At 39.1% G+C, this 144,179-nt stretch overlaps 1 protein-coding gene and 1 pseudogene across 5 annotated transcripts; both read left to right on the forward strand.

Moving 5' to 3' along the window:
- The first annotated feature begins 11,573 nt into the window (after positions 1 to 11,573).
- On the forward strand, positions 11,574 to 118,055 carry Hace1 (HECT domain and ankyrin repeat containing E3 ubiquitin protein ligase 1). Of its 5 annotated transcripts, XM_057761697.1 has the most exons (24): positions 11,574 to 11,876; positions 22,131 to 22,185; positions 22,377 to 22,466; positions 23,103 to 23,207; positions 31,355 to 31,430; positions 38,026 to 38,157; positions 49,805 to 49,887; positions 60,128 to 60,224; positions 60,388 to 60,489; positions 61,431 to 61,537; positions 65,869 to 66,019; positions 74,192 to 74,526; positions 74,989 to 75,057; positions 75,279 to 75,366; positions 80,476 to 80,587; positions 80,684 to 80,781; positions 80,938 to 81,025; positions 84,904 to 85,053; positions 85,573 to 85,769; positions 95,872 to 96,003; positions 102,590 to 102,688; positions 102,967 to 103,037; positions 114,470 to 114,583; positions 117,218 to 118,055. In XM_057761697.1, the coding sequence occupies exons 1-24, from the start codon at positions 11,801 to 11,803 to the stop codon at positions 117,318 to 117,320; spliced, it is 2,730 nt and encodes a 909-aa protein (XP_057617680.1). In that variant the 5' UTR covers positions 11,574 to 11,800; the 3' UTR covers positions 117,321 to 118,055. The 5 variants fall into 5 exon arrangements, with proteins under 5 accessions (XP_057617680.1, XP_057617679.1, XP_057617682.1 ...); XM_057761696.1 differs by having other exon boundaries at positions 80,476 to 80,781; XM_057761698.1 differs by lacking the exons at positions 11,574 to 11,876; positions 22,131 to 22,185; positions 22,377 to 22,466; positions 23,103 to 23,207; positions 31,355 to 31,430 and adding an exon at positions 49,086 to 49,147 and having other exon boundaries at positions 38,036 to 38,157; positions 80,476 to 80,781.
- Positions 89,116 to 90,659, forward strand: LOC130862472 (protein YIF1A-like; annotated as a pseudogene).
- Positions 118,056 to 144,179: the final 26,124 nt, after the last annotated feature.

Genomic DNA, 144,179 nt, shown 5'->3' on the forward strand with positions numbered 1-144,179 from the left:
AAGTTATTGTACCTATGCAGCTCATTTAACAATGTAATGTAAATTTCTAGTTCTTCAAACTTATTATTCAACAATGTAAGATAATAAGGAAATGCATTTTAGTAATTAGTCACCTATTACAATCAAATTTATAGTCATATTAGGTATGTTCCAAGGTCAAACAGACATTTTCGATAGCTAGATCTACATGATATGGCATTTAGGGTATTTTAGATTGGCAGCACCAATCTTCTTCAGAGAACATGATGAGTATCAAAGAAACTCCATATGGAGTTTGCTTTCTCTGTGGCAAAAGTAAGCCACTGGGTAAGAAATTGCCCTTGCTTCAACTGCTGACAGTATGCCGTCCAAATTGGACAAGCAGAACAGTAAAAAAAGTGACTACAAAACCTTGCCCAGACAAGGCGGGACAGTCCTTCAAAAATTCTGCTTTATAGAAATGTCTGTCAAACATTCTAGGCCTGTAGAACCAATATGGATGCCCCAACATTGTGGAGGAACCTTGGGTGACTATCCAGGCAGTCAGCTGTTTCTGTCATTTCTCACATTTTTTGGAAGTCACTTACTTACACTTCCTTCTTACTCAGTTAATATTTCCTTTTTGCATCTCTGAGAGAGTCGAAGACTTTATAGTTCAAACTGTAGTCTTTCTTGTTTACTAGACTTTGAAAAGAAACTCATTAAAGAGATGTAAAGTGTATAAGGTTGAAAGATATCAAAAGATAGTTTTAGACAGTAATGCAAATTAGGATAGAAAGTAAATTATGAACAACACTTTGGAATCACTGAGATAGGATGGATAATGGAGTATTTTCTCTGAATTTGTTAAATGTAAATGGATTAGACATTGTTGATATACTTATTGCCTGTATATGCTATATATAGTCATTGTACTTATTGTATATAGTTTTTCTCATATTAGTTATGGCCTTCTTTTTCTATTTAGACAAAAGGGGGAAAGGTAGTGATATTTTGTTTGTGTTTTTAACAAATAAAGCTTGCCTGAAGATCAGAGTGCAGAGCTAAGCCACTAGAGGTCAGGGAATGGTGGCACACACCTTGAATACCAGGGTTTGGGAGACAGAGGCTGAGATCTCTGTTAGTTTAAGGCACCCTGGCCTATATGAGAAAGAATCTGTCTAAAAGTGAAACAGAGCTCATTCAAAGGTGATCCCAGCACTTGGGATCCCGTGCCTTTAATCTCAGCACTGGGGAGGTGGAGACAGGAGTGATATGGCTGGGCGGAGAGAGGAATGCAAGGCAGGAGGAGACAGGGAGCTCAATGCAATCTGAGGATGCAATCTGAGAATGGCCTTCACAGTCTGAGGATGCAGTGTGAGGAGGTAGTCTGAGGACAGGATCACCCCTTCGATCTGAGGATTGGTAAAGGTAACAGGTCTTTCTAGTGGCTGATCACACTGCATCCCTGATCCTTCAGCTTTCATTCCCTAATATCTGACTCCAGGTTTTATTTATTAAGATCAATTAGAATTCTTACTACAACCCAACTACCTAGAGATTTAAATTTTCAAGAAAAGAGAATTCTGGAGGAGTGGGGACCTAGAGATGTACAGTGGTGGCAGTTTTACAATACTGTGAAGGCCCTTAGTAGGGTTATTGTTAAGAACATAAGAGACCACTTTGTGTGATTTGGAATAATGTAATGTTTACAAGGTAAGGAGCCAGTCACAAAGCAGCTCCAATATGAGCCAAGCCTAAGGCAGGCTCTAATAAAATCCCAAGGTGGCTCTGAGATGTTAGTGAACCAACCCTAAGTTATAAACCCAGATTGTGTAAAGCTGATGTCCCCTGGTACAACAAAAACAAAAGACCAAAGTGGAAATCTGGAGGCAATGCCAGGATTGCACAGCAGTGCTCTTGAGACACAGGCACCTCGAGTCTCTGTGCTGATCCCCATAGCTAAAGGGACTTTGAGACTGGCCACTGTGTATAACCTTGGCTCCAGTGACTAATGAGTTTCTGGCACCATTGTTGAGTTCACACATGCCTGCCTGTCAGCACTATAAAGTGTCTGGAGCACTCAAGAACCTTCTGGAACTTCCAACAGTGGTATCCTTCCTGTTGTCCTCCTGACCTGCCACAGAAGCACTTCCAGAGGGACATGAGTTGAGCTCACTCTTGAAGCGCCTTCATGAGAGAGGATTCCCCAACGGAAGCCTGCAGCATTCATTTCCCGTCTACTGTTCCACATGTGTGAGTGTTGGGGAGGGATCTTTTAACTATAAAATTGTTTTGTTTTGTTCTGTCTTTTGTTTTTCTAGATAGGGTCTTACAGTGTTGCCCTGGCTGTCCTGGAACTCACTCTATAGAGTAGGCTGGCCTTGAACTCAGAGATGTGCCTACCTCTGTCTTCTGAGTGCTGGGATTAAAGGTGTGTGCCATCATTATAACAGCATGGTATTGAAAGGACTTTTTGTGTCAATAAACTGAGCATATTCAAAAGGCACATTATGTGCGGACATCCTAATTGCCAATAACCTTATATTCACAGTTATATTACATGATGAAAATGTCTAAGGGGGAAAATATGGTTTATGTGAATTTTACTACAATTTAAAAAAAAAGCAAAGTCTTTTCTAATAAAGAGAAATTGGGCAAAGGCTAAAGAAAAATAAGTAAATTATGCAACTCTAGGAGTAACAATCAAAGACACTTATGACCCTGGACACCATGAGAGCAAGGTCAATCCCAAGTCAAAGTCCTGGGAGCTGAAAAAACAAACATTTGATTAAAAGTTCTGAGATATCTCAGTTCAAATTAAGTGTCAGGGAGTGTTTTTAGTTCCAAAAGCTTTGTCACCCCATGTCTACACTGGAGACAGGCTCTTTCTATGAGAAAGAAAGGGATACAAGAGGGAAGAATGAGCCCTTGTTGCTAGAATTTGTACCCTAAGCCCTGGCCAGATGCTGATGGGACTCTTCCCCTCCCAGCATGTGTATGGGCCAGGCAGGGGAAGCAGTCTTTAGTTCTGGTATACGAGCTAAGGGCACACTTAGATGAACTTAGGTCAATGTGTCTTTGACCCAATCTTCTGTTTCCTACCCAAGACCCCCTGGTCTCTTTGTACTGGGAATGATAACCATGTTCAGGACATATCAGCTGTTTTTGTGGCCCCTGAGTTTCAATGCTTACATTGATGTATGTATAAAAGTCAGGGGTTAAGAAAGATGCTGATACTATCCACAAAAAAATGTTCTCAGTGAAGGGACACCCAAGTTGATGAGCAGAGAGGAAATTTGTGATTTCATTAGGTTGCTAAGGCTACTGAAAACTGCACCAGTGTTCCTTTATTGAAGACAATTCAAGCACACAACAACCAACCATGTTTAGCTCTTTCTTCTTTTTGCCTAAGTCTTGTTTGGCATCTGACCCATGTATGTAGCTTGTGGACCAGCCAAAAATATGGGCAGATTTTCATTGCATAGAGAGTTTCAGACAAGCCAAGGTTATATGGCAAGACCTTGTCTCCAAAAACCTAAACAAAATAAACAACAACACAAATGTTAGGGCTTTCCTGGTTGAGTTTATTCTTTCCAGAATTTCCTTACTTCCTAGTGTTGACTTTTGCTGACCCGTGCAGATCTTGTCCGCTGGACCTGTGATCCGAGAACCTGAATGAATGGGGAAGACTACAGTCTAATGCTGTGGACAATATTACTTCAGGTTCAGTGTACTTTTATACAAAAACCTAGCAAAGAAAAACAGTGATCCAAGAAAGGTTGTTTGAGTTCAGAAAAAAATGTCAGCAAGCATATTCTAAATATTAGCATGTTGTAAGAGGTCGCTTGTTTGTTTCCCAGCTGCCCAGCAGCTCAGACCCAAAATAATCATACAGAAACTATATTATTTAAAGCACTGCTTGGCCTATTAGCTCTAACTTCTTATTGGCTAACTCTTACATCTTAATTTAACCTGTCTTCATTAATCTATGTATCACCACAAGGCTGTGGCTTACCAGGTAAAGTTTGGGCGTCTGTCTCCAGCGGGGCTACATGGCTTCTCCCTGACTCCGCCCTTCTTTCTCCCAGCATTCAGTTTAGTTTCCCCTCTGCCTAGCTCTGTTCTGCCCTGCTCTACTATAGACTCAAAACAGTTTTTTTTATTATTATTATTATTATTATTATTATTATTATTATTATTATTATTATTATTAACTAATGGTATTCACAGCATATAGAGGGGAATCCCACATCATTAACAGAGCAGTTCTTTTGCAGAACTTTCTCAGGCAGATCAATCTAACACAATCGCCTGGTATGAACTATAGATTATACTTGGGGAAGCATGGAAGAAAGGCAGAAGAGCCATATCCAGATTCAAGGTACAGTGACAGAATTGGGTTTTATAGTCATGTTCTGACATCCAACAAAAATAAACATGTCTTATAAATTCAATGTAAATGTTTAAAATAGGAGGCACAGTGTCACATCCAAGAACAATCCAGGGAACAAAATTCCCCTTCCTTTTCTCCTGGAGTCTCTCTCACAGTTCTCCAAGGCATTGTACACCATGCATCATTCTTTTGGCTGTGTTTGGACCCCTAGAAGATTCTTCAAACTGGTAAGGCCTGGCTTTCCCCCTTGAACTTTAGAGCTGCTCATGCCAGTGGGGATTTGCTTCAGAGCCTTAAGAACAGGACCTTACTTGTTCTCCCTTCTGAACACTGGAACGAGCTCAGTTCTTTGCCTGCTTTATCCCTTTTCCTACCTTCCAGCAGTTACTTTTTCCAAAGAAAAAATTTTTGAGCAGCTTGGTTCAGTGGGAACCACATGGCCACTTCCCTCTCCGGTTTTGCTTTCTCTGTTCTTTATTGCTGCTTTTCCCTTGCACACACCCTTGCCCCGTTCATCTTGATCACCTGGTAATCACCAGGCTCATTCATATACATGTAAATATCTTGTCTGCTTATCTATCTATAGATCTGTATCTGGCATGCTTAAATACAGCTATGTATTTGGTCTGAGACAATGCTCAAGAAGTGGATTTTGCCTGTATAACAGGGCAAGTATAGCATAAACTGATTTTTCTTTTTTTTTTTTTTTTTTTGGTTTTTTGAGACAGGGTTTCTCTGTAGCTTTGGTTCCTGTCCTGGAACTAGCTCTTGTAGACCAGGCTGGCCTCGAACTCCCAGAGATCCGCCTGCCTCTGCCTCCCGAGTGCTGGGATTAAAGGCATGCGCCACCACCGCCCGGCCCACATAAACTGATTTTTAAATGCATGGCCTAACCTAACTTATACATAATCTCAGCAGATCTCTAGATTTACTTGATTAAATAACAGATTCATATGCTCTTCTTTTTCCACTAACTCCAATATCCACCTGTTACAGATAGACACATACTGTGCCTCTTACTTATTTGCTGGTATATGAAAGTAATAATAAGAAAATACCTGCGTTTCTAACTATATGCTTCTGTATTTATAAATTTTGCCTCCCGTTGTTACATTATCTGCATGTGAGGTGTCCTTTGAGGACAAGTTCCCACTATTGCTTCCTCATTGACAAGTGACAATTGTCCTCTTCTCTTCTATTGGGAGATCTTTTTTCCTTTATACTTTTTTATATCAATGCATTATTACACGGCTTAAAAAACCAGTAAAGCTTGCCAGGGAATTTGCAAGGACTGCAGTTTTATGCCAGTTCAGCAGTAGGATGACCATGCCTCTCTCTAGTCCTACGGTCCTCTGCTCTGGGACCTGAAAACTTCACTTTTCTTACTACCTTTATCTTGAAGAAAATGAGAAAAAAAACATTTTTCATTAATGATTGTAGGAATCCAGCTTGAATAAACTGTAGTCATCTTTGTTTTAATGGCTGTTTGGATTACAAGGTGACCCTGGCCTTCTTTTAAAGCCCCCAGGATAAACAACATGGTTAAGCCAGCTGGTGACTAGTCCTGACCACTCACACAGACTGCTTTCCTTTCTCTTCATTTTAAAAAACAATTGCTCTGTTTTTTTCATTTTCTTTTTTTGGCAGTGCTGGAAATGGAACTTAGGGCCTGGTACCTGCTTGGCAAGTCCTCTGCCACTGAGCCACATCACCAACCTCTTGATCTCTTCTTTCCCTCTCTAGTTCTGCATGCCCACCCCCATTTTATACACAGCTTCTCTCTAATCCCAGGTTGACCTGGATTAATTAATCCTGACTGAGCCTCAAAGTACTGGGATTTCACACCTCTGCAAACATTCTGTACTCTCTCAGGCTTTTATCATTTTTAAAAATTTATATTTATTTTGATTCTATGTACATTGGTGTTTTGCCTACATGTATGTCTGTGAGAGAGAGTCAGATCCCTTGGATTGGAGTTACAGACAGTTGTGAGCGGCAATGTGGTGCTGAGAATTGAGCCCAGGTCCTCTGGAAAAGCAGACCATTAACTGCTTAACCACTGAACAGTTTCTCCAGCCCCCTCAGGCTCTTTCTTAACTGATGTCTTTATGTGTTAATAGTTTTTAGGAAGCTCGGGTATATTCTGGTTGGCCCACTTCTGTTTTAGGAGTTCAACCATCTTATCTTATGGTCCTGGGATTCTCCTCTGTTGCTACCATTCTAGGTATTCTGACACCAATAGTCCCCTCCCCCCAAAAAAAGTGGGTTTGTTTGCTTGTTTGCTTGTTCATTTGTTTGTTTTTGAGATAGGGTTTCTCTGTGAAACAGTCCTTACTGTTCTGGAACTCACTCTGTACACAAGGTTGGCCTCGAACTCACAGAGATTCAACAGCCTTTGCCTCCCAAGTGCTGGGGTTAAAGGTATGTGCCACCACTGCCTGGGAATAAACAACATTTAATGCAATGCTGAATTTGTCCATTTCTGTCTTTAATCTCTTGATTTCGTCTACCTTTGGTTGCTTGTTTTTATACACTATTCTGAAATAGTGACTATATTAATTAGTTTTCTATTTATGCAATAAAACACAACTAAGGCAATTATAGAAGGATCTTACAGAAGGAATAATTATCTATCTATCTATCTATCTATCTATCTATCTATCTATCTATCTATCTATCTATCTATTTTGTTTTGAGACAGGGTCTCACTACGTAGCTTAGGCTGTCCTGGAATTTGCTATGTAGACCAGGCTGGTCTTGTACTCACAGAGATCCACCTGTCTCTGTTTTTGACTACTGAAATTAAAGGCACGAGCCCCCATATCTGGTCTGGAAGGGTTTATTTGGCCTTACAGTTCCAGAGGGTCAGAGTACATGATGGTGGAGAGTCTAAGGTGGTGGGAAAGGGAAGCTAAAGGCTTGCATCTTGAACTGAAAGCAGGAAGCAGAAAGAACAAACTGAGAATGACATATGGCTTTGAAACCTGAAAGCCCATGCTTGGTCACCTATTTCCTCCAAGACCACACCACACTTCCTCCTAAGTGTCCTCAAACAGCGCTGCCAACTAGGACCAAGTATCAAATGATCTAAGTCTGTGGGGGAAATTCTCACTCAAACCACCACAGTGATTAAGTGATTTAATGTAAACGTGCACCAATATGAGTGTGTAAAAACAGTACTCAGATGACAGCACATTTACCTCATGAATATAGAATAGTTTCCCTGGGCTCCAGACCAAGGCTCTTAGAATACATGCTTACAAGCCACAAGATACAGAGGAGCTAGCACATATTCACTGGTGAGTCCAGCAGTTCTAGTGGAGGAAAGAAAGAACCAAAGGTTTGTATCACTAAACTGGAAGTCCTCAGGCTTATCTTTATGAGAAAGGAATGGCAAATGTAAAGTGACTCTGGCTTCATGTAACTCCAGCCTATGCCCGTGATTGTAAAGCCACAGGCAAGTGGCTTTTTTCTTAATTTGTACCCCAAGCATTAGACACCAGATGTAGTAAAATAATAAAAACTCAGACATATTTATTGGGGTTCATGCTGAAGAACAGAAAAGCAAAGCAGCCAATCACTAGAGAGATCTTTTACCTCTACCAAATCTTCAGAACGAAAGGGCAAGATCCTGCCTCCGTGAATCCTCAGACTCCACACTCCAGTGAGTTCCTGTCTCTTCCTCTTTATATATTACTCTCTCTGCCCAGCCATATCGCTCCTGCATCCACCTCCCTAGTCTTGGGACTAAAGGTGTATGACTCCCAAACACGTGGATTAAAGGTTGGGCCACCACCACCTGGATTTGTTTCTGGATTGTTCTTGTGTAGCCCAGGGTAATCTTGACACGGAGATCTATCTGCTTTTGTCTCCTGAGTCTTGGGATTAAAAGTGTATGCCTCATTCCCAGCCTCTAGTGGCTTAACTTTGCTCTCGGACCTTCAGACCTTTAATATTTGTATTAAAATACAAATAAAATATCACTATATTTATACAAAAGTCAGTTGTCCATTGCTCTGTGAACTTATGTCTGGATCTTCAGTTTGATTCCATTGGTCAATACTTCTGTTTTTGTGTCAACACCACGATGTTTTTATTACTATAGCTCTGTAATACAACTCGAAATGGGAGCTGGTGATACTGCTATCAGTTCTTTTATGATTAAGGATTGCTTTAGGACTCTTGTGCTTTTGTGTTAATATGTGAAGTTAAATATTATTTTTTCAGTTTCTAAGTGATTTTGTTGGAATTTTGAAGGGGGATTATATTGACTATGTAGCTTGATTTTGGCTGGATGGCCATTTTCACTACATTAATCTTACTGAACCATGAGCTCAGGAGATCTTTCCATCTTATGATATCTTCTTTATTTCTTTCTTTATTGTCTTAAATTTCTTATTTAATTATGAATTTAAAATTCAGTGTGCCAGACACATGTATGTAGTATGTGTGTAGTGTGCATGTAGTATGTAATAACTTCATTAGGCAGTATTTACTGCTTTGAACTGCGCAGATTACAGAGCCTTCCTATCAGTTTTGGAATCTCAACTGGATAAAGATGTGCCTATTGCAATACTGTTCATATGCTCCAAACAGAGCTGTTGGGGAGACTGCTCTATATTGTAGAATTTAGAACTACCAATCTACAATTCTGTAAGATTCTTCCTATATGACTCAGTGCTATAATAAACAGCGACCAATTTGGAGCACACTGCTTAAAGTGAACTTGGCTTGTGTCTATCCCTACTCACACACTCTAGGTCTGGGCCTAATGTTCAGAGGACTTTGGCAGTGATCTACGAGAAACCCAGGGAACTATTGTTATCTTGTTGTTGATAATTGCTGAGGGACTAACTTTCATGTAACAGTGAAATCCTTTCCACTTACCCCTTTTCTTTGAGACAGCTTTCACTGTGGTGCCCAGACTAGCCTGGAGCCTCTGTGTTCATACGGGGGCCATGCTCTCACACCTGGTACCAAAACACGCTTTCCTTTTATCAATCAATCTATTTATGTATAAATCACTTTTATGCTATATATTTATCTTGCATGTATGCATGTATGTACACTGCCTGTGTGTCTGGTCCCCATAGTGTGCTGGGTCTCCTGGAATTAGAGTTATAGATGATTGTGAGCCACCATGTGGATGCTGGGAACTGAATCCCGGTCTTCTGCAAGGGTTCTTACCTATTGAGCCTTCTCTCCTTTCCTTTTGGGGTGTGTGCGTGTGTGTGTGTGTGTGATGAGGAGGACTGAGGCCAGAGTGCTAGGCTAATGATCTACTGCATGCAGGTCTGTCACCCCACCACAAGAAGCTGATATTTTAAGTGATGGAAGGAGGACAAACAGAGCCAGAGCATTTCACTTGGGCTGAGATTGAAAAATTTGAGCACCACCCTGGTTGGCCTATTGTCTTTGTCCTTCTTTTGAAACTTTGGATTTTCCAAACTTCTTGATAGACAGGTTTTCTCTCTCCTAAACCAACATGTTAAGTGAAGATGGTGAAGATTTGTCATGAATGACATTAGTTATAGGTTGAAACTGATTTAGAAGTGCCTTTGGAAAGGACACCCATGCCAGTCACCTTCTTCCTCTTTACATCCTACACTTGAGCTCAGCAAAAGTCAGAGAAGTAATTTTTCTTTATATATGAGGTGGGCAGGCAAGATCTGCGCTTACACAGATGAGCTCATTGCAGGGACGGCTGGCCTCTTTGAGAGAAAGGTGACAAATCGGTTCCTTTGTGTCAGGCTTACTTCAAACCCCTTGGCCCTGGTAACAGAGAGGAGAAAGGCTTCCACCTCGAGTTTCCGTCTTCTGCCATTTTAGCCGTTCTTATTTTCTCCACAGACTGGGCTGACTCAAGCTTCAGATGCTCAAAATTTTGCCACTTTGAATTTTTTTATTTATTAATTTTATTGTATGTGTGAGTGCTCTGCCTGCTTCTAAGTGTACAATATGCATGCAACACCTTCAGAGGCCAGAAGAGATCATGTGATTCCCTGGGACTAGACTAAGCATGGTAGGCATTGGAAAAGAAACCTGCTCTTAATTGCTGAGCCATCTCTTTAGCCCCTTTCTGATTAAGAAATCTGTGTAGGGGCGTGGGCATTTCCTGGTACTGGATTAGAATGAGCTTTTGAGGTGCCAGGAGTAGATGCTGGGAACCATACCCTGGAAGAGCAGTACATGCTCTTAATCACTGACCTATCTTTCTGCTCTCTGAACCTCTTTTTTAAATGCCTGCGTGTACGTCTCTGCAGCTTTTGCATGCAGTGCCTGAGGAGGAGGCCAGAATAGAGCATCAGATCTCCTGGAACCGGATATACTTAATAACTGTGTGGGGCCATATGGGAAGCAAATTTGGTTCTCTGGTAGAGTAGCCTCTGCCTTTAACTGCAGAGCCATCTTTCTTCCATTTTAAAGCCTTAAAGCCATCTTAAATTTTTTAAGGTTTTTTTTTTTTAGGTTTTTGTGTCTGCCAGGCCTGGTGTTGAGCACCTGGGATTCTAGCGCCTGGCAGGTGGAGGCAGGAATGTTGCCATTTCAGCTATATATCAAGATCAAGGCTAACCTGGGTTATGTGTAATGGGCTCAAAAAAAAACATACCGCCTCCATCTCAAAACATCGTGTAGTTCAGGCTAATCTCACACTTACGATCCATCTGCTTCTGCTTCCCGAGTGCTGGAATTGCCTGTATGTGTTACCATGCCCTGCTTGAACATTTCTATGATTTGGTATACTCATGAAGTCAAAGTCTTCGTAGTTCTCATTGGAACCTGTCATAGGACCTGAGACTGCATTTTACCAAATAAACATTTTTTGTTTCCTTTTTTGCCATTCACATCTTCTGCAGAGTTTGAAGTTGGCGTCATATCCTGTGCTAAGAACAGGGATCTACAACAAGGCATAGGATAGCGCCATGTCTATGTTCTCAGAAATGTGCTCAGCAAGCGAAACAAATAAGGTACTTCTCTAATCTGCTTTATTGGGGTGTGTTAGAACTGAGGGAGAAAGCTCTTGTACAACTTTGCAGGGAAGAACGACAGCGGATTGAGAAAGCCCAGAAAGTCTTTCTATGTTCTGCACTTGCCTGATCTTTCAGATCGCGGGTCAGCGACCTCAGGGGCGGGGCTCCACCGGGGTGTGTGGCCAGCCAGCCCGGAACTACAGTTCCCAGAAGGCCGCGCGAGCCCAGGAGGGAAGCGGGGCCGCGGAAGGAAAGCCGCGAGCGAGCGGAGGCGGCGGCCGCTGCCCACCCCCGACGCAGTCTAGCTGGCTGCCGTCGGTGCGGCGGACCGACTCGGCGTAGCACCCTAGCGTTCCCGAGCGCCGGCCGCCGCGAGCTCGCGCCTTCGCCCACGGGCCCGGCCAGGGTCGGGATGTAGGGCGCGGGGCGCGGAGGCCGCGGGCGCGGCGGGGGCTTCGCGGAGGCCGCGCTGAGGATGGAGAGAGCGATGGAGCAGCTCAACCGACTGACGCGCTCGCTGCGGCGCGCGCGCACCGTGGAGCTGCCGGAGGGTGAGGCGCCCCGAGGACGCGCTCTGCACTTTGCGGGGCGGGCGGCGGTGGTCGACCGCGGGCGCGCGGGGGCGTGGGCGGTGCGCGGCGGCTTGCTGGAGTTGGGTCCCACTCCACCCGCGCCGGGAAGGGGTGCGGTGGCGCGCCTGCGGCGGGCGCGGCTGGGGACGCGCCCGGGTTTTCTTAAGCTGCAGATGAGATAGGCCGGCTAGTAATTTTTTTTTTTTTTTATTTAAATACGGGGCGTCGCTCTTGTTTTGGCAGTAGACCAAGGCTGTCAGACACCAGCCAGGTATTTCCGAAGCACTGTTGGTTTAGTAGGCATTCCATCGGTTCATCTTTTAGTCATGGAGACGTACGTGTTGAGTGGGCTGGGTGAGAACTGGGGTGAATTCAACAGAGGAATAAAAAGAACTGTTCCGGACTTTAGCTTTGGAAAACTCCCAATAAAAGAGTTGGGGTTGGGTGGAGTCGTGGGGGATTTTTATTTTTTTATTTTTTTGCTGCCTTATGAAGTCAGACTGTTTTAGGGGCAGTGGGAGATGTTCGTAGCCCAGGCTGACTGCAAATTTGGGAGCCTGCTGCCTCAGCCTTGCAAGTATTGGGAATTCCAGGCATTCGCCTACCGTTCCCTGCTTAGTTTGTTTTATTCCATTTCCCCCAAAACTTTGTTTCAGTTAGCTACGGAGAGTGAAAGAAATGTGGAGTTGGCGAATTTGAGGATAATTTTCTTGAAAAGTTTTATTCTCTGTGATTCTGAGTAGAGAAAGTTCCTGGCAACTCTTTCTCAAAAGTAATTTTGTATTTGTTACTTTGCTAGAATGAAGCATTGATTTAGACTAGTCCTAATTTTAGGAAGTAAACTTCAGCCTCCACTTTTATTCTACGTCCACCTGTGAATCTTCACTGAGGGCTGTCCTCCCTTATTTTCTGATGTCATCCAGTTGATGACCGCTAAAGAAGGCTGTGTGTGCTGTTTATTGACATTGCTATTTGTATTGCTAACTTGCATCCAGTATTTTGCGTAAATATGGTACAGAAGGCTCTGATAATATTTTCTGGTTTTAAAAATTAGTATATTTTCATTGGAGCTGGAGAGATGGCTCAGTGATTAAGAGCACTGCCTGCTCTTCCAAAGGACCTGAGTTCTATTCCCAGCAACTGCGTGGTGGCTCACAACCCTCTGTAATTAGATCTGGTGCCCTCTTGAGGAAGAGACCTGGTCAGTAGTCCTCGTCCTCATCAACTTAGACCATGAAACCCAATATGGACAAGTTCAACAAAACCGTCATATACGGGCTGCCCATGCATGCTTCAGCATTGCCAGGGCATAGATTTCATTCATTTTATATTTTCATTGTAGAAAAGTTTGATAACAAAAATAAAGAAAAATCTGCCACTCCACTCTCAGTAATAATAATGTTAGCTTTTTCTTTACATATTGCATACAGTATTTTGTTTTGCATTTAGAAAGCATCACAGATGTGTGCCCATAAATATGTTTATTGAATTCGGCAGAATTTGGTAGATGTATGAAATAAAACTTGCATTTTTTTTTGCTGACTATATGAGGAACAGCTTTGTATTTAACACTTAGTCTTCTGCTTCCATAGGGTTTATTCCAGAAGATGAGCAGAATTTAATTATATAATCAACATTTTAAAGACTTTAATTATTCATTTCTTAACCTATTCTTTGAGAACTTCTAGTCAGGAGTCTGAATGCTGGGAAACTTGAATATTACAATTAAAAATAAAGTGTTTCCCCTTGTAAGACTGGCCTATTGCTTACATCTTCTCTGATTACATATCTTCATTTGATTACAATGAAATTGTTCATTTTGTTCCTTTATATTTGTCTTTCAGTCTTGAATGAGTCTTTGAACTCTCTTAGTTTGGCCCTTCAGGTAGATCATATCTAGGGCATTCTACTTTTTTAATTGAGAAAATATTTATAATAATAATTGTTATTATTTACATCCCAACTGCAGTTTCCCCTCTCCCTTCTCTTTGTTTCTCCCCACCATCCCAGCTCCCATCCACTCCTCCTAGATTTCTGTTCAGGAAAGGGCAGGCCTCCTATGGATATCAACCAAACATGGCATATCAAGTTTCAGTAGGACTAGGCACCTCCCCTCCTATTAAGGCTGGCCTGGGCAATCCAGTATGAGGAAAAGGGTCCCAGAGACAGCACCTGTTCCCACTGTTAGGGTCCCACAAGACGAACAAGCTACACAACTGAACATATACGTGGAGGGCCTAGGTCAGTCCCATGCAGGCTCCCTGGTTATTGGCTCAGTCTCTGTGAACCCCTATGTTCTCAGGTTAATTTAGTCTGTGGGTTTTCTTTTGATGTCCTTTACCCTTCTGGCTCCTAGAATCCTTCCTCCTCCTTTCCCTGAGTTTTGCCTAATGTTTGGCTGTGGGTCTCTGCACCTGATTCTATCAGTTGTTTGATAAGTGGGTGAGGCACCAGTCTATGAGTATAGGAAAATATCATTAGGCATCATTACATTGACTTCTTTTCCCTCTAGTATTATTGGTTCTATCCTAGGTCTCTGGGCCACTCAGCCTCTGGGACCTGGCCCTACTGGCAGTGACAAGCATGGGTTCCCTCTTGTGGCATGGGTCTCCAGCTGAACCAGTCATTGGCCACGCCCATAATTTCTGCATCACCTTTACCCCAGCACATCTTGTAGGCAAGATAAATTGTAGGTTGAAGGTTGTATGGCAGGGTGGGTGTCCTAGTCCCTCCGCTGGTAGTCTTGCCTGGTCACAGGAGATGGCCAGTTCAGGCTTCATGTCTCTCATTGCTAGGATATTCTTCATTAGCAGCGGTTACCTTCAAACATTCTGTAGTTTCCATTGTCCCCGATATGCCCCACCAATTCCAGTTGTCTCTCCTAGTACTCGCTCCCTCTGTTCCCTCTCTACCTGATCCCTCAAGTTCTTGTCCCCCTCCCAAACCCCCTCCACCTTCAATATCTCTTCTGTCTCCCTTTCCCAGGGAGATCCATATGTCCCCCTTGTACCCTCCATGGGTCTGTGGATTGTAGCATGATTGTCCTTTACAGCTAATACCCATTTACAAGTGAGTATATGCCATGTTTGTCCTTCTGGGTCTGGATTACCTTGTCCAGGATTATTTTTCTGTGTTCCATCCATTCACTGGCAAATTTCATGGTGCCATTGTTACTAGCAGCTGAGTAATACTCCATTGTGTAAATGTGTCACATTGTTCAGTTGAGGTACATTTGGGTTGTTTGCAGCTTCTGGTTATTACGAATAAAGCTGCTATGAGCGTAGAGCAAGTATTCTTGAGCATCCTTTGGGTACATGCCCAGGAGTGGTATAGCTGGCTTGAGGTAGATCGATTCTCAATTTTCTGAGAAACCACATGCTCATTTTCAAAGTGGTTGTACAAGTTTGCACTACCATGAGCAATGGAGGAGTGTTCCTCTTGCTCCACATCCTCTCAAGCATGAACTGTCACTTGTGTTTTTGATTTTAGCCATTCTGACAGGTGGAATCTCAGAGTTGTTTTGATTTACATTTCTGTGATGACTAAGGATGTTGAACATTTCTTCAAACGCTCCTCTGCCATTTGAGATTCCTCTGTTGAGAATTCTCTGTTTAGATCTGTATGCCATTTTAAAGTTGTTGTTTTTTTTTTGATGTTTAGTTTCTTGAGTGCTTTATATATTTCGGATATTAGCTTTTTGTTTGGGGTTGGTAAAAATCTTTTTCCATTCTGTAGACTGCTGTTTTGTTCTGTTGATGGTATCCTTTGCCTTACAGAACTTTTAATTTTCATGAAGTTCAATTTTTTGATTGTTGATCTTAGTGCCTGTGCTATTGGTATTCTGTCTAGCAAGTTGTCTCCTGTGCCAATGAGTTCAAGGCTATTCCCCACTTTCTCTTCTATCAGTTTTAGTGCATCTGGATTTATGTTGAGGTCTTCTATCCATTTGGACTTGAGTTTTATGTAGGATGATAGTTAATGGATATATTTATGCTCTTCTGCATGCTGACATCTAGTTAGATCAGCACCATTTGTTGAAGATGCTTTATTTTTTCCATATTTTATTTCTGGTTTCTTTGTCAAAAATCAGGTGTCCATAGGTGTGTGGACTTATGTCTGTGTCTTCGATTTGATTCCATTGATCAACCAGTCTTTTTATGCCAATGTTATGCAGTTTTTATTACTATAGCACTGTAGTACAGCTTGAACTCAGGGATGGTGATACCTCCAGAGTTCTTTTATTGTACAGGATTGTTTTAGCTATCCTTGGTTTTTTGTTTTTCCATATGAAGTTGAGTATTGTTCTTTCTTAATCTATAAAGAATGGTGTTGGAATTTTGATGGTAATTGTGTTGAATCTGTAGATTGCTTTTGGTAGGATGGCCATTTTGCTGTTAATCCTACTGATCCATGAGCGTGGGAGGTCTTTCCGTATTCTTATATCTTCTGCAATTTCTTTCTTCAAAGCCTTGAAGCTTTTATCATGCAGATCTTTCACTTGCTTGGTTAGCATTAACCCAAGATATTTTATATTATTTGTGGCTATTATTTTTTAAAAATAACTTTTATTCTTGTTTCATACATTACATCGTGACTGTAGTTTTACCTCCCTCCATTCTTCTCAGACCTTCCCTCACCTCCCCTCCTAGATTTTTTTTCTCCTCTGTTTCCCTTCAAAAAACAAAACAAAACAACCAAAAAAAAAAAAAAAAAAAAAAAGAGAGAGAGAGAGCAGGCCTTGACTCAGGGCTATCCACTGAACATGACCTAATGAGATACAGTAAGACTGCACAAACCCTAATATTAAAGGTGGGTGACCCAGTAGCAGGAGAAGGGTCGCAAGCATAGGCAAAAGAGTTAGAGACAGCCTCACCCCCACTGCTGTGAGTCCCACAAGAACACCAAGCTGTACAATAATAAGGTATATGAGGAGGACCTAGTTCAGACCCATACAGGGTCCATGTTTGTGGCTCAGTCTCTGTGAGCCCTTGTAAACCCTGCTTTCTGTGGACCCCGGCCATTCTAAATATACCAATTGTGGTTGCCTTTTAAGGCCAATCAGGGATGGGTGAGATGAATCAGTGGTGTGCTTTGGAACACAAATGTATGTGCGTGCACACACAAACACACAGGTAATAAAAAGCTGAACAGAAGCGCTAAAATCTTTCTTAATTTAAGAAATAATCATTATTTTCACGTTAGAATTTAGCAGTCCATAAGTGTCTAATTATAATTAGAACAAGTTGTTAAAGTCGGATTTTTCTAACCAGCTTTCACGCTAAAATTAACTTTGCTGCACAGCACTAATATATAGAAACTTGGTTTACTGACTTGGATACTGAGAGGTACCTGACATTACTACTAAGTGATGGAGAGCACATTGTTGTCATCCCATGTAGGACTCACAAAGTTTTCTGAGAGGAAAAGAGGGAAGGCAAAGAATTATGTCAGCGATGTGGCTGCACAGTGAACTTTGGAAGGCTCAGGTATATTGCGCTCTGTGGAGAGCACTAGATTACACAGCTTTACAGTGAAGGTAGTTTGTTCAATAAAATAGACTTTGAATGCATTTTAGCTATATATTTGAACCATGGTCAGGAGAACTGCTAGCTTTAAAACGACACTGCTTTCCTTTTTATGATCATTGCTGGAGCACGCAAATGAAGTCCCGTTGTGACTTCTGACCAAAGCAAGAGCTGTGAAAGGATCTCAGTCCTCAGCTTATTAGTGAGCATTGGAAGGTTTGCATTAATTATATTAAGATTTTATTTATATTAAACTCAACAGAGATCTACCTGCTTCTGCCTCCTCAAGGCTGAATGGGATTAAAAGAGTGAGCTATCACGCCTGGCTATGGTCTGTATCTTTTTAAGGTTGGATATGACTTAAAATATAAGATCTGCACCTAAATTTTAATATAAATAAAAATTTATGAATATCATATGAAATATGATATCATATGAAATTTGATGCACTTAAGTTGTGTATTTTATTTTGTTTTCTTGAGAAACTGCCACACTGCTAGAGTTAGTGTGTAAGCCTTGACAAGTCTGGTACTCAAAGGTCGGCTTCAAATTCAAGGCAATCCTCTTGACTCAGCTTCCCAAATGCTGAAATTACAGGTATGTGCCACCATGCCAGGCTTGTATTTTCATGATTAAAACATTGAGATTCACAAATACAGGTATTGCCTGTTTATGACTATTACAAAGTTACTTGATTGGAATTGTTGTGGTTTAGAAGCACAGACTGTATACTGTAGAAAGAATGCCATGATGTCAGTGGAGACTTATTTTCAGCTTCTGATGATGATTGGCTGGAAATTAGTGAGAATAGTTTACTGAGACTCAATCTGCATTTTAAAGAAATGAATAAAATAACTCAAATATAGTGCATATATTAAGAATGGAATTGGTTTTTCGAGACAGGGTTTCTCTGTGGTTTTGGAGCCTGTCCTGGAACTAGCTCTTGTAGACCAGGCTGGTCTCGAACTCACAGAGATCCGCCTGCCTCTGCCTCCCAAGTGCTGGGATTAAAGGCGTGCGCCACCACCGCCCGGCAAGAATGGAATTGTATTGTAGACCTTCTGGGTATTGTGTAGCCAGAACACTGACTCTTATGGAATACATACTTTTGGAGCTCTGGAATCAGTCACTTAAATGCCAACATTGCATGGCTGGATTTTAGGGGTAAACGAGGGATCGTAATGTCTGCTTTATAAGAGAGCATGATAAAAAACATCTCCTGTATGTGGTGTTCAAAGTGCTGCCTTTGGTGAAGGCAGGAGGCCAGCTGTGGCTACATAGAGTTCAAGGCCAGTCTGTTGGGACCCAGTCTCATCCACACCCCCCAAAGACAGAATATGTTTTGGCTACTAAAGTATTATTTTTACAGTGAGAGAATTATATCTGCATATTGAACTTGTGAATGTTGATGAATAATTTGTTTTCATGTATATACTCACAAATAGTAAAATAATGTAATAGTAGTAAATTTCTACATTCCCTATATATGATTCAGTCCTATATTCTAAATACATATGATTCAGTCCTATATTTCTAAATACATAATTTTAAAACACAGTCGAAATGCCATTATTAGCATCAATAGAGTTAAGCAGTCTTTCTATTTATTTTTAATTGTTCTCAGAGAGCCCGTGCATGCTTATTCTTTCTCCCTTTCACAGATGTGTGCTAGTGCTCACAGGGTCTTTCTTGCACTGTGTAAGCAGTCTACCGCTGCCATCACTCAGCTCAGGTTGGTTTGTTGAAGCCAGTAGTCATAGGACATCATGTTTGGTTCATCTCTCAAGATCTAATGTCTCAGGGTGGGTGCATTCCTTTTGTCCCAGCACTTGGGAGGCTGAGACTGGAAGATCTCTTGAGTTTTGGGCTAGCCTGCTGTACATAGAGAGTTCCAGGACAGCCAGGGCTATGTAGAGAAACCCTGTCTCAACAGACAAAAAGACTTAATGTCTCTAGAAACTTCTAGAAAAAGTTTAAAATCTGTGGTTACAACCATGCTTGAAAATGAGTAATGTTGCATGTTTGTTTTTAATCACAATAAGAAAAAAAAGTATCATAAACAAAAATCATTTTTGGCTGTATTAGGCTTACAGAAAGTCCAGTTTTTCTATCAACATCTTGGGCTACTATAGTACAGTTGTCAAATCTAAGAAATTACAATTTTCATAATACTAGTATGAACTCTACCCTAGAATGTTAGCTTGCCCTCCATTGTCCTCTGTTTTAGCATGTACTCCAGGATACTACACCACATTTATTAGGATTCTTTAGTCTTCCCCAGCTCGATCATTCTTTATGGCTTCTTTTCATAGTTTTAAGGAGGACTGGTCATGCATTTGTGGCAACACTTGGATTTGTTAGATGTCTTCTCGGGATCAGATTGAGGTTGCCCATTTTGGGGAATATGCCCTCCTCTGGATCGTAGCAGTTATTTCTAATGATACCACATGTTATCAATCCATTAAAGTGGTAGTTGCTGGGTTATTATAAATTTATTCTCTTTCCATTGTAATTTTTGGAAGATATTTTGGTATAAGCCTCAGTATTTTAAAGACTAAGTAAAATCTCTAATACGATACCATTAGTAATGTATAAAAATAAGCTCAAAACACTAACTGAAAACTAACATAAATGTAGTATAGCATGTCAGAAACTGACTGTGTGTGTGGTGCATGTATATATGTGTATGACATGTTCACAGAGTCCAGAGGAGGATAGTGGCTGCCTTCCTCTTGTGTTCCACCTTATTTCTGTGAGATAGAGCCTCCCATTGGATGTGGAGACAAGACTGGACAACAAGCCCCAGCAACTCTGTATGTTTGACAGTGCTGAGGGTTCCAGGCACACTTTTATTTTATGTGGGTGTTGGGGCTCAGAACTCAGAAACTCATGCTTGTACAGCTGCTGCTTTTGCCTACTGAGTCATCTTCCCTGCCCCGTAGATGCTGATTTTTAACTTTTGAGTCCCATTTTTGCTATAAAGATATGAATGTCTTAAGTATATAAAGCAATAAGCACACCCACACATACACACATACACATGTATATATACACACACACTCTCTTTGAAAAAAATATTTTTTTTGAGACAGTGTTTCTCTGTGTAGCCCTGGCTGTCCTGTAACTCCCTCTATAAACCAGGCTGGCCTCGAACTGACAGCTCCGCCAGCCTCTGCCTCTCAAGTGCTGGGATTAAGTGTGTGCCACCACTGCTCAACTTGCAATAAATATATATTTAAGGTTTCTTCCTTAGTAAAGTTTTTGTTTATTTTTGTGCATCTGTGACAGTGTGTGATTGTGTGCATAAGTGTGTTCGAGTGGCCTTGAGGGACAGAAGCAGAGGTCAGATCACTTGGAGCTAATTAGAGGTAGCTGTGAGCTGTCTGGTGTGGGTACCAGGATCCGAACTCTGCTTCTATCCAGAGCGACCACTGTTGTTTAACCCTGAGCCGCCTTTCCACTTTGTTCGGGTTTTACCTTAGTTTTTTTTCATTTTTACACATATTTGGTTTTGGTTGGCCCTCCTCCTCTCCCCTCTCCCCCATCTCCCTGCCCTTTCTCCTGCTTAAGCGAGTCTTTCCCAGCATCCCTCCTTTTATTTTCACCCCTCTGTTCTTTTGTCCCCCCTACTCCTGTCTCTTCAAATCTTCTTTCCCCCTCTTTTGGCTTTTGTTTTGTTTTTTGAGAGAAAAGGTTTCACTCTGTAGCCCAGGCTGGCCTGGAGCTCGCTGTATACTGTGATGATGGGTAGAGACACCGTATCTGCCATACATTTAACATTTAAAAATTATTTTTAGCACATATATATCTTTTAATACCCTAGTATTTAAAATTGGAGTGCTAAAATGTCCTAAATTTCTTAAAATTTTCCCAGACTATGCCTACTTACAGTAAAACGTGTTGAAAAAAACTCATTGGAAATAAAATGTCACTTGCTCAGGTTACAGGAGATACTAGATCTCCGATTTACTCTTTTTTTTTTTTTTTTTTTTATTCTTTTTTACTTAAAATTTCCAACTGCTCCCCTCCCCCTCCTCCCACATATTGCCCCCTCCCCCCGCTCCCCTCCCCCTATCCCCACTCCACTTCTCCTCCCCCTAGTCCACTCCCCCTCCCTCTCGATACTGAAGAGCAGTCCAAATTCCCTGCTCTACATGAAGACCAAGGTCCTCCCACTTCTATCTAGGTCCAGGAAGGTGAGCATCCAAACAGGCTACGCTCCCACAAAGCCAGTTCATGTATTAGGATCGAAACCTAGTGCCATTGTCCTTGGCTTCTCATCAGCCTTCATTGTCCGCCTTGTTCAGCGAGTCCAGTTTCAACCCATGCTTATTCAGTCCCAGTCCAGCTGGCCTTGATGAGCTCCCAATAGATCAGTTCCACTGTCACAGTGGGTGGGTGCACCCCTCGTGGTCCTGATTTCCTTGCTCATGTTCCCCCTCCTTCTGCTCCTCATTTGGACCTTAAGAGCTCAGCGATTTACTCTTTAGAATGTGGGCAAGCTAAGTTTTTCTTGGACAGTGTGGAAGGCACAGGCACAAGAGAGAGGGGAATTCTGTGGCATGAAATCTGTAGTTTGCTTCTCCACTGGTCTTGCTTTCTCCGATCTTTGCTGTTTACATGCAGCTGGAAAACTGTAATCATTTGTGTCATTTGTTGCAAAAGTAAGAGATAGCTTTAATTCTTTTTCTGTTTATTTTTTACTCAGATAATGAAACTGCTGTTTACACATTAATGCCAATGGTTATGGCTGATCAGCACAGGTAAGTGTGCAACTGTTTTTGGTTGGTGCTCTCAGGCTTTTCCTTTGTCGTGTTAACTCCCATTCTGTGCCTAGAGAACTGTTGGAATTAACAACTGTTGGCAAAGAGCTCTTAACTCGTTTTAATATGTTTTAAAATGTTTTTATTATTTACATACCAGCTCCTCTTTTTATCATTTCTGGGGGATATAGGTCCGTTTCTGAACTCCTGTCAAATTCAAAATTTGATGTCAATTATGCGTTTGGACGTGTGAAGAGAAGCTTGCTCCACATTGCAGCAAAGTAAGCCTGCGATATTTGTCACTAACTCTGGTCTAGAACGGGATGTTAGCCTTGAATCTGTCCTAACAGCAGCTGGCAGCAAAGGGTGCTTTGTCTTCTTTAGCTCTTGGCGTGCTGTGTATTCGCTCTGTAAATTGTTAGCTGTGATGTGGAATTCATGTCGCATGTTTGTGTGATCATAACTTATTTTAGGTGAGGCATAGGGATTATCTAGATGTGTGTAGAGTGCATTCACCAACATTTCCTTTGCCTTACCATTGTAAGGGATAAAAGGGCGTGGTGGATGCCTGTGGACTCGGCAGTTTTGTTCTTCTTACCGGGATGGGAGTATTGTTTTTATCCACGACCTGGTGCTGACTAACCTTTCAGGATTTAGGTGGCAGCCTTGAAACTAATTGTTCATGATTAACTAGCTCCCAGAAAGTCAAGATTATTGTATAGTTTCTTTCAGAACTAATGGTTTGTTTTCTTTATTTGAACTTTTACTCACAGTAGAATGTAACATCTTGAAGGTAGAGGATAATATTTGTTATGAGTGAATTGGGACCTTAAAAATGTGTTTGATTTTGTTTATAAATTTTGTCTAGAACTGCTGTTTGTTGAATGTATCTGAACTGTCTTTTAATATTGTTTTAGCTGTGGATCCGTGGAATGCCTGGTTCTTCTGTTAAAGAAAGGAGCAAATCCTAACTATCAAGATATTTCAGGCTGTACACCCCTCCATCTGGCTGCTAGAAATGGGTAAGCTTCCTGTTTCTAATGGTGCACCATCACTCCTAATGAAAATAGAAGGAACTCGCTTTTGATTTTCTTCTTCCCTGCATTTGTCTTGAAGAAAATTCAAAAATGATTATAACTATTGGTTCCTTCTTCCTGTCTGTCTGTCTGTCTGTCTGTCTGTCTGTCTGTCTGTCTGTCTGTCTTTTTTGGTTTTTCAAGACAGTGTTTCTCTGTAGCTTTGGAGTCTGTCCTGCAACTAGCTCTTGTAGACCAGACTGGCCTTGAATGCACAGGGATCCGCCTGTTTCTGCCTCCCTATATTGCTGGGTTTAAAGGCGTGCACCACCACCGCCAAGCCTTATTTCTAGATTTACCTTTTCTCTTTGAAATTTAATAATTTATTGAATTTTCCTCTGATAGTTTTTATCTCGTAAATGGAAATTTATTATTACTTGGCTATATGGACAGTCTGTTTGGTGTTTTTCTTGTCTCTTTCCCTGTTAATCTTTCCATTCTCCTTGGCTTATTTGTAAAACTATTTATTTTTATTAGTGGAAATAAATTATTAATATATTATGCAGTTTATAGTTCTTGGAGAATGAATTGTTTAAGAGTAATCTTTTTGTGAAGGGTAGTTTTCAATAATAAAGCTAGTCTTCATTTTATTTATTTACTTGCTGACACTGCTGAAGATTGTCCAGCCGCTGAGTTCTGTCCCCACCTGTTTCTCATTTAGCTGTTGTCTTAGTTGCTTTTCTTGTTGCCCTAATAAAGTGCTTGGGCAAAAGCACTTTAAGGGAGAAAGGGTTTGTTTTGCTCCCAGCAGCTTGGGGTTTTAGTTTATCATGGTATGGAAGTCAGGGTGGTGGCAGCTGGAAGGATCTATTCACCTCACATCCATAGGCATGGAGGCAGGATTTCAGTCGCAGATGGTGCAGGGCTTCCACCACAATTAATGAATCAAGATAATCCCTGAAAGCATGCCTAGCAGCTTCTCAGCTGACTTTAGACGCCTTCAAGTTGACAGTTGGAATTAACCATCATAGCTGTGAGAACTAACACACTACTAGTATTTCCAAAATGTGAAATCTTAAAGATGCACCTTGTTGGCCTCTTCCTGATAATGTTCTGATCATTACTGGCTAATATCATTGCAATTGTGTGCTATTTTAAGCCCTACTATGCATGTGTTTTCTTGTCTTTTTCTGCCATGTAGTTCAGTAGGTGTTATGTCTCTTTGCCTTTATCCCATGTGCTGGTTAGTTCCTTGTCAACTTGACAGCTAGAGTCATTTGGAAAGAAGAGAACTTCAATTGAGAAAATGCTTCAAACAGATTGGCCTGTAGGCAAGTTTGTGTGACATTTTTTTGATTAATGATGACTGCAGGAGGATCCACCCCACCATGGGTAGTGCTGGGCAGGTGATCCTGGGTTGTATAAGAAGCACTCTTCCAACCTTAGACTTCCCACAGGGCAGGGAACCTGGACTGCTCTTTGGATGGGAGTGGGGGAAGGGGGATAGAAATGTGAGGAGGGAGGAGGTGGAAATTTTTAATAAAAAAAAAAAAAAGAAGAAGAAGAAGAAGAAACATTCCTCCATAGTCTCTGTTTCAGTTCCTGCCCTGAGTTCCTTCTTGGACTTCCCTCAGTGATTGATTGTTACTGAGACATGTAATTCAAATAAACCCTTTCATCCCAAAGCTGATCAACATTTTAACACAGCAATAGAAAACAATTTAGAACACACTGGTATTTATTTGTTTATTATAATTCTGTTGGATTAAAGAATGATACTAAAATGATGGAAATAAAATTTAAAATGAAAACAAGCAGTTTTTGATCTAGGCCTTTGTAAATGGATGTTTCCTGACTACCAAGTCACAAATAACCCACTCAGGGACTGAGTATGAATTACAAATACTCGGCTGATAGCTTAGGCTTGTTTCTAGCTAACTCTTACACTTAAATTAATCCATATTTCTATTTTTGCTTTGTCATGTGGCTTATGACTTGTTACCTCATTTTCTGTATGTATGTCCTGCTTGCTCGGCAGCTGGCTGGCATCTCCTCTGACTCCACCCTTCTTTTTCCCATCATTCTCAATTTGGCTTTCCTACCTAACTTCCTGCCCAGCTACTGACCTGTCAGCTTTTTATTAACAAATGTGAGTAATACATATTCATAGTTGATGTGGGAGTGATTTCTTTCTAATCTGTTGCTTTCATTGGTTAATTAATAAAGAAAACTGCCCTGGCCCATTTGATAGGCCAACCCTTAGGTGGGTGGAGTAAACAGAACAGAATGCTGGGAGAAAGAAGCTGAGTCAGTGAGTCGCCATGATTCTCTCGCTCCAGACAGACGCAGGTTAAGATCTTTCCTGGTAAGCTAGCTCATGGTGCTACACAGAATATTAGAAATGGGTTAGATCAATATGTAAGAGCTAGCCAATAAAAGGCTGGAGCTAATGGGCCAAGCAGTGTTTAAAAGAATACAGTTTCCGTGTAATTATTTTGGGTAAAGCCATGCGGGCAGCCGGGTGCCGGGGACGCAGCCCCGCCGCTCTTATTACAACACATAGTGTATAAAAAGATTGTTCCCCAGCAATCCTTGCTTGATGAGTTTAGATTTATAAGTCTTTTTCAGACATTGTAAATTTTCTCTGTCAGTATACTTCCTAGTGTGTTTTTTTTTTTTTTTTTTTTTTTTTTTTTTTTTTTTTTTTTGATTTTCGAGACAGGGTTTCTCCGTAGCTTTTGGTTCCTGTCCTGGAACTAGCTCTTGTAGACCAGGCTGGCCTCGAACTCACAGAGATCCGCCTGCCTCTGCCTCCTGAGTGCTGGGATTAAAGGCGTGTGCCACCACCACCTGGCTTTATTGTGTATGTTTTAATTAATCTTACAGATATTTTTATTTTCTGAACAGGAATTTTATACAGTTGACATAGCTACATATGTGAAACGGCTATGGAGATGATATTGTCCATATTATTAACTTGAGGCCAAAGTTTTTTTATATAAGTTTATGTATATTGAACCAAGATGATGTGAACCATAGTTATATCAAGGTCAGATAAGGAAAAGGTATACTATTTGGTCTAAAGTCTATTCATGCCCCATGTCATGAATGAGCCAATTTGATTGTGTACCTTTTTATATGGGTGTGGTTTTTTTTTTTTTTGCTTGCACGTTATTTCTATGCACCACTTTTTTTTTTTAATTTATTGTGTATAGAGTGTTCTGCCCAGAAAAAGGCACCAGATATCATTATAGATGGCTGTGAGCCATCATGTGGTTGCTGGGAATTGAACTCACAACCTTTTGATGAGTAGCCATTGCTCTTAACCTCTGAGTCATCTCTCTAGCACCCTCTGATTGTGTATCTTTTTGATAGGTAACAAAAGTACCAATTAGACAACTATATATTGTAATATGTCACATCCAAAGTCATAAATTATTTATTACCTTTTAGATACATTAGTTATATTGGAAGGATAATGACAGAGATCTTTTTTGAATGGTCATATATCTTAGAATATTTTTCAATAGCTACAAAGGAAAGGATAGCTTGGTGCATGGGAGGGATGAAAAAGTTCTCTTAGACACAATGTGTGAGGATCAAGGAATAGGTGTCAGGCTTGAAAGACAGGATGGTCTTGGTGTTCCACAAGACTGTTACGTATAGTTCTTCTGAGATAAAGCCCTTTTAAGTAGAACATGCAAAGTACTTTTAATCATTCTTGTCAATAGTAATTGAAAAAGTTAACATTTTGAAGGTTCAGAAGTAGGGCAGATAATACATAATTCACTTAGCAATCAGCAAGATGAGAAGGTGCAGACTCTCTATGTCTACCAAGAATACCGTGACATTCAGTAAATATCTTAACTTTTATTTCTTATTGAATGGCTGCCTTGTTTAATATGGAAGTGCTTACTAAGTGGCTGATAAATGACTGAGTATTCATACGCTCTTCTGGAGGCACTTATATTTTCAGAAATAGCTTTATACTATAATTGCAGTTAAATTTGTCCATGTTGAAGTATAAATCATGTAAGAATTTTGTCTTTTTGGCTGGTTTGTTTTGCTTTCTTTTGCGTTGTCAACTGTTGCTGTGAAATGGATAGTATATGCCTGTTGGCCTGCTTCCTATTTCTTCTGTCGCCATTAGTGTTGCCATTTAAACACAAAGTCTTTTTGTAGAGTCAGGCTGGCTTGACTTTTCAGCAGTTCTCTTGCTTCAGCCTCCTAAGTGGCAGGATTGTAGGTGAGAGCCATCATGCCCAAATCTCCTTTCTAATAAGAGTCCTATTAATCTGTTTTAGCACCCTGTGTCATTTAGACCACTAGAAGCTTCCTATAATTGTTGAAGTATATGCGCAGGAAAATTGTCGTTTCTTTATGTAGGAGATCCAGCCTACTCCCAATTATATGAAATATTAAAAGGAAAGACTTTGAAATTATCATTTATCTGTAGGTTACAGATTAGTCAGGTTTGAAACACGATTTTAAGAGTATTTGGAGGGTAAATTATGAGTTCATAAAGAGCAAACTTGCATCAGTATTTTAGCTGTAAATCTTAGCAAAAGAGCTGCTCCGTTGTTTGGTTGTTTTGACAGAGACTGGAAAGTAGTGATAGTGGTTATTAAATAAGAAAGGCACAATAAATTTTTGTCATCTTGCCCTGTACATTCTGTGATTTGTGTTTGAAAGGGAGAACATTAGAGGTTGTTACTTTTCTTCAACCAGCCTGCCTTACATGCTTTCTCAGATCTGTTTCCCTGGCCCATTTCCACCTGACGGCTTGTTTGGAAGCTGTGCCAATGGTCTGCTTTGTGCCATCTGGATGGACATAGTCATAAGTGTACATTTGGGACAGAACTTTTTAAATTTAATAACCGTAGTTGGACTTTCTTTGGAACACCAGCTACCAGATAATGGCACAGAAACTTATTAATTATGAAAGCTTGACTTTAGCTTAGACTTGTTCTCAACTAGCTCGCATAACAAATTGACCCATTTATGTTAATCTGTGCTTTGTCACATGGCTCGTTACCTCTCCTCAATATAGTATACATCCAACTTCCTTTGCATCTCCCTGGTGGATCTCCGCCCCTCTGATTTCTTCCCAGAGTTCATATCTTTGTTGGGAAGTCCCTCCTATCCTCTCTTGCTAGATATTGGCTGTTTAGCTCTTTATTAAAGCAATCAGAAGGTGCTTTGGCAGGTACCCATCTTGATAGTGTGTGAAAAAAATTATCCCACAACAATTTTATTATTTTGAGAATTTCGTACATGAACACTATATGTTCATCATTCCCATCCCTTCTCTTTCCCCTCCAATTCCTCCTGTTCCCTTAATAAATTCATGATCTCTTAATTATTATTGTTGTATGTATGAATATATGTATATGTAATATATACATACATGTATATAATAGTAACTAGTCCTGGATTGGGCTCTAACGAAGTTTTGTGAGCAAACTCAGTAGGTTTACTGAGTTTATTTTGCTTTAATGTATGCATGTTTATTCAATGCTGACCACTTGTGGTCTTTGTGGGAACTCATCTCTTTGGGAGACTGGTTCTCTCTCAGCAGGCATTGACCACCTGTAGCTCTTCATCTGGGGTGACACTGTGGAATTTCCCGTGCACATTGTCTTATTTAGGCAGTCATATTGTTGATAGGTCCTAGATGTAGCTTCCTTGTTATATATGGAAGACACCATCACACAGCAGATGTTATATATGGAATGTTATATAGAGAAGACACCGTCACACAGCAGATGTTATATATGGAATGTTATATAGAGAAGACACCATCACACAGCAGATGTTATATATGGAATGTTATATAGAGAAGACACCGTCGCACTTTCAGATGTTCATTAACAATGTTTTAGACAAAATTTGTAAGTAAGAATAAATGTAAACTTGAACATTTATTCATAGCTTTATTTTCCATTTCTTTGAGTATAACGCAGATTTTTAAATAATATTTAACTTTGTTTCAAGAGCAAAAGTCAAAACAAAAAAGTGAGCCGGGCGGTGGTGGCGCACGCCTTTAATCCCAGCACTTGGGAGGCAGAGGCAGGCGGATCTCTGTGAGTTCGAGACCAGCCTGGTCTACAGAGCTAGTTCCAGGACAGGCTCCAAAGCCACAGAGAAACCCTGTCTCGAAAAATCAAAAAAAAAAAAAAAAACAAAAACAAAACAAAAAAAAAAACAAAAAAGTGGTTTTACTGTGCTAGCTATTTACTCTCAGGTTGAATGTTTCTTAATAATTGATAAAGTTTTAGTAAGATTTTCTGTATAACTGGCTATGTTACCACTAACATGATTAAACATGACAGAAGAAGTTGTTGAACTAGTTGAGTAAATCTGTTATGTACTCTGTATGCCGTATATTGATTGTGCTTGGTATAGTACTATATGATAATACTGTATCCATCATATAATACATACATGATGTACTATATTATGACTTATTCAATTAGATTATAAATAGCTTCATGTCACAGGTTATAGCATAGCTCCTCAGTTCAGTGCTGAATATATGTTAGTTATCTGTCTGTCTCCTAAGTAAATTGCCAGAGGGATACCAGTAGAAAATGAATCTTTAGAAAGTGTGTGGCTCACAGAAATCTTCAGCAGGTATTATTAATAAAGGTGAATTTAAGATAAATATTAGATAGTAACTAGGATTGGATTAAGTTATAAAATGAAGTGGGTAGGTAGTTCAGAAGCACAGAAGACTTATTTGAATAGGTACATATTCAAGGCCACACAAAGTTCATTGAGTACATGAGAAGATGCTTACATCAGTAGTTGGAAAATGGAGAACTAATGAGTTACCATCTCCATTATAAAACGGTGACTGTCAAAAAACACACCATAAAGCAAAACATCGTACCAGCTCCACCATAAAATGGTGAAACAGGACGTTGGCCAGGCCGTGGAGAAATTGGAGCCCATGTAGGTGGCGGTGTAAGATTAGGTAAAGCTGCTGTGAAGGACAGTGTGACAGAGCCTCCGAAATTCAAAAGGGGAGTTGCTGTGTGATCTAGCCTTTTCATGTCCAGAAATACTCAATCGAAAACAAAGTCCAAAAATTTTTGTCATTATATGTATGTCAACATTGTGTATAATGGTCAGATGTGGAGTAGCCAAGTGCCTGTCAACTGATGAGTGGATGAGAAAAGTTTAGTATATACAGATAACAGAATAGTTTTCAATCTTAGAAGACATTATGATAATTAAAACACCATATAGATCTGTACCCTTAAGAATGGTTAAGATGAACTGGGCATGCCTTTAGTCTTAGTACTTAGGAGGTAGAGGCAGCAGATCTCTGAGTTGGAGACCAGACTGGCTACAGAGTGAATTCCAGGCCATCCAGTCAGGGCTGTGTATTGAGACCCTGTCTCAAAGAATCAGTAATTCATCAAACAAAAATGGTTAAGATGATACATTGTATGTTAGATATATTTACTACATAACATAATTTTTAAAAATTGTGGGTAGAGCCGGGCGGTGGTGGCGCACGCCTTTAATCCCAGCACTTGGGAGGCAGAGGCAAGCGGATCTGTGGGTAGAAAGGGGTACATATATATGTGTTTTGCCAATCCTCCGATGATGTTTTTTCATCTTACTGGGGATCAAACCCAGGGTTTCAAACATGCTAAGCAAATGCTTCACCACCGTGTTATATATCCAGCCTGTTTTTTTGCTTACAATCTGTTTTAGTATTTTAAACATTTTACAATCACGAAAGTAGGGATACAACAGTATAGTATTTTTCCTTGTCCATTGTGTATCTTCTTATATTTCAGATGAAGATTGTTACTCCATTTGGTTAGCCAAAACTAGACATTTCTAATAATTTCTTTTATTTAGTCAAGGCTAGAAATTCCTCAGAAGTTTGGATGATAATTTGTCCAAGTGAAATGAAAAATGGATTGTAGTTTTCCTTTAAGCTGTCAATTGGGTCATAGAAACAGTTTTCTCTTTTATTTAAGTAGTATTCACTTACATATTGGAGCTATAGTAAAGTTGTGGCTGGACATATCATCTAATACTGGTTGTTGTAATCTAATACTGGTTGTATGTAGTATTACAGTTGATTTGTATGTTTCCCGTCTTAGTTATCCATTACTGTCTTCTTTTCTTTTCAGACAGAAGAAATGCATGAGTAAATTACTGGAGTACAGTGCGGACGTCAACATTTGTAATAATGAAGGCCTTACAGCAGTACGTGGTATCAGTTTCATCTGAGATTTAAAAAAATACTCTGGAAAATAATGGTGAATGTGCTGTTAGTGCAAATTACAGTACAAGTGTTTGTACAAGTTACTTCTGTAAAGTTCTTGTGACGTATCCAGTGAGTTTATTAAGAAAGGTAGTATTTACCATGTTCATCTTGTCTTTAGATTTATAACTTTCATTCACTTTGAAGCCTTATTCCTGTTGTTTTTGTCACGGACTTTTAGGGGAGATTTTCTTTTGAAGTGTATTACCAGCTGGCCTGGGCATGGTCTCACACACCCTTAATTCCAGCACTTGGGAGGCAGAAGCAGTTGGAGCTCTGTGATTTCGAGTTTGAGGCCAATCTGGTCCACGTAGTGAGTTCCAGGATAGCCAGGATTGCAGAGAAATGCTGTTTCAAGAAACCAAAAACAAAGCAAACAAACAAATAAACAAACAATCAAAGTATTTTGCCAACTCATTATACAAGAGCTATTTTCCATTATGGCTTTAGGTAACAAAGGGAATGAGAGTTCACTCTAGACACTCTGTACACAGATAACCACTATTAGCATCCATATCCTTTCAGGTTTGCTTTATTGTATTTAAACCATTAGTTTTCAAAATCCATTTTGCTGTTATCATTTTCCATGCAAAAATAAGTTAGCATACTTTTGATTTACATACTGGGAAATGGTACTGCTAAAGGGATTATTAAAAATCACAATTTTAATCAAGTGATTACAATTTATTTGAGTATTATTTATTTTTGAAGTAGAGAGAAAATAATGAGATCATGTAGTGAAGACATAGCAGAATGTGTTTCTGCTCCTGTGTGCTGGGATTTCAAGTGTGTCCTATCATACCTGGCTTTTATTACATCTTTTTTTAAAATGTATGTCGTAAGAGAAAGCTTCCCTGAGATTTGAAGTGTTCTGTTAGTGGCTTAGTATAGAAGTGGGCCTGATCATGAAAAAAATCTAATTCCTGTGAAAAATCCATATTTGTCTATATTAGCATCACTCATAAGGTAATCTTGCATTCAGAATTCAGAATGCTTAGAGATGGGATATGCGCCATAAAGTTATAATACCTTAGAACTGACATAGACCTTTCTTTAGGACGGTAACTTGAGGCAAGCTAAAATGTTGATAGCTATTATATTTTAATTGCATAATTTTGTGTCTGCAAAATTTTCTTCATTCTTGAACTTTAAGGAAGATAGAATAGAAAAACTTTAAAGTCTTTTATTTAAAAAAATAGTGATGCATCTACCTAAAACGATTTTTTTTGCAAGGCTTCTCATAAGGAAGGCCTCTTGGCCTTTTCTTTTTTATTTTTTTTTTAATTTTTTTATTTTTTTTTGCCTTTTCTTTTTTAAATTCCCAGTCTAAGCCTCCTATCTCCTTAGGAAATTCTTTTCTCTTTCAGTAGATTTGGAAGCTGTGTATGTGTCTCTATATTTGAACAATGCATGGTAGTGATCATTTTGGTTTTAGACATCACCACTTAACATTTGGAGATAAATCTATTTTTCCATTTTCCCATTCATTTCTTCATTTATAAGCACATTTTTCATGTCCTCCCAATACAGTCAGTGTAATTTTAGTGCATATTTAGCACAATGCATATCTGTGCTAAGAATTTGCTGTAGTTACTTTTTTCCCTTGCTTAGCATTTTGTTCTATGGTTGATAATTACCTTTAAAATACTGAGTTAATTGTAGACTGCAGGTTCTGTAGAGATCCTGTCACATTTCCACCAGTTTTCCTGGACATTTTATAAAACTATAATATGGTCCTGTGACGAGGGTGTTGATTCAGTCCATCTGACTGAGGCTTCTCCAGTTTCATTTGCATGTGTTCATATGAACTGAGTTCTGTGTGGTACTATGGCTGTGTGTTCATGTGATTATTACCACAATCATGGTTTCAAGATTTATAGTACCATAAATATTTTTGTGTTACTCTTTCTTCACCTCCTTTTCCATCTCCTTCTCTCACCATGCTCAGCCTTTGGCAACCATTCATCATGCCTCGTTTCTACAATTCTGCCATTCCAAGGATGTTAATTAACAGATTCTACTGTATTGACGCTTTCAGGCTTGGCTCATTTTGGGTTTATTCCCTGGATATTCATTTGGCTGTTGTGTATATCAAGTTTGTTCCTTTATAATGCTGGATAGAATTGCATCGTATCTATGCTGCCCTTCAACCTTCTAATCTGTTAAAAGACACTGGAGTCCTTTGGGTTTTTGGATATTATCAGTAAAGCTGACAGAAACATATGGTAATGTATAGGTTATATTTCCTTAGAATAAATGCTTAGGAATGAAGATACTGGGTTCCATGCTTGCTTTTAAAAAGCACACTATCTAACTGTTGGCTATAGAGGTTGTATCCTTGCCAGTTTTATGTGTATGGGTATTTTGCTTGCATGCTTGCCATGTTTGTCTGTGTACCACATGCATGCAACGGTTCACTAAGGTCAGAAGAGGGCATTGAATCCCCTGTAACTGGAGTTAGAGACAGTTGTGAGTTGTCATGTAGTTCAGACTGCCCTAAAACTCAGCATATTCTTGCCTCAGCCTCCCAGGTACTGAGTGACAGGTGTGTGACATTACACTGGGTCACAGGAGGAGTAAAAGATTTTAATTTCGACAGGCTTTTCAATTTATACATCATGCTTTTGATAGCAATTTTAGAAATTCTTTGCCTAGCCCTAAATATTGAAGGTTTTTTCTCCCTGAAAGTATTAGTAGTTGTACTTTTTCTACATCTGAAGTTTCATTTAATATTTTTAAGAATTATGAAGCTTGGGTTGAGGCTCAATATTTTTGTCTGTGAGTGAATGTTCTGTTCCAGTAGTACTGGTTGTTGAATGGTTATAGTCTATCCATAATTCATCTGTGTATTTATAGCTGGGTGTGGTGGCACACACTTTTAATTGTGCACTCCAGGGGCAGAGTGGGAGTCTTATCTCTGAGTTCAAGGCCAGCATGGTTTACTGGGTGAGTTCCAGGCGGGGTCAGGACTGCACAGAGAAATCTTGTCTCACACACAAACAGGCAGACAGACAAACACTGTATGCGTTTATTTCTTCATGAAATTGATTTTGTGTCTTCCTCAGAAATTCATCTGGGTATATTTGTATAGTCCTTTGTAGGCTGTGTATTAGTTGTGTTGATATATGCATATGCTTCTCTGCCCATACCACACAGCCTTGATTCTTATTAGGATTATTATTATTATGATTCTTTTTTCAATGCCTGTGCTTCTCTACCTGTACCACACAGCTTTGATTTTTTATTAATGTAGGTATGTTATTACTATTACTGTATGTAGTAAGTCTTAATATTAGAAGAGTAATTCTTCCCGTGTGTGTGTGTGTGTGTGTGTGTGTATGAAGATTGCATTAGTTGTTTTGGTTTGTGCCTACAGAAGTACTTGGTATGATTGATACTACATTAAACTTACTCATTAGGCCTTTGATTTCTTTCTTTCATTTTTAAATTTTACTTTATAGTTTTACATATCAATCCCAGTTCTCCTTCCCTTCCCTCATCCCACTACCCCCACCTTTTCATCACCCCACCCCATCTGCTCCTTAGAGAGGGTATGGCCTCAAATGGGGAGTCAATGAAAAGTCTGTCCCATCACCACTTTGAGGCATGAACCAGGCCCTCTTTCCTGTGTCTAGGCTGAGCAAGGAAATAAGCTTCAAAAAGCCAGTTCTTGTACTAGGGATAGATCCTGGTCCAGCGGAGAGGGCCTTTCCTATTTCTGCTGCTTTGTGAGCTTCCAGATTTTCCTGTCTCTGACTCCCATAGGGGTGCTGGGTTCACAAATGTCTACCACCACACCTGTCTTTTCTTCTTGGTTTTGGGACAAAACTCATGGTCTGGAGCTGTCACAGCAAGTGAAGAGCTTTTTCTGTCCTTGTCAGGTTGGTAAGTGGTAGGGATCTGAGAGTCCGAAGTTGTCTTGGACAAATTTTCAGCTGATGTGTTTGTGATGTGAAGTATGTTTTGTCTTCTACCTCAGGAGGCCCATGCTGCTTAACTACCAATTCTGGAGCCTTTTAGGGGTTCTCTTATCTCTTTATTTTTATTGTATCTGTATTAATGTTCTGTCTGCTAGTATGTCTGGTCCCTTCTGGAGAATAGAAAAAGGCATTAGATCCATTGGAACTAGATTTTCAATGCTTGCGAGCCACCGTGTGGGTGCTCAGAACTGAACTCAGTTGCTCTGCAGAAGCATTATGTGATTTAACCACTGAGCTACCTCTCCAGTCCCCTCACATACCTTCTTACTTAGCTTTTGCTCTTACTTAGGATTCGTTTTTTTTGTTCTGACATGACAATAAATATTATCTGACAAGATAAAATGTAATACATGCTTTCCAGCTTCCAAAACTTGTGTTTCTCTGTAGTGAGGAGCTGCGGGCTGTGTTCCTGCCGCCCCAGCTCCTGGTCGCCTGACTAGCTTATGCCCTGAAATAACAACACACAAACTGTATTCTTTTAAACACTGCGTGGCCCATTATATCTAGCCTCTTCTCGGCTAACTCTCGCACCTGGACTAGCCCATTTCTAATAATGTGTGTAGCACCCCAAGGTGCGCTTACCGGGAAGATTCTAGCCTACATCCATCCTGGGTCAGAGCTTCATCTCATTTGCCCTGGCGATGAGCTGCATTGTGTCTGTCTCTGAGAGGAGCTGCCCTGCATCTGAGCTCACTTCCTCTTCCTCCCAGCATCTGTTCTGTTTACTCCACCCACTTATGTTCTAACCTATGAGGGCCAAGCAGTTTCTTTTTTAATTAACCAATGACCTTCCTCCATCATTTCTCCCTTGTCTTGATGGGCAGGTTCCTTCAAAACTGCTCTTTTACTGCTATTTTAGTGCATTTGTGTTAAAGCTGATAGATGTGTAATCAGTTTGCACTTTGAAGACAGCGGAGTATATCCTAAAGTTTGTAATGGAAAAAAGTCAAGTGAAAACTGTATAAAACACCCAGTCTGAAATTGTCTGCTTCGCACCCCGATTTAGTTCTGAGTGTTGAACTTGGAATATATATATATATATATATATATATATATATATATATATATATATATATATATATATTCCAAGCAGGAGTTTAATATGAACATATGAACCATATTGTTAATTTCTGTCAACTTGACACAAATCCTAATCACCTGGCAAGAAAGTCCCTCATTTGAGGATTTGCCTCCATCAGATTGGACTGTGGGCATGCCAGAGGAGACATTTTGTTTCTTCTCTTTTTCTTAAAAGATTAAAATAAAATAATTATGTGTATATTGAGTACAGTGTCTAAAGAATATACACACATACATGCGCACGCACATACATATATACACACACACACAGACACACACACACACCTGTTCAGTCCCTGGAGTGTTACTTGTGTGCATGTTTTAGGGCTGATTATTTGGCATTGGACAGCTTATTTCTGTGCTCTTCTCTGGGGAAGACCACCTCTGCTGCTTCCAGTTTTCCTTAGTTGCCTTTGTTTCTTTGTGTATTGATGAGGTCCAGCATTTTCTTGATTAGTGATTGATGTGGAGGGCTCAGCTCACTGTGGATGGTAATGTCCCTGAGTAGGTAGGACTGGGCTGTATAGAAAGGTAGATGAGCAAGCCAGGGGAAGCAGGCCAGTAAGCAGTATTCATCTATGGTCTGGGATGAGTTCCTGCCTCCAGGTTTCTGCTTGGGTTCCTGTTCTGACTTCCTTCAGTGGTGGACTGTGATGTGGAACTGTAAGCCAAATAACCCCTTCCACTGCAAGTTGGTTTAGGCCATCATTTTATTACAGCAGCAGCAAGCACAAACGGGAACAATTCTTTTTGAGACAGGATTTCTTTCTTTCCTCTTTTGAGACAAACTTTCTCTGGAAATCGGGGCTGTCTTGGAAATCACTGTGTAGACCATGCTGGCCTGGAACTCAGATCTGTTAGCCTCTCCTTTCCCAGCGCTGCGATTAAAGATATGTTCCAGACACTGGGTTTCTTGTAATTTACTGTGTGGCTAAGGTTGGTTTTGATTTCCTCATCTTCTGCCCCTTCCTACTGGTGCTGCGGTTACAGGTTTGTTCCCTAGCTTCCTCCATTCTTCCTAATTGGAAATATAACATTGTCTTTTAGTGGTATTATAGGTATTTTATAGTTCTTTTAAAAATTATTCCTATGTATTTTATTATTAGCACAGGATATATTTGCTGTTCATAACTACAGGAAGTATGTTTTATTTGCATATCCATTTGCTTCTGGAAAAGAAAGAATACTAACCTGTTTTCTCTAGCAGCAGCTGTGTTGAGAGGCTAGTGTCATCCACAAAGCAGAGTATTTGGTGATCTAAGCTGAGGATACTTTTTTGAATCCTTCAGTTCTCGAGTTTGTAGTACTTCATGGTATAGCTAATGTCTTGATGCATTTGTTTTTCTCATTTAAAAACAGGAAAAAAATTTTTTACAATGTTCTTGAATATTGTGCTCAACAGAGAAATAGTATTTGTATGTACTGACTTTTAAGGAAACTCCACTGCACAAATGCTAATAATGAAATGGCTTCACAGATACACTGGCTGGCTGTGAATGGACGGACAGAACTCCTGCATGACCTTGTGCAACATGTCAGTGACGTGGATGTTGAGGATGCAATGGGGCAGACAGCACTACATGTAGCCTGCCAGAATGGGCACAAAACGGTAAATTCCTCCATGAAGATGGTAAACGAAGTGCATGTATTTGTATTAAAATCTTGAACTCGAGAAGTTTTCCATTTTGCATATTTGGGAATATGCAGCATTATAGGAAAATACTGTTTTCTATTTTGTATGGCCTTCTGACTAACATTCTGTCTGGGCAGAGGCAATAGAAAATAGTGCTTTTTGCCTTTGCTCAAAATAGTTATAATTTTGATTTTATTTCTGATTCTATACCTTTACATAATAAAACTGTAACTTTACATGTATTTTAAGCAATTATGTTTAGTCAGCTTTAACAAGTACCTTTTCCATTTTTTATTATTAAGTGTGAATTATGAAATCAGTGAGTAAGGTGAATATTGATACTGCTTTGTAAGATTTCCAGCTGTGTTATCCTGTTTCTGTTTTCTCCACCTGGTGGAAGTAACTTTCTGCAGATTTCTGTAACCCTGCATTTTTTCTGTGATGTTAACCTTCCTGCTGTTGTTGTCTAGACATTTAATTAAAAATAGCTTTTTCATTAGGAAACTGCTGCTTTATATAAAAAGACAGAGAGCTTGCAGTTTTAGATTTTCTGTTTTACTGTCTTTACTGTTCCATTTATGTTAAGATTTTTCTTTCACATTTAACCTCGATGATGAATGCAATGTCTTGCTAACTAGCCATAATCATACCAAGATAAGCTGAAAATAAGTCACTACTAAAAGAAAAAGCTTATTTGTACATCTTCTTATAGGTCCATACTTTCATTTATTTCATTTTATTTTATGAGATGGACTCACTATGTAGCCCTGGCAGGTAGGGAGCTCCCTATGTAGATCAAGCTGATCTTGGACTTACAATCTTTAGTTTGTCTTTTGAGTGCTTGGATGCAGGCATGACTACTGTGCCCAGGTCACAATCTGTTGATTTATTTTGTGCCAACTCTCAGTCTTATGTCTTTTGTTGGGAGACAATATTGGGATCTAGATTTCTGTTTTTGTGTGTGCGTGCATGAGTGTGCACAACCTTGAGTGTCATACCATCCTGCTTTCTTTTACTTGGAGTTAGGGTCTTTCATTGGCCTGAAGTATCATTGAGTAGGTTAGGCTGACTGACCTCTGAGCCCAGTGATTTGCCTGTCCGTGGGTCCCAGGAGCTAGGATTACAAGCTGTGTCACACACCTTTCTGTTTTTAACAGGATACTGGCATTCTTTAAGGTGGTGAGGCTGAGGTTAGCTTGTGTATAACAAGGGCCTGGGAAAAGAGATGGAAGATCTTCTTTTTTCTTTCTTGGAATGTCTTCTGAATACCTTTGTTCATCTGTAGATTTTTTTGTTTTGATCGTCAGAAAAATATCTAAGCATTTTCAAGCAGTGTTTCTTTTCACTAGTTCATCATTTCTCTCATTCTCCCATCAATATTATTGGTTTTAAAAAATATGACATGTGAAAAAAATGAAGTATCTTGATTTAAGTGACTCAGCTTTTTTCCCCCCTCCCTTTATGTTACCAGAGCTCAAACCCAGAGACTCATTGCCTGAGCTGTGTGCCCAGTCCCAGTGGGCTGCGTTTTAGAGGAACTACTGCATATTAGAAAATGAATCACTTATAGCTTTCAAGGGATAGGAAAAAGAACCTACCAGATGAGCAGAATGTCACTTACTAAGACTTATCTTATATTTGCTTAGGAACCCCTGGTGTTATAATTGGAAGAAACTCAGAGAAGCTGACTTCAATTGTTTGAAGCTAGTGTAGAAACAAGGGTTAGTAAGAAAACCTTGGTTTAAAATATACTTGGAGATTATATTAAAAATTTAGAATTGCCTTATAAAGTTATTGAAAATTAGATGGTATAATAGTATCCCATATGGTTTACATCCTAAAGCAAGCATTATAAAATAATGGAGAATTCCTCATAGTCATAGAATGATTGAATCCTCAGAGGATTCATAGTGAACCTGAGGTCATTGAGTCTGAAGTGCTCTGTAACTTCCTGTGGATTTTCTTGGGTGGTGAGTTAAAATGGCCTTTTTGTTTTTTCAAGACAGAGTTTCTCTCTGTAATAGACCTGACTATCCTGGAACTTGTTTTGTAGACCAGGTTGGCCTCAAGCTAACAGGGATCCACCTGCCTCTTCCTCTGCCTCTCCAGTGCTGGATTAAATGTGTGTGCCACCCACATCTGGCTAGTGTATATGTATTTATAGAACAAAATATAAAACTTTTTAGGGAAAGAAACTGTATTAAAAGATCTCTGAAAAATCTTACTAGCTACTTCAAATTGAAGAAAACAAAATAATAATAATAATAATAATAATTCAGTGAAATTTGCCCTTGAATTTTATTTTAGAGTAAATCTCAGGAGTTCATGAAAACACTTTGAACAAATGCCAAAGAACTCAGAAGCTTTGTGGAGTATACAAATAAATATGTATTCTTGCCTTTTTGACAAGAAATGCCTTTTCAGATTTATGCTACTTTTCTAAAAGGTAAAAGACGTGGAAAACAGATTTTTTTCATGATTAAGCATTTAGGCCTGAGGTTGGGGCATAAGCCAGTGGGTAGGCACAAAATCTTGGGTTTGGTCCTCAGTCCAAAGGGGCAACAACAGAAACTGGCTTGAGTCTCTATCAGTTTTCTGCAGTCAACCATGAGAATGCCTAACAGTGACCTTTGAAGTCTCCATAAGGAGGATGGGGCCCCACAATAACGATTCCTCCCAGAATATGATAACACAACTAAGCTGGAAAACACTACCTAAATATCAGCATTGAACTACAAACTGCTCAGAATAATTTTGAGGTTACAAGCTGATGTGATATACAGACCAACAGACAACTCTAGCCAGGACTTGAAACAAACCCTGCACTTTCCCGTTATGCAGAGACTGGACAACAAATGATACAGCTACCTTTCCCAGTACTTGATAGTTAGCCCCAATTTTTCTCTTTAAGATCCCCTACAGATACCATCATCCCCAGACAGTAGGATGTAAATTTAAGAATAGGATGCCCACATTCCCAAGAGGTGGGGAGTGTGGTTATTTTGTTATTCGGTGGATTATGGATATTTGTCATTGTTCAGGGGATTGGTTATTATTGGCCAAGTTGTTATTGGCTATGGTCAGAAAAAAAGCTAAACAAGGGATATTAGATTAAAGGTTCTTGTTTTTAAGGTAGGGAATATAGATATGATAAGATAAAAGGGTAGCTTACTGAATTACTCTGAAAAGAAAAAAGGGAGGATATAGATATGATAAGATAAAAAGGTAGATTTTTGAGTCTTACTTTTTAAAAGCAACTACTAGTTTTCAATGTTTTACATTGGATTGGACTTTTCTATATTATATACAAATTTTATATATTGATTCAAATTTGAGGTTAATTTTTTTAGCATATACTGTACATATATTTCTATTCTTGTTCAAGGTATTGTACTATACAAGCCATTTAACAATGTAATACAAATTTCTAGTCCTTGAAAGTTTTATTACTGTTTAGGATAATAAGGAAATGCAGATTAGTTGTTAATAACTTATTATAATTAAGCTTCTCATATTAGGTGGGTTTTCAAGATCAAACAAAGATATGTTTTAGACATGTTATTTTCTACAGAATACAACATTTATTAATATATTTTAATAGCATAGCAAAGGTTTTTTTTTTTCTTCTTCTTCTTTTTGGACAGTAAGGCATGTCTGCTCCTGGCAGCACCAATCTATTCCAGAGAAGAAAAGGTCATTGAGGAAACTTCATATAGTGTTTTTCTTGTAGCAAAAGTAAGCCACTGGGCAAGAAAATGCCTCTGTCTTGACTGCTGACAATATACTATCCTAATTGGACAAGCAAGACACAAAAGAAAGTGACTGCCAAACATTGTCAAGACAAAGAGGGACAGTCCTTCTGAATATCCCGCCTCACAGAAATGTCTGTCAGATATGCTAGGCCTGTAGGCCGAAGATGTATGCCCTAATGTTGCCCTAATGTTGCAGAGGAACCATGGGTGACTGTCCAGAGAGATAGCTGTTTCTGTCATTTCTCACATTTTTTTTGAAAGTCGTTTGCTTGCACTTCCTGCTTACTCCGTTAATATTATTTCATTCTTGGGTCTCTGAAAGAGTTGAAGACTAGAAAGTTATAGTTTTCCCTGTTTACCTGAAGCAGAAAGCAGTTATGTTAGAAAGTAAATTAGGTACATGACTTTGGACTCACCAAGATAGGATACATAACAGAGTATTTTCTCTGAATTTGCCAAATGCAAATGGACTAGATAGTATTGATGTATTTATTGCCTGTATATATTGTATATAGTTATTGTACTTACTATATACAGTTTTTCTTACATTAGTTATAGTCTTTTGTATTTTAGACAAAAATGGGGAAAAGTCGTGATATTTCATTTGTATTTTAATAAATAAATAAAGCTTGCCTGAAGATTAGAACTCTAAACAGCCACACTAGTCAGCTATAGAGGCATGCAGTGGTGGCACACACCTTTAGTCCCAGTTGCCACACTAGTTAGCCATAGAAGCTTGCTGCTGGTGGTGCATACTTTTAATCCCAGCACTAGAGAGGAATATAAGGCAGGATGAGATAGGAACTCACTCTCTTTCAATCTGAATATTTCATAGAGATAAGAGCTCTCTAGTGACTTGGCTGTTTTGCTTTTCTAATTTTCAGCCCTGACTGTCTAAGAACCCACTTTGTAAATCAGACTGGCTTTGAATCCAGAGATCTGCCTACTTCTGCCTCGTCAGTCCTGGGATTAAAGGCACTTGCCACCACTGACTGGCAGTGGTATCTCTATTTCTACAAATAATTATATCTGATTAATTTTATCTGCTTAAAAATCTTAGTTTTTGAAAATATTTAGAGGTTCAAAACTTGAATCAGAAATTTATTTTTGTCAATTATGTTGTTCCTTATTGACTGAAAATTTTTAAGTAGCCTTGCTTCAAGACCTCTGATGTATTGATTAAGTAATCACTCCACCTGAGTTTTGTCTATTATATACACACTAGCATATTTACATAGTTGGAAATGTGTTAACTTTTAGTATTTTCAAGACTGTTTACAGTCTTGGCATGTTGGTAAGGCTGGGCAGCAGATACCTCTGTAATTTTTTGTAGGTTTTATTTTTCTTGATATTTCACTTCTAGATCATGAGAATACTTTGTTAGGAAGAAAAGAGTTTGCTGTTGCAGTTAAGCCTTTTGCTTTATCATTGACTATTGTCACTGAATTATCTGGGAGTCACTTGTTTGTTAATTAGGCATGATAAGGGCTTCTGGAAGGCTCACCTCCCCATGAGGGCTCAACAGGAAGGTGATGGGAGAGCTATGAGGTGCCTCTGTTGTGGGGAGTACTTAGATCCCTTTCTTTACACTTGGTCCAGAACAGGGTTGAAGAAATCTTGTGATTACCTGTTACTTTCTTGCTTTTGTTTCTATTATGGTACGGAATTAATAGTTGATTGAGTTTTAGCTGTCATTCCCATTCATGTTTTAAGAGCTTTCATGAAAAAGATCAGCAAACAATAAAAAAGATTAGTGGTTGATGACCTTTCAATCACTTTAATGCTATAGGAATTAGTAAAGGAATATTTTTACATTCATATTCTTATCAATCATTTTTTCCTTTTTGTTAGAATGAGTAGTTTCCCCCTGTCTTTTTGTAGGCAACATTTACCTACAAGTGAATGCTTAAAACTTATCTCCTTTAATAGTTGCATAGCTGCTTGGCGCGGGTGCTGCAAAGTGAATTTAGGTCCTTTTGAAGAGCAGCAAATGTTCTTAACCACTGAGCCATCTCTTCAGTCCATATTGAGAATATTAATTAGTGTAATTTTGTTAAATAAGGAAGGAAAATACGTACCCTGATGGAAAAGAAAAAAGCTGGGATAAGCAGTTGCCAATACCTTCATCAATGTGTTTTATCAATGTCTTTTAGAACATACAAGAATATGGCAAGTACATAAGAAAGGAATGAATTTTTAATGGCTGTAGGTTATACGAGGATATGATAGGAACATTGACAATTTATAAGTCTTGCTTTTTTTCTTTGATTTCCTTGAAGTTTAGCCACTTAAGAATATGTTAGTCTATAAATAAATAATTTTATCCTGTAAGCTCTGCAGTATAAATGAAAATGCAGAAGCACTGAAAAAGTATATGGTTTAAGAACCATTTAAAAATAAAATAAGTGACTGTTCAGCACTAGTTGACTGCTTCATAGACACTGGGGAGGATTAGTACGTCGGCATGCTCTTTTTTAACTTACATGACTGAGATGATATGTCCTGACCAAAAGTAGCTGAAAGGAGCAAGTGGTTCGTTCAGCCTGTGAGTCCAGGCTATCTTCATTACTTCAGGGAGGTCATAGCAGCAGGAGCCAGAGACATCAGCTCACACTGTCTCTGCTGTCAAGAGCAGAGGGAAGTGCGCCAGTTCAACTTGTTTGTTACTCAGCCAGCTTTCCTTACTCTTCTACAGTTCAGGGCCCAGCCTATGAAATGGTGTCTTGAGTATTCAGGGTGAGTCTTTCTGAATAGACTAGCATTTCAGACAGTCCCTCACAGACATTTCCACAGACCAACGTGATAAAAAGTCTTTTGTGACTCTAGGTCATTCTAAGTTATGGCAAGTTGACATTTACAAATAAATAGCACATTCTGTAATTAATGTAGTTTATGAAGATAAAAAGTTGACATTTACAAATAAATAGCACATTCTGTAATTAATGTAGTTTATGAAGATAAAACTAGGGAGTAATAATGAATTTATAAAAAAAAGTGTGAATTTTTACTTCCTGGAAAATAGGATAATTATTTTGATGATAATAGTTTTTTAAAAATTTTTTAAAGATTTATTTATTTATTATGTATACAATATTCTGTCTGTGTATATACCTGCACGCCAGAAGAGGGCACTAGACCTCATTACAGATGGTTGTGAGCCACCATGTGGTTGCTGGAAATGAACTCAGGACTTTGGAAGAGCAGGCAATGCTCTTAACTGCTGAGCCATCTCTCTAGCCCTTGGTCTTAGGTTTTAATCTCTGTTTTTATTGTGTGATAGAACATAAATTACCTTTCTGGGATTCAGAATATCTTACAGAAGTGGAGTTATTAAATGAATTGATAGGTACTTAGTATAGTGTCTGGGCACATGTTAAAGTTATTCATATTATTATACCATTGTATTGTTTTAACAGTAATGTATATAAACAAATAGTATATTTTAATATCTTAGCTTTTGAGTTGTTAGGTTTGAGGTACATGTGAACCTTCTCTTTCCATATGGGCATTTTTCATGTATATATGTATGCCTGGTATACTAAGAGGGCATCAACTCCTTTGGACTGGGTTTGGAGTTTGTTGTAACTGCAATGTTGGTGCTGGGAATGGAACCTGGGTTCTCTAGAAAAGCAGCCCTTAGTCTTAACCGCTATGCTATGTCTGTAGCCCCTGGACCTGTGTTTTCTCTGTACTTGCTTTCATCATTCCTCAATCTTCTGGGAGACTAAGTTCGTTGTCTATAAGTTCTATAATCAGTGGCTGTAACTGCTGTCTGTCTCACTCCTGCTTTAAGATCAAATGCAGCTGTTGGGGTAGAAATCTTGAACGGTGAAGCTTTGATCAAAGTGCCCACATAAGCCTTATCTTGAAAAACAGGACTCAGATGTGCATGCTTATGTATACTCATGCAGACTCATGTGGAGGGCAGAGCAGGTGTCAGGTAAAGCCATCTCTTACTGCTTTGTACCTTAGTTCTATGGGGCAGAGTGTTTTCATTGAGGGCAAAGCTCTACCAGTTCAGTTGGGCTGGGTGGCCAGTGACCTCCAGGGATCCACTTACTTCATCCTTGGTTTATAGGTTATAGGCATGTATGGCCATAACCTACTTTTACGTGGGTGCTGGGGATTCAAACTCACGTCATCTTGATTACCCACTTAGCCATTATCCGAGTCCTACTTATCTAAATATAAAACATAGGAAATACCGTATTACAATCTTTTGTGTTTGCTGCTGAAAATTGAATCTAGGGCCTTGAATATAACTAAGCCCATCTAAAGCAAAACAAAGCAGTCCCTCCTCTAATTGCATTCCTCCCTTGAGCCCCTCTTAAGACCGGGCATTCTCATTTCCCCTTAAGTTATGTTTGCTTGCTTTCAAAAGCAACAACAACAAACTACAAGTGAGCTCCACTATTTAGATTTTAGAATTCGTGTTGGGATATAAGTAAATTCAGGCACTAATATATGACTACTCTATCTTTAAGTCTTTTACCAAAATCTTTTAAAGAAAACATGGCAGTTCATTAAATCATCTTTCCTTTAAACCAAGATCACCTGAAGAGGTGAAATTCAAGTTTTAAGCTTCTCTTTAGTGTATGTCTCCAAATAATAAGTTGCTATGACTGTTTTTCAGTTTTTGACACTTGTATATTAATTGTTTCTTTATGAATTTATACATTTTCTTTAGGCAATTTAATTTATATATGTTAAGTTTTTTTTTTGGCTAATGAGTCAAGTTGTAAACACTTTAAATATATATACCTTTTTTTTTTTTTTGAGTTTGTTTTCTTACAACTTATTCTGATCAGGGTTTCCCTCTCCTAGCTCCTCCCAGACCCTTCCCACCTCCCCACCCACCCGACTCCATATTCTTTCTTTTTAGAAAATAAGCAAAACAATTGAAGAATGACAACAGAAATACAAGAAATATAGGCATACGTATATCCACACAAGCAAAATCCATAAAAACACAGAATTGGAAACTGTAATGTATAAGCAAAAACTCAGTAAGGCAAAAAATGCCCCCAAAAAGAAATGTGGGATTAAAAGTCTATAAAAATATCATGAGTTTTTTCTTTGTTGGCCATCTCTTACTAGGCATGGGGCCTTAAGTGCTTAATATCCCCAGTGAGACTTCTTTGGAGAACACTAAATTTTCTTTGGCATGCAGTTGTTGATAGGAGATACCTTTTGGGCTAGGGATAGGAGCTTACATCCATTCCCCCTCTCGTTGGGAGCAAATCTGGCTTGAACCTGTGCAGGCCCCTGTAATGCTGCTAGTCTGAGTTTATATGTGCATCAGTCCTGTTGTGTCAGGAAGACTCTTTCCTTGGTGTTTTCCATCACCTTGGCGCTTACAGTCGTTTTACATCTTTTCCCGAACTCTAAGGGGAGGGTTTGATAAAGGCATCTCATTGAATTGAGTAGTCAACACTCTTGAAGTTAGTCATTGACTGTGTGTGTGTGTCTGTGTGGTATGTTGTATCATGTGCTGTGGGTGTGCATGTTGAAATCCAAAGAGAAGATTGTGGAGTCCTTTATCTCTAGTCCCCAGTAGATCCTGGGCACTGAGCTCAGGTCGTCAGACTTGAACCTGAGAGCCCCAGTTTCTCAGTTTTCTCTGTGTGGATCAGCAGTTCCCCCTTACATCACCTTGTAATGTCACAGTGCTGTTGTTTACAAACAGATTTGTTAGATAACCTGCCAGTTCTGTTTTTCCTAATCTAGATCATTTTTAATGCCTTTGTGTTCAATTTCTTTTATTTTGATTTCTATATTATCTGCTTTTTTAATTTCTTTTTTTGGGGGGGGTTCTAATTTCTAATTCCTTTGAGGAAGAAGTATTTTAGGAATGAGGAAATATTATATAGATAAGTACATTTTGACCATATATTTGAATAATAACATGAATGACTAGAGATTTATATGCTTGAAATAATTTAAAAACCTTGAAGGCTTTAAAAAATTGCTTAAATTCCAATGTTACATTTATGAAATTTAGTATTAGTCAGATTTCAGGTTCTCGCTGAGATTTTACATACCTTTTACTAGACATTTCACATTGGCATTGCTTTGTTTAGACTGGGTACTTGGTCCTGTTTAGCTCTGGCTATGTGTGATGCACACTGGATGTCTGTGTAGTACCAGGCCCTTCTAGTCTTTGTATCAATTCACCGGTTTTCTCATCTTGTTTTCTGTTTATTTCCTTTTTCTTTCCTGTCGATGTCCCAAACATCATTTTTCTAAACGTTAGTTGGATTGTTATTTCTTCTGTAAAATTGTACATTTTCTTATTTTCTAAATATTTTCCCCCCAGGTTCCTACCCTTGTTCTATGGTTAAAATACCCTTTTCTTCCTTTTTAGTTTATCTTCTCTTCCCCTCTTCTTTTCCCTCTCTCCTTCCATCCATCCTGTTCTTTCAGACAGGGTTTTGCTGTATAGTTCAGGCTAACCTCCAACTTGCTTTGTAGCCCAGGCCAGCCCCACCTTGGGATACTCCTGTTAGCCTCTTGAGAGTTGAGGTTATAGACATGTACCACTCTGCCCAGTTAACTTTTTAAATTCTTTTTTGTGGTTCCTTTTTTGTGGTTGTCTATATTTTTTTCTGAGTTTTGCTTTGATTTGCCTTTTATCCCCAGGTTAGATCTTTGCTTTAACTGTATTTTAAATATTGTCTGTCCATTCATATTTAATGGTCAGACACTAAGAGACATTGTATGAGGAATGAATTTATTAGTGCCTGGTTTAGCTGTATACCAAGGTGTCTAGTGACACTATCCATATTTTGGACTCTTTTTTTTTTTTTTTTTTTTTTGGTGAGTGCTGTCTAGCACATGATGGAATGTTTTTCTATGTTCCTGATTGCTCACTAGCTAACCAGTAGCATCCTCTCTTCCTAATCGTGAAAATCAAAGTATTTCCTGGCATTGTGAAATGCTCTCAGAGGAGGACTGACTGACTTGCTCAGTGTGCTCTTGTCCTCTTCTTCTTTCTCTTGTGTAGGTGTACACTGTGATTTTGTTATTGACATAGTACTAGGGTTTAGAGCACCAACATGTGTGGTCAGTTTAGAAGTAATACTGAAAATTTTTAATTCCAAAGCTGTTTTCTTTTTAATGTTTTTATATGCTTTCTTCATTTTGTTTTTCTAGGAGAAACTCAAATGAGGACCATAGGAATAAAACTAGAAAACATTATTTTTGAGGTTTTTCAGGTGGGCTTTGTTCTGTCCTGAATCTCAGATGTGTATTTTTATGATTTTATGTGAACTCACTTTCTCTTGGTAGAAGTCAGATGACTATATGGGAGAGGGTACATATGATTGAGTTTCAGAGAATTTGAGCCAGCGTGGACTTTTGTTGATTGGAAAAGGGCTTCTTAGCTTTTAACATGTTGTACAACAGTTATACTCTGGCTTTGGGAGAATTACAGCACTGTGTGCATTTCCCCGCAAGAAGTAAAATGTTTAGTTTTAAAATTTAGATATTTAAAGGTGTCTTGTTTGCTAGCCTTATATATCGTTTTGCAACCTTAAATAATTACAAATAAAAATTCATTTCCTTGGTTTCACTAGTCACATTTTGAGTCACATGAGTAGTCATGTGACTGTTGACTGTCCTCTGATCGAGGGCCCCCAGGCAGGCACACTTTGTGTCACATCGACAGTTCCACGTAGACTGTGGAGTACCTGAGTGTCATTGAGCTTTTTATAGTTGGACTTATTCACCATCCTACATCATGAGTTTGTACACTCATTTTCTTTTTAAAGCTTCAAACTGTGGGAAAAATTCTCCTTATGTGGATTAAAGTTCTAATAATTGTGTCTTTTGTTTGACTTCTGTGGCTTTACTTTTAACCTTTTTCCTCCCAGACAGTGCAGTGCTTGCTAGACAGTGGTGCTGATATTAACAGGCCGAATGTATCAGGAGCCACTCCATTGTACTTTGCTTGCAGGTACGATATTTTGTATTTTCAGACATGCTTCCCTTAATGAATGTTGTGTTTCAACTATATTTTCACACATAAATATTTGTGTATGTTTTCTCAAACTCTTGTTTTCCTACAAATGCTTTGCTTTTATTTAGTATGATAAATATTCTGTTACTTAATTGCAGGAGAGAAAGCATTTTCTATTTATATCATTATTGCTATTTTGAGTTACAATCTTACTCTGTAGGACAGGGTTTAGAACTCACAATGTAGCTGATGGCTGGCCTCCAACTTTAGGTTCTCTTCCCCCAGCTTCTGTAATGCTGAGATTATAAATTTGAGCCATTTTGATCAGCATTTCAATTAATTGCCAGTGCTTTTATTTTATCATTGGGGCTGTTTTATTTACTTGAATACTTCAGTTTTAGGACACAGCAGTAATCCAGTGAATTCCATATCTTATTAAGTACCTAGGTCTGTTCCTTTGGGAAAAACTGTTGAATATGATTGGTATATGTTATGTATTCTGTTTTTTTTTGCTACTGTCTTGGTTATTTTTCTTGACTTGGTCATTTGTTTCTTAACTTCTTAAAGGACTTTTAGAGAACTTGCCTAGCATGCACAAGGCTGTTCTTTCATCCCAAGCATCAGGGCAATGAAAAAGCCGACCAAAACATCAACAACACACAACAAATGCTGAGGAGTAATATAGTAATTATATACACACACTTGTTCCATATACATATCCCTATATATATATATTTGTAATCTGTCACACAAAGGTAGTTTGCAGTTAGTAACAGTGCAGAAAGCTACTGTAATGGTTCTTTTTGCTCTGTAGTCCTATGGTTGTCCCTTGGTATCCTTGGGGATTGGTTCTAGATCAACCTTCTCCCTGATAGATAGCCAAATATAATATAAATTCCCTGATATAAAATCCCAAAGTATTTATATGTAATCATCCTGCAGTTTATCTCTGTATTACTTACATCTACTATAAACACTGTGCAGATAGTTGTGCCGTATTGTTTGAGTAGTGATAAGCAATGAAGTGTGTACATATTCAGTACAGAGATAAAGTACGTGCATATTTAGTACAGGTACAACAGTTGTATTTTCAGTCTGTGTTTTCAGTCTGTCAATATGGAACCCATAGGTGTGGATGGCTGATTATAGTTAATTGTAATAATCATTCATTTTAGATTTTTATAGTGACTCTAAAAATTTCGTATCCTATTTTTTTATATCATTTAAAAATTATTTTTATTTTGTGTGTATGGATGTTTTGCCTGCATGTACACAACATGCATGCCTGTTGTCTGTGTAGCCTAGAAAAGGGTGTCTGATCTCCTTGAACTGGAGTCACAGATGGTTGCTAGCTGCTACAGGGATGCTGTGAATTGAACCTGCATCCTTTGCAAGAGCAGCAAGCATGCTTATGTGCTGAACCATCTCTTTATCACCATTTTACTACAAGTTTATTTTTAACAGAAAGATGTGCCTTTTCTTGTTTCAATTGGTGTCTCTGATATTATCTTGATCAGACTGATACAGATCATCTATTAATTTTGATTTTATCAATTTTAATTATGTATGTGTCCGTTGTGGGTTCTTACACGTATTATAGGTGCCTGTGGAGGCCAGAAGAGGGTTTCAGATAGAAACTGAAACTGGAGCTTGAGCTAGAGGCGATTGTCACTGGCCTGCTCTCCTGGAAACTGCACTCAGGTCCTCTGCAGGAGCAGTGCATACTTGTGACTGCTGAGCTTTCTCTTCATCCCTCTTTATTTGGGGCAGTTTACAAAGCACTGTAGTGATATGTATTTTTTTAAATTGTAGTCATATTATTTCTCTCCTTCCCGTCCTTCACTCCACTCTCTCCCATGCAACCCTACTTGTCCTCTCTTAAAATTAATGGCTTATTTTTTGATTGTTGTTATACACACACACACACAAACACACACACACAAACACTCTCTCTCTCTCCCCTAAGTATGTAAGAATGACCTGTATGTGTATGATTTTTTTATTTAAATTATGTGAATTGTAAAACTTAGTGAAGCTGTTATATTCAGGGGGCTTCTACATACAAGAGCTTTTTGGGTTTTGTTTTCTAGTTCACATCTGAGTTCACTAGTCTCTTGTTCTTATGATTTGATTGATTGACTGATAGCTAATTCCATGATGATATGAATTTATGAAAGATACTAGCTTGAGTTTCTGGTATAATGTTATGCCATATATATATATATCTTATATAATATATAAATTAAAAATTTTGAACATTTTGTTTATTATTTTTATGTGTATGGGTGTTTTGACTGTATGCATGTCTGATTGTATACCATGTACATGCAGTGTCCTTAGAGGCCAGAAGAGTGTGTTAGATCCTCTGGAACTGGAGTTACAGACTGTTGTGACACATCGTTGTAGATGCTGGAAATTGAACCTGGTTCCTCAGGAAGAGCAGCCAGTGCTTTTAACTGCTGAGTCATTTCTCCAGCACATTTACTTAAATATTTTCCCCTATTTTATCTTGGATGCTTATTTTTTGACTAGACATTCCTTTGAAGCTCCCAATTTAATTGTTCACAGGCTAATTACATTATTATAAAATCATCAGATGTCCAGCATATAGCATCTTATTTTTTTCTTCATGTCTTTCTTGTGCCCCTTATTCTCCTACTTATTCAACGCAGAAATCGGGTCATTATTTTTTAGTACTCTCTGACTCTGAACTTGGAACCTATTCTTAAAGCAAGCTCTTTAAAGTCTGCCCTCAAAGCATGCTTTGCATCTCTAGACTCTCTTTAAGCTACTTTCCTGTTGCTACCTCTCTCCTAGAGTACCGAGCAGTCTACCTAGTCTCCTTGACTCCACTTTTACTTCCCTTTAGTAATGTCTTTCTCAGCAGAGCGACCTCTTTGGGGAAAGAAGAGTAAGTTCTTGCCACATTAGAACTTCTCAGTGCTTCTTTGTTGCATTTCAGATAAAACCTGCATTCTTTTGGCCGGTGAGACTTAACTCGGCTCCGCCCACTGTACTTTGGCCATGCTGGTTCTCTTGGAGTTCTCTGAGTGCAAGTGTCCACTGTGTTTTTCTGCATGATATTTTCCTGTTGTCTTTTACTAGCCGTTTTGTATGGCTTCTTCCTTCATGCTACTGCTTTAACTGTTACTTGATTCCCCCTCCAGCCTGCATTTTTGAGTTAGGAGTGTGATCCAAGCTGGGCTCAACCTTGTGATCCTTTTGTCTGCCTCCCTTGTGCTTGCTTAGACTATAGACATGTATTGCCAAATCTGGTATCTTATTGTGTTTTTTGTTGCTGTGATAAAACACTGACCAAAAGCAATTTGGGAAAGAAAGGGTTTATTTGGCTTACATATGCTGGGTCACAAGTACATTGAGGAAAGCCAAAGCAAGAATTGAAGACAGGAATCTGGAGATTGATGCAGAGAATGTGGAAGAGCACCGCTTACTGACTTGTTCTTCATGGCTTACTCAGCCTGCTTTCATATGCCACTTAGGACTGCCACCCCAGGGTGGTACTGCCTACAGTGTACTGTAGTACAGTTCAGCCTCTTGTATCAATTATTATTTTAAGAAGATGCCCTATAGACTTTCCTACAGCATATTTTGATAGAGGCATTTTTCTTGGGGTTCCTCATCTCCAAGAATTCTAATTTGTGTCACGTTGACCAAAAAAAAAAAAAAATAAAATAAAATTTCCAGGATACCTGACTTTAACTTGCTTTTTAGAAGCATAGTTATGGCCGCTTTAAATAGATCTCAATTAATTGTCTGTTACAATTTCATAGTATTGCTTTCATAGCATTTTGTAATTTATGCCTACTTATTTACTGTTTGTAGTCTATCTCAACTTCAGTGAAAGCAAAAAGAGTATTTCTTTTTACCTCTTTCTGTCTGATGCTTGTACAGTATTTTGTGCTTAGATGTTTAGTGGGTGTTTGTGAGTGAATCCCTCTGGTTACATACAAAACGATGAATTTAAGATAGTTAATACAATATTATTATGTGGAACTGGAATATTCATATAGCTAGTCTGAATATAAGAACATTGTTAAAAGATTGCTTTAAAAGTATTTAATCTTTTACTGTATTTATATCAAAGATTATTTTTAAAACTCAGTTGTGTGTGGTACTGGGAATTGAACCCAGGCACCTTTTGCCATGCTAAGCCATTCTTAATTTTTATTTTAAAGACAGGGTGTTGTAATTGAGGCTGGTTTGGAACTCACTGAACATGGCCAGGTCTGACCTGGAACTCATGAGAGTCCTTCCACCTCAGCCAAATGCTCAGCATTATGGGCATGAACCAAGATGGCTATTAAGTTTTCATTTAGCAAGCATTGGATCTCTTTGAAAAAAGATAAGACATGAAATGAAAAAGGAGTTTGTCATTGTAGAGAATGATACACGAGGCACTAAACTGTGTGGTGGCACCTGACTGTGTGTGTGAGCTACTGTCAGAGGAGAATGTTAAGTGTTTAATAAACTCAAATGATTCTCCTTTCTCTGCTTCTCAAAAAGTACTAGGGTTATAGGTCTGCATGCCTGGCTGTTTACATAGGTGCTGGGGATTTGAAATCAGTTCCTCATGCTTGCCCAACATGCACTCCTAACTCACTGAGCCATCTCTGCAACCGTGAAGGTATGCTTTTAATTGTACTGTGGCTTCTACGTTCTCAGGTATTTTCTCTATTTACAGATAACTTTTATTAGGAAAGATAAGGTAAATTGGAGTATATATAGATAAGGTGGTAAGCTGTTGATGGCGTTTTAGAGATCTTTGTGGAGTTACAAAGGTATAAGTTTCAGAGCATAGAGTGTAACTCCTGTCAACAATTCTTTTTAGTTAGAGAACTCAGAATCAGAATAGTATGTAAAATAACCTTTAAATTTAAATCTAAAAACTTATGGAATAGTAAATCTAGTTTCTGTTCATAAGCGTTCCCATTATTATACACTCTGGTGGGCGTTCTTAGACATTAAGATTGAAAGAGCCCAAAGGTAGAAAGCTGAAGGGTTTTGAAAACTACACTGTCATATCCTTGTAAAGAGTATTGTCCCAATCAGTATAAAAATGAGTCTGTCTAGGGAGAGAGTGAGAGTACATTAGTTTTCTTTAACGATGTGGCCCCTGCTTGGTTGACGACTCTGCACTGGACAGCCCCACACCCAGAATAAATGGGTGACCCACGTCAAAGTCAGTGGGTTATTGACAATTAAAAAAGAAAAAGGCAAGAAATTGCAAGGAAAGCTCTGGAAAGATTTAGGAGTAGGATAAGTATGAAATTATCAGAATTAATAAAAAATATTATGTATTTATAAAACTAGCCATAATTTTTATAAAGAATAATTGCCTGTTCAGTAAGCTTCCCTAGTTATTTGGATTAAAAATTCTTTGTGGGCCCAAATAATGCTAAAATATAGTCAACTGTTCAAAATATCAGCTTCTGGGATGGGGGTTGGGTAACTCAAAATACAGTGTAGTTTCCCCACTGAGGATTTTACTCCATTTGTATCTTAGCTATAAGGTATTACATATCATTCTGTGTGTTTCTGTGTATTTTAGAGTATATAATTATAAAACTGGGTGGATGTAGTTTTAAAGTTGACTATTAAAAACAGTTGACAATTAAAAAAAATCTTAGCTGAGCATGATGGTGCTGGTTTTTAGTTTTGGCAATCAGGAGGCAGAGGAAAGCGGAACTTCCAAGGCTATCCTGGTCTACAAAGCATGCTCCAGTCCATGGAGGGCACAGAGTGAGACCCTGTCTCTGTAACTCTTCACAACTCTGTGACTCTGTAGGTTAGTTGTAAAATGCTGCAGTTTTACGTAAGTGGCATTGGGCACTAATTGTGCTCTTCACAGTTTGTATGCTGTAAACAACTGCGTCTTGTTTTTAATCTAGTTTTGAAATGGACTGTCCCTCCATTGGAGGTGTGAGCTTCAGGTAGTTTCAGAGAGCCAGCTTTCTCGAAATGTTGTGCTGGCATTTTGTTTTCTTTGTGTTAAATATTATTTTTTTTAAAAAAAATTTATTTTCATAATTTTCTTTACAAAAAGATGTAAAAAGACTTCCCACAGGGTAGGGAATCCTGATTGCTCTTCAGGCTGACAAGGGAGGGGGACTTGATTGGGGGAGGGGGAGGGAAATGGGAGGCGGTGGTGGGGAGGAGGCAGAAATCTTTAATAAATAAATAAATAAAAAAGAAGTTAGAACTAATAGGCCAAGCAGTATTAAAAAAAAGTGTATTTTGCCGGCATGTGTGTCTTTATATCGTGTGAGTGCCTGGCACTCACATGGGTCAGAAGAGGGCATTAGATTCTCTGGAACTCGAGAAACAGATGGCTGTGTACTACCCTGTGGGTCTTGGGAACCAAACCTTGGTCTTTTACAAGAGTAGCAAATACTCTTAACTGCTGAGCCATCTCTGCAGCCCCAGGACTTATTATACTTTTTTTTTTTAATTATTTATTTATTATGTATACAACATTCTGCCTCCATGTATGTCCACACGCCAGAGGTGGGCACCAGATCTCATACAGATGGTTGTGAGCCACCATGTGGTTGCTGGGACTTGAACTCAGGACCTCTGGAAGAGCAGCCAGTGCTCTTAACCACTGAGCCATCTCTCCAGCCCCCCTTTTTTTATGTGTGTGTGTGTGTGTGTGTGTGTGTCTGTCTCTGTCTCTGTCTCTCTGTGTGTGTGTGTGTGTGTGTGTGTGTGTGTATAGCATCTGAGTGCTAGTACCCACAGGTGCCATAGGCATTGGATAACCCTAGTGTTGGAGTTCCAGGCATTGTGAACCATCTGACATGGGTGTGCTGGGAGTTGAGCTCAAGATACTCTTAACCACTAAACTGTCTCTCCAGCCCTCATGCTAATAATTGGTTTTGCTGTATGCGACAAATAATGTTTATGTGGAGGCTTTATGAAACAAACAGATGGATGTATCTACTATTTAACTGTTGGTCTTGAGCAATTGCATTTGCTCTTGAAACAGTGGGTGAACCTTTTCAAAAGATACTTTAGACAGATTAGATTAAGCACAGTTGATTTGCACAGAGAGCAAGCACTTCATACACTGGATAGTACTCAAACCAGAAATGGTTCAGAGAGCTCTGTGCTAGCAGTGTCTGAACAGTGAGCTCTTAGGCTAAATGTGAATGATGGCCTGAGTGGTGGCAGCAGTGCTTCGGGCTTATTTGAGCATGATTTGATGGATTGGCTGCCTATGATTGGCTGAATCTTAATCTGTGAACATAGGAGTAAAACCCTCATTTTGTCCCACTCACCATACGGATGAGGAGTTTCCTTCTTACCAGGGAGCCAGCATTTGCTTATGCAGTGGCCATCAGTTGAACGTCTTCTAAGTCAGTTTTTACACCATCTACTGAGGAACAGTGCCTGTTCCTACAAGTTGTGGGCTCAGTTCTAGTTGAATCTCTGCACTTTAGGTACTTGGAGCAAGTCTCATCCTCTGCAGTTTCTGAACGACTGCCAGCTGGGCTTCCTTGGACTCCCTCCTTGGGTCTAATTTCCTAGAGTGGCTCATAGAACTCAGGGAAATACTGTGCCACCGTTATTAGATTAGGAAGGGTATTTAAGGGTTACAAGTAAGCACCAGACACAGAGACCTGTTGGGCAAGGTCTAAAAGGCTCTCAAATGTAGGCGCTTTTTGTCTTGAAGAATTGAGATGCATTGTCCTGGGGAGCTGGGATGTCTTGGTCACAGTACGTGAACGCTGGCTCTTCTCAGCTAATCGGAAGTTCTCCAAGACCCAGTTTTGTTTTTTAACTTCATTTTGTTGGCATGATTGAAACATGGACAATTGTTTAGAATTGTTATTGGACCAAAAGGGGTATGACTTAATAGGACGGAGTGTCAAACCCAGCAGGGTGTTTCTGTTCAGAGTCTTCATGGCCTTTTGGGCAGCATTCCTTTCTCTTAGGTAACAGGCAGGGCACCTTCTGAAAAGGTGATCCTCTCTCGGATCCTTACACAGGTAGAGCAAAAACATGTTAGAGAAGTTTCTGTGAGTCACTTAGGGAAGTTTGCTTGAGTGAAACAAGGGATATTGAGAAGGGGCAGGAAAGTACTAGAGAGGTTTTGGTCTCAACATTCTAACAAAGATTGCCTCTGAGTTGATTGTTCCAAAGCTACTTCAAGAATCAAGGCCAGAAAACTTAGTACAATAACCTTACTTTTCTACTTATTTAAGATATAACAAGGAGTTATGTAAGAACTAGGAAGCGTGGATGAGCACACACACACACACACACACACACACACACACACACCCTGTCATGTCTGAGTATTTGTTATGAGCAACGCACTCTTATTTGCTTATTTATTGTTAGGTTGCAGTTCGTTGCCGAGGAGCTCAAGTACAGGGACAGCTTTTAGGGTAATGCAGTCACAGTTACATCCTTGGAGACCGAGGACTAGATAATATTGATCACCTGAGGTATTCTAGGAAGTTGTGTTAGGTTTCTACTTGTTATTCCCTATCATTCATTCTTTAGTGCTTATTTATCGAGAGTATGAAATACTAAGTTAAAGCTTACAGTATAATTTATAGAATGTGATGTGTACATGTTATAAGCTGACTACCATCTTGGTACTATTGAACAAGCCTACTATTTAGTTATTGACGGTTCAGGGGCTGGAGAGATGGCACAGCAATTAAGAGCAATTAAGTTCTTGCAGAGGACCAATGTTCCTTTCTTAGCACTCAACCTGGGGACAAATAGCCATCTGTAGCTCCAGTTCCAAGGATCTGACTTCCTCTTGACCTCTGAGGGCACAAGACATATACATAGGGCAAATATATCCATGCAGGGGAAACATATATATAAAATAAATAAATGTAAAAAAATTAAAATTTGTCAGTTGGAAAGATTGAACACGTGGACATTAAGCACTTGTGAGAGTTCTTGAAATTGGATAGTTTGTTTTTATAAACTCAGATTATTCTGCAGGTGCCACTCCCCTCTGACATGTATTGAGTTTACCTTGGTTACTCCTTAGTTTCTACAGGTACCGCTCCCCTCTGACATGTATTGAGTTTACCTTGGTTACTCCTTAGTTTCTGCAGGTACCGCTCTCTTCTGACATGTATTGAGTTTACCTTGGTTACTCCTTAGTTTCTGCAGGTACCGCTCCCCTCTGACATGTATTGAGTTTACCTTGGTTACTCCTTAGTTTCTGCAGGTACCGCTCTCTTCTGACATGTATTGAGTTTACCTTGGTTACTCTTTAGTTTCTGCAGGTACCGCTCTCTTCTGACATGTATTGAGTTTACCTTGGTTACTCTTTAGTTTTATTTTTGGGCATGACAAGGAGCAGCCTAGCATAGGACAGTGAATTAACCACTGTTATAATAGCTGTCTGATATTTTGGCTGGCACCACCAGATTAATAACCCTGGTGCCTGATGAAGAAAGACTTCTGAGCCTTTTGCTTGAGGCTTGTTATATCACAGCTGGGAAACTGAGACAGAATTGCCCTGAGTTTGGGGCCAGCCTGGACTACAGAGTGAGAGACTACTCTTGTTAAACATCAATAATAAGGCTAATTACTGTTGTTTTGAAAAAACTGATCTACTGTTGTTGTTGTTTTTTTTCTGGTATAATGTGGATACTATTATTTAAAAACTATTTTTTTTATGTATGTTGGTGTTTTGCCTGAATGTATGGCTATACCAGTTATGGTTCCCTCCTGAGGAAGAGGCCTGGTCAGTCATCCTCATCAACTTAGACCATGAGACTCAATATGGAAAAGTTCAATGGAACCGCCATATGTGGACTGACAATGCATGCTTTAGCATTGCCAGGGCATAAATTTCAATTTTCAGATTTTTCCTCTGGAAGAGTAGCTTCCTGCTGAGCCATCTCTCCAGCTCCCTAGATATTATTCTTATGTTAGTTCTGGTCAATTGGTGCACATATCAAGGAAGGTAGTTACTATTGCCATAAGTTATCAACAGAATGATTGGCACTAGATTTGTAGCAGGACAGTATGAATGTTTAATTCAAATTGGTTATAAATTATTTTTTTATACTGTACCATTCATTTGAAATGAGCTTGTTTTAGATTTGTTCCCATTTCTGTAAAATCTGTGTAGTCTTTATTGCTGTGAAGTGATGTGCCTCTAGAGGATACTAGGATCTAATTTATGGAGAAAAGTTAGATTAAAAACTTAGATTTTTAATTTGGTTCTATTTCTATACAGTCATGGTCAGAGAGATACTGCACAGATTCTTCTATTACGAGGAGCAAAATATTTACCAGATAAAAATGGAGTAACCCCTCTAGATTTATGTGTACAGGTATGTTTTTAATATATTATCCTGAGACCATTTATCATAGAAATTATAAATTATTAAATTATGTTTTTCATAAATGAGAGTACAAATGTTTAGCCTGCAAAAACTATGATATTTAAAAGTCTCTTTGTTTTTAAACCCGAATAATCATTAATCTTGTTTTCAGGGTGGATATGGAGAGACTTGTGAAGTATTAATTCAGTATCACCCGAGGCTTTTCCAGACTATTGTTCAAATGACACAGAATGAAGACCTTCGGGAAAACATGGTAGCATAAGCTTGCTAATAGGTTGTAAATGAATAATAATAATTCTGTTGTCATGATTGTTTTAGTAAATTGAGTTTGTTGTACATTATGAAGCTATGAATTATAGTTAGCCCTTGGTATATGGGGATTCTGCAGCCCCAAATCAACCAATTGTTGATTAAAAATACTATAATTGAACATGGACACACCTTTTGTCATTATTCCCTAAAAAATATAGTATAACTATTTACATAGCACTTATATTTTATTAGGCAGGATAAGTTATGTGAAGCTGATTTTAAGTTTATAAGAGAATATGCATTGAATACATTCACTTGCTCTGTCTTCTTACATAGAGTCCTTGAGCATCTACAGGTTTTGGGTACTTAGGGACAAATTGGAATTGGTCACCAGGAATATTGAAGTGTAACTGTATATAGTAATGGATCTTGTCTGATATTTGGCCCTCTGAATCATCTGGCTGGCTGTTTGGTTTCTTGCTCATGGAGAGAGGAAAGAAATGTAGTGTCTGGTGACCACTGTTCACTGAGCTCCTTTTCCTGTTGTTTTGTGGTCCCAGGGCGGGAACCCAGGGCTCACCTGCATTGTCCTGCTGAGCTACATCCCCAGCCCCAAGCTCAGTATTTTCAGTAGGAATAGTCTTAGAAAAGTTGCAGAGTTGGAAACCTTCATAAACATTAGAAGTTTAGAATTAAATTTCCACACACATACTTGATTTCCTATGTGTATGTATCTCTTTAACTGGATAATTTTGAAGATATTGTCATCTTTTTCTATATTGACTCTTAAGTTTATGTAAAGCAAAATAACTGTAAAGTTCTTGACTTTAGTTAGCTGGCTTCAAGGCATTTATAAAACTAATATGTGTGTACATTTTGATAGAATTTAATGGATCACTTACTGTGTAATCACTTTTTTTTTTTAAATTGATATAAAACCAGTTACGGCAAGTTCTGGAGCATTTGTCTCAGCAGAGTGAAAGCCAGTACCTAAAGATTCTGACAAGCCTTGCTGAAGTGGCTACAACAAATGGTCATAAACTGCTTAGGTGAGCATTTCTGTAAATCAGTACGTAGTAGTGTCTGTCTGTTTCATCTCCTGAATAATTAGATACTGTCTGTCATTGGTGAGGTGTTAAAAATTTTTACTGACTTACTGTATTAGTTTACTTTTCTAAACTATGATAAAATTCATGTCTTTGGCAACTCAGAGAAGGACTTATTTAGCTTAAGGTTACAGAGTTCATCATGGCAGGAAAGCATGGCAGCCAGCAGCAGATGAGGGCTCACCTCTTGACTGGAAAGCAGGAAGCAGAGGGCAGGCTCTAAATGGTGCACACTCTTAGACTCTCAGAGCCCCCTCCAGGGCAGTAACATAATCTCCTCCAACAAGACCACACCTCCTGAGCTTCCCCGAGTGCCTCCAGTGTCAGACCAAGCATTCCAGCACTGAGACTAGGGGGCACCTCTTTCATACCACATACACTGACTGGTTTTTGTTTTGTTTAAAAAGGCTGCCTAACTGCTCAGCCCTTAGTAGTCAAGAGACTTTTTAAAGAAACCCAGAGCACGTTAATGTGAATTTTGGCATATGTGTATGGAATTTAATCCATATTTTGGGTGTGGTCATACTTCCTCTTGGTCCAGGCAGTTGGGAGCTGGAAATTGGAGGACCAGGAATTCAAGATAATCCTCAGCTACATAGTTTGTGACCAGTTTGGGCTACATGAGAAAATAGTTCAGGAAAGTGAATCTCTGACTTATAAAATTGGGTACATCCACTGTTTAACCTTTCAGTATTCCTTCATGATTCATTATCAAGTTTTTTTTTTTTTCCCCTGTGCTTTCCTTCTCTCTAGTTCAGGTCTTTATTCTTCTTAGAAGATAATATGGTTTTAATAACTCATTGCTTGTTGGGAGCTACTGAGTACCACTCTCTCAGGTTTCAGAATTGGACTTCTACAACAAGCAAAAACTGACTTGGGAACAGGGTCTCAGGGGTAGAACAAACTGACTGACTTAGGCACGTTTTGCCTGCAAGTTTCTAGGGGGAAGATAAAAGAAGGGAAAGGAAGAAGCATAAGGGTAAGGGCAAAACATCATAAGGCAGAAGGGCAAGGCATCAGGCATAAGGGTAAAAAGGGCAAAGCATAAGGTTAAGGGATAGGGCAATCATAAGGGCAAGGGATAAGGGCTTAAAAGAGGGCATAAGGACATCAGGCATAAAGGGGTAAAAAAGGTAAGAGGTGATCTCCATAAAACTTTCAGTTTATATAGGCATACAGACAAGTTAGCAATCCCACAGGTGGTAACAATAGTATCAAGCATGCATTTTCACAGAGTCACAAGAAACCGGTGAATGTGGCAAGTAGGCACCTTATGTCTCAGAGGGGGCGTGGCTATGAATTTCCCCTCGGTTGGGAACATATTGTTGGTAGCTATACTAACCTGTGGGCTTGATTTGCTTTATCATCTAGCTGGTTGAGATAAAAGGCATCTCTTCTAGGGACCCTACTTTTAACTCCAGCAGGGTGCCCAGGTGAGAATTTTTCTCTCTGAAGCTAGTTTTAGCTACTCAGGCCTTTTCCCTGTATAAACAGTTAATTTCCTGGGCTATGATCTTATGTTAGTTGAAACCAAGTTGAAAGGTAAATACAGAATTATTAGTAGCCTGTTAAGTCAGAGCAGAAGACCAGTACATTATACCTTCCCAGTCTGCTGTTAGAGCACACATGTTACCTCCTGTATGAGACTCCTTTCTTTCAGTGACTTCTGTCACTAAAGAAAGTTTGTGAGGGACTATTTTTATGTAGATTTTGGCTATGAGAATGAGGACATGACTGAATCCTTTCACACCATGACTTCATGGTGTGGGGGGAGGTATCCAGTTGCCCTACAGGAAAAGTCGATTTATACACTGTTGGGGTATTATAGAAGGGAGAAATGCTATGATTTCACAAGATTTTTACAGAATTGACAGTGACTTATCCAAAGGACAGACGTCCTCAGCTCTACAAAAATGGTTCTCCAGGTAGAGTGTCCGTATACATTTCTCGTGGATAGTCCAATGGAGCCATCAACTTTATATTTACTGTGTAATACTTGTGGGCTCACCACAATCGCTACATCTAAGGAATTAAGCTTTATATTACTTGAGTTTTATTTGTAACTTACGTATATGCTGTATTTCTCTGTATGTGATTAGCCAGTCCAGTTAGGAGAATGGGCAGCTATTACCAAGTACTTAGTGTGGTTTTAGCGTATGATTTGACCCTCTTCTAGTTTGGATGTATTTTTCTATGCATTTCACTGTCACTAATCATTTCAACAGTGACAGTTTGTGATAACCTTTCATTTCCATAGTTGCTGCTGAACCTTTCTCTTTCCAGCATCATGCAGAGTCTATAAAAGATATGAATATAAAGCTACATTGTAAGGTTTACTGCTATTAATGTTCCATTCTTCCTGGGGACGTTTTGTGTACCTAAGATGAAAGTCTTTCTGCCCTAACGCCTGCCTTATTTTTCTAGAGAGGGTCTTGTTGTGTAGCCCAGGCTGGCTTTGAACTTGTTATCCTGTTTCATGGTCAGGAGTGGGAATACATTTGGGAGCTACTTATTCCTGGCTACAGCCTGTGCTCCTCTGCTCTTCACTGGAAAGGCCTTCTGCTAATTCATATGACCAGTATCACCATCTCGTTTGTTTGCTTTTCCTCATTTGCTTTCCATACTCTTTTGGAATCACATTTAGATTCTTTATCTGTAAGAGTCATTGAAGCTAAGATTTCCATAATGTACTCCTCTCACTTTTTTTAAGTTATTTCCACTAATTCATGTATTTGTTGAAATCTAAGATTTAAGACAGGCTAAATAAAACATAGTACAAAAAAAGGTGGAGGGGGATGAATAGGGGCTGTATTTGATCAAAAAGCATATTATATGCATATATGAAATTCTGAATAAAAAGCATATATAGTTATTTCTTTTCAGCTCCTTTATTATAATGAGCTATAATTTATGACTATTAAAATCATATTTTTTTTAAAAAAACAAAAAGCCCCCAAAAACATGGTCTGTGAGTTTTGAGGTCAGCCAGGTTTAGATATAAGCCCATAAGTTCAGACACACTGTTACTAATTGTAATCTCAGCAGTGAACTTTTTGGCGCTCCCTTCATTGTTACCAGTACATCTGTTGCATATTTTTGAGTACCTGCTGTTTACCAGGCCAACTGTTAGCTGATTATGAATAAAACAGATGATCTGTCTCCCTATATTGAATTTATAGTTTAGCTGAAATTTTATTCCTTTTTTTCCTTTTTTTTTTTTTTTTTTTGGTTTTTCGAGACAGGGTTTCTCTGTAGCTTTGGTTCCTGTCCCGGAACTAGCTCTTGTAGACCAGGCTGGCCTCGAACTCCCAGAGATCCGCCCGCCTCTGCCTCCCGAGTGCTGGGATTAAAGGCGTGCGCCACCACCGCCTGGCTTTTATTCCATTTTTTAAAAGTCGGTGTTAGAAAGAACTGGACTAAATATACACTGCGAAGACAGTAAACTTGATGAGTAAATTTGTACAAAAGCATTCTCTTCTGCTCAAAAGTTATGTAACCTTTTGCTTTTTTTTTTGCACAGTAGTTATAGAAGATGACTGGTGTTATATATTTCAAAATAAATCCACTTTCAGAACACAGTCTTACTGTGATATTCAGTATGTTTTCATATTTGCTGAATTGGTCTTTGATTTTTATGGTGGATGATATATACGGTGTTTATATAGTTATAAAACAATTCATTATATAGGTTAGACCCTGATGCAGATGATTGGTAATATTAACATACAATTTGTGAACGTCTCATGTGAATATTTCATTACTGCTATTCTGAAGGAATACAGGGGTGTGGATAGAATGATGAGGCTTCAACCACTGAGTTAAGATGGTTGTATTGTGCATTGACCTAGAATATAGTATTTATACTATTGCTTCTCTTGGAAGTATTTTCAGAGTTGTAAACAATTGGTTGAATTTATAAATATAGTTCTAGAAGTGAACAGTTTGCCTTAAAGTTTGTATCCAAAGATTCCATCTGTTCTGTGGGGGTCATTTTCTTCATAGTTTATGCTACGATTTTTGGTTATATTCTGGGTGCTAAATGATTAGAAATCTACTTATTTGTAACACTATATTTAATAGTATATATTAATACATATTAATGTATTTTTGTTCCGCAAACCCTTCTGTTTCCTAGAATGGTAGGAAATTATCTTACCACAGATAATTCATGAAACAGATGGCTAGTGGGCCAAATCTGCTTTCAGATATGTATTTGAAGATGATTGTGTTTGACTCCACCTAATCTTTTATGTTTTAACTTTTTCATTTTTCAGTTTGTCTAGCAATTATGATGCTCAGATGAAGAGCCTTCTAAGGATTGTGAGGATATTTTGTCATGTCTTTCGAATTGGCCCCTCATCTCCCAGTAATGGAATCGATATGGGCTACAATGGGAATAAAACTCCAAGAAGCCAGGTGTTGAAGGTCAGAGAAGTAGTTGTTAGGAAGGGAGATGTAAAAGAGATGACTCTAACACAGCATGCATTCGGTAATGAAAACCTCAAGGACAGGATGTGTTTGCTTCATAACTTGGTCACATACTTTTCTTCTCATCTCAGTTTAATGAACAGGATTTCATTGGTAAGGTTTTTATATTTTTCTTACACATATATTGATCCTATTAGTGTTTTTAAGGATAGAGATATTTAGTACCAAAGTACGTGTACTGAATTTCAGATTTGCTTTTTATTTTGTGTGGTATTAGATATTGAAGCAATGACCATCTACGTGTGGTGCAAGCATGTGACTTACAGAGTTAATCCTAGCTTATGTTTACTTTTGACTTGGAGACAGGACCTTATTAAGCTGATCAGACTAATCTGGTCCTTGTTCTGTAGCTCAGGCAGGTCTTGACCTCTCCATCATATGCCCTCCCAAGTAGCTGGGATTACAAATTATAGCCACCAGATCTTGCTCAAATGATGAGTTTTAAATGCATAATATAAGCCATGATTTTTAAAGTGTCTTACTAGAAGATAAAATAATCTGGTTTTGTTCAGTTTTATTATGTATATGCTGTGTGTTTGTGTCTGTTATGTATTTTAGAAGAAATGCTACTTAAAAAAAAGATTTGTTTATTTATTATGGATACAGTGTTCTGCCTGCATGTGTTCCTGCAGGCCAGAAGAGGGCACCAGATCTCATTATAGATGGTTGTGAGCCAACATGGTTGAACATAACATGGGAATTGAACTCAGGACCTCTGGAAGAGCAGCCAGCCAGCGCTCTTAACCTCTGAGCAATCTCTTTAACTTCACTACTTTTTCTTAATAGTTCTGTTAACAATTTCTGGGATCACTTTAACAAAGAGTGTTTGGGTTTTTTTTTTAATGATTTATTTATTTATGATGTTTTGCCTGCATGTATGTCTTTTTGAAGGTGTTGTATCTCTTGAAACATCTGAGTTGCCATGTTGGTGCTGGGAACTAAACCTGGCTCTTCTGGAAGAGCAGTCAGTGGTCTTAACCACCGAGCCATCTCTGCAGTTGTATTTGGGATTTTTTAAAAAATACTTTACATTACTTTGGCTGCCTTTCTTTTTATTTTTTTTAAAAGATTTATTTATTTTATATATGAGTGCTTTATCTGTATGTATGCCTTTATGCCAGAAAAGGGCATCAAGGTCCAAATGAGGAGCAGAAGGAGGGAGAACATGAGCAAGGAAATCAGGACCACGAGGGGTGCACCCACCCACTGTGACAGTGGAACTGATCTATTGGGAGCTCTCCAAGGCCAGCTGGACTGGGACTGAATAAGCATGGGTTGAAACTGGACTCTCTGAACAAGGCGGACAATGAAGGCTGATGAGAAGCCAAGGACAATGGCACTAGGTTTCGATCCTAATACATGAACTGGCTTTGTGGGAGCGTAGCCTGTTTGGATGCTCACCTTCCTGGACCTAGATAGAAGTGGGAGGACCTTGGTCTTCATGTAGAGCAGGGAATTTGGACTGCTCTTCAGTATCGAGAGGGAGGGGGAGTGGACTAGGGGGAGGAGAAGTGGAGTGGGGATAGGGGGAGGGGAGCGGGGGGAGGGGGCAATATGTGGGAGGAGGGGGAGGGAAATGGGAAACGGGGAGCAGTTGGAAATTTTAAGTAAAAAAGAATAAAAAAAAAAGATTTATTTATTTTATATATGAGTGCTTTATCTGTATGTATGCCTTTATGCCAGAAAAGGGCATCAAGTTCCACCGTAGATGGATGTGAGCCACCATTGTGGTTGTTGGGAATTGAACTGAGGACCTCTGGAAGAACAGCCAGTGCTTTAACTTCTGAGCCATCTCTCCAGCCCCCTAGGCTGTCTTTTCTAATTCAAGCATACATGTCATTGTTGTTACCCATGTCAAATTATAAGTTTATGAATTAACTGCCTATATTGTTATTAATTTCTTATATAAATTTAGAAAAGATTATGGATTTGATCCTCAGCACATCAAAAAAAATAAACAAGTAGTAACAACAACAAAAATGCATAAAAAGCATGTCTTGTGCACAGCAGTATTCTACCTATGAGTTATACTCCATGCCTTTCTTTTATTTATTATGATTTTTAAGGCTAGTCTTTTTTTTTTTTTTTTCTTTTGATTTTTTTGAAACAGTGTTTTCCTGTAGCTTTAAAGCCTGTCCTGGAACTAGCTCTTGTAAATCAGGCTGGCCTTGAACTCACAGAGATCCATCTGCCTCTGCCTTCCAAGTTCTGGCATCAAAGGCGTTTGCCACCACCGCCTGGCAGTGGTAATCTTTCTTAAGAGGTTTCTGTGTTATAAAATTTACTTTTGAGGTTCATGAAGACAGAATTCTTGCAAGTCTTTAGGTTATTGCTCCAAATAGTAATAATTTTTTTTTATGGTGTATCACTACTTGAAAAGGTTTACTGTTTATAAAACAAGTCTGAATTAATGTTATGTGTTAAATAATTCTGATCTGTCTTACATGAAATTTTGACATACTTAGATAAGTGGTTTTCAGGTGTTTTGATACTTCATAAAATTATTTGTGTATTATTGTTGGATAATGTGTGTATTTGAATGCATCCTTGTGGAAATCAAAAGGCAACTCTTTTGTTTCCACCTTGCTGTGGGTTCTGGGCATTGAGCTTATGAAGCAAACATTTTACCTCCTGAGCCATCTTGCTGGCCAAATCTGTACTCTTGAGTGCTAAGACTGGGTGTGATAGCCGTAGAGAGGAATGTCTAAGTATCTATCTGTACGTTTCCTCCTTCCTACTTTTTGAAATCAGAACAGAAAATATAATTTTGGTCTATACATAGTTGTTCCTTTTTACATATTTGTTTTTTTTTCTTTACCCCCCTCTCTTGTGCCACCTTCTGGAAGAAGGAAATAAGCATTTTTTCATTCAGATTGACTTTCCATGTGCTGCTTCCTTTAGTTAGGATCAACAGTTTACTATTTCTGTAACATACCAACCCAAGTGAATGATATGCTCTTTTGTCAGTGCTGTGTTAAGTGAGTTGCTTCACATCATATCCTTTGGAGTTCCTACTATATTCTGGCATGGCTCACTGTGTTAGGACAGTTTCTACCCCTGATTTCTCTTTCTACTCTTGTGTAATGATAAAAAGAAAATCATTGTAGGTATAGGCAATCATCATTGTTCTCAGTATTAATTTTTTTCATTATTCTTGAAATCTGAGTTTCTCTTGCTAATTGACTTTGTAATCATATACATAATACTTGGTTTAATGCTAGTTTTCTACACAGTACAGGTTCAGCTGTAAAAAGTATGCTGAAGATGTTGTTTCCCACCTTGTCTCTGTTTTGGATACATGACCTCATATATGCTAGATGACATGATTTTTTTTTTTGTTTAATGAAATCCAGACTTTGTGTTTTGTCATATTTATGGGCTTTCTTTCCTTGTATTTTTATTTTGCTGTAGTGGGAAATGAACTCAGCACCTCATAGTTTAGGCAAGTGCCCTATCATTGTTCTATATACTGATTGTTTAATATTTTTTTAAATATTTTTTCATACAATGTTTTGATCATGTATCCCAGATCCCCCACCTCCCTAGTCACCAACCTTATGTTCATTATCTTATTTCTTCCTCCGTCTTCTCCCTCTTTCTCAAATGAAATCAATAAATGAATAAGACAAAACATTATAGAACAAAACCAAAAAGGTCCCCTACCCCCCCAAAACAAAAGCGTAGCGAAGTTTGTTGATTGTTGATCAACTCCTCCTGGTCACGGGGCCTGTCCTGAAGTGTGGTTGATAAGTGTCTTAGTTGGGCTTTTTTTTACTGTAAAGAGACACCATGACCGTAGTAACTTTTTATAAAGTAAGACATTTAATTAGAATGGCTCGCTTACAGTTTCAGAGGTCCAGTCAATTATCATCATGCTGGTGATACATATGGTGATTGCAGGCAGAAGTGGTACAGGAAAAATAGCCAAGATTCCTACATTTTAAAGGCAACAGGAAGTCGACTAAAAGTCACAGTGTTAGAGGCCTGAGCAGTAGTGATCCCAAAGTTGTTCCCACAGTGATAACACTTCCTCCAACAAGGGCACAACTCCTCTTCTACCACTCCCCTTGGGCGCCATTTTCCTTCAAAACACCACATGTAGAAATTAAGTATTGACTATTAAAGTTTCTGTTAGTCTTTTTACAGCTATGAATGAACTTTGGCATCTTTGAGTGATGGGAAATCATGTAATTTCTTGTGTGTAAAGATAAAGTATAAACTGTATGTTGCTATCCAACTTCTTATGACATTCATTGTGGGGTTGTCAAGTTGTAACCTTGGAATTGCTGATTCGCTGTAGTGTTAGACTGGAAACTAAATTCTGACTAAGGCAGCAATTGATTCCTACTTGCAGTCTCTTTAATTGTATACCCTGGCATGTCACTTCATTGTTAGGATTAAGCAGTGACCTTCCGTTAGGACTGAGTGTGTTTCTAGGCCTTTAGTAGTTATCTGATTCATTTTGAAGGCCTTTAAGTTAATCTTAACACTTCACCATTCTTTCAGTGTCTAGCAACTTTGCAATAGTTGAGAGAGAATTTTATTTTTGTTGTTGGACCAGTGAGCGTAGGGAAGAGTTAGGTTTCTTATGTGTTGTTGTTCCCCTCTCTTCCTATGAATAGTAAGTTGCGACTTTTAATAGTTTCATAGAATTGCAACTTAGAAAAAGATTCTTAGAAGCCATTTTTTTGGTTGTAGCATTTGACGTTATCTATTTGATAACAGGATTTGAAAGTGCTATGATATTCATTAAGTTAGTTTTCCTATCAGATCTCGATTTCACTTCAGCCTATCTTGAGATTTAAAAAAAGTTTCCCGTTAAGCCTAGAGTTATGTATATGTCATATATAATGTGTAATATTCTTAGTGTATACTTTAAAGTTGTTTGTGAATCACGTGATTATGTCATATCACTATTGTGTATGTAGAAATGTAATTTTGTGGTTGTGAATTCTCAGTTTATAAGGTGAGCAGTTATTTTGATAATGCTTGATATTCTTGTTATCATGGATTAATTTTTTTCTTTAAAAAATTTTTTTATATGTATGGATGTTTTGTCTGCACATATGTCTGTGTACCACACACATACCTGGCACATACAGAGTGCAGTAGAGGGTGTTGGATCCTCTGGAACTGGGGTTGCAGATGTCTGAGTCACCATGTGGGTGCTGGGAACTAAACCTGAATCCTCTTTACCTCTGCCAGTGCTCTTACCTGCTGAGCTAGCTCAATAGCCCCAGCTCATCGTTTTCAGTAGCAGCTGGTATATACACTTTGTATCCAGTTTATTTTATTATCCATAAGTAAGTGTTGCAAGCCCCGTAGCTATGGGATGCAGTAGTTCACTTACTTCACTATGCTACGAGACAGGTGGTGTACCACAGAGCATCACTCAGTCCAGTACTTTACTTGTGATTTATTATAGTTGGAGAGTCATTATTTCCACAGTGTTCACTCTTGTGACTAACAAGTGACTTCTCTTTTTAGATAATTCCTTAGGTAAAGTCCTGTCTGGGATGGGATTTGGCTTTATTGTGTGTATGACCTAAATACAGTAAGATGATACAAAGGGGGAAAGAATAACAAAAATAGAAAAGCACCAAATTATTTTATTTTTTCTTCCATTAAAAAAAAATTCTAGTTTTTTCTTTTAATATTTTTGCCATGATCATTTGATTAGAGGCCGGTTACCCTTTTCTTTTCTTGCAGCACTTGACAGATCCCTGTTTTTCCACTCAGAAGTTCCGTTCTGCAGGAAAATTAAGTATTTTCTGACATAATGAGACTATATAGGTAGTTTGATGTTTGATCATGAATAAAAGCTCTTGGATTGTGATGAGAACCCTAAGATATTTTCAGTGACAGTTTCATGTTTGTGTCAGCTGGTTCTTTCTTAATCATTGGGGATCCCAAATCTTCCAACTATAAGGCTAAGTGTTGGAAACCCAGCCTTCTAGGTGAGAGGGTACTCATTTCAGCTTTATTGAAGGTAAAATTAATTTCATTAAAAAGAAAATACTTAGGTTTCTTTCGTACCTGGAGTATAGTATTTATTGAGTCAGTGAATTAGGCTTTTGTTCAGTGCAGTTCTTATAACTTAATTTTGATTTTTTGTTTAATGTAAAAAAATAGGAATGAGTTAATTATTTGCAAATTCAGTAAGTAAATTTCTCAGCTTACAGAAAGCTGAATAAAAGCAAGAAAGGAGTTGTGGTGAGGGTATTGTTATTAATAGATATTGTGAAGCTTTTCTTGGCAGAACAGGCTGTTTAAACATTTTCTGAGATTGGAAATATGGCTGTTTAGTCTCTTTCCCGAAGTCAAGATGACTTAGTTGTTACTTTTTAGGTGAGGCTTTTTAAGGGTAGGTCTTTCTTAAATGCTCGGTCCACTTTGTAGTATCTGTAATTATTCAGTGTTCAAAGTAAGATTAAATGTTCACTTGGAGAAAGACAGCTAATTGTTTTTTAGACAGGGCTTCTCTGTGTAGTCCTGGCTCTCCTGGAACTCACTCCATAGTTCCTTGCTTGGAACTCACAGAGATCCACCTGCCTCTGCTTCCTGAGTGCTGGGATTAAATGCAGGCATGTGCCACCATCACCTGGCTACAGCTAATTCATAATAGGAGTATTTAACATCATGTATGCTATGACGGGCTGTTACCCTGTACTCCCTTCCAGTAGTTGGGAATGTGTATTTTTGTGCACTTTATAAACTAATTGTTATAGGTCATTTATATTTCACCTCTGGTATTTGTTCTGTGATGACATGGTTTAAACAATAAAATGTATATATAATTATCTCAAAGAAAGGCATTCACTCTCCTCAGCAGGAATATTTGGTATTTAGAAGTAAGATTCAGTTTATCTCCAGCTCCTTTTTGCCTTAATCTCAGGCACTTGAGAAGTGAATGGAGGAGGACCTGGAGTTCAAGGTTGTCTTGGTTATGTTTGTAGTTTGAAGCTATCCTAGGACTCTGTTTTAAAATTTAGACAAAGGAGAACAAGAACAGTAATAATTTGCTAAGGACTAGGTGGAGATGCAGAATAGTATGGGGTATGCTTAGTGTGCTTGAGGTCCTAGGTTTGATTGCTGACGGTGGGGAAATTCCCACAATATTCTAGTCTGTCCTTTTTTCCTTTAATGTTGAACACACATTTTAAAATTTGATTACATTTTTTTATTGTATATTCACACATATGTGCATGTATCCGTGTGTGTGTTAAGGTTTGTGTGTAGAGATCAGAAGACAGCCTTCAGAGTCAGATCTCTCCTTCATATGTGTCCTAGAGATTGAATGCATGTTGTCAGGCTTGGTGGCAAGTGGCTTAATTTGCTGAGCCATCCTTCTGTCCTTCTTGATAGTTCAGTCATTATATTTCTTGTCTTAAAAATTACTGGTTATTGGGGCTAGAGAGATGACTCAGCAGTTAAGAGCAGGAGATTCAGGTTCAATTTCCAGCACCCATATGGTGGTTAACAATCATCTGTGAGGTGAGTCTAGTCCCAGGGGATCCGATGACCTCTTCTGGCTTCACTGGGAACTGCATATACATGGTGCATACACACACCACACTAAAGTTACAGGATAATTCTAAAAATTACTAATTACTAGAAGTGGATATTTTAATATATAGACATCTGTAGTATATCCCACTTTATAATTTCATATTATAAATGATAAAAATGTAGGAATACTTTTCAAGAAGCACTGTGAATGGTTCATTAGTTCTTTTAAATTTTCAGATTTTTAAATTTAAATAATACTTTTGTTTGAGAGTTGTTGACACCATGATAATAAATGTTAAGGGGTTATGAAAGTAATAAGTAGCTTAAAATATGTATTTGAAAATGAATGATTGCTTACAAATCTTTGTTAGATTTTATTTTCCTTTTTTTAAGGAATAATATACATACAAGTTTAATTTATTTAACATATGTGTACTTTTATTACTTTTAAGCTCCCCAAGTCATATAGATGTAGGAATATAAAAGTATCTGGAATAAATTTCTGATCCTCTCTATCTGGATGTAAGGTTTTAGTTTTTGTCTTTAAAACATCATGAACTTAAGAATGCTACTTAAAAAGCCCCTTTCTTTTCTTTTTAGCCTTTGGAATTGCTTTGGCACTCATTAGATGAATGGCTAGTTTTAATAGCCACAGAATTAATGAAAAACAAAAAGGACTCAACGGATATCACTTCTATTTTACTGAAACAAAAAGGCCAGGATCAAGGTGCTGCTTCCATTTCACCATTTGAACCTTCAGGCCCTGGGAGCTGTGAACACCTGTCCGTGGGAACAGGGGAGTCCAAGTCAGATGTGCTTGCGGGGAGTCAGGAAGCCAGTGCAGACTGTCAGGATGTTGTTGCTATGACAGCCAACCGGTTAAGCGCTGTCATTCAAGCTTTTTACATGTGCTGCTCCTGTCAGATGCCTCCAGGGTAAGAAAGTTTTGACTTAATACTATTTTCCTTTGGTAGATGAAGAAAAGCTGCAATAATTTTGTAGTTTCAGTGAAAGCAAATGTAATTTTTTGGTTTTTTAGGCTCTATTCTTATTTTGTTTTAGGATACTCATTGCACTAATACAAGCCTAGTAAAAATATTTAAATTTTTGGAAGTACATACATTTATTTTTATGTAAATTTGTGAATGCTACTATGTAAAGAGCTGCAGAAAATTTTAGTTTCTAGAAGTCACTTGTTTCTGTCATTTGTTAATAACAAGTTTCCTGTGTTATTCCATTGTACATATTGACAAGGTCCTCAGTTGATAAGGAAGATGTGTATCTAAGTTCTTACTTTTGCTCTAGGAGCTAGTCCCACTTAATATGTATTTATTGAATTTAGATAATTGTATTGCCAACTTTGTACATCCTGATTGCTTTTTCCCTTCCACACCCAGAATGACTTCTCCTCGTTTCATTGAATTTGTCTGCAAACATGATGAAGTGCTAAAATGCTTTGTGAATAGGTAAGGCTTTCTGGGATTCTTAGACTATCTTGGCAATCCTTTTCTCTACTTATACATATTCATTTAAACAGAAAAGAAATTAACTTTGTTACTATTTAAAATGTGCTCATTAACAAAATTATAGCAAGTAGAAACAAATACGTTCTTTCCTTCTACTTCACCATTTTATATCTGAATTTGCATTTCACTCAATGATGATTATTGTTCCTTTTTTCTTTTAGAAATCCCAAAATTATATTTGACCATTTTCACTTTCTTCTTGAGTGTCCTGAGTTGATGTCAAGGTTCATGCATATCATAAAAGCACAGGTATAGATTTTCTTTATCTTATTGTTAATATAATGAAATAAAATATTTTTCTTTTGTAAAATTACTTATAATTTTTTTTAATTTTAAAATTCAGTTTTTTTTGTTTTGTTTTGTTTTTGCTTTTTGCTTTGTCTAGATAGGGTTTCTCTGTGTAATAGTCCTGGCTGTCTCAAAGCTTACTCTGTAGGTCAGGCTGTCTCCCTAGTGCTGAGATTAAAGGCAAACACCACCACTGCCTGGCTAAAATTGTTATTTTTAAAAGAAATGTTATTTTATTATTTTTGTGCATATGGGTATTTTGCATGCCTGTATGTCTATGGATTGTGTGGTGCCTGGTCCTGTGGAGAGCAGAAGCAGATATTAGATCCTTTAGACTGGAGTCACAGACTGCATGTGGGTGCTGGGAATTGAACCCCTGCTCCTCTAAACCATTTCTCTAGCTCTCTGAAATTAATTTTCAGATTCTGAATTCTGTTTAGTAATTTTACTTTAAGCTCCTTTTGCTTTCAAAGGGGCTTTAAAAATAATTTTGGTGAGTGTTTTTGCCTGCGTGTGTGTAGAACACATGAATACAGCATACCTGGAGGCCAGAGGGAGTCTCTGGGGCTGGAATTAAAGGACAGCATTAGCCAACACGTGGCTGATCAAACTGAGGTCTTATAGAGAAGAGGAGCCAGTGATCTTAATCACTAAGCTGTCTTTTCAGACCCTCAAAGAGAATTGTAACTAAATATAACAGGGAAGATAATAAATGTATCTATAAGTTAGTAATTATCATGTTACTAGGCTCTTTTAAGAGAGATTTCTTTGGGTGTTGTATTGAGGGGAGATTTCAAAAAAGGAAAGAGATTTTTAAGTGGCTCTGAAAAACTTGGACAGTGTGTGAAGTTTTGAGTGAAAAAGGGTGAACATTGTGGCCACGGTGAGGATCAGTGCATGAAAATAGGGCAGCATTTGAAACACGGTGCTGACTGCAGCAGAAATTCGTTTTGAAAGGTAGATTTTGATCATATGCTATTGAGCTTTGATTGGGAGGTTAAAGTCTTACTTGTTTGCTGGACTGTTTGTTAATCCCACCAGTCGAGAATAAGACCACTATCACATTGAAAGCCAAATCTGGAGCATGCTTTAATCAGATACTGGCCAGGTGGGTGCTCTGGCCAGGCCCATCTCTGGGCTTCCAGAAGATGGCCCCAAATCAGGGTTTTCAGCAGCTTAAGTAGTTCCCATTGGGGAAATACATCATCAGATCCAGTCAGGGGCAAGCGTACATCTGAAGTTTCTCCAGCCTCCATTCAAATAGGAGCAAGCCTATGTCCTGATGTATTTCCTTCAGGTGAACCTCCAGCCCACAGGTGATCAAGCCCATCTGGTGCAGATGGGCCAAACAAACTTGTTATAGGAGTGAAAAACGTGTGGCTTGTTATCTCCCATGAATAATAGCCTCCAGGATTTCAGGAACTGTCTGTCCTTGGGCAAGGGACTTGCAGATAAGAGGCACTTTTGTTTCAGGGATCTCTTAGTCATAGCAATTAAAACTTAAAATGTAATTTTGGCTCTCATAGGAGTAACTTTGTACCAGGAAAATAAGATAATCCTGCCAACATATAATCCTCTCTCTCTCTCTCTCTCTCTCTCTCTCTCTCTCTCTCTCTCTCCCTCTCCCTCTCCCTCCCTCCCCCTCCCTCCCTCCCTCCCTCCCTCCCTCCCTCTCTCTCTCTCTCTCTCTCTCTCTCTCTCTCATACACACACACACACACACACACACACACACACACACACACACATTTCAGTACCTCTCCTTAATAGTATTTGCGCAGATTGGGTGGTGGTGGTGCAATCCCAGCACACACGTGAAAGAGGCTGGTGAATCTCTGTGAGTTCAAGGCCAGCCTGATCAACAGAGCTAGTTCTAGGACAGCTATGGCTGTTACACAGAGAAACCCTGTCTCAAAAAACCAAAAAAGGAAGAAAAAGTATTTGTACAGAAATATAAACATATTCTTCCTCTTTAACCACTGGTCACCTGGAAAGCACAAATGGAAGAAGTTGGCTGTCCTTTAGTAAAGGTAGTTAGTATTATTAATTGTTACTTTTCCTATTGTTGCAAGAAAATACCCTGACAGGAAGCAACTTAAGAAAGGAAGGGTCTTAGTTGGGGTTGCTTTTGCTGTGATAAAACAAGTTGGAGAGGTAAGAACTTATTCTTCCACTTCCACTTCCACATCGCTGTTTACCACTGAAGAAAGCCAGGACAGGAACTCAAGCAGGGCAGGAACCTGGAGGCAGCAGCGGATGCAGAGGCCATGGAGGGATGTTGCTTACTGTCTTGTTCCTCATGGCTTCCTCAGAATTTTTCTTATAGAATTTAGGACTACTAGCCTAGGGGTGGCACCATCCACAACGGGCTGGGCCCTATTCCATCGACACTAATTAAGAAAATGGCCTACAGCCGGGCGGTGGTGGCGCACGCCTTTAATCCCAGCACTCGGGAGGCAGAGGCAGGTGGATCTCTGTGAGTTCGAGACCAGCCTGGTCTACAAGAGCTAGTTCCAGGACAGGCTCTAAAACCACAAGAAACCCTGTCTCGAAAAACAAAACAAAACAAAACAAAACAAAAACAAACAAAAAAAAAAGAAAATGGCCTACAGGTCTGCTATAGCCAGATCTTATTGAGGCATTGTCTCAGTTAAGTCCCTCCTCTGAAGTGACCCTAGCATGTGTCAAGTTGATAAAAAAAAATATGAAAAAGAAAACTTCAAGTATATTGTACATTTCACTGATATAATAGTGGTTATATACACAGATGTTCACATAGTAACACATACATAAAATACATGTGTGTTACCCAAAAAATATTTAGCTCACAAACTAACATTTTAGTTTATCTTGAAACCCAATATTTTGTTGAAGGAGCTGCAGGCTGTGTTCCTGCCGCCCGGCTCCTGGCCGCCTGGCTAGCTTATGCCCCGAAATAACAACACGCAAACTGTATTCATTTAAACACTGCTTGGCCCATTTCTATTAATGTGTGTAGCACCACGAGATGCACTTACCAGGAAGATTCTAGCCTACGTCCATCCTGGGTTGGAGCTTCATCGTGTCTGCCTCAGAGAGGAGAGCTATGGAGTCTCAGCTCACTTCCCTTCTTCCCAGCATTCTTTTCTGTTTACTCTACCCACCTATGTTCTAACCTATGAGGCCAAGCAGTTTCTTTATTAATTAACCAATGACCTTCCTCCATCATTTCCCCTTTTTCTGTTTAAACAAAAAGGAAAGGCTTTCACTTTAACATAGCAAAATTACATATAACAAAACAGTTATCAAGCAAGAATTACAGTTACAATATTTACATCTATTTTATCTTTTATCATAACAAAGGAAAACAGCTAACTAAAGGCTGGGAAAGATCAAGCTTGCGCCCTCGGGCCGCACATGGGCGGAGGCAAAGAGCCCCACGTTGGGCGCCAAATTGTAACGGCGTAAATGAAGGCAGACAGAAATTATAAGAATATATTCAGCTTTAATTAGGGAAAAACTCACAGAACCCGTGGTTCCAGCGGAGAACAGGAAAGCAGAAGGGGCGGGGGAGAGCACACCAGCAATATTTATTAGTAAAACATATCCTCAGGCGACCCCGCCCTACAAGCAAGGTGATTGGCTGGGGCTACCCCTACAATATTTAGTATAACTGAAATGATGAGATTTTGTGGTGTCTTGAAACTTGCTGGAAAAATGTCCTCCTTTGGGTATTGTCAGTACTGGATGCATTACGAGTGCACCTGAGTAGAAGTCCATACTGGAGTACACATAGTCCAATCCAGGAGGGATTTTGAGGTGGTTCTGAGGTTTCTTATGCATTGTTTGGAGAGAAGTGTGTATGCATACTGTGTGCAGATGAACTAGGCTGTCAAGAGCAGTTTCAGAAGGGATATGTGTGCATAGGCAGAATGAAATAGGGTTCCAGACTGAAGTATCTCCTGTACTCGATCATCTCACTCCTGCTAATTATCTGCTCAGTTCACTTTCCCATTCCAGTGATGCCGGTACCTCTGCTGCATCTTCCAAAGGGACCCAGTGTCACCTTATGTGTTTTTCTCTTTGTCTCCCTTAAATTGATGTGCCTGTTTTCCTGTGTTCTGAGCAAGTTCTACCCAACTTTAAGTCATAGTTCGAACTGTGATCCTGCAAAGCCTCTGTCCTCATCCTTTGATTAATTTTTGTTGTTAGTGGCTTTGCTTGTCCCTGTTGAGAACTTGGTATTGTGTACATATATATTCTGTATTAACTCAATTTTTTAGGTATGTCAAGCAGTTTTCATCTGAAATTAATTTTGACTACTCTTATGTACTCAAATGACCTGCAGCATCTGCATATACTAGATTAATCAATTTCTGATTAATCATAAAAATTAGGGATTATTTGAGTTTGTTTTTCATGACAGATGATTGAGTATAGTAAAATTTTCAAGAGTTCTTTATGTTTTTAGGGTAAAGAGAGGAGAGGCTGAAAGATAATAAATAAAATTTTATCTATTGCCTCAATTCCTAAGAAAAGAAATAAGAATGAACTAGGCATAAAAGATTAGTTTAAAAATAGTTTATTTATGTGTATATGTGTGTGTGTTGTCATGCGCATGTGAGTACAGGTTCCTGTGGAAGCCAGAAGAGGACATTGAGTCCCTTAAGGTTGGAGCAACAGGCATTTGTGAGCTGTCTGGTAGGGATTTTGGGGATCTAACTCAGGTTCTCTACAAGAACTGTATGCTCTTAACTACTGAGTTATATCTCAAGCTCGAAAGTTCAGTATTTAAAAAATTAAATGAAACAGTATAATTTTACTGGGTGTGAAAATGCATTCATATAAGCATTATTTGACTTAAAAGATTTAGAGTATCCTACATATCTGATATTAAGTTCTTTGATGTAATTTATGAGTTTTTGTTGAAAATAGGAATTAAAAGTACATTAGACAAGGTATTTTAATTAAGATCACTTCTCTGTGATTATTTATTGAAAAGTTAGAACATTAATGATTGCATTTTTTTGATCTGGTAATTAGGTGTTTTAAATAGTGATAACGTATTTTTACTGTCATTTTTTGGGGTAGCCATTTAAAGATCGCTGTGAATGGTTCTATGAACATTTGCACTCAGGACTGCCAGACTCAGACATGGTGCACAGGCCAGTGAATGAAAATGATATTCTCCTGGTTCACAGAGGTATGTTTCACAAAGAAACTCATAAATGGATAAGCCATAACATAGTCGTTATTATAAGTTTTAATATGTTAAAATTAACCAATGCTACATATTTAGATTCTATTTTTAGGAGTAGCTGTGAAATTGTATCAAAAGCAAATTGTGCAAAACTAAAGCAGGGGATTGCTGTACGATTTCATGGAGAGGAAGGCATGGTGGGTATATAAAATGTCATAGCATACTTACAGAGTTTAATATTGACCTGATAAATACAGTAATTGAATTTAATTTAAATTTTGTTATTATTTATGAGAATATGTCTAAGTACAATATATTTCTGTTGTTACTAAATTTTATTTTCTTGAATTTAGGGTCAAGGTGTTGTGCGTGAGTGGTTTGATATTCTGTCTAATGAGATAGTCAATCCTGATTATGCCCTGTTTACCCAGTCAGCAGATGGTAAGTTGTGTAGTCTAGACCTTTCTGTGACTGCATTTTGTCTTCGATTCTTTTAATAGCCCTGTTGTCTTGGTGGATGAGATGCCACAAGAGAAAGCTGAAGTTTGGAGTTTTGTCCTTACAGAGCTTTCTCTTCTACAGTTTCCAAATGATTGTCTCAAGACCCTGAAAACTTCTCTTTAGAACATTAAAATTTAATCAATTTAAGGTTTTTTGTTACGGTATTATTACTTTTAGTTGACATTTTCTTTTATAAAATGATAGTAGATGTACTTTAAAAAGTCTTTATTTGGAATAATAAATTTGGTAACCCTATTTGCATTTCCAAGTTGTAAAGTCTATTGATCATGAAACTCTAGGCCAGTTTTTAGGTTGTTCCATATTAATTCATTTATTCATACTGGCTTTATTTTTAGTCATTTGAAGAAATCAAAATCAGGCAGCTAAAAAACATTGCACTTGGACTGAAGAGATGGCTCAGCCATCAAAGGCTAGGCACATAACTAAAAATAAAAAGCATGTACTTAACCATATAATAAGATGAAGCACTGTTTGTGGAGATGGTTCTTGTAACCTATATAAAGATATAATTTAATACTGTAAACTAAATGCTAATGGCTACTAACTCGTTTTGAGAAGAATATCTGAGAGCAAGCTAACTTAATAAAGACATATTTGAAGTGAAGATGGGATTGAGATTTTCAAATGCTTTATATGTTTGCTTATTTCTCTTGAAAATATTCTTTCCCCAGTATTTGTACTTTTGAAAGAAGAGAATGTCTTACTATTTATAACTTCTTCAACCAAAGTAGCAGCAAGTGCCTGTTTAATGAGAAGAGTTGAGGAAGACACCAGGGATGGGTTATGGGGAAGGCAGAAGTCTGTAGGCATGCTTTTGTTCAACAGTATCTCTGACACACTTGGAGCAGTGGAAATTACTTAGGGATGTGGAACTGCCTGCTTCGACTCTGTAACCTGTCTCTGATTGTTTGCTGTGATGTCAGTTTGGTGAATTTGGTGTTGGTGATTTTTATGACGAGTTCAGTAAAACAAGAAGTTTAATTGTGTAGGCCTAGTTTTTAAAGCTAGAGTCAGCATAGATGTACTTCCTAACTGATATGAGAGCAGAGTTATGTATAATCATACAGACTAAGATTTTAATCTGTTCATTTTGTAATTCATGTAAGTCTTTTGGTCGTCATAGTGTTTATATATTCCCTGTTTTTAGGTATGGTTGTTATGAAGGAATTACATTTGGGATTTAAGAATTCTTGATGTAGGGAATGTTTAGATAGACCTAATGTATGTAGTATTGTAAAAAACAAAATTTATTTTCCTATCAAATTAAGATAGAGACACAGTGTAGTTTAGTAGTTAAGAGTTTGGCCTCTGCAATGATAGTAGATGTGAATCCTGACTCGCTTTTTTTCCTGTGAACATTGGGCCAGGAGTATAACCTTTCTGAACCTCAAACATTTTTTTTTTTTAAATCATGATGTTAATCTGTGTTTTAGAATATGAATTTGGTTACGTGATACATGAAAACACAGGTCAGTCCCCAGCACAAGGAGAGTGGGAAGTAAATATTAGTAAAAATGTTCTGCCGGGCGGTGGTGGCGCACGCCTTTAATCCCAGCACTCGGGAGGCAGAGGCAGGCTGATCTCTGTGAGTTCGAGGCCAGCCTGGTCTACAAGAGCTAGTTCCAGGACAGGAACCAAAAGCTACGGAGAAACCCTGTCTCGAAAAATCCAAAAAAAAAAAAAAAAAAAAAAAATGTTCTTACTTTTATTTTTGAAATACTTTCTTTTCCAATAGGATTTCTATCTTGAAAAATGTTCACTATTTCTTAAAAATATTTCAGTAAACTTATTTGTTTGAAAAAATAGTCATATTTTAAATATTTTTTTTTTTTTTTAGATTTTGTGTTTTGGTTTTGTTTTTTGAGTCAGGTTTTTCTGTTTAGCCCTGGCTATCCTGCAACTCGCTCTGTAGACCAGGCTGGCCTCAAACTCACAGAGATGCTTTTGTTCCTGCCTCCTGAGTGCTGGGATAAAAGGTGTGTGCCACCACCACTCAACTTAAAATTTTCTGGATTTTTAAGAATTATTTTTAATTGTGAATATGTGTGCAAATGCAGATTATTATGGGTGCAAGAGACACCAGATTTCCCTGGAGCTGGAATTCCAGGCAGTTGTGAGCTACCAGGTATGAGTGCTGAGAACTGCACTCTGGTCTTCTGGAAGAGTGCCTTACCACTGAGTATCTCTCCATCCTAGTTAAACAGTTTTTAATACTGAAACTAAGAAGCTGGCGGGGTCACAGATATATTTGGATTTAAGTTTAACACAAGCTTTTAATGTTTTGTTCAAGTAAAAAATTATGTTTGGAGATTTTTGCCTACATACTTTTTTTTAAATTTTCTTTTAAAGAATCCAGTTTTCTTAGAAACTTGTTAGCGAAGGAATATGCAGAGCTAGGAGAAGAAAGTAGAGTCACCAAAGTCTTCGCTGGTACATCTATAATCCAAAGCATTACTACTTAAAAAAGTAAACAGTATGTTTATTTTCAGCATATTTTTTAGAATTATGGTTATGTTTATTTTTGAAATCTTTGTGGCTATTAATCTTGCCTTGCAATAGGTCACCGTGAGAGGCAGTTCAGAGTGAATGATATGTTTCACATGCCTATTGAATCATTCAGCCACAAGTTTCCAAATTTGCTGCTTAGCACCTGTATAGTGGTTACAGCAGTTTCGTCCAGTGTTGCACTGGAAAATCAAAGATCTATGAAAACTCCAAGTGAACTGTCAAGACAAGTATTTTGAGTGACTAGACATTTCACTTTTTCCTACTTGTCCACTTTTCGTTGCTTCTATTTCATTAGTTTTATTAGCTAGTCTGTTTTAGTCTTGTTGCCAGCAATAGTAGTGTAAAGCATCAACTCCGTGTATATTTTACTAGATGAATGAATGAATTTGTAATCCGTGTTAATGGCCAGAAAATGTATTGAAGGAGAGATAAAGTCAAGATGTGGCTTTAGATTTTGTCATTGTACTAGTTGTTTTTTATTGTTTTGGTAAAATACAAAATTCACCATTGAAGCCATTTGAAAGTAGATTGTGTGCTAGCATTAAGTACATTTGCTATGCTATATAGTTGCCACCACTCCTAATTCCAGAACTTTCCCATCAACTCAAGGGGAGACTCTGTGTCTTTGATTCAGCTCCCTCTAGCCTCAAGTAACACTAATTTATTGTGACTTTTAAAAAATTTGTCTATTCCATATAGTTCATAGGAATAAATAACACTGTTACATAGCTTTTAGCAATAATCATACCCTTGCTGTTTTTACTTTCGCTTAGTAGTAGTTGTTTAAACTTATTTGCCTTTTGAAAGAATTGGATGAATTTTGGGTGTAGCAGATTTTCTGATTCCTAAGGAATCACATTCAGTGATTAGGTCTAATACTAAAGAGTGGTTATTTTTGTCATATTTTGTAGCCTTACATGCAAACTCTAGTGAGTACTGGGCATATATAGATGAATGAGGCAATGTCTGCCCGAGTTCATAGCTGAATAACTACTGCCATAGTACCTAGAAAAATGTGTATTGTATATGTATATGACCTTTTGTTGTGTTTTACCAGGATCTCTCGATATGTCAGAAGTGTTTTTATAACTTTCTCTCTATACACAGATTATCCTGAGAAGTATGAATTAATGTTTATCTTTTATACTCCAATTCTACTGTTTGTTTATGTGTTCTACAAAGAACTACATAATGTAACCATGGCCTTTGGGTTACATGTGGATAAATTTTACCTGCATTGAATTGTTCTAGTGCATATACATCTTACTACTTTGTATTTATTTCAATAGGAACGACTTTTCAGCCCAATAGCAACTCCTATGTGAATCCTGATCACTTGAACTATTTCCGGTTTGCTGGACAGATCTTGGGATTAGCTTTAAATCACAGGCAGTTGGTCAATATTTACTTCACACGGTCTTTCTACAAGCACATTCTTGGTATGGGTTTCTTATTATTTCTGTAGATGTTTACATTGATGTTTTGCAGATTTTAGAGAGACCTGATAATAAGCGTACTACCATTTTTATTGAAATAATTGCTATTCTGGTTAGAGGCCATACATTCTTAAGGTATCTGGGGGCTAGAGGAAGAGAAAAATGTCTTTCTTTTAAGAAGGAGCACCTTTAGACTTTTATGACTACCGTTTTAGTGTATATGTGTTTGTACAAAGTGTCCATTTTTATTTGCGTGTACCTAAAGTAATTGTTAATTCTGAAGCCTATCACAGTTTCCTAAATAGCTCTTTCAAAGAAAGACTGCATTGTAGAGATGTAGACGGAACAGCAGCCTCATTTAATGGACTTCTAAATTTAGAAATGAGCATCCATTTAAAACATGCTGCAAATTTGATTATACTTTGCTGTTTTGCAGAGTATCTGTAGAGGGCAGCATTTTACCACTAAATAGGTAAAGGAAAGTCAGAAGCATGTAACTGCTGTTCTTGCAATTTTTTTTAGGTATTCCTGTAAATTACCAAGATGTAGCATCTATTGATCCAGAATATGCCAAAAATTTGCAGTGGATTTTAGATAATGATATTAGTGACCTGGGTCTAGAGCTGACGTTTTCTGTTGAGACCGACGTGTTTGGAGCAATGGAAGAGGTGCCTTTGAAGCCTGGGGGTGGAAGTATTCTTGTGACGCAAAATAACAAAGTGAGTATTCAGATTTTCACTTCAGTTATTCTTAAAATGGTCCTGATTGTCAGTTTCTCTACATTATTCCAGGATTTGCTAGAAAAATGCACTTTGTCATTGCTAGAAGATGAAAGTACTTAAGTTAACCAAACTATCACATTGAAGATTCGAGTTAGTTTTGGTCTGGTACTATGATGATATGGTTAGCAAGGCAGTCTAGAACACTATTTAATTGATTGTGGAAGTTAAGTGTCTACATTTAAAAAAATTTGATTGGGTCAGTGGTAGTGGCTCAAGCCTTTAATCCCAGCACTTGGGAGGCAGAGGAAGGCGGATCTCTGTGAGTTCGAGGCCAGCCTGGTCTACAAGAGCTAGTTCCAGGACAGACTGCAATGCTACAGAGAAACTTTGTCTCGGAAAACCAAAAAAAAAATTGGAAATATAAACTAAACGATGGTAGTATGTGCAGTAATAACTATTGTATATTTTAAAGGCTAGATATTAAGGCAGTTTTATTTGAACGTATGTATGTGGTGTAAACATGGCGTGAGCAGGCATGTCTCCAGTGCCTATGCATTTGGAGGGCAGGTGACAATGGGCTGTTCTACTAACAGTTGCTTTTTTACCTTTATGGGTAGGGGTATTTAAACAGTATTTATTGACACTTAGTGTAACTGTGTACTTTGGTGTGACAATTATTTTAGAGACTTATACCTGGGGAATACTTGCGTGGGTGCAGCTGCATGTAAAGGAGTTCTCCACAGAAGTGGTGTGATCTGAGAAGCGACTTTCCTACACATCAGTTATTATGTGCCATATGTCTATATAATGCTTTCTAGAGTCCATTGTTAAGTGAGAAAGTGAGTGGCTTAATGTGTGAAGTGGACGGTAAGCTCCGTGGGTGTGTGTTGACTTCCTCACTTGTTGGCAGACGTTACATGGCAGGCCTGCAGTGACCTATGGAAGATCAAAAAGCAAGGGGTAGCCGAGAGGATATCCACTTTTATTCTCTCTGTGTCTGAGTAATTGATTCAACACTGTTTTTGTTTCTTCTGCCTTATTTTTTTGAGACAGTATCTCCCAGGGAATCTGAAGCTCACCATTTTGGCTACACTGTTGGGCCAGTGATTCCCTGTGAGTCACCCATGGATGTCCCCCCGCCCCCCAAGGTTGGGGTTACAGAAGCACAGCTCCTTTCTTGGCTTTCACATGGATCTGAGAGATCTGAACTCAGGTTCCTAAACTTGTGTAGCAAACAGTTTACTCACAGAACCAATCTGTACCAGATTTAAGTGTTTTAACACAGAAAAGAAATCTAAACTTCGTATGTGTTTTCATGTTCCAGTAAATCCTACCTTTTGATTTTATATATATTAACACATACATACATAATTTAATTGTTTTATTATATCATATATATATAACATTTGTTTTAAATTTGACTTAAATATTGATATTTAGTATACTGCAATTTCGTATTGCTGTATATTTCTGTCTTAGTGTTTCTATTGCTGCAGTGAAATACCATGACCAAAAAGCAGGTTGGGGAGGAAAGGGTTTTTTGGCTTATACTTCCACATTGCTGTTTGTCACTGAAAGAAGTCAGGACAGGAATTCAAACAGGGCAGGAGTTTGAAGCCAGCAGCTGATGCAGGTGCCATGGAGGAGTGCTGCTTACTGGCTTGTTTGTCATGGCTTGCTCAGCCTGCTTTCTTATAGAACACAGGACCAGCAGCCCAGAGATGGCCTCACCTACCATGGGCTGTGCCCTCTCGCATTGATCACTAAGGCAGCTGGGTCTCCTGGAGGTATTTCCTCAACTGAGGCTCCTTCCTCTCTGATGACTCTAGTTTGTGTCAAGTTGACACACAATACCAGCAGCACAATGTCTGTTGAAATTTTGTAAATTGTAGATTTAGTAAAATGTGAAATATTTTTTAAAGGCCCGAAGACGTAGGCACATTTTTTAAAAGTATCTTTACTCTTTGAGGTTTTTATGCAGTGTATTTAGGTCATATCTCCATTCGTATTTCTTTAAGATCCACTCCCACCTCCTTTCCCTCCACGATTTTTTTTAATAACCCACTAAGAATAATTTTTTGCCAGCTATTCCCTCCTTTACTTCACTGTGTGGGCCATCTAGTGGTGTGTGGCACACCTGTCAGGAGCTGTACCCTTAAAGAAACCTGATTGTTCCCACATTCCCCCAACCCCAGAAGCTGTCAACTTGCGCGGTGCCTCACAAATGTCTTCCCATCTGCACTGGACAGCCTCCTGTGAGTTCCTGACTACGGCAGTCCTGTCGTGTTCAGAAGACACAGGTCCCTGACTGCTGGCTCTCACAGCCTTTCTGCCTCCTAGTGACCCCGAGCCTTGGGGAGGGGTGGCTGTAGATGTCCCATTTTTGGCTGAGCACCCCACTTACACTGATTCTCTGCCTTTGACCACCAGCCACTGATCCAGGAAACTTACCTGACGACGGGTAAGAACTGCACAATGGCTAGAGAGTGTTACAGAGTTAGAGGGAAGTGTGATCCTGTGTTCATTTAGCAAAATAATAGTAGTAGGTTCACTCCTGGGGCTTCTGAGCTCCCCAACCATGGGTCCTCTGCTAGACTTACAGCACGAGGCTGTACTGTGGAGTGGACCTTAATTAACTACAGTCAGGAAGTGGTTGGCTACCCCTGACATATGAGCTAGTCTTGTACCCATTAGCAGATCTTGTCATGTTGGTCGTTATTACAGCCCACAGGGTTCAGGGCTGAGATAGACTATTGATGGCTCTTACCTCCCAGGAGCACCTTCTACTTAGCACCTACTAGTTCTGTGAAAGCTAACTAGCAAGAAGGAAGCTTCCTGGTTAGTACCATGTTGATTTCTCCATGCCCAATGATGAATGTTTGCCTTGTCTTCAGCTATAGAGGCTTACATCAAATCAAGAGCAATTTCAATAGCTTGTACTGAAAACAGGTCTCAACGGTATGCTTGGCTACAACTTGAGGGGAAACATCACATTCCTTGCATTGAGCAAGGAATTTTTCTTTGTCAATCATGGTCACATTTTAAAACTCATTGACTTTAATATTCTATTCTATTAAATTGGGATAATGATAGAGTATCTTATTAACATTTTTGTTAAGTGAAAAAGGCAAAAATTGTTTTAGATAGTGGTTTATAAAATATGTTCTTAGTTTTACATAATTGTGAATTGAAAACTTTAGACTTTATATTTTATACTTACACAAAACGATCAAGTTTAGTTATTGGAAATAAAATTGGGAGCAGAGATTTTATTCACTCAAACTTACAGATATTTTTAGTCTTCCAAGTGACTTTATACATAAGGACATAGAAGCCTAAAGCCATGAATATGGCAGCCCCAGGCAGCCAGTTCTGGGGTGTGTTGGGCGATTGGGTAATTTCAGTCAGTGCTGGGCAAGAGAAGCTTTTTCAGTAGTGTTCGAACCCCCGACTCATGCAGCTAGCCCTTGAGTAGAGTGTCTGTCTTGGTGAACTCAGGATTTGGAGACCACGGTTCCAAGCACAGGACCAGGGCAGCTCCAGCTCCTCTTCCACTCTTTGATGATATGCGTGGTCGCTATTCCAGCCTACCAGGAGGATACTCAGCCTAGGAGCTGATGTAGTCTTCAGTGTCAACCACATGTCTGGAGACCCAATGGCTGCATATAGCTGTGGCCTGTGGCAGCTCTATAGCAACTCAAGGAAAGGAGATAGTGTACCAAGAGTTGCACACTTTTGTGTCTGTGAACAAACTCTAGTTTTTTTTTTTGTTTTGTTTTGTTTTGTTTCTTTTTTCTCCTGTGGACACAGCCCATGTAACCAAGAAGCTAAGTTTATTTGTCTCCAGCTATACATATCAGAACTAGAAAATGCAATACAGTCATGATGTGTTTCTGCCCTCACAGAAAGACGTCAATGCTCCTGATTCTATGTCATCACATATGTGCTGTTGGCTGGGATGACACTGGACATTCAGAAAAAGTTCTCTGTTTTTCTGTCAGCTTAGCAGCTGCACATGAATCTACTGCTATTTGAATTATCATCTTCAGGTGGGGCCTGAAGTTAACACCCCGCTAGCCACTTAGACTGTAGCTTGGCAGGGCTTTCAGTTCTCCAGCCACTACTCTGCCGAGCTCGCAATATGTAGGTTTAAATTAAGTCTCTTTTGTTCTGTCAATAAGACTTGGGAGTGAAAGACTAGGGTGAAAATCTGCTACATAGAGAGATTAAGTAGCAACTAGCTGACCTTGGTTTTTGGCTGGAGATACTACAAGAGACATATCTCTTCCCTCCTCCCAGAGCCAAGAGAGCTCAAACTGTAGTCCCCACCCTTCGCTTCCTGTGTTTTTTCTCTGTCCAAATTGCTGACTTCTCTGTAACTAGTTCAGGTCAGCTAATCACAGGCTCTGCCCCCTTGATTCAAGGTAAACTTTATGTAACTGTTATTTATTTAACAGTCCCAGAGTGTCACAGTGCAATCAAATCATCCCATAGCAGTTCTCCCCAGAGGTGTTGGGCCTTTGTGCAAGCATAGCACTGGTATGGGTGTTACTGGTGGTACTGGTCCTGCTTCTGGACCTGCACCTGGCGACTGTATGCAGTGAACTGAGTACCTTTCATGTCTTGGCCTGTAGTGGTTACATGTGGAGGTAATCCTTAGTATGCTTATACTGTTGCTCTTCCATAGCTATGGCTGCTGTGTGGCCCTGGCCTGGACATCATCTGCGCTCATGTACTTTATTGTGCATCCCATGTGGACCACACTTGGGTTCTGGATGTCATGGGGGCCTAGCCCCTCAGCAGTGTCTCCAGCTCTACCTGACCCTGGGAGTGGCTGCCTTTCAGCCCCTCATCATATACTGGCTGACCTTGCACCTGGTCTGGTGACCCTGGCCTCAGGTGGCACTGAGTTTTCCATATATTGAAGATTTGGTTTCCTTGAAAAAAGAAAAAGAAAAAAAAAAAAAAAGGAAGAATGAATGGCAATGTGGTGCCAAAGCCTAGACCTCAGAAGTTCAAGTCCAGTGGCCTTCATCCTGTGTGAAACAGTAATTGAGTTGAAGAACTCAATTTTTTAAAAAATATAATGAGTCAAGTCCTGTTAAATTGTAAATAGAAATATAAAAAAAAGAAAGTAGTAATCTGCTTATGTTTTTAAATGTATATGAGCTTAGTGAATGAAAAATTAAACTTATTATTGTGTGATGGGGAAGCCTTGTTAACCAATTATCTTTAAGAGGTGGGACCAAGTTAGGGTGTGGCTTTCTGGGACCTGGAGAAAAGGGGTGCACAGCCCAGGTTGCTCTCTCTCTCTCTGTGGTGCCCTCGCTGTACAGTTGAGCTTGGACTTCTCATTCTGGTTTTGTGAGTCTTCCCCTTATAATAAATAAAAATGTAATTGTTTACCTTTTAGCTAGCCTGGTTATTTCCCGAATCGAGTTATCTTTTACAATTGTGTATGTGATGTACCTGTAGGAATGTACACCTGCCATGGGGCATGTGTGGAGGTTAGAGGACAGCTGTGGAGTGGTTCTCTCCTTCCAGCGTTGTGTGCGTTCCAGAGATTGAGCTCAGGCTGTCAGGCTTGCACTCTACGTGCTTCCATCCTCCGAGCCCTCTCTAACTGTAGGGTTGTCTGCCTTGCATGACATTTACTGTTTGAGTTTGCCCTGAACATCTATACTCAATTCAGAGTGTTGAAATCATAAAATCTTTGTTAACTCAGTGATTGCATGTCAGCAAAAAACTGTAAACATGAAACATGATTCTAAATGAATACTGTATCTGGTGAGTAGACCCCCACTCCTTTCAGATACATGTAACATGACGAAGTGGAAAGAGCCTTTCATCAACTCTGTGCTCTTTCGCTCTGTTTATGTGCCCCTCCTAGCAGCCCCTTCCATTCTAACATGACTTTTGTTTAGATTTTAAAAATGTTTGTTTTATTAGTGATTTTATTTTTATGTCTTTTGAAAGCTAGAGCAAAAGGAAAGTGATAGATAAATAATTATAAATGATAATATGTTCATTTTGAGGGGGACCACTCATTGTGGTTTCATATAAAGTTGGAATACCATGGTAATAAGGTATTTGTTGATTACAGAGTTTTGTAATGATCAGGATTGGTAGTAGCTGTTAATAACATTAATCAGCCATTAGTATGTTAATAATTCTCTCCTTGTTTTTGAGATAGTGTCTTAGTTTCTTTTTTGTTGCTATGAAGAGATACACGACCAAGGCAATTTATAAAAGAAAACATTTAATTGGTACCTGGTTTTCAGTTTCAAAGGGTTAGAGTCCATGATCATCATTGCAGAGATCATGGCATCAGACAGGCAGACATTGGACTGGAGTAATAACTGCAACCTGATCTGCAGTTGAAGGGGAGGGAGAGAAAGAGAGAAACTGTGTATGTGTGTGTGCACACGATCGTGCATTTGTGTCTCTGTGTGTGTAAGCTGGGAATAGCTTGGACTTTTGAAACCTCAAGGCCTATCCCCAGTGACACACTTCTTCAACAAGACAACACCTCCTAATCCTTTCTAAATAGTCCACCAACTGCAGAACAAACATTGAAATATATGAGCCTATGGGAACTGTTCTCATTCACTTAGAATCTTCTGATGTATTATAGACTAGCCTTGAACTCTGTGTGGGGACCAGGTTGGTCTCAAGCTGTGATAGTCCTCATGCCCCAGCCTCTCTTCAGTGCTAGCATTGCAGGTGTATGCTGTGACATCTGACTAAGATATAAAATCTTTAAAATGTAGCACATCTAGTTCCCTTGTCTTAAAATTGATACTAACATTCACAAGGGAAAGACAGGAGGCTCCTGAGTTCCAGCTGGAATGTTAGTGTGCAGTAGTAGTGGGTCTTTGAAGTAATAGTTGTTAAGAAATGTTGATGTTTGCTATTTTATTTGAAGATGTACTCCTTATAAAGAGGTAAGGAAAAAAATTAGAAGCAGTTGGGGTTTTTTAATCAATGCAGTTTCTATTAGTTAAGTCATAAGAATTAGTGGTGCTAGCATCTTATTCTACAGAAAAATAATAACCAAAACTCATTTGACTTTAGTGTGAAAATTAGGATATGAAGAAAGCTGATATTCACAAATCAACATCTGGTAATTATGGTCTAGATACTGAAGTAAATGTGGAAAACCATATTAGGAGGAATAGAAGAAAATGTGAAGAGAGAGAAGTATAATTGCAAGAATTAATTTAAAGACAATATGTGGAGATAGTAGGACTATGTACTATTCTGATAGATGTGGAATACAGCTAAAATAGGTTGAGTTCAGCTGAGCAGTGCAGAATGCTTCCCATTAAGATTTTTGGTGTATGTGTGGATAGATACTGTGTATGTACATGTATGTGTGTGGAGTATGTGTGTGTGGATGTCCTAGTCCCCGAGACAGGGTCTCCTACTGAACCAGGAGCTAGCCCCAGTGATCCTTCTGTCTGACTCCCCCGCAGTACTGTGGGTTACAGACCTGTGTGAGGCCAGGCTCGGCTTCTTCACCTGAGTGCTGGGATCAGGTCTTCATATTTGCACAGCAAGTTCCTCCCTTTCTGTCTCTCATTAGAAAAGAACAGGCTTCTAAGAAATAACAGAACATGATAGCATGGGATCAAACTGGACCCTCTGAAAGTGGCTGACAATGGGGGCAGACTGAGAAGCCAATGATAATGGCACTGGGATTTGTCTCTACTGCATGTACTGGCTGTTTGGAATCCTATTCTGTTTGGATGCATACCTTCCTAAGCCTGGATGGGTACCCTGCCCTCTCTTAGGACTGGAGGGGGAGGAGGGAAGGTGAGTAGGGGAGAGGGAAGGAAGTGGGAAGAAGGGAGGAAGTGGAAATTTTGATTAGTATTATTTATAAAGTAATAAAAAAATCTACTGAAAAAACATAATAAATTAAGATAAAACAAAAACCATTACATTGAATTTGGACAAGGCAAACCAACAGAAGGAAAAGAGCCCCAAGAATAGGCCCAAGAATCAGAGGCCCACTCGTTTTCTCACTCAGGAATCCCATGAATATACTACACTGAAAGCTAGAATACGTACATGGAGGATCTGGTGCAGACCTGCGCAGGCCCTGTGCATGCCGTTTCAGTCTCTGTGAGTTCCTCTGAGCTTTGCTCAGTTGATTTAAAGGATCTTGTTCTCCTGGTATCCTTGGTTCTCTCTGACTCATAGACTTTTTCTACCTCCTTTTCTTCAGCGTTCCTGTACCTTAAGCTTATTAATGGTATAAATATTGAATGGGTCTGGAAAGTGTTCATAATTCCGTGAAAAGTTTTAGTGAGAGCAGACATACACTAAAAGGTGATTGGTCTGTAGTTTCAGAGCTATGGAGAATTCCTAGTGTGCACTTGTATGTAACATTCTGGCTCAGGCCTTAACAAAACAGTATGAGACTAGTGCCAGAACAGTAGAAGGAAAGAGAAGCAGGCATCTCAGTTTGCTGGCTGCTGCTGAGGGACAAACCAAAGCGACTTGGGGAGGAAAGGGCCATCTGCCTTTTATCGTGGGCTGTTATAGAAGACAAACAGAGCAGGATGCTGGAGGCAGCAGCTGATGTAGAAACCACAGAGGAAGGCTGTTTACTGGCTTGTTCCCCACCGCTTGCTCAGCCTGCCTCTTCTACAACCCAGGACCAGTAGCCCAGGAGTGACTCCTCTCACAGTTGGCTGGACCTTCCCACATCAGTCGCTAATCAAGGAAGTGCCCCTCAGACTTACCTACCTGTTGGAGACATTCTCAGTTAGGTCCCTCCTCCCAGTGGTCCGCAGTCATCATCACAGCAGGCTTTCCTCATCCTGGCGGGTGAGAAATATGTGGAGCTTTGTGCTGTTGTTTTTAACTCAATGGAGTCTGACTTAGAAGCATTAAAAAAAAAAAAAGATCTAACATTTGATAGATTTTATGTACACATGATAATTCTGTGCCAAACACATTTTTTATTACTTGCTGAATTTTAAGTGAGCTTACTTCCTATGAGGAAAAATGTTCCTTAAGATAAAATTCAGTATAATTCTAATGTTTAGGAAATTGAAGCAGGAGGACTCTAAGTGTAAGATATTCCTAAGCTACATGATGAGACTTATTTCAAAAGAAAAAGAAAATGAAAGTAAAAAAAAATTAAAAAGTAGATAAAGTAAGCTTTTTTGTTTGTTTAATTTTGGTTTTGGTTTTTCAAGGCAGGGCTTCTCTGTACATCCCTGGCTGTCCTGGAACTTGTGCTGTACGCCAAGCTGATCTTGAACTCAGATGTCTACCTTCCTCTGCCTCTGAACTGCTGGAATTAAAGGCGTGGGCCACTTGCACAGTTTTAAATAAGCTGTTTTAACTGAGAATTGGATTGGCTACAGTAAAATTAGCCAGATTCAAAGTATGCATAAAATGTATTTGATAGATATATGCATTTGTTTTTGCCTGTTATTGAACATAAGGTAGCAGCTCCTTTCTTTTTGCATCTTGGAATATGTGCTGGTAAAGAAACCCTTTGATTTTAGAGATGCAGCATTCCAGTGAGATATTTTCCTCCAAAGAACTGGAAGTATAAAGACACTGAGACCTAAGCAGGTTGCCTTTGAGGAATAGCCATAAGCCCAAGAAAACAGGAGTGAAATGGGGTGCTGTTAGCACCAAGGTAGAGTCAAGATTGGCCTTAAAAACTAGAAGTATATTTGGATTTTATTTTCAACTTCCAGGAAGTCAGTAAGGAGAAGAGCAATATGACTTTAATATATGTAATCTGTACATCTCAGTCCCCTGTGGCGGGGGGTGGAGAACAGCAGGTCAGGGTGCAGACAGGAATGGGGATGACATATACAATAATCTGTTGTTGTGCTACAGTGGAGTTGCTACAGCAGAGCCAGACTGAGAGTGCTTATGCATGGGATGCAGGAGATAGTTGCAAAGGTTTGGGCCTGATGATGGCTAGTGAATGTGTTTCCTGGCTTGCTAAGGGGTGAGTATTGGTGCCAAGTTAATTCTAAACCTTTGTCTTTTACATGAAAAACAGCTGTATCAGTACTGGCTTAACTATGAAATTTAAAATGTGTTCATACAAAACCCTTTTTTATAGGCGGAGTATGTCCAGCTTGTTACTGAACTTCGAATGACAAGAGCCATTCAGCCTCAGATCAATGCTTTTTTACAAGGTTTTCATATGTTCATCCCACCGTCCCTCATACAACTGTTTGATGAGTATGAATTGGTAAGGAAGAACATGTTTTTTTCTTGTTATGGTAGAGCACTACTTCATTTAATGTAATTCAGAAATACTATGAGGGGTAAGGATCCAACCTACTGGTAGAACCCTTGCCTAACATACAAGAAAGGAGTTTTATCCCCAAACCGGAGAAAATGAAAGCAGAAGTAATTTCGGAGTACTGATTGGGGTTTATTTAATGAAGCATTATTGTTTAGAATATATGCTTAGAAAATTTGTAAGCAGATATGTGGTTTTGCTTCACTTAAGCTGAATAACAATATTAACAGTTCTTTAATGTGAGTTGTGGTAAGGTAGGATAAAGAGAAAAATGAAATAAGTTTTTAATGTCTTTGACATGAAAGATGTGGAAGGCCTGTCTTTCCAGAAGCGATGGAGTCCACATCACTTCTGAAATTGTAAAATTGAACTTTTCTTATTGTATTTGTGTATCTTCTCTACTTTCTTATTAAAATGTGTGCATTTTAATTTTAATGTTTATGTGTTTACCATTGCATATATATAATTTTAAAATCCTTCATTTCTACCCGCTTTGTGGTTTCCTTTTTTTGCTCAAGTCCTCAATGGGTATTTTGTTTTGTTCTTTGGTTTGCCTGCCTTCTACTGTGACCTAATAGAATTTACACTTTGTATTATTTATGTCTAAATTGTGTCTGTTTTCTTTTGTTGTTAATAAATTACTTTCAAACTCTGAATTGTCTAAAACCTTAAAAAGACACAGTATTTTATGTGTATTTGTGTTTTGCCTACATGCATGTCTGTGTGAGCATACCAGATACCTTGGAACTGGAGTTCCAAACAGTTGTGTGTGACCATGTGGGTTCTGGGAATTGAAACTAGGTCCTCTGGAAGAGCATCCAGTGCTCTTAACCACTGAACCATCTCTCCAGCCCTGCACAGTATTTTAAAGAGCATAGCTGCTGTAGTAGTTACTTCTCTTATTGCTGTGACGAGTGTCTGACAGAGAGAAGCTTAAGGAAGGAAGGGTGTAGGTGTAATTGTTCGTGGTTTGAAGGTGTGTATGTGTGTGTGTGTGTGTGTGTGTGTATTTCATTATGGTGGGGAAGGCACAGAGCAAGCTCCTGGCTGTGGCAGTAGCGCTGTTAAGGATGCTTGTTCACATCTTGGCAGACTAGGAAGGAAAGACATAAAAACAGATTGGGCCAAAATTAGGGCCTTTGCAGTGGAATAACTGGACAAGGTGTTAGATCTTTACAACATGGGAGAATTCTGCAGAGAATCCATCTAGGCTTGACATTTTTTTCCTTGGGTGATTTTTAATTATTTTTTTCATATTATTGCTTGCTATAGATTTTTTAAATTCTTTATCTCATTTGTTTTAACTTTGGTAAGTCATGTGTCTAGAAATTTCTCTATTTCTTCTAGATTATCCAATTTAGTGTAATACGTTTTTAAGGTATGTCTGCAATTTTAAAAAGAGGTACTCGAGAAAAAGACGCCATGTGACAGAGCTCAGGTGGAGAGGTTTTTTATTGGGGGAAAGTGAGTGGGCAAAGGGGAGACTGGTCTCTGGGGACAGGAGTAGCAGGAGAGAAGAAAAAAGGGTCAAACAGATAGAGGGAGAGAGAGAGAGAGAGGTGGGAGGTGGGCAGGGCTCTTTTAAAAGGGAACATAGTGAATGTGCATAGGCGGTGCTCTTAGTGGCTACAGCTGAGGATGTGTCCTATCAACCACAAGGTCAGACCAGTACAGATGCTTGAATACTAGCAGTGTCTACGATTTTATGGATTTTATTGGTAACTGTTATAATGACTTTTATTTCCTCTCTGATTTTATAAGCTTGAATCTTAGTTTTGCCAAAAGATTTTAATTTTGTTTATATTTTCCAAGAATCAGCTCTTTGTTTCATTGATTTCTTGTATTTTTAAAGTTTCTATTTCGGTAATATCTGCCATGATTTGAGACCTGTTTTTTTTTTATTATTTTTAACTTTAAAAATTATGTGTGTATGTGTTTGCCTGTCTGTGTGTCTATGAGCTTGCTATGGCATGCATGTGGGTACATGTAGAGGTCAGAAGACAACTTGTGATAGTTGATTCTCTTCTTTGGCCATGTGGGCTTCTGGGATCTAATCAGGTCATGAGGTGTGGTGGCAGGTGCTTTTACCTGCTCAGCTGTCTCTCCAAATTTCTGTTTTAAGTGCAGGTATTTATAGCTGTGAACATCTCATCTTTCATTTTATCCTGTAGGTTTTGGTGTGCTGCCTGTTCATTTTCCTTGAATTCTAGAAAGTTTTTTTTCTTGATTTCTTTAATGAGTCATTAATTATTTAGTAGTATGTCATTTAATCTCCCTGAATTTGTATAGTTTCCCTTGCTGCTTTATTCTATTGTGTTCAAATAGAATGCAAGAAGTTAATTTAGTTTTGTATGTATTTGTTGTGTTTTGCTTTGTGTCCTAATATATGACCTATCTTAGAGACTAAGTTCAGTGGACTGCTGAGGAGAATGTCTGTGTGTCAGTCAGTGTTTGAACATGTGTTCTGTACTCCTGTTGATCTGTGTTGTCATGCTTCTGGTGTGCTTTTGCTTTGTTGACAGGAGAGCTAAGAACCTAGCCCCAAGGGAAGAATTTTCCATCTTTTCTTGTTGCTGTTGCCCTGAGTGTGCCTTCTCTTCTAGCTGTTTGGAATGTCCATTGCTTTTCTGCTACCTCCCAATACCCATTTCCCCATCTTATTTTCTTGAGACTTTGGCCAAGTGTACCCAAATGTTGCTTGTTATGTTGGGTTTGGCAGGTTTACCTATTTTGAAAATAAATGAAACAAACAAACACCTCAGCCCCCCCTTTTTGTGAGAATCATACATATTGTTGCACATAATGATAATTCACTGAATAGTATTTTATTATGTCAGTTTCCTTTTGTCTTTACACTCTTACATATTGACAGGGTCTTTACAGTTTACTATTTTAACTAGTCATACTATAAAGAGTGTAGTTTCTCTTTATGAGAGTATGTGCATATGTTCTGTGTACATGGAGTTATTATCATAGAGCAGGCCTCTGCTACACCAAGAAAGGAAAGTTTTTACACTCTTGTGTACCTACTTAAGGATCCAGATTTGATTCTGTATTTTAGTGAGGAGAAGGCATATAGTGGCTACAGTGTGCTATCGTCAGTCTCTGTGGGTGGAGGTCCCAGTAAGGAGATGATTGTCAGATTGAAGCATAGGTAACACAGTTCCACTTAGAAGACTCATGCCAAATGTCTGAGTGGTTGTCTTCCCATATTGTGCTCCATCTATAATACCAGAATATCCAAACACCAAGTCATGGGAATTCTAGGCAATCTAATTTCTGTAACGCATGTCTTACTAGTGTAGCCTCTATAATTTGTAGATGACATCTAGTTGTAACATTTGTTTGTGCATCTATGAGTATTCACACACATTTTTAGTTTATTTGTGCTTGAAGACAGGGTTTCATGTAGCCCATGCTGGCCTTTAACTTGCTTGGCTGAGGATGTCTTTGAACTTCTAAATCATCGTGCTGCCACCTCCAAAGAGCTAGGATTACAGGTATAGGCCACTTTGTTGTATCTTAAAATGTTTAATTCTTTTATTGTATTAAAAATACACTATTGCCTAGGTGTGGTGGTACATGCCTTTTTATCCCTACACTCAGGACAGAGGCAAGCAGATCTTAGTTTAAGATTAGCTCGGACTACACTCTAAGACCCTGTCTCATCCCATCCCCCTTACTCCCTCTCCCACTGCAAAAAAAAAAAAAAACCCTCAAAAAGTCTCAAATTTAAAAAAAGAAATAAATTAATTGAAACTTACAGTATTTTTTACTATATGTACTTTTTCTTGTGAATTTTTATTTATTGTCACCTTAACTTTTTCTTTAGTTTGTTATAAGAAATTAAAAAATAAGTAAATCATTAAATGCCATCACTATAGAGGTGGTGGGACCTGGGAGAATGGAGACCATAAACAAGGTGGATAAAGTCTCATGCAATTGCCAACTTTATTCAGAGCATCAAGCAATTTGTATTCTGGTTAAGAGGGGTCACATGAGTCAAGGGTGCAATCACAGCTCACATGTGGTGGGCAGTTTGCATGGACAAGCCACATGCAGCAAAAAACTTTTCTCTTTTTTTTTATTTTATATTTATTTATTATACAATATTCTGTCTGTGTGTATGCCTGAAGGCCAGAAGAGGGCGCCAGACCTCTTTACAGATGGTTGTGAGCCACCATGTGGTTGCTGGGAATTGAACTCAGGACCTTTGGAAGAGCAGGCAATGCTCTTAACCATTGAGCCATCTCTCCAGCCCAGCAAAAAACTTTTCTGTAGAGGCATATAAACAAATTAACAATAGCCAGTTGTAACGGACAGTCTGAAGTAAAAATCACTCCTTTCTGCTAATACCTGGGAAGGACATGAAAATACATGCCAAGAACAAATCTGTGGGCTTGAAGAAATCTCTATACATAGCTCCCTTCTTGGACAGTGTTCTGACAATAAGATAAGTAACCAATGCTTACTAAGTGTGTAAAAACAAAACAAAAAACAAACCCCATGCTGCCTTTAATTCTTGCATGGAGACAAGAGGCCAGTGGATTTTTGTGATTTTCAGATCAGTCTGGTATATACAGTGAGACTCTGTCTCAAAAAAAAAGGTGTTTTTTCTCTCCTTAAATTATAACAAATGTGATATAAAAGATTTCCAATTTTTTAAGAGTACAGTTGCAATAATTATTTCATAATTTCATAATTGTTTTGAAATTTTATTCATAATTATGAAAGAATAATGATAATAAAAGCTTATCTTTAGTTTGAAAGGGAAGATGATTAAACTCATGAATTGTAAGAAACATGTAAAATTCATCCCCATGTTCTTTTGCAGATCTGTGTTAGTCTAGCAGGGAACCAAGTTTTCTCAGGTGGTTCAAGTAAAGAAATCTTAATAAAGGGATGGTTGCAGCAGTATTTATACAGCATAAAGTTCTGGCAGTGGTCGGAAGCCTTTGTTATGGCTACTGTCAAAAGAGGCAGGGGGAAGAATTGTAGAGCAGGGCCCTTTGTGAGAGTGAATTGCCAAGCAGATGCTCTGTGGCACCAGTTACAGTTTAGAGTTGGGGTTACTATAAAACGATAGTGCCAAAGTAAGACAAGAACAGAGATCTCCTTACTTGTGGGCCGACCTGCTTCTCAGTGGCCAAGCTCTTCACTGAAGATAGTAAGGAACAGAGCCAGTCTGCAGAGAGGAGCCTAGAGTGTGTCAGGAGCGCTAAAAAGAGCCACTCCTGCAGCTGACAAAGAGTACTGCAGATACGCACCAACAGTTCGAAATCATATGGTCTTGGGGTGATTGATCTCTTACAGAAGAGGGCTATTATTCCAGTGGATAGTTGCTGCATTTGAGATTAAATTAGAATTGAGAAGTGCTTTATTAATTATGTTAACATAAGTAACATTTAGAAATGAAAACTATTCCAAGAACAGCACAAAAATAGTGAGAAAAGTGTCCCTATTTTTATAAATTTGTGATGCCTGACTAAATATACCATTAGATTCTCATATCTGCTTATGCTATGATTAGCTGCACGTCATTATTTGGTTGAAGTGTATGAAGAAAATCCAGTTTCATACGGAAAGCATGGAAAAGGGAGACTCTTACTGACCTACTGAATAGAATTCAAAACTCCTCAAGGTCTCACACGTAGCCTTGGGTTAGCTTTGCTAGAGCATATGCGCCCTAGTTATTGTGAGTTGTCACTGTGAAGTCATTCCCTCCCTCACTGTGTGGTTTTGTGCTGTGAAACATGGGCAGTTCAGATACACAGATGCTCTCCTGGTTCCCTTTCCCCTTGCAACACTTACTTTCTTGATATAACTTTAGTTATATGATGTAGATTTGTATGTTTGATGATCTTGGGAAAAAGCCAATCAGATACTTAGGACTGAGAATGTTGCTTCGTGGTTGAGTGCTTGCCTAGTACATACAAGGCCCCTTTGATCCGTGCCTATGATCCACTGCAAACAAAGTCACTAGAAAATGCTGATTTTTTTTTTTAATTACCTTGGGGAGCATTGACTTCAAACGATCTGAATTACTCCAAAATAAAATTCATATGAGCCTAAATCCTTTAAATAAAAAAGATTATTTATTGATAAACTTTTCATTTGCTTAATATTCAGGCTTTTAGTGTCACTTTCATGTCGAGAAAATGATCTGGTGGAATTTAACATATTTGTAAAGAATACTAAAATCAAAATAAAGTGAACTAGAGGGAATATTTGCCACTTTGATGTACACAGAAATTTTGGTTGTATATATTTGCTGTAAATATACAAGCTATCATTCTTTTTATGTTTTAGATTGTATCAAAGTGGGTCCATCCCCTCATGTCACATTTGAAATATAGCCATGGAGGATTCTTCCTTATGTAGTGCTTATTATTGATGACATGTAGGAACTGTCACAGAAATAAACCAGCTTTATATGGGATTAGTTTCTAATTAAGGCAAACTTACTATTTAAATGGGATGACTTTTTTTCCCCCAAAGAAGATTAATGAAATATTTTTCCTCTTTCCCGAAGGAGCTACTGCTTTCTGGCATGCCAGAAATTGATGTGAATGATTGGATTAAAAATACAGAATACACAAGTGGCTATGAAAGAGAAGATCCAGTCATTCAGGTAACTCCCCTCTGGAGCTTAGAATGAAGTTAAGTTTGCCCTTTAATTTTGTAAGCTCTTCAGTTCTATTGGATGGGAATCCACATCCATTAACAAAATAAAGATTTTGCATAAATTCTTCTTTGGGGGATATTGCATATGAAAATCTTGTGTGAAATCATCTTTGATAAATGAGTTTCAGAAAATGAAATGCGCTTTATGAATATTGCATGGTCTCTGTTTCTAATAAGTCTCCATTTGCTCTGAAATGTGAGCTGAATTGTGGTTATTCTTGGCAGTGGTTCTGGGAAGTTGTGGAAGACATCACTCAAGAAGAGCGAGTTCTTCTCTTGCAGTTTGTTACTGGCAGGTAAGAAGTGCTTTTATGATAACACTGAGAAAATTTATTGTATGACCAAGAGAGTAATCACAGAGAAAAACAACCAAACTGAATAATCAGTACTCTGAATTTGTTTCTTGCCTCTCTGTCCATACTTTAGGTATTAAACAAATGATTGTTTATGTATTGAAAATAGAAAACATTTATAGTACTGCTAAATCTTTAATATATTTCAGAAACTTGAATTTTTAATATACTTTATGTTTTTGATTGGTTTGATAATAAAGGCATTCATTTGTGTGGTCACACTTGAATATACACATAATCTCTCTCATATACACTGTCTTAGTTTGTATTTTACTAATTTAATAAAACCTGATTATAGAATGAACTAGATTTCTGTTTATATGTGACAAAATACCATGCCCCGGAAGCAGTTGGGGAGGAAAGGTTTATTTGGCTTATATTTCTACGTTGTAGTCCATCACTGAAGGAAGCAAGTACGGGAACTAAAAGAGGGCATGAATCTGGAGACAGGAGCTGATGCAGAGGCTATGGAGTGGTTGCTGCATATTGGCTTACTTCACATGGCTCTCTCAGACTGCTTTCCTGTACAACCCAGTACTGCCGTCCTACCCCCACAGGGGGCTATGCTTTACCACATCAATCAATAATCAAGAAAATACCCCACAGACTTGCCTACAGGCCAGTTTGGTAGAGGCATTTTCTTATTTGTAGTTCCCTCTTTATAGATGATTCAATGTTGTGTAAAATTGAAAAAAACCCAAACAACCAGCATAAGTGTGAATCTATATAGTATATATGTATTTTTTAAAAAGACCATTATTATTTTAAAAGTACTATACAACTATTTTAGACAATTTGAAAAATGGAGAACATGAAAAAAAAAATGAAGTTCCCACTAGGTAACCTCACCATCCAAAGGTAGCCACGCTGATCCATCTTTTTCACGCTCTTTTGAAAGTAGTTGGAGTCATTCTGTCATTGGGTTTTATTAAATTAGTAAGACATGACTTTTGACAGATTATAGACTAAAGATAGGAAAGAAAGCTTTGTTAATTTTTTTTTTGCCTCTTGAGGTGCTACGAAATATTCAGAGATATGAATAATTAAAACAAGCATTATATTTAAGGTTAGATAATTTATACAGATAACAAAACAGAAAAAAATAAACAACCTGGTCACCTCTAATCTCAGTCCCTAAAGATAACTAGCTAATATTTATGTTGGTATCCTTTATTATCAGTACTTTATATAAGTACTTTATTCTCATATAAGTACTGAGAATAAAGTACTTATATACGTGTAGTGTAGATATGTGTGTGTGTTGTGTGCACTTACTTGTACGGACACCCATCTCACCAGCATGCGTGTGTGGAGATCAGAAGGCAGCCTCTTTTACTGTTCTTCCCCTCGTTCTTTGTGTGTGCTTTCTCAGTGAGCCCAGGGCCACTGCCGGGCAGTGAGTTCAGGAGTTCCGCAGTACCAGGATTGCAGCAGGGCCACTGTGCCCTGCTGCTATGTGAATGCTGAGAATCTGGACTTTGGTCCTCATGGTTACGCAGCAAGCACTTTATCAATTGAGCCACCTCCCCACCCTCATCTACATTTTTTATTAGCTGTTTAATTTTTATATTCCCCCCTTTTAAAAATTTTAATTTTATTAATTATTCTTTTTCAGATTTCTCCCTAGCCCCTAAATGCCCCCTATAAAGACATCTCTTTCATTACTCTCCCGTCTGTCTCACCCTCACCATTCCAACCTGATCCCTCATGTTCCCATCCTCCCAGTCTCCCGTCCTCCCCTCTTTCCACTCCCATCCCCAGTTTACTGAGGAAATCTCTTCTATTTCCCCTTCCCAGGGAAATTCATGCTTCCCTCTTTGGACTCTCCATGTAACCTCTCTGGAGCTGTGGATTGTAGCCTGGTTGACCTTTACACCTAATATCCACTTACAAGTGACTCTATACCATCTTTGTCTTTCTAGGTCTGGACCACCTCATTCAGAATGGTTTTTAGTGCCGTCTATTTGCTTGCAAATGTCATGATGTTATTGTTTTTACTGCTGAGTGATACTCCATTGTGTAAATGTTTTCTTTAGCCATCCCTCTGTTGAGGGCCATGTAGGTTGTTTCCAGGTTCTAGCTATTACAAATAATGCTTTTATGAGCATAGTTGAGCAAGTGTCCCTGTGGTATGATTGAGCATCCTTTGGGTATATGCCCAACCAAGAGTGGTATTACTCTGGGTCCTGAGGTATATTGATTGATTTTCTAAGAAGCTACCAAATTGATTTCCAAAGTGGCTGTGCAAGTTTGCACTCTCACAGAGGTGTGTTTCCCTTGTGCTCTACATCCTCTCCAACATAGGCTGTCATTTGTTTTGATTAAGTCATTTTGATTTGTATTTCCCTGATGGCTAAGAATGTTGAACAGTTCTTTAGTTTCATTTCTGTTTTTATTTATTTATTTATTTATTTATTTATTTATTTATTTATTTACTTATTTATTTTTTCAAGACAGGGTTTCTTTGTGTAGCTTTGGCTGTCCTGGAACACACTCTGTAGACCAGGCTGGCCTCAAACTCAAGGAGATCCCCCTGCCTCTGCCTCCCTTTGTGCTGGGATTGAAGGCGTGCACCATCACTGCCCGACAAACAATTCTTTAAGTGATTGACCATTCTGTTGAGAATTCTCTGTTTAGATCTTTACCCCCCCCTTTAAAAAATGAATTATTTTGTGTTTTGATATCTAGTTTCTTGAGTTCTTTATACATTTTGGAAATCAGCCCTCTGTCATATGTCAGGTTGATGAAGATCTTTTCCCATTCTGTAGGCTGTTGTTTTGTCTTTTTGACAGTGACCTTTGCCTTACAGAAGCTTTTCAGTTTCAGGAGGTCCCTTTTATTACTTGTCAATCCCAGTGTCTGTGATACTGATGTTATATTCAGGAAGTTACCTCCTGTGCCAATGCATTCAAGATTACTTTCCCCTTTCTCTTCTTCTATCAGGTTCTTTGATCCACTTGGACTTGAGTTTTGTACAGGGCGATAGATATGGCTCTATCTATTTGCATTCTTCTACATGCTGAAATCCAATTATGTCAGCACCATTTGTTGAAAATGCTTTCTTTTTTCCACTGTATGATTTTGGCTTCTTTTTAAAAAATCAGGTGTTCCTAGGTTTGTGGATTAATATCAGGGTCTTCATTTAGATTCCATTGATACATTTGTCTGTTTTTATGCCAATACCCTGCTGTTTTTATTACTATAACTCTATAGGAGAGCTTGAAGTCAGGGATGGTGATACCTCTGGAAGTTCCTTTATTGTACAGGATAGGTTTTGCTATCCTGGGTTTTTCGTTTTTCCATTTGAAGTTGAGTATTTTTCTTTTCAAGGTCTGTTAAGAATTGTGTTGGAATTTTGATGGGGATTGCATTGGTAAGATTACTATTTTTACTGTTAGTCCTACTGAGCCATAACCATAGGAAATCTTTCCATTTTCTGTTATCTTCTTCAGTTTCTTTCTCTTCAAAGACCTGAAGTTCTTGTCATACGTGCCTTTCACTTGTTTGAGTCACCCCAAGATGTTTTATGTTATTTGTGGCTATTGTAAAAGATGTTGTTTTCCTGATTTCTTTCTCAGCCTGTTTATAACTTGTATAGAGGAGGACTACTGATTTATTTTTTTTGTAGTTAATTTTGTATCCAGCCAATTCACTGAAGGTGTTTATCAACTGCAGGAGTTTCCTGGTAGAATTTTGGGGGTCACTTATACTATTGTATCATCTGCAAATAGAAGAAGTTTGACTTTTTTCCTTTTCCTATTTGTATCCCTGTGATCTCCTTTTATTGTCTTACTGCTCTAGCCAGAACTTCAAGTTCTATATTGTGGTGGACAGTCTTCTATGGAGAGAGTGGAGAATCTTGTCCTGTTCCTAATTTTAGTGGAACCACTTTGATTTTCTCCCGCTTGCTGTATATTGCTTTTATTATGTTTAAGTATATTACTTTTGTCCTTGATCTCTCCAAGACCTTTATCATGAAGGGGTGTGGAATTTTGTCGAAGGCTTTTCAGCATCTAAAGAGATGATCATGGTTTTTTGTTTTTTTTTTTCTTTCTTTCAGTTTGTTTATATGGTCGGTTACCTTGACAAATTTTTATATGTTGAACCATCTCTGCATCTCTGGTATAAAGCCTAGCTGATCATGGTAGATTTATTTTTTATTTTTTTGGATGTGTTCTTGGATTCAGTTTGCCAGTATTTTATTGAGTATTTTTGTATCAATGTTCATGAGGGAGATTGGTCTGTAATTTTCTTTCTTTCTTGCCTCTTTGTGTGGTTTGGGTATCGGTACCTGTAGCCTCATAAAAAGAATTTGGCAATGTTTTTTCTGTTTCTGTTGTATGAGGAGTATTGGTATTAGCTCTTTGAAATTCTGGTAGAATTCTGAACTGAAAACCATCTGGTTTGGATAAAGGTTTTATCTATCTTGTTAATTTTCTCAAAAAACCTACTCTATTTTTCATTGACTCTTTTATTGTTTTCTTTGTTTCTGTTTTATTGATTTTAGCCCTCAATTTGATTAGTACTCCTCGTGGGAGGTCTTCTCATACTCATTTATGCATTTATGCCCGTGAATGACCTCAGGACTCACTGCTGAGTGCAAGGCAGCCTTGCATTGAGCTGCATCTTTAGCCTGCTTTTTGTTTAATTTGTCTTTCATAGTTTAGTTGTGTAAAGGACCTTGGAGTTTTTATTCAGGTATTGAAATGCCATGGTACAATTTATGTAAGGATAGTGAGAGCACTTATTTTTTCCTTTTGTCTTGATAAAGTGACATTTTTGTTTGACTTCCTAATTTTTTCCTTTTCACTTTCCCCTCAGTTTGGGTTTTCTTTAGTGATTCTATTTCTACCTTCGTGTCCTGAGCTGTTTTCATCATTTCATTCTGTTTGTGTTATCTTAGACTTCATTAAGGGTTTTTTTATTTCCCTTTTCAGGTCCTTGAACATATTCATAATACCTATTTTAAAGTCCTTGTCTTGTGCTTCCTTACAATCCTCAGGTCCAAATGTTGTAGGGTTGCTGGGTTCTGGTTGAGACATACTGCCCTGCCTGTTACTAATTGTGTTTTTATATTGGTGTCTAGGCACCTGGATTTGGGATAATTGTAATTCTAGCTGTTGATATTTGGTCTTGGCTTTTTGGGGGTGGGTGTTTTGGTCCTGTTTTCTGTTGCCCTCTTTACATTTTAGGATAGTGTGGCGGTTGTGAGTTAGATGGTAAGGAGTCCTTTTGATTTCCTGCCAGGTGTTGGCACTGAAGGTTCCTGGTAGCATGATTTTTTTAGCCATTGGGGCTGGTGGAAAAGAATGGGCTAGAAGGAGGTGCTAGTAGGGTCCACAGGACTGAGTTCCCCAGGAGTGGAGTCAGAGAGGACAGCCCCTGCAGGTGGTCTGCTGTGGGGTTGGGTAAGACTGGGGAATTGGAAGTGGGGGCAGTAAGGAGAGTGAACATCATCTGCCCGATTGATTTCCAGTCCAGCGTGGCCACCGTGGCCAGTCAGTTCCCAACTAGAGAGTCTCTGGTTTTGTTGTTTTGTTTTTGAGACAGAGTCTCTCTATATAGTCTTGGTTGGTCTAGAACTCACTATGTAGACCAGACTGGCCTCAAACTCACAGAGATCCATCTGCCTCCTGAGTGCTGGGATTAAAGGTGTGTCCCATTTGCCTGGCTGACAGTCTTTACTTTTTAAAGTAGAGTCTTGCCAAGTTACCCAGGCTGCTCTTGAGCTCCTTCTAGCTCAAGCCTTAGCCTCTAGAGTAACTGTGGTAACAGGCCTGCGCCACCAGCCTTGGCCCAGGAGTCTTTCAGTACTTCTTTGTTTAGTAAAGAAGCATAGAGATTTCATCACTATGGCATTTAATAGCAATCGATCTACTTCCCAGCTAGAAATGAAAACTGGAAATGTTTAGGAATTCTTTAACATTAGTAAGCCATTTTCCCTATTGCTGACTTGGAATAGAACATCCTTATGCACATTTTCCAGAGTTTGTGTGTGAATTATAAAATGCACAATAAAAATGACTATATCAGCTGCTTTTAGGTGTGTACTTTTCTCATTAAGTACATTATTTATACTTATAACTACTGTTCCTCTCCTGGTTCTTTTCTTCTGGTCCTGAACTGAAAGTTTGCCTATTAAAAACTGTTGATCCAGTGTATCCAAGGGTGGCGACCATGAAGTCTTGATCTTCCTGTCTCTACCTCTTGAGTGCTGTGAATGCAGGCATGCACCTCATGCTTAGTTTTCTGTAGTTCTGGATCTAACTCAGAGCTTTACACATGCTAAACAAGCACCCTACCAGCTGAGTTCCATCCCCACCTCTGTGCTTCTGTGTATAATTTTGAGGACTTGTATTATTTCTTACAGGCTCTGAACTGTTGTCACTGGCTAGTTCTCCCCATTTTTACTAATACTTTGTTTAAAATGTACATGATCACCTTATTGAGTGTGAACTGAGCTTGGATTTCCATCTCCCTAAAGATTAATGATGCTGAATTTCTCTCGTGCTAAACTGGCCATGTGTGTATCTTTTTTTTTTTTTACTTATTTATTTATTTTTATTCTTTTTTAATTAAAATTTCCACCTGCTCCCCATTTCCCATTTCCCTCCCCTCCTCCCAAATATTGCCCTCCCCCCACTTCCCTCCCCCTATCCCCACTCCTCTTCTCCTCCCCCCACTCCATTCCCCCTCCCTCTCGATACTGAAGAGCAGTCCAAATTCCCTGCCCTGCGGGAAGACCAAGGTCCTTCTATCTACGTCCAGAAAGGTGAGCATCCAAACAGGCTAAGCTCCCACAAAGCCAGTTCATGTATTAGGATCGAAACCTAGTGCCATTGTCCTTGGCTTCTCATCAGTCTTCATTGACCGCCATGCTCAGAGAGTCTGGAATCAACCCATGCTTATTCAGTCCCAGACCAGCTGGCCTTGGTGGGCTCCCAATAAATCAGTTCCACTGTCACAGTGGGTGGGTGCATCCCTCGTGGTCCTGATTTTTTGCTCATGTTCTCCCTCCTTCTGCTCCTCATTTGGACCTTAAGAGCTCAGACCGTTGCTCCAAATTGAGACTCTACCTCGATCCATCGCCAGATGAAGGTTCTAAGGTGATATGCAAGATATTCATCAGTATAGGATAGGGTCATTTCAGGTTCCCTCTCCTTAGTTGCCCAAGGTACCAGCTGGGGACATATTCCTGGACACCTGCGAACCCCTCAAGAGTCAAGTCTCTTGCCAACCCTAAGATGGCTCCCTTAGATAGGATATATACTTGGCTGCTCCCGTATCCATCCTTCCTATATCCCAACCATCCCAATCCTCCGAGCTCCTCCCATCCTCCCCTTCTCATATTTCTCATCCCATTTCCCCTTTGCCCCATGCCACCTCACCCGCAAGTTCCCAGTTTTTGCCCTGGAATCTTGTCTACTTCCCCCTCTCCATGCGGATGACTATATGATTTTCTTTGGGTTCACTTTCTTATTTAGCTTCTATAGGATCACACATTATATGCTTAATGTCTTTTATTTTATGGCTAGAAACCGATTATGAGTGAGTACATCCCATGTTCCTCTTTTTGAGTCTGGGATACCTCACTCAGGATAGTGTTTTCTATTTCCATCCATTTGCACGCAAAATTCGAGAAGTCATTGTTTTTTACTGCTGAGTAGTACTCTAATATGTATATATTCCACACTTTCTTCATCCATTCCTCCATTGAAGGGCATCTAGGTTGTTTCCAGGTTTTGGCTATTACAAACAATGCTGCTATGAACATAGTTGAACAGATACTTTTGTCATTTGATGTGGCATCTCTTGGGTATATTCCCAATAGTGGTATTACTGGATCTTGGGGTAGGTTGATCCCAAATTTCCTGAGAAATCGCCACACTGATTTCCAAAGTGGTTGCACAAGTTTGCATTCCCACCAGCAATGAATGAGTGTGCCTCTTTCTCCACAACCTCTCCAGCAAAGGCTATCATTGGTGTTCTTGATTTTAGCCATTCTGACAGGTGTAAGATGGTATCTCAAAGTTGTTTTAATTTGCATTTCCCTTATCGCTAAGGAGGTTGAGCATGACCTTAGGTGTCTTTTGGCCATTTGAATTTCTTCTGTTGAGAATTCTCTGTTCAGATCAGTGCCCCATTTTTTTATTGGGTTCATTAGCCCATGTGTGTATCTTATCTGGGTTTTGTTGTTAGGCATTCTTTAGGGATTGTGAGTATCAGTCCTTACCTGCTCCTACTCCCAGCGGATGTTCCTCTGTATTTTCTAATCATGTTTTTTTATAGTCTTTAATCTGTCTTTAGCTAATTTTTCAATGAGGTATAAATAATAGTCTAACTTCAACTAAAATTATTACAGCAAATAATCCAGCTGTCCCAACACACCTTGTTGAGTGCACACTTTTCCCCATTGAAGATTTTTGAAGGGTGAGAGGGGATATTGAGATAGGTTTTCAAGGAGACCAGGTTACATTTGAACTCACGGTGTAGGTAATAATAACCTTGGACTTCCTGATTCCGAGAACTGGGATTTCAGCCACTGTACCTGGTTATGTACAGTTCTGAGACTTAAACAGTGGTCTCCTGCATGCCTATTGCATGTTCTTGGCATTCTTTTCAAAAATGACTACTTGATAATTGGAGGAGCATATTTCTGGGTTATTTTATTGGTCTATATATGTGTCATAACTCTTATGACTATACTTCTATGATAAATTTAAAATCAAACTGTGTGTCTTCATGCTCCTCCCAGGATTGTTTTGGCTATTGCCAATAAACATTTTTTTTTTTTAGATTGTACTGAATTGCATTGGTAACATGTGGCCCAGACTTTTCTTGAACTTAAGTTTCTTTTGCCTTATGTCTTATGCTGCTGAACAGCAAGGACTCAGGCAGCACGCACAGCCACCTGCATGCTATGATTGTGTATCAGAAAACCTTCTAAGTTTGGTCATGTTCGGCTCATCCTAGATGTCCATTAAAAATAATTTGAAAAAAATTTGTGTATGTAAAATAACATTTTATTCAGCTACAAAGAAAGAATAATCAGAGTCAGAAAGGAAATATCACATGGCTTCTCTCATGCAAAACTTGGATTTAAATTATGTATAAGCATGTATGTATGATGGCCATGACAGTGAAGAGGAGCGTGGGAGGGAGTGGAGGTCTGCAAGGAGGTGAGAAGGGAAACAGGAGAAGGCAACGAAGTGTGTATGTGACGTGGAATGGGAGGAAGCACTATTGGCGAAAGAAGGGGACCAGCAAGGAGGAGGGGAGCAGAGGGAAAAAGAACTATGGGGAAGGTGAATAAGAACAAAGTATAATGAGATGTGTATGAAAATATTATAATGAAGCCCATTTACTTTGTATGATAACAATTAGAAGCGAAAAAGTACACATTTAGTATTTATACATTAAATGTGTATCAATATTCTGATTTATTCTAGGGGTATTATAGCATGTTACTATAATTGAGTCAGTTTTTTTCCAATTATTTTTTTGTGGTGCTAAGGCTTAACAGTCTTGTATCTTCTGAGCAAGTACACTTCCATTGGCTACATCCCCAGCTTACAGCAATACATTTCCCCTCCAGATTAAATTGTTTAATCATGACACATACAGAATATTTGAAATAATAATTTATTTTGAAATGCATAAAACTTGAAAAGTTGTAATTATACTTTCTATAGCTGTATACCCAGAATTAAAAATTTTAGTTGGTGTATTATACATTAAATTTTAGCTTTCTTGTGGTCCCAAATTTTTTACACAGTAGTTAAAAAAATAATATTTGAGGATAGGAAATATGATTCGTGTAGACTACTTGCTGTACAGGTGTGAGCACCTGAGTATGGATCCTGAGGACCCGTGTGACAGCTGGGTGTGATAGCACACACAGAACCCTAGTACCAGTGGGCAGTGGCAACCATGTAGAGCAAGTGATGAACTTCAGGTTCAGTGAGAGACATTGTCTCAGAACATAAGGTGGCAAAGAATAGAGGAGATGCCCGAATTCACCTCGACACACACATGCCCAGGGTGATCACACGCGTGTACCATAGACATTGTATGTTTGCTCTTCTCCATATCTGGAAAGATGAATGCCAATACAGGAAAAATGCTTTGTGCCTCGGTGTTTGTCACAAAGAAGAAAATCCCTAGATTACAACATGTAAGGAGAAAGGACTCATCCCACTGTTCCAGGAGGGAGACAGTCCATCATGGTGAGGAAGATATGCATGGCAGAAAGCAGAAAAGTTACTACGACAGGAACAGGAAGTAGGACCTGGTTTCCCAGCGAGGCTCTACCTCCTAAAGCAATGGCTCTCAACCTTCCTACTGCTGTGACCCCTTAATACACTTCCTCATTTATTGGTGACCCCAACCATATCATTGCTACTTTATAACTGTAATTTTGCTCCTGTTATGAATTGTAATATAAATAGACATGTTTTCGGATGGTCTTAGGTGACCCCTGTGACCCGTAGGTTAATAACCACTGCCTTAAAGATCCACTGCACTCCAAACAGTCACACCAGCTGGGGACCAAGTATTCAACACATGAGTTTCTGGAGGACATTCCACATCCAAACAACCACAGTCCTTTTATTCAGCAAACATTCAACAGCTGTGAGTTTCCAGACAGTTTTAATCCCAAGGATATGAATGCCACTGATACAAACGTAAAATAGGACATGTTTGAGAGTCCTAATTTAATAGGGAGGTACGCAAAACAAACTTTCTGTCTTAGGGTTTCTCTTGCTGTGATATATCACCATGTTCTTAAGCAACTTGAGAGGAAAGGGTTTATTTTGCCTCCACTTCCATGTTAGAGTCTATCACTGAAGAAGTCAGTGCAGGAACCTAGAGGCAGGAGCTGATGTCAAGGCCCTGGAACTGCTTGCTTAGCTTGCCTTCTTACAGCACCCTCTACCTGGAATGCCAAGGGGTAGCACTGTTCAAGGTGAGGTACACCCTCCCACATTAATTATCAGACAAGAAAATTGCACCACAGGCTTGCCTATATATAGACCAGTATGGTGGGGTCATTTTCCTAAGTGAGATTCTTCTTTCCAAAATGACTCTTGTTGTGTGAAATTGACACAAAACTAGCCAGCCTGTTGTCGTAAACACGTCATATAGCCAGTTAAAAGTATAGTTTACCTGATGGAAGCATAGAGAACTTTCTTCTTGGATGATTACTAACTAATCATGAAGTAACAGACAAGAATGAGTTGGAAGTTTTCAGAATAAAAAATGCTGTTCTGTCATTGTTTTAGAGTTGGATATACTCTTGCCCTAATATCGACCTTAACATGTGTCTGTCAGAAACATTTGCTTTCATGGTCACAGCTGATGTTATAAACTCTTAGTTCCAGGGTCCCGCATGGTGGTTTTGCCAATATTATGGGTGGAAGTGGTTTGCAGAACTTCACAATTGCTGCTGTGCCATATACTCCAAATCTGCTACCAACTTCCAGCACATGGTAAGTTAAACTAACATTTAAATGAATTATAAAATATTTTTTTATTAATTTTAAATGATCAAAAGTAATTGCTGTTTCTCCTTTCTGGTGGTTCAAATATTAAATTTTTGTATATTTTACTATAATAGAGGAAAAAGAAATAACTAAAGTCTTCAGTAGTTACATTCCATTGCTTTGTTATGATACCATTATTCTTGAGAAGGTATATTTTTATTAGAATATAAAATACATAATTTCCCCCTTCCTCTACATCCTATTCCTCCCATATACTCCCTCTACCCTCCCAAATTCATGGAGCGTCTTTAATGTTGTTGGATACACATGTACATGAATAAACAGAAAACTACAGCCTACTGGGTCTGTACAGTATTGATTTTATATATGTTTCTAGGGTTGTGGTGGCACACACCTTTAATCCCAGCACTTGGGAGGCAGAGACAGTTGAATCTCTGTGAGTTCAAGGACAGCCTGGTCTACAGAGTGAGTTCCAGGACAGCCAAAGATAAACAGAGAAACCCTGTCTCAAAAAAAATGAAAAATGAAAAATAAAAATAAAAGAAATAGAGTTTAAAATAAAGCTATGTAAAGATGGAAAATGCACAGAGAATCTGGATACTAAATGTTATTTATTGTGTTGTCTTTGAATTGTTTGGTGGCTGAGGAAGGAACAACAACTGCTAAAATAATTTGATTAAAAATGCTGGTGGATTAATCCAACATAAATTTTGAAAATGCCTTGACTTTAAGTCAAAAGATATGTTACTTTGGAGAAGAGGTTTTTCTTTTGTTTCCATAGGAAATGAGAGGCTGTGGATTTGTTCTGGGTTAAGAAATATCAGGTTTGATCAAGGAAGACCCCTTGAAAAATTTCTGATTGGAGTGAATGGCTCAGATGATCCAAAATTCCAGAGGATCTCTGTTGGAGTTTCCTTTGAGTTCTACTTCCAGAACAGCCTCAAGACTGTTTGCTGAGATGATCAAGCCTCACAGAATATTCCAGTCAGGACTTGACCATAATCCTAAATTTTCTTTAGGTCCCCATAAGATTATCAGCATCCCTAATCACTAGGAAATAGCCTAGAAAACTATGCCCACATTCCCCTAAAAAAATGGATTATGGATGTTTGACTTTGTTTAGGGTATTGGTTACAAGTTGTTATGTATAATGGTCAGGAAAAAAGGTAAACAAAAGAGATTAGAATCAGAGTTCTTGTTTTGAAAAGAAAAAAGGGGGGGGGGTGCTGTGGGACAATGGTCTTGTACCCTGTAAAGGTTTGTCACTTGTATTGGTTTAATAAAACACTGATTGGCAAGTACCCAGCAGGAAGTATAGGCGGGATGACCAGAATAGGAGAATTCTGGGAAGAGGAAAGGCTCAGTCTGTAGTTACTAACCAGATGCAGAGGAAGCAAGATGAGAATGCCTCACTGATAAAAGGTGCCAAGCTACGTGGCTAATACAGATAAGAATTATGGGTTAATTTAAGATGTAAGAATTACTTAATAAGAAGCCTAAGCTATTGGCCAAGCAGTGATGTAATTAATATAGTTTCTGTATAATTATTTTGGGTTTGGGTGTCCGAGAAATGAACCAGCAGCCTCTATCAACATAGGGTTTCCTAGAAATCCAACCAGGGAGTGCATCCCCAAGGAAGACGAATTTTCCATCTCAGCAGTTGTTATTTGCTTGTAGCTCTTCATCTAGGGGTAGAGATTTCCACCATCTACTTGGGATGCTAACTGTTGTTAAAATTGTTCAGGTCTTGTTTAGGCAGCCATGTTGTTGAGATTCATGACAAGCTTCTTTATTCTTATAGCTATATGTCACAATATTTAAGCACATTTCATGGTTCCCCTGTCTCTTACAATCTTTCTACCCCCTCTTCTTTGATGTTCCCTGAATCTTAGGTGCAGGAATTGTGTAGTTAAATGTACCCCACAGTCAGTTGTTCTCTGCATTTTGACTGGTGGCTTTCTGTACTGGTCTCTGCTTTGAAAAGAGGCTTCTTTGATCAGGGGCAAGGTCTATACTTACCTGGGTCTCTGCCACATGTGTTGGCTTTGGTTCCTGGTAGAATGAAGGTCTAGGGTCTTAGTGACTTCCACTGGAAAGGAGATGGGATGAGAGGAGGGTCTGATGCTGGCAACAACGGTGGCAAAACTACGGGAACCCTGGCTGCCTGCCATATGTGGTATGCTGTAATTCTGTAATGAAAGAAAAGTTCACCCATAATCTCTCCTCAGAATTCTGGAACTACAAATGAATCAGTGGTTACTTAGTTTTGCTTCTGTTTTAGAAGGGAACATTTGGGAGGGAGGCACACACCTAAAACTTGAGTTTCACTGAAGTTAAAATGGTGGCTCAGTTGCAATGTCACTTTCATGTATAGTACCCGGTTACTTATTTTAAGCTGGAAGTTTATTTTCATGCCCTACATTTGCATTCTGAGAGGAACTGCACTGCAGCAGTTTTTCCCTTCCTTTTTAAATACCACTTCAGGGCTTTCCAATTTCAATGCAAATTTGAGAGAGTGGTTTTATGTTAATTATGAGCAGTGTTTTTACTGCTAGGTAAAACAAGAAATTTCTGAGATTCTGTTTAATGATGGTCTTTTTTTTTTTTTTTTTTTTAAAGCATCAATATGCTCAAGTTACCCGAATACCCAAGTAAAGAAATACTCAAGGACAGACTGCTGGTGGCACTACATTGTGGCAGCTATGGTTATACAATGGTGTGATGGCTCCTGGAGAACTCACCTGACTGCTGATGCGCGAGCCAGAGTGGCAGGAGTCATTTGGGGAACTGTCGACTGAGAAGCAGCCTCAATGCAGCCACAGGCGGAGCTCCTGTTTAAAATTCATAACGGATTGGGTTTTCTACTTTAACTTTCTTTTCCCTGCTTTGTTTTCTCTGTTTGGGTTACAATTAGAATATATAAAATCATAGTAGACTTTACTTTTAAACATGACCATTGTAAGTAGAAACCTTTCTTTTAAAGTTTGTTTTAATCTTATCCAAAACTGTGTTAAGGCAAAAATCTTTCTCTACATTCCACTTTTGCTGTGAACCTGTCTTGTTTAAAGGGTATTTTCTGTATATTATATGAGGACATCCAGTGGGTATGTTCTAGTGCATGTAAAGAACCATTTATATTTTGGAAAACTATTGTATAGAATGGATTAATATAGATTGTGTAAAGCCACAAATATGTATTTTCCCACACTATACCTATATTGCAATGGGTTTTATTTTTTGTTGATGATTAGCTTTTTAGTATTTTGATAAATGATGTTGAATTTAGACTGGCTTGACTAACGATGAATAAAGTGACATCTAATTTATATATTAAAGCTTATACCATATGAATTGTTGCATCTTTCTGTGCTCAGTTTCATGTTTATATAGTGTGTGGTCTCAGTTTTTCTTATGCCTTAATTTATAACGAAAATAAAATCGAAATATATTTATCATATTTCTTTTTATTGTTTGATCTAAGCTTGATGAGACATTTGAAAAAATAGAATGTGCAGATTGTAATTTATTTATGTAATATTTTCTTAAATTTGCTTATATGGTTAAAATGCTATGCTTAGGTGGTATCTGTCTGATAGAGAGCACTGAATGGGCATTTTGGACAAGACACACTGGCCCAGTTGGAGCATGAGTAACCTGACTTAAAGGGGGGATTCCAGGAACACACATACGGATATGCTGGCGGAGGTGTTTCTGACGTCTAGAACTCTGACACTGGGGGCAAATATCAGACCTGGTGGCATCACAGTTCTCATGTGAGCAGCCAGTGTATTTGGGCAGTGATGTTTGAGGGAGAGACACATATTGAAAGTAGCAAATTAAAACCCAAAATACACACAAAATGTATCATTTGGGGTCCTATTTTATTTTTGAATATAAGAAAATAATACACTTAAAAAGAAATTTCTTAAACCTAGAAGAGCTCTAAAATTCAGATTCAAATGCTTTATTTTTTCTAATTACAGAAAAGGCTACTATCTTGTTGAAATGTTACAACAGACCTAGTTTTTGAGACTGTAACTGACTTATTTGTGGTTCTAGAATCCAGCAGTTCTCAGTACCAGCACATAGTCCAGCAGTTGGAACCAGAAACGATGGAGAAGCACCTTTCCTTTGCTCCCAATTGCTGTGTAGGGTCGTTTAAGCATCTGGCTGCCCACAGTTGACCACAGCTCTCCTGCTGCTCTGCTGTAGGGGTGAGCGCTTAAACTGGGATGCTGTTGTCTGTATGGAATTAGGGTGCAGATTATGTGGGGTACAAGCTGAATGAAGTCTAATCATTTCTGCCTCTTAGCTCTCTATTTTGAGAGATTGACCAAAATTTGAGGTATTGATTTCTTTGTGTCACCATCATAAATGAATTTATTTGGTCTTAGTGTGGAATTTACAAGTCAGGATCACAGGAATTGAGTAAGGGAACATCATACTCAGTTATCAGTTGAATAGTGTTCTTGCTGATGTCGATGAAGTGAGGTCATTCAGCAGTCAGTGAATGCAAACAGCTAAGATGTTGAGAGAGTACAGTTCAGGGGACGAATATAGAGAATAATCCTAAAAGACTAAAGCTTACCTAACGAGAGCAAGTGAAGCATTAACAGAGACAGTTGAATGGTATCTGAATCAGTTCAGTCTATACAGGCTGTAATGGTGTCATGGTAAAAACAGATCTTACAGAATATTAGAGATGAAATGGTCAGTTTGGGAATGCTATGAAAGTATGTAAGAGTGCTTGCAGCTGCATGGGAGAGAGCCTGGATGACTAGGTGAGAGGAAAGAATTGGGCTGTCAGGACAATCAAGCCCTTGGCAGGTTCTAGATATTGCCTCTCTCATGGTTCCAACAGTGGGCAGAAATGATTCCTAAAAAGCCTGTACCCATTTCAGGAAAGAGACACCTTAGACTACCCTGCAGACAGCACTACATACAAAGTAACCAAGAAAAACTGCAGCTCCCTCTTGATAGTAGTGGAAAGAACAGTGCCCACAAGGGTGGATAATAAATACCTTGGCTTCTGGTCTAATTAACAGCCGGCAGACTTGCCAAGGTTGAAGACCAATAACACTTTGCAAGACCAGCGAAGGGATGATTTAGAGATGGACATGACCCCTCTACTGTGTGAGCAGTGCATGGTCATGTCCCTGGCTAAGCTCAGGGGACATGTCAGTGCCGTGTGAACCCACATTGGCTTGGCCCATAGTATACCCAGGGAATTAATCAGTCTCTCAGTGGAAGATAGCTGTCCACTTTCTGCAATAAGTCCTATAAAAAGCCTCTAGAAACCCTGTCTTGAAAAACAAAACAAAAACAAAAAACAAAAATTAATTTTTATTGGTTGTGTCTATATGAATGATGTGCATGTACGTACACATGTGCATATGCAGAGATCAGAAGACAACTTTTGGGAATTGGTTCTGTCCTCTTGTGCAATCTGGGGGGTCAAACTCAGGTTGTCAGCTTTTAAAGTGAGCATTTTTAACCACTGAGCCATCTCAATCTGGAGTCTTGGTTCAGTGTAGATAGGTGTCAACTCATGTTGTCTACAGGGATAGTGTGTGTGTGTGTGTGTGTGTGTGTGTCTGTCTGTCTGTCTGTCTGTCTCTGTCTCTGTGTTTGTCTGCATTGCCTCTGGTTTGGGCACTCCAGGTATGGTTTGAGTAGGTATGGTTCCCATAGACTTCATATGTTTAAATGCTTGGCCCATAGGGAATGGCACTATTAGGAGATGTGGATTTGTGCCTCTGCTGGGGAAGGCTTTGAGCTTTGAGGTCTCATATATGCTCAGGCTATGTCCAATGTGACACACAGTTGCTTCTGCTGACTGAGGGTCAAGATGTAGAATGCTCAGCTTCTCCAGCATATTGTCTGCCTGCACTCCACCATCATTGAAGACCAGCTTTGATGAAACTCTTATGTTCCAGGGTAGGAGTGTGAGGGTTAGAATTATTAAACAAAAGGAAACAGAGACTTAAGAGAAGTAAGACACAGAAACATAGAACAGCATCAGGAGGAACTTTCAGTGAATTACTGAATCCCTGAATCTGCATTTATTTTCTACATGCTTATATACCTTACTCTAAAAGGGGTGGGAGAGGTAACAGAAGTCATTAACATATAAGGAATAGATTTGGATTCTCTGATGTTTGGTCCTGCTGGAGTGGATCTACCTCTATACCCAGAATACTAATTAACCACACCCTAAGTCAGGATCTTTTGTTTGTAGCCGCATCTGTTGTCAACAATTTTAAGAGAACAAAAATAAGCTTAAACTTTGACCTCCAGTCAGGGTGGAAAAGGTTCACATCTGGGTCCTCACACACCATGACAATAATGTACTAAACCTCTGAACTGTAAGCTAGCCCCAATCAAATACTTTCCTTTAAGAGTTGCCATGGTCATGGTGTCTCTTCACAGCTATAGAAACCCCAACTAAGACACCAGGTGAGTGAGCATTTCCCAGAGACATTATATTTGTAATAATTAGCTGTGTTATAACAGTGAAATAACTCTATCATGGTTCTCCAAGAATGTCCCCTGAGGATAATTCTAAATAACTCTTCTGCTGCTGTTGCAGCATGAAGCTTCTTGCACAAGGAAGTTGCTAGATAATCACAAAATGTGCACTAAAGGTAAAACAACCTACAAGGGTAGAAATTTACTTAATTATTGTCTGCCCAAGATTATAGGTTTAACAGACCAAGTACTGGCCATTTTAGAAGTCACGCACCTGTATTAATTTTTCCTTGTTTACAGTTTGGACTATTTTATCTCTTCCATGCTGAGTCGAGAGTGAGGAGCTAATGATGGACACTTCCAGGGCGCAGGAAGGGTCAGCCAGTTGTTCTCACAGTCAAGGAGCCTGGATTAATAGTCGATGTATATCTTAAATGCAAATGTTATTCAGTTCAGGTACATGGGAGGGTTTATTCAACAGTTTATCTTGGGTAATTTGACTTGGGTTGGTCTTACAGAGTTCATTCAAATTGCATATCTTTTATGATTAAGTTCTTTGACTTCACATGTACACATTATTTCAGGACAAAATTTTACAACAAACCCATAGATTTGTAAAAATGCCTTACTTTTATTGCCTATCAGTTAATTCCCAAATATTAAATAGAGTTCTTGATAATCTTAACTTATACCGGAAACTTAGGAAGTAATTTTGAAAAATGTCATTTAGTGTGTGGGTATTTTGCCTGCATATATGTCTATGCACAATGTGTGTGCCTGGTGCCTGCAGTAGCCAAAAGACAGCCTTGGATCTTCTGGGCCTCGAATTACAGATGGTGGTGAGCCACTATGTAGGTTCTAGTAACTGAGTATGAGTCCTCTAGAAAAGCAGCCAGTGCTCTTAACTACTGAGCTGTCTCTCCACTTCCTTTGGAATTGATTTTTCTTTTAGCTATCTATACGACATGCTATCATTTTGTAAATATATGTTTGGTAATTTATAGGAACAATTAGGATAGGACTTCTTTCCTCATGTGGAGACTTCTATTCTCCTAGTCGAATTCTATTATGTTAGTTTTTGTTTGATGGTGATGAGAATCAAACCTGGAGCCTCATACAGTTTAAGTATAAGCTATCCATGGTCATTTTATTTCCATATGTAACATAATGTATTTGCCAATGGAAAAATATATTTTTGCCTTAAAATACTTATTTTACTCCTTGGGCAGCTGAGGAGAGGGAACCTGAAATAGCCCTATCCTATAACCATACTGATGAATATCTTGCATATCACCATACAACCTTCATCTGGCGATGGATGGAGATAGAGACAGAGACCCACACTGGAGCACTGGACTGAGCTCCCAAGGTCCAAATGAGGAACAGAAGGAGGGAGAACATAAGCAAGGAACTCAGGACTGCGAGGGGTGCATCCACCCACTGATATATTGGGAGCTCACCAAGGCCAGCTGGACTGGGACTGAAAAAGCATGGGATAAAACCGAACTCTCTGAACATGGCGGACAATGAGGGCTGATGAGAAGCCAAGGACAATGGCTCTGGGTTTTGATCCTACTGCATGTTCTGGCTTTGTGGGAGCCTAGGCTGTTTGGATGCTCACCTTCCTAGACCTGGATGGAGGGGGAGGACCTTGGACTTCCCACAGGGCAGGGAACCCTGACTGCTCTTCAGACTGGAGAGGGAAGGGGAAAGGAGTGGGGGGAGGGGGAGAGAAGTGGGGGAGGGGGAGAGGTGGGAGGAGAGAGAGGGAAATGGGAGCGGGGAGCAGACAGAAATTTTTTTCAATAAAAAATAATAAAATACACACACACACACACACACACACATATATATATATACTTATTTTACTTGCTTCCATTTATATCCATGCACCAATACATTCTAGTGTCCTCACATGCCGTAAGAGAACATTCAGATTCCCGTGGGACTGGGGTTAGAGATGGTTGTGAGGCACCATGTGGGTGCTGGGAATTGAACCCAGGTCCTCTGGAAGAGAAGCCAGCAAGTGCTCTCCACTGATGAGTCATCACTTTTCATGGTTTCAGTTACCCTGTTGTTAACTCTAGTTAACAACATTACATTACGGGCCATTTGTTCTCTTGTGAGCCAAATGTGAAGCCCCACCTCCATTAATGGTGTTTCCAGAAATGGCTTCTTAAGTCTTTGAACCCAACATTTTGCCAGTTGGACAGTGTGTATACACTTGTCTTTATCAGCACCCGTTTGCCAATATTAAATGTTTATCTATTTTCGGCATGATTAAAGGCACTCTTGTTTTAATAATAATTTTTTTTCTCATATGAAACACGTTCCTGTCTGTGTGCTTTCACAGCTACTGGGCAACACAGTAGTAAGAGAATTTCCAGTGTCTGTGGTAGAAGCTATTTTTAATGTGGGACGATTTCTGTGAGACTGTTACTGGTAATCTTGTCGGCATTAGGATCAGGTTGTGATTGCTGGCCTGCTGTTCTGCTGCTAAATGGGACCACTCCAGTTTATAGTGAGGCCTTTGATTTTAAAAATGAGAAAATTGGAGCCAGACAAGTAGTGGCTTGCTTAGGGTTTCAAATACAGTTGCTGCAAGCTGGAGTTTGAAGCCCAGACTTTTAAATTCTTAGTGCAGCAGGTGTTCCCTTGCGCCACGTTGTCTCTTTCTGACAGAGCTGCTTTATAAAAGGACTTTTACAAAAGCACCTGCAGCTTGTTAGCAGCTATGTACAACAAGCCTGTTGAGAGGCTGTAACTCCATCAGCGGTAGTTAGGCCTGATTAATAGAACTAGGTTTCTTCCGTCCCACTACGCAACAGCACACAGGGTGGGTATTCTATCATCTCCAAAAGAGAAGGAACAAATGTATTGTCAGGTCGTATATCATGGCTAGTCATTAGCCTTTATTATCATTATAAAAATGTTCATTTTTAAGCATACCTGGTATTTGGAAGTGTATTGTACCTTCAACACACTTCCAATGTTTCTTTTTATTTTATTTTTTTATTTTTTGAGACAGGGTTTTTCTGTGTAGTACTGACTGTCCTGGAACTCACCAGGCTGACCTTGAGTCCAGAGATCTGCCTGCTTCTTTCTCCCAAGTGCTGGCATTAAAGGCATGTGTCACCAGTGCCCAGTGACATCCGTTGTTTCAAAGCAACATGACCCTGAATTGAGTATCTGACGACTGTTGGTGTATGCTTGTATGAGAAGACTGAGTCTAGTGGACAGAAGTGGAGGGCGGTGGTCCTAGGGGGAATTAAATGCAGTTACCTCTCAAATCAATCCAGTAAATTCTCTTCAGTGCTTCCTGTGTATTTAACACTGGTTTAGGGACTGTGATTGGTAATTTTCATTTCAAGCAGTGTCTAAAGCTGTGCACCGGGTGTAGACATGTATCAGTGTAATAAGACCTACACAATATGGGGCCAGTCAGCATCCCATCATGGACAGGAGTGGAGCTCATGAGATTCTGCCCCTTCCCGAAGACCTACCGATACTAATGCTCAATAGCAGAAGGGGAGTCATTTTTATTAATGGTATAGTCACTCTGGTCCCACAGTCTTCCTACCTCCTCTTCTGTAATGGTCCCTGAAACTCAGGGGTGAGGGATGTGATATAGATCTGCTTTTACCCTTGACCTGTTGTGAGTTATTGTGTTAGCCACCAGTCACTGCTTCACAAGGAATTTTTCTAAGGAGTTGTGAGAACTTCCCTAATCTATGGGTATAAAGTGATAGAAAGCTAGAGCGCAGTTTGATCCTGTGTCCAATTAGCAAAAATAATAGTAGTAGGTTCATTCCTGGGGCCTCTGAGCTCCCCAACCATGGGGTCTTGGCCAGACTTAGACCACCAGACTGTGCTGTGGAGTGGACCTTAGCTGCAATCAGAAAGTGGCTGGTTACCCCTGACATATGTGCTAGTATTGTTTGTATTCAGGGTGTGATCTTTACACATTGGTCATGGTTATAGCTGACAAGGTTCTCAGAGGGGGAACTGTTGATGACTTCTCACCATCCCCAGCAGCCTGCTTACGTACTTAGCATCCTCCAGTACAATAAAAGCTTCCAGGAGGGAGGAAGCATTCTGTTCAGTACCAGTTTCTTCTCCATGACCTGTGACCCATTTTCCTTTATAATAATTTTCATTTTCTTTATTAGTGATACTTGGGACCTGGTCCACAATTTAAAAAGACTCTAACACGGCCCTGTGTAATTAGAATTATTATGTGAAAACTTTTTCTTCTTATCTGTGGTGGTAACTATCACAAAAATTACACACAGATCTTGGTTTGTTTGTTTTTACTCATCAATTTTTGTTGATGTTTATATACTTAATGTATGGTTCAAGACAATTCTTTTTATTTACTTATCTTAAAAGATGGTGCATTTATTTCTTTTATATGTATGAGTTATTTGACTGCATGTATCCAGAGGCATGCATGCATGCAGTGCTCATGCTGGCCAAAAGAGAACATTAGGTCTCCTTGATTATAAACAGGTGCGAGTTGCCATGTGGGGGCTGAGACTTGAACCCTGTCCTCTGGAAGAGCACTGACTGCTCTTCCAGAGCCATCTCTCCAGCCCTATGCCAATTCTTTATCCAATGTGGCCAAGAGAAGCTAATAGTTTAGATAACCCCTATCTAGCTCACATAAAATTTTGATTTCCCTGACCAGCATATAGTTAGTTAATTCAACTTGTGCCTAAGCTGGCATGATGAGTCCGTAGACTACAACTGAACACAAAAGAGCACAGTGTCAAGCCAGTAGTACATATGTAGGTGACTTCAGTACCAGTTTTATAGTCAGCTGTTGCCAGGATCACAACAGAATCAAGGAAGAAAGCTCAACTATCTGGAGTTAGAGTACCTGACAAAAAAGCTGGAATTAAAGTGTTTAGCCTATAGTCACATACTGGGATGGTATAAGCAAGACACTAAGAGTGAAGGAGATGGCGTTGGCTTCCTCAGTTCCACTTCCCCACTGCAATTGTGCACAGGCAGAGGGTACATTAACGTAGGCACTAGGATGGACTCACTCTTCAGACTAGCTGCTTGAAGCGTTCAGATGCTCGCTGGGGTATTGTACACAGCAGTCCTGCCAATGGTCATTTGTGTTCTTTTGAGCTAAATCAGATGCATAGCCTTCATTCATGGTGTGTCCAGAAATGGATTTATAAGGGGCTAAGTTTTCAAAGTTTTTCTTTGACTTCTTCATGAGGATGCATTGGCAGATGCACCCGAAGCACTCTGTCCAGGGCCTCAGGTTATAAGATCAGGGGTGGTGAAAGTGCCTAGACTGGGAAAGACAATGCTTGTACAGCTGGCCAGACTTCCTGGTTTGGGACTGCAGCTCCTTTCAAAATCAGCAGTGCATTCACAGTGCTCAAACTGCTGTGGGGAGGGAACTTTTTCCAACAGAGACTCCCAGGCAAAGCCTTTGCTGTGGTCAGGCTTACATGCACACACACACACACACACACACACGAGGCAATTTTTGGGTGGAAGATTTATTTAGGCTTATGGTTTGAGAGATCACTGTCAGTCATGGAGGGGGAGGAGGCTCAGGACTGTGCTGACGTGACTATGAAGCTACCTGCACTCATCTAGGCGGATCATGAAGTAGAGCCAGGGCAGGAAGTAGGCCAAGATATATACTCCATGCCCTGACCTCCAGCTGTCTACTTCTTCTGGTTAAGCACTCCCACGTAGAGTGTATAGAGCACCTTTATACAGCTTCATCAGTGATGGACCAAGCGTTGAAGCATTACTACAGGGTAGGGGAGCATTTGACATTCAAACCGTAACAGTAACCTTCTATGTCAGTTTGTAATGGAAATGCAAAACGAGAATTGCATATTACTTGAATTTCTTATTACTGCAGTAAGAAATCACCATGCATGTAGTAGTTGAAATAACACACATTCATGATCTCATTGGCTTTGGGGTTCAGAAGTATGAGATGGGGATAACTTGATTAAAATCAAAGGGTCACCAAGGCTGTGCTCCTTTAAGGAATGGATTATTTTCCAGCTTTTTAGCTTATGGAAGTTTCTTGCATTTCTTGGCTCATGGTTCCCTTAGATCCTCAAAACCAACAATAATACCAGTTGATTGTCACATCCATTATTTCTCCTGTCTCTCTCTTCCACATTGAAGGAATGTATGATCACATTTGATCTGCTCAGATAATACACTACTCTCCCTCCACCTCAAGGTCAGCATATTAGCCACTTTCTGAAAAGTCTAGGGTTAGGATGTGGACAAGTCCCTTGTGTGTAGGGTTGGGGGTTTACTTCAATAATCTACAGCGATGGAAGCATTTTTAATGCATGATTTTCACTTCCATTTATTTATTTATATTTATTTTCTCTGTGTGTATTGTGTATATGTGTGTGTTTGTGTGTATGCTTGTTCAAGTGTGCATGTGTGTGTCATGTATCATAGCATGCCAGTGGAGATCTGAGGACAATTTGGAGGAATCAGTTTTCTCCTTCTCCACTGCTAGTCCCTAGGATGGATCTTCAGGCTTTAAGTCTTCAGGCTTGGCTGGAAACACCTTTACCTGCTGAGTTATCTCATCTACCTCCTTGCTGGAAATCATTTATTCTTCCTTTTATTAAACAGATTTTTTTTATCATACAGTATCATCTAAATACAGTTTCCCCTCCATCTACTCCTCCCAGTACTTTTCCTTCTCCTCTCCTATCTAAAACTATTTCATTCTGCCTCTCATCTCAAAAGAATGGTCTTCTAGGAGATAACAACAAAACACAATAAAATAAAATATAATAATATAAAATGAAACCTTCACACTGAAGTTAGACAAAGCAAACCAAAAGGTGGAAAACAACCCCAAGAGAATAGAGACCCACTCATTCACACATTCAAGAGTCCCATAATAGCACTAAACTGAAAGCTATAGTATATATGCAGAGGACCTGGCGCAGACCTGTGTAGACCCTGTGATTGCTGCCTCTGTGATTGCTGCCTCAGCCTCTGTGAGTTCTTATGTGTTTTGCTCAGTTGATTTAGGGGGCTTTGTTCTGATGTTCTCCATCTCCTCTGTCTCTCTCACTCATTCTGCCTTTTCTTCTGTAGAATTTCCGGAGCTCTAAGGGGAGGAATTCGATAGAGACATCTCATTTATAGCTGTGTGAGTCAAAGTTTAGAAAGGGATGAGATAATGTCTTGCTGTGGTCTCTATTTGTTCCCATCTGCTGCAGGAGGAAGCCTCTCTGATGATGGCTGAAAGGCATCAATTTATGACTACAGCAGAATATCCCTAGAAGTCATTAAAAAAAAAAAAACCCACCAGTTGTTGTGACTGCGGATCACCAGACCCAGCATTTCTTGTAAACAACTTGTTTTCCTCTGCTTTGAGCATCCTACAGCTGCTCTGAGCATGAGACCCTGATGGCAGGGGAGTGGTGGGTTCTGATGAATCTGCAGTTGAAAAATCCTGAGAGCTGGGACGTGGCCAGATCCCTATATAAGCTGCCCCTGAGCACAATAAAGTGGGCATTGTTGGCATTCTTGTCTCAAGGATGTCCCCATGGCCCCGTCGGTCTGTCTGTCTCTGTGTTTGTGTGTTTTTAAATTTTCACCCTTGCTCTTGTAGCATGTAGCAAGTAGAGCACGGATGGAACGGATGTAGTTTTACAACCATTAGTATTTGGTTTTACCCCATGTCTCTGAGCTATCTAGACTCTGGTTCTTGGTCACCCAGTGGGCTTTAAGTCAAGCCATACATCAGTAGGTTACTCCCACAAGGTTTGTGACACCATTGTCTTAGCACATCTTTCAGACAGGATAGATTGTAGATCAAAGGTTTTATGGTTGTGTTGATGTTTAGTTTTCTCTTTTGGAAGCCTGCAGAGTACTCTCCATGTCATAGACACTAGAACATGGGGTAAAGATTTGGTGCAGGCACCAGCTCAGCCTCTATCCATACTCAGTGAGTTCTGTGGATACTGTCTTCAGCAATGGGGCCGTGTTTTCCGTTTGTGGAGAGCAGCCTGTTTTCTTGGCAACGGCCTGAGCTGTTTGGGGATTTTCATGGGACCCTTTCAGTCAACAACTCAACTGTATCAAACCCAGTCCCAGCACTGGACACTTTATTTGATGATAAGAGAAGGCTAGTAGGGGTTCTGTCTCCCTCTTTATGTGGAGGTTTCATTAGGATCACCTTTATAAATCATAGGAAGTTCTCAGTGCACTAGGTCTCCACACCACCTTTCAAGTGCTCTTCAAATTTGTGTGTCTCTCTCCCTCATTCCCCCCCTCTACCCCATTGTCCTTCCCGCTTCGCACCTAATCTTCCCATTCTCATTCCCTTTTCCACCCATAAAATATATTCCATTTATCCCTCCCAGGGAGATCCATGTGTCTCCCCACCGTGCCATCCTGTATGCCTAACCTCTCTGGGTCTATGGATTGTGGCATGATTATCATTTATTTAATAGTTAGCCTCATAATATAAGTGAATATATATTTGTCTTTCTGGGTCTGGGTTACCTCATTCAAAAGGATTTTTTTCTAGCTCCATTTGTTTGACTGCACATTTAATGATGTCATTTAAAAAAAAGAGCCGCATAATGTTTCATTGTGCAAGTGTAACACATTTTGTTTATCCATTCTTCTGTTGAGGAACTCTACGTTGCTTCTAACAACCAGCTATTTTGAACAAAGGAGAAATGAACATGACTGAATAAGTGTCCCTGTGGTAGGATGATGTGTCCTTTTGGTACATGTCAAAGAGTGGTATAGCTGGATCTTGAGGTAGATTGATTTCTGTCTTTCTAAGGGACCATCATACTGATTTTCAGAGTGGCTGTACAAGTTTGTACTTCACCAGCAATGGAGGAGTGTTCCCCTTACTCCATATCCTCATCAGTTTAAACTGTTACTTGTGTTATTGATCTTAGCCATTTTTATAGGTATAAGATGAAATGTCAAAGTAGTTTTCATTTCCATTTCCGTGATGGCTAAGGACGGTGACCACTTGTTTAAGTGTTTCTAGGCCATTTGAGTTCCCTGTATTGAGAATTCTCTGTTGAGATCTATATCACATTTTAAATTGAATCATTTGACTTTTTTGATATCTACTTTCTTGAGTTCTTTATATATTTTTAATATTAGCACTCTATCAGATGTGGAGTTGATAAAATATTTTCCAATTTTATAGCCTGCCACTTTGTTCTACTGACAGTGTCCTTTGTCACGCAGAAGCTTTCAGTTTCATGAGTCCCATTTATTAATCTTAGTACCTGAGCGATCTGTGTTCTGTTCAGAAAGTCATGTCCTGTACCAATGCGTTCCAGGCTATTTCCCACTTTCTCTTCTGTCAGGGTAAGGGTTGGTTTTATGTTGACGTCTTTGATCCACTTGGAGTTGAGTTTGATGCAAGGTGATAAATATGGATCTATTTGGATTCTTCTACATGCAGACTACCAGTTAGGCCAGCACCAGTTGATGAAGATGCTTTCTTTTTTCCAGTGTGTATTTCTGCCTTGTGTTTTGTAGTGATATTTCATTTGTATTTTAATAAATAAGGCTTGTGTGAAGATCAGAAGGCAAAACGGTCACACGAGTCAGCCATACAGGCCAGGCAGTGGTAGCACACACCTTTAATCCCAGCAGCCACACTAGTTAGCCATAGAGGTGGGGCGGTGGTGGTGCACACCTTTAATACCAGCACTAGGGAGGAATATAAGGTGGGATGAGAGAGGAATAGCTCTCTTTCAGTCTGAAGATTTCATAGAGGTAAGAGGTTCCAGTGGCTTGCTGCTTTGCTTTTCTGATCTTCAGGTTGAACCCTAATATCTCTCTCTGGGTTTTTATTATTTGTGTTACACTGCATTAAACATCAGGTGTCCCTGGGTGTGTTGGTTTATGTGACTGACATCTTTAAACACCCGTATTATAGATGAGAAACTGAGGTACATACTGATCAAATTCATTAAAGTCACACATCAGGGGCAAAGCTGGAACTTAAACTCAAAGAGTCTGGCTGAGAAATCCTCGCCAAAGTGTCACACTAAGCTGCTTTTCAAAGGCTGGACATCAGACGGCACCGTGTATGCCAAGAAATGAGTGTCAATAAAGGGGGTGTTGACTCCTTAGGATAACGAAACTCAAGAACAGCCAGTTTCACCAACCCTTAATAAAATGTCACATACTGCTGAATAAATTTGAAACACTTTGGACCGGATTAATCTTGAAGTAAATGCATTTTAGAATGAAAAGGGGGACATATAGAAATAAAGGTGCCCTGGAGACTTTGAAGAGAACACGCCAGCGTGTTCCGTTCCCCAAAGCATGAGCCCCTATTAATTGGGTCTGTTCCTGTCCAGACTTTGTGGATATTCCCCCCTGTGAACTGAGCTGAGAAAGTTTTATGGTTTTGTTCCTGGGCTGTAATTTATCTAGGTGGACTTTACTTTTTAAAAGTATAATTTGCTCTTCCTAAGTTGATAAGCTGGCGCTCCGCAGGGCAGATCATTGTGCAACTCTAGGGTGGGCTCGAAATCAGACCAGGTGCAGCTCCAATAAGGAAACTGAAGTTGGTGGTTGTCCCAAACCGGACAGAATTTTTGTTCCTGCTCTTCGAATGAAATCATTCCTGAAAATCCAAGTCTGGCTAGCGTGTACATTGGAGAAATCGTCAGTGGGAAGCATACTGCTTCTACTGCTTGGAGAAGTCAGTCTCAGCCAGCTCCAAAAGCAAAAGGCCCACAAGAAGCTGGCCCTGGTGTGTGCACCACGCCGTCCTTGAGGACTTGGTTTTCCCAAGTGAAACTGTGGCCAAGAGGGTCTTGTGATGTCCCAGGGCTCTAAGGCTTCATTCAGACAGAGCACAACCGAATTCACTGTGTATCCCAGGCTGACCTCAAATTCAGTATTCTCATGGCTTGGCCTCCAGAGTGCTGGAATTATGGGTGGTAGGACATCTGCGCCCCCCACACCCTCGGGTGTTTTGTCATAGTGACTGAACGCTGATGGATACGCACGAATTCTAGTTGCTCCCTATTCTCAATATTGTAATTGGCCCTTTTCCCTTTTATTTTTTATGTGTGTGGGTGTTTTGCCTACAGGTATGTCTGTGCACCATTTAAATAACAACATAAACGAGTTAACAGACACACTGAGCAAAGATATCTATAAAATGCAGCAATATTGCGTTATATTATTATATTATAATCATATCATACTATTGTAAACAAAGCGTGTGTATCAACAACAAGAAGATAGGAATCCCAACAGCCAATGGACACAGGATAAAATTAGGCATTCTGTAGAGGGAGATTGCTAACTGGCTAAAGGAATCTATTATAAGATGCAAATAAAAAAGACATATTTAAAATTAAAAATTAGACTCCATATCAGAACAGCAAATATTAGAAAACAGAATATACTGAACTGTAATGAGGATGCTTGACAACTATTATTTTGAGCATTTTCTGTTATGACTATTATAGAAAGAATTCTAGAAAAAAATTGATGAAATCTTTATGTACAATGACATATAAGGTGTGTCATTCATTCATATGCTGTATTTCTCAGGGAAATACCACACATGCAGAAAGGAAGGTTATCTTTTGTTAGACATTTAGATTACTTCTGCTTCTCTTATTAAAACAGCATTGCTACAGAGATTATCCAGTTGCATATGAGCTGGGCCATTTGGAGTGAATTTTCTGAGTTATAGGGAAAGTGTAGGTTCAACTTTAAGGATCCCGATTGCTTTTCAAAATGGTGATATCAATCAGTGTTCTTTCTAGCAGTATACAAAGAAGTGCAGTTCCGGATTCTTTTTCTAGATTCTTAACTAATATTTAAGATCATTGGGTGTAAAAAAGCCTTTCACTATGACTCGTATAAAATGGTATCTCTTTATTTTTAATTTTTATTTTCTTTAATGCTAAAAAGTTGAACAGAATTTTTATAATTTAATGACAATGTTATACAAATTCTACAAATGACCATATTCTTTATTCTATAAATTACATTTGTTAAAAGATAAAAAGAGTGTATAAGAAAGTAACCTTTAAAGTTAATTTAATCTTGTTTAATAGCCCCAAATGTTTAATTTTAGTAAATGATTCTAAAATGATTTGCATATGTTTGTGTCTTCATGTGGGTATGTCCACATGCGTGTACCTGGAGGGTTAGAAGAGGGTGTTGGATCCCCAACTACTAAGCCATCTCTCCAGTCTTCCTGAACACTTCTTCACTGTGGCATTGATGTTGTCACCAAGACAGAGACTTCATATTCTCAAAACCTCTTTGTAGGCTCTACTTCCCAGCACTATTGCAGCTGAAGAGAAAGGGTTAAGTTCTGGAGGTGACAAATGTCCAAGCCACAATCCAGTGGTGGTAATATTAGAGCAAAAGCCCCAATAACACAGCCCAAAGCACCAGGAAGACTAAGCTTGAAGTGGTTGACTCTCCGTTTCTCAGTTTGTCCATAGATGATGTTACTATCAGCTGACTTCTCTATGCTTGAATAAACAAGATAACACACTTAGAAACTTCTGGTTACTATAAAGTTCTAAATTGGTACAGATGTTACTAAGATGTTGGTGATCCTGGTGTAAATGATTGGAAGTGATTTTAACAGAAAACAACCCCCTGCGCCTATCTAGACTCTCGCTTCTAGAGGAATCGGGAGACTAGAGTCAGCACTTGTGTTGACAGGCCGGTGCAAATGTGAGGCTTGGTTGCTATAACATCATTGAACACAAATTGACACCACCACACACAGCAGAGCGCTTCTTCTTCAGCCGACTGCGGTGATCTTTAATGTACGCATGAGAGGCTAGAGAGTGAGTGTCAACACAGAGTTCAGCTGTATGTAGTGACTCCTCTAAGTGCTTGTGACATGCTATGTCAGGAGTTCAGTGGTTGAGTTTCACACAGGGCAGTGAGATTCGTCGGGATCATTAGGATCCTCCTGGAATAACTTCCTTGAGTTGATTGCCTTTGACAGATCAGTTTGCTTAGATTAAAAAGCAATTGCTGCTGTCTAGTCAAATTTAAACACTTTGGCTAGAAGACGCTGAACTCTAACTCTATCCGGTCTGTAGAAACACCTTGATGTGAAAATCACATCGAATGTAGTGGAGAGAAAACTGACTTAGCGAGATCCAGGGGTATGGTTTTGTAATAGCTAGATGGAGGATCTATACTAGAGAAAGGATGACAAATAAAAGCCAGTGTGGACGGTGCGAAGAGGAAACAGAATAATGTCGTTAATAACAACTTTGATCCATTGTGCTAAGTAGTTACAACGTTTGTGATATGACTGCTTTGTATTCATGTAACATTGACCATGTTAGTTTGGGGCAGAAAGGATTGGTCTTCTGATATGAACAATGAAATACAATGAAAGGTATTGTGGTATATAGGTATCTTCCCCTTCCTCTTTATGAATGGATTCAGGGATTTAATAAGGAAACAGTAGCACCGACAGAGCTCAAATAGCAGTGTTCAAAATCTAAATCCCCAAGGCCAAGGAAAACATCTGAATTAAGTGAAATTTAAACTTGTATTAGTTTATATTGTTCTGACAAAACACCATGAACAAAAGCAAGTTTCTGGGAGAGGGAAAGCAGTTGTTTGACTTACAGTTCTACATCGCAGTCCATCATGGAAGGAAATCAGGATAGGAATCCAAATAGGGCAGGATCCTAGAGGCAGGAGCTGATGCAGAGACCCTAGAGGAGTGCTGCCTACTGGTTTACTTCCCATGGCTTGCTCAGGCTGCTTTCTTTCTGTTTTTTTTTTTTTTTTTTTTTTTTGGGTTTTTTGAGACAGGGTTTCTCTGTGGTTTTGGAGCCTGTCCTGGAACTAGCTCTTGTAGACCAGGCTGGTCTCGCTTTCTGTTTTTTTTTAATTAAAACATTTTCTTTTTTCCCTTTCTTTTCTTTTTAAAAATTATTTATTTATTGTATATACAGTGTTCTGCCTGCATATATGCCTACAGGCCAGAAGAGGACACCAAATCTTATTACAGATGGTTGTGAGCCACCATGTGGTTGCTGGGAATTGAACTCAGGACCTCTGGAAGAACAGTCAGCGCTCTTAACCACTGAGCCGTCTCTACAGCCTTCAGGCTGCTTTCTTACAGAACCCAGAATCACCAGTCCAAGCATGGTCCCACCCACAACGATCTGGGCCCTCCCTTGCCCATCACTAATCAAGAAAATGCCTTATAGACCCGCTTCTGATTAAGACATTTCTCAACTGAGGTTCCCTCCTCTCCAATGACTCTAGCTTGTGTCAAGTTGACTTAAAACTTCCAGCACCAAACTTAATGACTTAAATTACATGTGCAGACTTTGTGAGCTGGAGGCAGACTGGAAGCTGAGAAACACAAGCTGACATCTACCTGTGACACACAGCAAACAGTACAGACTTGGAACTAGTGTAACAAATGACATGTTCTTATCACCCCTCATTGTCCGCCATGTTCAGAGAGTCTGGTTTTATCCCATGCTTTTTCAGTCCCAGTCCAGCTGGCCTTGGTGAGCTCCCAATAGATCAGCTCCACTGTCTCAGTGGGTGGGTGCACCCCTCGCGGTCCTGACTTCCTTGCTCATGTTCTCCCTCCTTCTGCTCCTCATTTGGACCTTGGGAGCTCAGTCTGGTGCTCCAATGTGGGTCTCTGTCTCTATCTCCATCCATCGCCACTGGGTTTTGATCCTACTGCACGTACTGGCTTTGTGGGAGCTAACCAGTCTGGATGCTCACCTTCCTAGACCTGAATGGAGGGCGGGAGGACCTTGGACTTCCCACAGGGCAGGGAACCCTGACAGCTTTTTGGACTGGAGAGGGAGGGGGAGAGGAGTGAGAGGAGGGGGAGAGGAGTGGAGGGAAGGGGAGGGAAATGGGAGGCTGGGAGGAGGTATAAATTTTTTTTTCAATAAAAAAATAAAAAAATGACATGTTCTCAAAAGTACCCTTAGTTTTGTCACAGCTTCTCTTTGTATTCAGATTTCTTGATCTTTTGGCAGGGATAATAAAAGTAGAGGATAAAAGCCTGGTCAGATGGGTTTTGCTTTTCCCTTAGGACTAAAAGGTTTCCTACGAGCATGCTCCTTAGAGACCCAGGCTACAGAAAGCATTGGGTATCTAGTGTTAATTGAGAAGAGTGTGGTACACATTATCCTTACACAGAGAGAAGGGATACCACATCCATCACAGAAGTTTGCAAACATCAAGAGCTCTAATGTTAGAATAGTTTCATCATCCAAAGAAGCCTCGGTGCCCACCAGTCATCATTCCTTCCACTGTAGACAGCCACTAATCCAGTTTATTCCTTTACAGATTATCTTATTCTGAGCACCAGATGAGGATCATATAGTAGATAGTCTTTCAAGACTGATTTTGTTGACATGTTTTCAAAAGCCATCCAACTGGATCCAATTTCAGTGATTCACTTTTCTTACTGAATAACCATCTATTACTAGGATGTGGCACATTTTATATAGTTACTCACCAGCTACAGCACTTTTTGTCTTGAGAATAACAGTGTATGAACATTCATGTACAAGTTTTAGTATGGAGAATTTTTTAATTTCTTTCAGACATATGATTTTTGGTTGTATGCTAACTCTGTATCTAAATTTTTGAGTAATTTCCTGTTTGCCAATGAGCTACACTAGTTTACATCCCTGACAGAAATGTATGAGGATTCTAATTTGTTCACATTTTTTATGATCACTTATTATAACCCATCTTTTCAGTCACAGCTATCCCAGTGGTTATAAAATATTATCTTGTTGTGCTTTAATTTTATTCCACTAGTGATGACACTTTTGATTAAGCATTTTTCATATGTGTAGTAGCCCTGTATCTATCTTTGTTTGGAGAAATGTCACTCAAATCCTTAGCTCATTTTTAAATTGGGTTGTATATCTTTACTGAATTCAACATCGTCTCCATGTGCCTTAGTCTCTTTATCATATATATAATCTTAAACTATTTCTTCTTTTCCTGTGGAGTAGGACAGAAATTTTAATACCTTATATAGTTCAATTTGTCTTTGTTTTCCTTTTGTGGCTTACAATTTTATTTTGGTACCATGGATCAGAGACCACTGTCTGATCCAAAGTAACAAATTTATTTTATTATGTGTTTGTATGTATGTGTTCTTGGGTATATGTACATGTATGTGAAGCTACATATGCAAGACTGTGTGTGCATGTAGAGGTCAGAGGCCAACCTTGGGTGCTTTTCTCCTTATTTTTTGAGACAGCATGTCTCATTGAACCTGGATCTTTCTTTTGGATGGCTAGACTGGCTGGCCAGTGAGCCCCGGGATCCTTCTGTCTCCACCTCTCCAGCCCTGGGATGACAAAATGCATGCTGCCATGCCTCAGCTTTTACCTGGATCCTAGGGCATTGACCTCTGGTGCTGATGCTTGCTTGACAAACACTTTACTGATTGAACTGTCTCCTCAGCACAAAGATTTATACGTATGTGTTCTGAGTTTTATAGCATTATGACCCAGGCATGTGACTCAATGGTAGGTGTTTTCTTTGGTGGCATTTCGTAGCTGTCACTTTGACTACATCTAGAATTAACTAAAATCTAAGTGGCTGGACACATTGTGAGGGATTTTTTTTTTAACCGAAATCATGTGTGGTGGGAAGATCCATTTTTAATCTATATCTATTGAGATAGGAATATCTGTCTTTAATCTGGGTCACACTTTCTGCTGGTAACCTATATAAAGGATATGGAAGAAGAGAGTTTGCTCTCTTTGCCTGCTTGCTCTCTCTGGCAAGTCCATTCCTTCTTTGGCATTAGAGCCTACTTCAGGATTCTGGCATATACTGAAGACCATCTGAGACTCTCAGTGTCCTTCAGCAGTCGTTATCGAACAAGTTGGTTCACAGTCTGTCATCAATTCTAATAAAATCCCTATATATACAGATACATATATACATGCCACACACACATACACACACACACACTCTTTATTGTCTGCTAAATCAGCAGGGACTTTCTCTGAAGGAGATGTCAGATAACAATACTTCTGCAGTAGTTTGAATGTAATTGGCCCCCATAAGCTGATAGGGCATTGAACTATTGGGAGATGTGGCTTTGTTGGGGTAGATGCGGCTTTGTTGGAAGAAGTGCATTCTGTGGAGGAGGGGCTTTTGAAATCTCATATATTCTCAAGCTATGACCAATATCTCAGACTACTTTCTGTAGCTCCCTTTCCACTCTCAGTTCCTTTTTGGCATCTTGTCTGTCTACATGCCCCCTTGTCCTGCAATGATAACAATGCACTAAACCTCTGAACTGTAAGTCACCCAATTAAATGTTTTCTTTATAAGAATTGCTGTCGTCTTGGTGTCTCTTTACAGCAAAAGAAACTCTAACTAAGACAATTTCTATTCCCTGGGGTCACCAATAATTGTACCCGTACCTATAACTATAAGGCAAAATAAGCTCCTAGAGTGGAGGTAAAACATCATAGTCCATGAGGAGGTGTGCAACACTACTCTTTAGAGCTTAGTGAGTTACTAATCCATTCAAGTAGAAGTCTGGGAAATAACTGTGTGATTGGATTGTTAAGGTTGTGGGATAATGGTGGAAGGAACATAAAACTGGGTCAGGTTGAGTTTATTGATATGATCCCTCTGAGTGGAAATTCTAGGTTTAATATGGAAGCTTCCAGTTTGTTTTCTTGATATCTAGTTTCTTGAATTCTTCATATGTTTTAGATATTAGTCTTCTATTGGATATGGAATGGTAAAAATATTCTTCCATTCTGTAAGCTGCCAGCTTGTTCAAATGAGTGTTCTGCTGTAAAATTTCATTTTAAGATCTGTTACATTTGTTTATGCTCTGGAACATTTGTTTAATGACGTAAAGATGTGTTACTTTTGCTTATGCTGAATTTGTTTAACTCTTGAAGCTGTGATTCTTTGCCTGTCTAAAACACCTGATGTGCTAATAAAGAGCTAAATGGCCAATAGTGAGACAGGGGAAAGAATAGGTGGGGTTAGCAGTCAGAGAGTATAAATAGAAGGAGAAATGAGGAGGAGGGGAAGTAGAAGTGAACAAGGAGAGGAGGACATCAGGGGCTAGCCACCAACTCACCCAGTCACCCAGTTACCAAGCCTACCTCACAGTAAGAGTGAAATTATGACATATAGAAATAAGAAAAGGGAAAAACCCAGAGGCAAAAGGTAGTCAGGATAATTCAAATTTAGGAAAACTGGTGAGAAATAAGCAAAGCTAAGGCCAGACATTCATAACTAAAAATAACTCTTTGTGTGCAATTTATTTGGGAGCTGTGTGGCACCCCCCCCAAAAAAAAAAGTCAAAGTAGTACAAAGACCAAAGAGCCAAAACAAACTCAAAAAGTGTTCTTTACTATAGGGAAGATTTTCAGTTTCATGAAGTACCATTTATTAATTGTTGATCTTAGTGCCTGTGTTAATGGTGTTCTGTTAAGAAAGTCCTTTCCTGTGCCAATGAATTCAAAGTTTTCTATCAGGTTCAGAATTTCTGGTATTATGTTGAGGTCTTTGATTCATTTTGAGCTGGGTTTGTACAGGATAGGTTCTATTTGCAGACATCCAGTTTGACCAGCGCCTTTTGTTGAAGATGTTCCCTTTTTTCCTAGTGTATTTCTTGTTTCTTTATTAAAAAAAACCCAGGTGTCCACAGGTATGTGGATTTATGTCTGGGTTTTCAATTATGTTTCACTGATAAATATGTCTGTTTTGATGCCAATAAAAACTATGTGGTTTTTGTTACTATGGTTTTGTAGTATAGCTTGAAGTTGGGGATGGTGTTAGTTCTTTTATTTTTCCGAATTGCTTTATTTATCCTACTATTTTTGTGTTTCCATATGAAGGTGGAAAATGTCCTTTCAAGAATTGTTTTTGAAATTTTGATGGGGATTATATTAAATCTGTATATTGCTTTTTTTTTTTTTTTTTGCTAGGATGGCCATTTTCACTGTGCTAATCCTACTGATCCATGAGTATTGGAGATCTTTCCATTTTCTGCTGTATCAGGGTTACTGTGGCCTCTTAAAATGAATTGAGCAATGACTTCATATTAACTCTTACAACTTATATTAGCCCCTTATTGTTATCTGTATTAGCCACATGGCTCAGTATCTTTTTCATCAAGGCAGTCATATCTTGCTTCTTCTGTGGTGGGGGCAAGACTGCATCCTCTTCCCAGAATTCTCCTGTTCTTATTGACCCGCCTCTACTTTCTGTCTGGTTGTCCCACCTATACTTCCTACCTGGCTACTGGCCAATCAGCGTTTATTTAAAATATAATTGACAGAATACAGATCACTGTGCCACACCAGTAGAAGCAAGGACACTTTCTTGCCCAGTGCCTAAGTTTGCTACAATAAAAGCAAATTCCATATGGAGGTTCTTTGATGTCCATAATGGAAGTAAATTAGTGTTGCCAAGAAGAGACATGTCTCACTGGCATGAAAAGCCTTAGGTTATAAAAGCACCTTAAATGCCATATTTTCTAAGTCTCTGAAGTGTTTGAAGACCAACTATCTATCTAAAATATTTCTCTGTTTAACCTTGAAAACATATCTAACATGACTACAAGTTTAATTATTATGGATGACTAACTACTAAGCTGTATTTTTAAATTATGCATTACATTTTAAAATGAGCTACATAGGTACAATAGCTTAAACAAAAGTAGAAACATACATATGGTATAACAAAATAACCATTAATTTGTATCAATATACAAAAATATCTTAAAGAAGAGTTGAAACATATATGGAGTAATTTCTAACATTATAACCCTAACTTTGTGTCAATATACAAAACTCCATATCAATATAAAATATTTGAGATTAATAGCTGCTTTTTAGTTGAAAGCAGATTCAGTAATCTACCCTTTTATGCCATCATTACTATATCCCCCCCCCCCCACACACACTTTTTCTTTTTAGAAAGAGATTCTTTAATCTAACCTCCCTTGCCAGGTTTCTTCCCTTTCCTTGACCAGTAGCAATTTGCAGCCAACCCCCAAATGATGACAAACATCCATAACTCACCTAATGACCAAAAACACCCACCCCACCTCTTGGGATTGTGGGTGTTATGTTCTTAAAATTACTTCCTATTGACTCAGGATGATGGCATTTTTAGAGGACCCAGAGAAAATTGAGATAATGGTCGATCCTGGAAGAGCTTGCTGTTGTCCAGTCTTAGTGTGGTGGGAAAGTACAGGACTTATCTGTGGTCCTGGCTGGAGTAATCTACAAGGCTGCACCATCTTAGCTAAGATGGTGACCCAATATCAGCTGTAAATACCACATATCCTTTCATCAATGCACAGTAGAGTTTGTCTTTAGAGACCTAATCACCCTTTTGCATTCTGAATTAGTGTTTTCAAAAGCCAAAGACTCAATATTTGTCTAATTTCTGAATCTGATATCATTCTATATATAGCTGAAGTCAATCTTTGAAAAATCAGTGAAGGCTTCTTTGGGCTTTGTATAACTTTAGTAAATCACTCAGTCTTCTTTCCTGATTCTTCAACCTGTCCTAAGCATTCAAAGCAGTTATATGATAAGAGTCAAGGTATGATCATTAATTCTAATCTGTCTTTGCTCATCAGCATACTGGCTGTTACTGAGAAGTTGATCTTCAGAAATTTCAATACCTCTGACCTTACTTCATTGTTCTATGACTCTAGATTTCTCTCTTCACCATGTTTTCCATTGTAACTGAGGGTCAGCTTTCAATATTGTTGCACCTGAATCTTTCCAGTCTTATGGAATAATTCTGTTCAAAGTTGCCTATGATTTTAACATCTACTTCACAAAAGGGGAATGCATACTATATGAAACCACTGCTTCTTTAAATATCTTCAAATCTAACATTTCTACAGGATCCCAGATAACTTCTGAATAGCCTTGGGAGTGCATATTGTCTGGTGATCATTCTTGAATGGTAACTGGATAAATTAAGGTTGGTTTTCTAATAACCTTGGGCTGCTCCTCTTCAGTTTCACAATGCAAGGGTGTGGTAGGTTCTACTCCAAACTCCTCTGTCTCTGTGTTAATATTTTTCTTAATTTCATTAGTAGGTCATTGATTAATAAAGAAACTGCTTTGGGTCTAAATGGCAGAACAGATCTAGTCAGGGAAAGCTAAACTAAATGCTGGGAGAAAGAAGATGGAGTTAGAGAGAAGCCATGTAGCTCTGCTGGAGACAGTCACTAGACAGAACTTCACCTGGTAAGCCACAGCCATGTGGCAATACACAGATTAATAGAAATGGGTTCACCAAAGATATGAGCTAGCTAGCAATGCACTTAAGAGATTGGCCATGCAGTGATTTAAATAATATAGTTTCTGAGTGGTTATTTTGTGATTCTGGGCAGCCAGAAATGAACAAGCGGCCACTCACAACAGGTCTTTCTAAGGATTGTATCTTATCAGTCAATTTTTTTTATTTGGCATCAATACTAAATCTTTTTTAAAGGGATAAAACATGACTTACCAAACTGATAATGATTACTATCAACATTATGTCAATCCTGGCTAAGTTGATTATTCCTTCATTTAGTTTTTCCATTTTCAAACTATGTATTGTAGAACCACACAGAGACTTAAATCTCTCTTTAAGAATCCCCATGTGTCCCACTAGATCTGCTGATGATAACAGTGAGGTGTGAGACTGGCAGTCACTAAGCCACGTGGCTGGGCAGAGAGAATGAATGGTGTACAGCCTGGCTGAGGGTAACTGCTTGCTTGTAGCTGAGAGCAGAGAGTACATGAATATGGCAGCAGCAGTAAAAGCCCAAATAGGTGTCAAGGCAGCCAATCTTACATGGCAATGGTCCAAGGAGGGGGTCCAGGAGAAGCCCGTGGTGATAGTAGCCAGCTGCCTGAAAAGCAGACACAGGGTGATGTGTGGATGAAGCCCATGTAGAGGGAAACAAGGGCGTGGGGCCACCTCAATGACAGAGCTGACTAGTGGTGGCTAACTACAGCAATGTTTGGGGCTCAGGAAGGCATCTGGAGGAGGCTGCTATAGAGAGGCTGTAACAGGAGAACCCAGACTTGCATAGAGGGCCTGGAGGGAGGGAGGGAAAGCCAGTCAAGTGGTTCTGGTGGCTGCAAAGCAATCAGCAAGTGACTGTCTCATGGTCTTGTTCCCTGCGTTGGACACTAGATGAAGCATTTATCTAATTATTCTTTATCAATGAAAACACAGAAACCTAAATGATCAGAAAAGTGGTGGAGAAGCGATCTCTCTCTCTCTCTCTCTCTCTCTCTCTCTCTCTCTCTCTCTCTCTCTCTCTCTCCCTCCCTCCCTCCCTCCCTCCCTCCCTCCCTCCCTCTGTCTCCTTCCTTGATCAAAAAGGGCTGAGAATCTTTCTAAGTCCCACACCACTTAGTGTTCAGGACCAGGGAGTTAGAAAGAACATGATGGGAAAATAGATGAGAAAGACATCTGGGGAAGAAGTATGTGGATCTCTCTCTCTCTCTCTCTCTCTCTCTCTCTCTCTCTCTCTCTCTCTCTCTCTCTCTCTCCAAATGGGCAAAGAATGTGAAGATACTTGTGCCAGTGTAAATGCTCATAAAATGGTAATTTCAGCAGGGGAAGCAGTCAGTAATCAAGTAGATAGGATGAGCCATTCTGTAGACAGCCAGCCCCTCTCCCTAGCCATTCCTGTCATTTCCCAGTGGGCCCATGATCAAAGTGGCCATGGTGTCAGAGATGGAGATTATGTGTGGGCTCAACAACATGGACTTCCACTCACCACGGCTGATTTTGCTACAGCTACTGTTGACTGTCAGATCTGCCAGCGGCAGAGACCAACACTGAGCCCTAGATATGGCATTTTTCACTGGGGTGACCAGCCAGCGAACTGATTGATGGCAAGTAGACCACTTCCTCCATGGAAAGAACAATGCTTTGTCCTTACTGGAGTTCATACTTACTTTGGTTATGAATTTATTTTCCTACGTGTAATGCTTCTGTCAATTTTACCATCTGTGGACTTATAGAAATTACAGAGTGCACAGAATGCCTTATGCACCATCATGGTATTCCACATAGTATGCCTTCTGATCAA

Source organism: Chionomys nivalis, chromosome 2, assembly GCF_950005125.1.
Source record: "Chionomys nivalis chromosome 2, mChiNiv1.1, whole genome shotgun sequence".
NCBI classification, from domain to species: Eukaryota; Metazoa; Chordata; class Mammalia; order Rodentia; family Cricetidae; genus Chionomys; species Chionomys nivalis.

Coding starts and splice junctions, on each gene's coding strand:
- Hace1 (XM_057761696.1), top strand. CDS start 11,801: ATGGAGAGAGCGATGGAGCAGCTCAACCGACTGACGCGCTCGCTGCGG. Junction 38,158..49,804: donor GCCAGAATGGGCACAAAACG/GTAAATTCCTCC, acceptor TTTTCCTCCCAG/ACAGTGCAGTGCTTGCTAGA. Junction 80,782..80,937: donor TTCATGGAGAGGAAGGCATG/GTGGGTATATAA, acceptor TCTTGAATTTAG/GGTCAAGGTGTTGTGCGTGA.